This window comes from Emys orbicularis, chromosome 2 (assembly GCF_028017835.1).
Source record: "Emys orbicularis isolate rEmyOrb1 chromosome 2, rEmyOrb1.hap1, whole genome shotgun sequence".
NCBI lineage: Eukaryota > Metazoa > Chordata > Testudines > Emydidae > Emys > Emys orbicularis.
Window position 1 is genome coordinate 227,694,428 of NC_088684.1, and position 144,179 is coordinate 227,838,606.

The 144,179-nt window shown below is 43.9% G+C and overlaps 3 protein-coding genes across 3 annotated transcripts; 2 read left to right on the forward strand and 1 right to left on the reverse strand.

Moving 5' to 3' along the window:
* The first annotated feature begins 16,265 nt into the window (after positions 1-16,265).
* PP2D1 (protein phosphatase 2C like domain containing 1) lies at positions 16,266-34,331 on the forward strand. The gene is made up of 4 exons (XM_065398418.1): positions 16,266-16,278; positions 23,227-23,635; positions 27,508-28,529; positions 33,229-34,331. The coding sequence occupies exons 1-4, from the start codon at positions 16,266-16,268 to the stop codon at positions 34,203-34,205; spliced, it is 2,421 nt and encodes an 806-aa protein (XP_065254490.1). The 3' UTR covers positions 34,206-34,331.
* A 411-nt stretch (positions 34,332-34,742) lies between these two features.
* On the reverse strand, positions 34,743-61,609 carry RAB5A (RAB5A, member RAS oncogene family). Its single transcript, XM_065397988.1, has 6 exons — positions 61,502-61,609; positions 51,565-51,817; positions 48,435-48,586; positions 46,591-46,713; positions 41,564-41,657; positions 34,743-35,899 (listed from the first exon to the last, which is right to left on the reverse strand). The coding sequence occupies exons 2-6, from the start codon at positions 51,725-51,727 to the stop codon at positions 35,784-35,786; spliced, it is 648 nt and encodes a 215-aa protein (XP_065254060.1). The 5' UTR covers positions 51,728-51,817; positions 61,502-61,609; the 3' UTR covers positions 34,743-35,783.
* A 19,148-nt stretch (positions 61,610-80,757) lies between these two features.
* Positions 80,758-109,469, forward strand: EFHB (EF-hand domain family member B). Its single transcript, XM_065399672.1, has 13 exons — positions 80,758-80,823; positions 81,347-81,409; positions 82,396-82,539; positions 83,993-84,173; positions 85,271-85,381; positions 86,501-86,630; positions 87,225-87,308; positions 89,844-89,911; positions 92,250-92,404; positions 96,855-97,062; positions 98,840-99,058; positions 99,665-99,846; positions 109,308-109,469. Exons 1-13 carry the CDS (start codon positions 80,758-80,760, stop codon positions 109,467-109,469), a joined length of 1,773 nt encoding a protein of 590 aa, XP_065255744.1.
* The last annotated feature ends 34,710 nt before the right edge of the window (positions 109,470-144,179 follow it).

Consider the following 144,179-nt stretch of genomic DNA (forward strand, 5'->3'; position numbering starts at 1 on the left):
ACTGCTCTATCACAACCACTAAGTTCTATTTTATGTCTACTTTATGGCTTTCCAATAATAGTCAATACATACTACTAAACCTCCCACACAAATAGACTTAATCAATACATATATGCAGGGCCGGCTCCAGCTTTTTTGCTGCCCCAAGCGGGCAAAGTGTGTGTGTGTGTGGGGGGGGGAGATAAAGCCCATTGGCGGCATTTCGGCGGCAGCTCAATCTTGCCGCTTCAGCCTTCAGTGGCAATTCAGCGGCAAGTCCTTCGCTCCCTGAAAGACCCGCCGCTGAATTGCCCCCGAAGACCCTGACCTGCCGCCCCTTTCCATTGGCCGCCCCACCTGCTTCCTTCGCTGGTGCCTGGAGCCGGCCCTGTATATATGCTATTCCAAAACCAGACAAAACCTATATTAAAATAAAGTTAAGATTGAGTGCATATCTGTAAATTAACAGTAAACATCAGAGGCATAATATTGTGATTATCCCCCAAACAAGCTGCGAACCCAGGAAATGGAGGGTTAAGGTTAAATTTAAAAGAAATGCAAATATTTTAAGGGGGGGAACTACCTAAGCACCCCATGACCTTAATTATATTAGCTTAACTCTAGCTAATGACACCATGCAATAGCCACATAATTGTGACGTGCATAAGTGTTTGTACTCCTAGGCTAAATTAAACTAATATTTAGCCAGGCTTGCAAGGCCTTGCGCTCAACTCGGTAGCATTTCTGTCTGTAACATGATACCTTTTGAACATCACATCGGATCAATTCCAAGATTTCAGGGAATGTTCTAGGCATCGGTAGGTATTACCTTACTGATTTGGGGGAAAACAAGAAAGGGGAACATGGGGGACACATGGAGATTCTGTCATCTGTGTAGCAGAGTCACAGCCTCAGGCACCTCTGCAAGTGTCTGTAGATCAAAGAGCTGGTTAACGGCAGCCATTAATACCTTCCAGCATAACCATACCCCTAACTCATCCCTGCCCATCCTCTCAATAGAGTCTAATGTTATGAGTAAGGCTATGAGTATGTCACAGAGGTTGCGGAAGTCTTGGAATCCCTGACTTTCAGAGACCTCCCTGACATAGGGGCCATACAGCAGCCCAGCCACCACTGGCAGTGGGGGACCCTCCAGCAGCAGCCCAGTGGCCTCCCCCCAACCCCTGCCAGCAGCAGAGGAATCCCCTGGAACTCTCCAGGCCCCACTGGCAGTAGGGGAATTCCCCGGAGTGCCCCAGCCACCAGCAGGGTATCCCCTGAACGCCACAGCCTCCATGAGTGGCGAGGGATGCCCTGGAGCACCCAAGCCCCCGCAGCTCCCAGCCCACCGGTCAAGGGTTCCTCCAAGCTCCTAGCCACTGCATGTAGTGGTGCAGGGTGCTGGACCCTCCTCCCTCCCCATTTTGTCAGGGATATTATTAGTATAAGTCAGGGACAGATCACGGCTTCTGTGAATTTTTATTCATTGCCCGTGACCTGTCCATGACTTTTACAAAAAATATCCATGACAAAATCATAGCCTTATTTATGAGCTAAGGTTAAATCGTATGTGTTGAGCTAGGGGGTTGAAACTGATGTGTAAATTCAGAGGCAGTGCTAGCCCATATTCCCCCCCTCACACACACTCAACACATACAGTTGAACCTCAGAGTTACAGACACCTCGGGAATGGAGGTTGTCCGTAACTCTAAAATGTTGGTAACTCTGCACAAAGCACAGTTCGGGCTCCAACTCCAGCAGCTGATATTCCAGGCCAGGCTTCAGCAGCAGCTGAGCTCCCTCCTCAGCCCTGGCAGCTTCCTTGCAGGCAGCTTCTTTCCCTGGATTGGACTGAGTTTGCAAACTTGTCCCCCTCCCTGCAGGGTTTGTGTGTGTATGAAAACAGCGTGTCCACCTCCCAGATGGAGGCAGAGGGGAACAGCGCGTCCCCCTCCTAAGGGTGGTGGTGGTGAAAGCGAAGCAGACCCCAGGTGCCTTGGGCTGGCAGCCCCAGCATCTTCACCACCGTAGCTGTAAGTGGCTGCCCAGCACGTGGGGGTGGGGGTGGGAGTGGGGACAAGCAGCCCAGATGTGCCTACCTTTAAGATGCAATACAGTACAGTATTTGCTTCTTTTTGGTGTGGGAGGGGTGTGTCTCCTTTGCTGCCTGATTGATTACTTCCGGTTTCATATGGTGTCCGGTTAACCAGTCAGTCCACAACTCTGGTGTTTGTATATTTGAGGTTCTGCTGTACTAAAAAAAGCTAACAGAGGGCCTCCTTGAGCTGCTCTGGGCACTAAGCAATTGCTTAGTCTGATTATGCACAGAGCCTCAAACTTTGACTAGCTGTTGGGGGGGGGGGGGGGGTGGATAGCTCAGTGGTTTGAGCATTGGCCTGCTAAACTCAGGGTTGTAAACTCAATCCTTGAGGGGGCCATTTGGGGATTAGTCCTGCTTTGAGCAGGGGGTTGGGTTGGACTAGATGACCTCCTGATGATCTATGATTCTATGTCAAAAACATAGACATGTTGGCCCCATGAATGACTCATCTTTCAGAGAAGAAGACATATAACAGTGGGGATGGGGGCATGTGAATTCTCAGAATAGTTATTCTGTGCCCAAATAGTGATTTGGGGCTGGATATGCTGTACTCTTCATAGAAAGCAAAGTGGTTGGAACCCAGCTTGAATTGCAAAATTCAGACTCAGCTCTGAGGAACCACAAACGGCAGTTACATAATAACAAAATCACCATTGAAAAGGTTGGAGTTAAGGTTGTGTGCATTTAAGTGTGGTTTTTAATTCCTCGGTGTGTGCACTGAAGGCAATAGCACTGATGCACAGGTGAATCCCAGAGTGGTGTACAGCTGCTATAGTGGTATGGGTCTACTTGTTTGGACTCGGCCCTTGTTGGTTCAGGGCCTGATTATTACACAGGGTAAAGTAAAACTGACTATGCACAAAATGTACAAAATAAACAAAGGGAAAAAATTCCAACTTCTTTCAATTCTTGTAATTATAAGTGATACTTGTAACTATAAGTGGTACAACATTTTCTGACAAATATGTGATATTCAAGTTAACAGTGTCCTATTATGATGGCTGGTGACTTTTTTTTTTTTTTTTTTTTTTTTTTTTTTAAAGACAGACCGTCCTGGTGGCCTAGTCATTCAGTACCACGTAACACAAAATACCAATAGATAATGTGGACATCAGTTAAAGTTGTTTGTGGAAATTGAACTTCATATTAGCTTACAAATTTAGTCCTTTTAAAAATGCAATTGTTATAATTTTAGTGTTTTCTTTCTTTGATGGATTAAACATAATAATTCTTATCTACTGTATGTTATAAACACCATGTTAGATCATTAAAAGATCATTTTTAAGCACATTTACTTTTGTCTATTTTTTTCCCTCTCAACTACATTAGTCAATTTCACTTTAAGGTTCTCTACTGCACAATGTAGATTGCAAACACTATTGGACTCTGCACATTTCTCTTGTACTTAGGCTTTGTTGAAGTGCCTTCCCCCCCCCTCCCCCAAATACGAGCGTCTCGTCAAGATCAGTCATCTTTAGTTTACGCTCAGTCTGCAAATTGAGGTTGAAAAGTTTTGTGAAGGGAAAATGAGTTATGTTTCAATGTCATAAATAAATAAAATATGATAGGATATTGGGTATTATGGTTTGAAAGAACACTTTTATTGTTCTTCCATCTTCTATCCCCAAGAGTGTGGTTATCTTGCAGCACCCATATCTTTTTACTTTATTGCTTAATAGACAACGCAAACAATAAATGTAGCAGCCTGTGGTTAGGGAGACAGTTACTATAGTAACAGTTGCAAACACCAGTGTCACTACAAATGCAGAAGTACTACTTAGTGTTACAGAGAGGAATGGCTGCAAAAGAAAACACTTTTTAGCAGTAATAGGTAAGCTTTATAATTTTTCATTCAATAACAAAAACAGGAAATGTGGTATTACATTCTTTATAGTCATTCAAATCCTCTGCTAAAATATTCAGTAAATAAATCAAAGCCTAACACAAATTTGTATTAAACTGCATTGGTGACAGCCAAAATATGCCCACCTGTCTCCATCCACTACATTAGCATCTGTAAAATATAAGGGGCTTCACTTCTTGGAAACATTGGGCTAGATCTTCAGTTGGTGTTACTTATCATAGCTCCGTTGAAGTCAGCATTGCTATGATATTATGAAGTTCCCTGTTTAGTGTGTGTCTCACTGATACTCTGGTATCAAGTGTGCTTAATTTAGAAGTATAAAAATCGCTTTTCTAACTGAAGTCCATAAACTCAATTTGGGGATTGTAAGTCAAACTAGTTAATTGAGTCATATTTTCCAAGCCTAGAATCATAGAAATGTAGGACCGGAAGGGACCTCGATAGGTCACCTAGTCCAGTCCCCTGCATTGAGGCAGGACTAAGAAGGGACAATTGCGATCATCTAGTCTGACCTCATGTGTAACACAGGCCATAGAACTTCCCCAAAATAATTCATGGAGCAGATCTTTTAGAAACACATCCAATCTTGATTTTAAAATGGTCAGTGATGGAGAATCTGCCAGGACCCTTGGTAAATTGTTCCAATGGTTAATTACTCACCATTAACATTTTATGCCTTATTTCCAGTCTCAATTTGTCTAGCTTCAACTTCCAGCCATTGGACCGTGTTATACCTTTCTCTCGAGATTGAAGAGCACATTATTAAATATTTGTTTCCTATGTAGGTACTTATCGACTGTAATCAAGTCACCTCTAAATAGATTGATCTCCTGGGTCTATCACTATAAGGCATGTTTTCTAATCCTGTAATCATTCTTGTGGCTCTTTTCTCTTTACCAACATCCTTCTTGAATTGAGGACAGCAGAGCTGGACACAATATTCCAGCAGCGGTCACACTAGTGCCAAATACAGAGGCAAAATAATATCTCTATTCCTACTTGAGATTCCCCTGTTCATGCATCCAAGGATTGCATTAGACCTTTTTGGTCACAATGTCGCACTGGGAGCTCATGTTCAGCTGATTATCCACTACGGCACCCAAATCTTTTTCAGAATCACCATTTCCTAGGATAGAGTCCCCCTCATATAAATATGGCCTGTGTTCTTTGTTCCGAGATGTATACATTTACAATTAGCCCTTTTAAAATGCACATTGTTTGCTTGTGCCCAGCTTACCAAAAGATCTGGATCCCTCTGTATCAGTGACCTGTCCTTATTATATGCCACTCTCCCAAATTGTGTGTCATCTGCAAACCTTATCAGTGACGATTGTATGTTTTCTTCCAGGCTATTAATCAAAAACAATAGAATAGGGCCAAGAACCAATCCCTGCGGAACCCCACAGGGGCTTCTTTTCTTCTTATTCATCATCAATAATAAAGACGCTGCAAGGTAAATTATACCCCAAGTAACATCTGTGAAACCTCACTGTCTTCAAATTCTGTCCTCAGTGACACTTCACTTGGTTTACATAGGTGTGACTAATTGGCACTAACCAGAAATTAGTGAACAATTCTATTGATGAAACACAGAAAGGAGTAGAATCCAGCTCATTCGCTTCTAGCTATAATTCTTATCCTACAAACACAAGCATATGTGTAACTTTACTCATGTGGCTAGCCCCCTTGACCCCCGTGAGGCCACATGTATGCATTAAGTTAAGCACGTGTGTAAGCATTTGAAGTACCAGGACTTGTTAGTCCCGCAGAGCTAGCAGAAGTAAAAAGCAATATAAACTTATTTTTGTCACTCATGTAAGAAGATAAGACTCTGAATAGACCCAGGGATCAGATCTGAAGAGCAGGAATGTTATGTTTGTGACAAAGTTCTGTCCTTGAGTTCTGTGTTTCCTGACGGATTTTTGCTAGCCTCAGAGGCTCACTGTGACCCTCCACATAGCCCTTCTCTCTCTCTAGAGGCAAGGGTCACAGTCTACTGAGCCATTTTTATCATAAGCCAGCAAAGGAGGTGAGGAGAAACAACCCTCCCTCACACACAGGGCCGGCTCTAGGATTTTTGCCGCCCAAGGCAAAAACAATTTTGGCCCCCCCCCCCGTTTTTTAATTACCCCACCCCCGGCCCCGCCTCAACTCCACCCCTTCCCCAAATCCCCAGCCCTGCCTCCTCCCCCCAGGCTCTCAAGCCTGGGAGGGAGAGCAGCGGCGCGCGAAACAGCTGTTTCGCGCGCCGCGGCCGCTCGGGATCTCCCCCTCCCTCCCAGGTTTGATAGCCTGGGAGGGAGGGGGAGACTCCGAGTGGCCACGGCACAGGCGCCGCTTCTCCCCCTCCCTCCCAGGCTCTCAAGCCTGGGAGGGAGGGCGAGTAGCAGCGCGCGAGCGGCAGCGGAGGTGAGCTAGGGCGGCCAGGGCACATTTTTAGGGGCGGCATTCTGGCACCGGCCATGCCGCCCCTAAAAATGTGCCACCCCAAGCACCAGCTTGTTTAGCTGGTTCCTAGAGCCGGCCCTACTCACACAGTCTCTGTTGTTTCCCAGTATCAGTGATTAATCAGGGAGGGGAGGGGGGGGAGCCCAGGCCCGCTCTCTACTCCGGGCTCCAGCCCAGGGACCCTAAACTTAGCAGCTATGGAAGCTGACTTTTTGGAAAGAGGGCATGTACAATTCCTTGGGCTACTTCCCCACAGCAGCCCCCACTCAATATCTTCTTCACAGTTACCTCAGGGCCTCCTTCCTTGCACCTGATTTGGATTCGTACTACTTCATTCCTCCAACAGCACAGCTCCCTCCTATAGCTCCTGACACCCACCGCACACTGACTAAGGCCTGGTCTACACTACGAGTTTAGGTCGACTTTAGCCGCGTTAAATCGAATTAAGCCTGGACACGTTTACACGACGAAGCCCTTTCTTTTGACTTTAAGGGCCCTTTAAACCGGTTTCTTTACACCACCTCCGACGAGGGGATTAGCGATAAAATCGGCCTTAGGGGGTCGGAATTGGGTTAGTGTGGACGGAATTCGACGTTATTGGCCTCCGGGAGCTATCCCACAGTGCTTCATTGTGACCGCTCTGGACAGCACTCTCAACTCAGATGCACTGGCCAGGTAGACAGGAAAAGCCCCGCGAACGTTTGAATTTCATTTCCTGTTTGCCCAGCGTGGAGAGCACAGGTGACCATGCAGAGCTCATCAGCACAGGTAACTGTGATGGAGTCCCAGGATCGCAAAAGAGCTCCAGCCTGGACCGAACGGGAGGTACGGGATCTGCTCGCCATCTGGGGAGATGAATCAGTGCTGGCCGAACTCCGAAGCAGTAAAAGAAATGGCAAAATATTAGAAAAGGTCTCCAAGGCCATGAAGGACAGAGGCCATAACAGGGACGCACAGCAGTGCCGCGTGAAAATTAAGGAGCTAAGGCAAGCCTACCACAAATCCAGAGAAGCAAACGGAAGGTCCGGGGCTGAGCCGCAAACATGCCGCTTCTACGCGGAGCTGCATGCCATTCTAGGGGGTGCAGCCACCACTACCCCAACCGTGTGCTATGAGTCCCTCACTGGAGAAAGACACAGGGAAGCGGGTTCGGGGTACGAGGAAGATGAGGATGAAGATAATGTAAATAGCTCACAGCAGCAAGGAAGCGGAGAAACCGGTTTCCCCAACAGCCAGGATATGTTTATCACCCTGGACCTGGAACCAGTAACCCCCGAACTCACCCAAGACCCTGTGGGCACACAGGGGACCTCTGGTGAGTGTACCTTTGTAAATATTACACATGGTTTAAAAGCAAGCGTGTTTAATGATTAATGATTAATTTGCCCTGGCAATCGTGGCCAGTACAGCTACTGTAAAAGTCTGTTAACGTGTATGGGGATGGAGCAGAAATCCTCCAGGGACATCTCCAGAAAGCTCTCCTTCATGTACTCCCAAAGCCTTTGCAAAAGGTTTCTGGGGAGGGCTGCCTTATCCCGTCCGCCATGGTAGGACACTTTACCACGCCAGGCCAGTAGCACGTAGTCTGGAATCATTGCATAACAAAGCATGGCAGCGTATGGTCCCGGTGTTTGCTGGCATGCAGACAACATCCATTCCTTATCGCTCTTTGTTATCCTCAGGAGAGTGATATCATTCACGGTCACCTGGTTGAAATGGGGCGATTTTATTAAGGGGACATTCAGAGGTGCCCCTTCCTGCTCTGCTGAACAGAAATATTCCCCGCTGTTAGCCACGCGGTGGGGGGGGAGGGGTGAAGTGACCATCCCAGAGAATTGGGTGTGTGGGGGAGGGGAGTTAGTTGGGTTTGTGCTGCATGTTAAACCTGAAACCGCAGCCCCTCCTTTTACATTACATTACATTACTGTTTTAAACCATCCCCACTTGTTAACAAGGTTAAAAAAGCCAAAAGACTGTGTCTTACCATGGCTGCCTGCAAGCTGAAATCTGTGGCCTGGCACTGCGTGAGTGATCTCCCACACCAAACCTGCAGGCTCTCAATATAAGAGGAAAAATGCGACCTTGTAACGAAAGCACATGTGCTGTGTGATGTGAACAGCAAAATCTAACGTGAAAGACTGTACCCATTGTTCTCTAAAATGTATCTTTTTTAACCACCTCTCCCTTCTCCTCCACCAGCTGCAAATGTTTCACCTTCACAGAGGCTAGTGAATATTCGAAAACGGAAGCGAAGGACGCGTGACGAAATGTTCACTGAACTACAGACTGCCTCCCACGCTGACAGAGCACAGCAGAATGCGTGGAGGCAGTCAATGACTGATTTTAGAAAAGCCCAATATGAGCGAGAGGCGAGGTGGCGGGCTGAAGAGCAGAGGTTGCGTGCTGAAACGCGGGCTGAAGAGGAGAAGTGGCGTCAGCTTGTAAACAGAAAGCAAGAGTTGATGCTCCAGCTGCTGGAGCATCAAACTGATATGCTCCTGCGTATGGTTGAGCTGCAGGAAAGGCAGCAGGAGCAGAGACCGCCGCTACAGCCCCTCTGTAACCAACAGCCCTCCTCCCCAAGTCCCATTGCCTCCTCACCCAGACGCCCAAGAACACGGTGGGGGGGCCTCCGGCCACCCAGTCACTCCAGCCTAGATGATTTCCAGAGCAATAAGTTTTAAAGTTTTAAAGTGCAGTGTGTCCTTTTCCTTCCCTCCTCCCCCACCCATCCCGGGCTACCTTTGCAATTATCCCCCTAGTTGTGTGCTGAATTAATAAAGAATGCATGAATGTGAAGTAACAATGACTTTATTGCCTCTGCAAGTGGTGCTTGAAGAGGGGAGGGGAGGGGAGGGTGGGGTGCTTGGTTTACAGGGAAGTAGAGTTAACCGGGTGGGTGGGGGTGCGGAGATTTCATCAAGGAGAAACAAACAGAAGTTTCACACCGTAGCCTGGCCAGTCACAAAACTAGTTTTCAAAGCTTCTCTGATGCACACCGCGCCCTGCTGTGCTGCTCTAACCGACCTGGTGTCTGGCTGCGCGTAATCAGCGGCCAGGCGATTTGCCTCTACCTCCCACCCCGCCATAAATGTCTCCCCCTTACTCTCACAGATATTGTGGAGCGCACAGCAAGCAGCAATAACAATGGGGATATTCTTTTCGCTAAGGTCTGAGCGAGTCAGTAAGCTGCGCCAGCGCGCTTTTAAACGCCCAAATGCACATTCCACCACCATTCGGCACTTGCTCAGCCTGTAGTTGAACAGGTCCTGACTCCTGTCCAGGCTGCCTGTGTACGGCTTCATGAGCCATGGCATTAAGGGGTAGGCTGGGTCCCCAAGGATCACGATAGGCATTTCAACATCCCCAACGATTATTTTCTGGTCCGGGAAGAAAGTCCCTTCCTCCAGCTTTCGAAACAGAACAGAGTGCCTGAAGACGCGAGCATCATGTACCCTTCCCGGCCAGCCCACGTTGATGTCGGTGAAACGTCCCTTGTGATCCACCAGGGCTTGCAGCAGCATTGAAAAGTACCCCTTGCGGTTTATGTACTCGGTGGCTTGGTGCGCCGGTGCCAAGATAGGGATATGGGTTCCGTCTATCGCCCCACCACAGTTTGGGAATCCCATTGCAGCAAAGCCATCCACTATGTCCTGCACGTTTCCCAGAGTCACTACCCTTGATATCACCAGGTCTCTCATTGCCCTGGCAACTTGGATCACAGCAGCCCCCACAGTAGATTTGCCCACTCCAAATTGATTCCCGACTGACCGGTAGCTGTCTGGTGTTGCAAGCTTCCACAGGGCTATCGCCACTCGCTTCTCAACTGTGAGGGCTGCTCTCATCCTGGTATTCTGGCGCTTCAGGGCAGGGGAAAGCAAGTCACAAAGTTCCATGAAAGTGCCCTTACGCATGCGAAAGTTTCGCAGCCACTGGGCATCGTCCCAGACCTGCAACACGATGCGGTCCCACCAGTCTGTGCTTGTTTCCCGGGCCCAGAATCGGCGTTCCACGGCATGAACCTGCCCCAGTAACACCATGATTTCCACATTGCTGGGGCCTGTGCCTTGTGAGAGGTCTATGTCCATGTCAATTTCCTCATCACTGTCGTCGCCGCGCTGCAATCGCCTCCTCCTCGGCTGGTCCCGGTTTTGCTTTGGCATGTCCAGGCTCTGCATATACTCCAGGACAATGCGCGTGGTGTTCATAGTGCTCATAATTGCCGCGGTGATCTGAGCGGGATCCATGATCCCAGTGATAGCTATGGCGTCTGGTCTGAAAAAAGGCGCGAAACTAGTATCTAAAGACCAGGGGAAGGAGGGAGGGAGGGAGGGAGGGTGGGGCGAGTGACGACATGGCGTACAGGTACAGGGAATTAAAATCAAGAAAGGTGGCTGTGCATCAGGGAGAAATACAAACAACTGTCACACAGAATGCACACCCCCCCCAGAGATTGAACTCCTAAGCCTGGGTTTAGTGGGCCGTTGATTTGACGGAGGGAGGGGGGAAGGAAATGAATACAGAACAAATCTATTTTTTACATCTTAAGACGACAGTGCAGCATGACTGATAGCCCTCGGCATTTTCTGGGTGCTTGGCAGCAAATACTGGGCGCTTACCAGTATGACGATGATGGATACCAATCATAATATACTATTTATTGCCAAAAGGCAAGGGGTTGCTGCTGTGTAGCAATGTAGCCCTACGTGTGCCAGCCACATGTCTGCCAGCACCCAGATCGCCCTCGGCCTTTTCTGGGTGCTTAGCAGACAATACTTGGCAGAAAATAGTATACTACGACTGATAGCCATCATTGTCCGACGAGGACGGTTAAAGGCAAGGGGTTGCTGCTGTGTAGCAATGTAGCCCCACGTGTGCCAGCCATATGTCTGCCAGCACCCAGATCGCCCTCGGCCTCTTCTGGGTGCTCAGCAGACAATACTTGGCAGAAAATAATATACTATGACTGATATCCATGATTGTCCGACGAGGACGGTTACCAGTCGTAATAAACCATCTACTGTCAAAAGGCAAGGGGCTGGTGCAATGCAGCCCTACGGCTGCCAGCCCCACAGCTACCAGCATCCCGATCGCCGATGAAGGCTACCACTCATGCTGCACCGTCTACCGCCAAAAGGCAGTTAGCTGCTGCTGCTGCTGTGTAGCAATGCAGTCCCACGTCTTCCGGCACCCGGAAGACATATGGTGATGGTGAGCTGAGCTGAGCGGGCTCCATGCTTGGCGTGGTATGTTGTCTGCACAGGTAACCCAGGTAAAAAGGCGCGAATCTATTGTCTGCCGTTGCTGTGACGGAGGGGGAGGGGCCTGACGCAATGTACCCAGAACCCCCCGCGGCACTGTTTTGCATCATTCGGGCATTGCGATCTCAACCCATAATTCCAATGGGCGCCGGAGACTGCGGGAACTGTGGGATAGGTACCCATAGTGCAATGTGCCGGAAGTCGACGCTAGCCTCGGTACTGTGGACGCGGTCCGCCGACTTCATGCACTTAGAGCATTTTATGTGGGGACACACACAATCGGCTGCATACAACCGGTTTCTATAAAACCGGCTTCTATAAATTCGACCTAATTTTGTAGTGTAGACATAGCCTAACTGAGAGGCTTTTAACTAGTTCCAGCCAGTCCTTAATTGGCTTCAGGTGTCCCAATCAATCTAGCTGTCTCTCCTGCCTTCTAGAAGGATCTTAATTGGCCCCAGGTGTCTTGATTAACCTGGAGCAACTGCCATTTGGTTACTATGGTACCAGGGATTTGTTTAGCCTGGGGCTAACATACCTGTTCCTCACTACTTTACTGTAGCCATCTGGCCTTGCCCCATCACAGTTACATAGTCACTTGTCAGAAGAGAACCCCATTTTTTAACTGCTTGCCCTGCCTAGGAGCCCAAGTTGATAATAAGAGCTGGAGCTATTTTTATTTACTGACCTTCCTGATAGATTTGCTTTTTCCCAAATATACTAAATTTTTAAAGTAAAAACTGATAAATGGAAGAGTGAGAGAGAGGATCATTACAATATTCCTGGGTAATTTTAGTAACACAAACTACAGGGAAATCATGTAGTTTGTATTCAATGCTTATGTAGAACACTAGCTTACTGACTTCAGTAAGAGTTTTGACTTATCAAAAACTAAGTGCTTTAGCAGTTGGCCCTAGAAGCGCAGGATATTATGCTACTCTCAACTACAAACTGCTGAGCGCCTTATAAAATCAGCAACTGTGTACAGGTGTTAAGTTCAGAAGCTCATTTTAGGAGCTATTTAGCTACACACAATGAGAATTTAAGGACATGGTCAATGTCTTACTATGTATTGTATAGGCCTATATTGTATTATTTTACAGGATTCAAAGATGGTAGGCTGCCCATGCATTTTTTGCCCTTCCTCTTTCTCCCCTACTACCTCTCCTATTGTATCCTGCCCACTCCACTGCCCTTTCCAATACCCTTGTCTCTCCCCTTCCTGCCACTACTGTTCTCTGAAAAGCTCATTGTTAGGTGGTAGCATTGTCATAGCTCCCGTCTTCTTCACCTGCTGTTGCTCTGAACAGCTCATGGTTGGCTATATCTCTTAAGTGTCCTGCATCATGCAGGACATCCCATTTCTTAGCACTTTTCCTGGCCCCATCTCAACAGGCTACTTGTCGGCACTGATGTTTTTCTTTCTTAATATCGCCCAGCATATACTACCACCAGGGCAGGTCCAGGGGTGCTAGTGATGGTGGGAGAGTTAGTATATCCTGACCACTGGCATTTTACCAGGGTCAGATAACAGGGAGTTAAAAATGCAGTAGCCAGAATAGTCTAGTGCTGCTTCTATTGCTGCCAGCATTGGAACTGCACTGTTGGTATTACAGTGCTGTGAGAGAAAGCAAAATGCTAAGGTAGACACAGCCACTTACTTCCATCAGGTGCATGCAGCTACATTAGGAAAACGTGTATGCCTTTTTGTGCAACTGTCCAGGAAAAGGCTTAAAGGTTTTCCTATTGTAGGGTTACCATACGTCCAGTTTTTCCTGGACATGTCCGGCTTTTTGGTAATCAAACCCCCGTCCGGGGGGAATTGCCAAAAAGCCGAACATGTCCGGGAAAATACCGGCCGGACACTTCCCCTCCCGCGGCTGCTCTGCTCCTCCCCTGACTCTTCGGCTCTGTTTAAGAGCCGAGCTGCCCGAGCGCTCCGGCTTCGGGCAGCCCCCTTGCCTCCGGACCCCGAGCCGCCGGCCGGGCACTTCCCCTCCTGGGCTCCAGTTGCTCTGCTCCGGCGGCGCAGGGTCTGGAGGTAAGGGGGCTGCCCGAAGCCGGTAGCGCTCGGGCAGCTTGGCTCTTAAACAGAGCTGAAGAGTCAGGGGAGGAGCACAGCAGCCAGAGCCCGGGAGGGGAAGTGCCCGGCCAGGGGCGCAGGATCCGGAGGCATGGGGGCTGCCCGAAGCCCAAGCGCTACCGCTTCACAGTTTGCCGGGCAGCCTCTAGACCCTGCGCCCCTGGCTGGGCGCTTCCCCTCCCGGGCTCCAGCTGTGCTGGGGAAGCGCCGGCTGGGGGCGGAGGGTCTGGGGGCTGCCCGGCAAACCGTGAAGCCGGTAGCGCTTGGGCAGCCCTTTTCGCGTGGCTGGGAGGGAGGAGGGGGAGTTAGGGTGGGGACTTTGGGGAAGGGGCGGGGAATGGGCGGAGTTGGGGTGGGGAAGGGGCGGGGTGGGGGTGGGGGCGGGGCCAGGGCCCCGTGGAGTGTCCTCTTTTTTTATTTTTTAAATATGGTAACCCTACCTATTGTGGTTGCCTCATACCAGCGGTGCAGAAGCCCTTCTGATTTGCTTCAATATCTATGGATCAAATTAACACCACTGCAACCTGCACTGGTGCAAACAAACCAGTGCAAGCTGCAACAGTGCAGTGCATACCTACGAAGCATTCTGAGTGCACCATGTCCATGGCATAGCTGTTACTGGAAGGATTACAGGTTTGTAGGTTGTTGCATCTAACCTACAATGGCCAGCACAGTTCCCGGAATCAGGTGCATAATATCTATAATACATAAGTGTATATTTGCCGCAGTTTTGGTTGGTTCCATTGCCCACTTTGAATAGTTCTGCTCTTCACAAAGAACTGCATGTCCGTCCTAAGGGACGGAGATGACACCCTTTTACACCCTCACGCTTGCAAATGTGATGGTGGAAACTTAGTAGCAACTACTGAATTTGTGCCATAAAGACAGTGGCATGAAGTCTCAGGCAATATTATGCTGAGCACCATCAGCATTGAGTGTCTGTACTCAAGGAGGGAAGTAAGGAGCTTAATTATGTTCATTCATTTATTCTATAATTATTCTAATTATGTTTGAATTTTCTTCTTTTGCTTTGTAGCTAGACTAACAGCTTCTGTCTCTTGTGTTTTTTCCTAGGATCCAGAAACGGGAGTGGTCCGGGCCCAAGTTCTTCTGGGCCCTCCCCGTCCATGTGGCCAGCCAAGTTCCCCTGACCCCCTTCCCATATGTCCTGCAGTGGGGCCCAGTGAGGCTGTATCATTGCTCTGGGATATATCACGGGTGGGTGCTGACCAGAGGGTGCTAGAGCATAATGGTGAGATATGTTGATTCACTTGGGGAAGACACAGTGTAGTGTTCCTGTCCAGCCCCTAACTAATGTCCCTTTTGCTATGGTCCCTTTTTTAGATGCTCTGAGGCTGTGCATGGCCTCTGAGTCCACCCCCCAATGATGTAAGTGCCCTGGTAGAAGGTTTATGATGTGGTTGCTGTGCTGGCTAACAAGGGAGTTTTGTCTTTCAGGTGGAGTTTTTATATAGGTTTTAGAAGTATTCAATACAGCTTATATACGTTTTATTTTACAGTAAACTTGTGGGTCTTCAATGCTGCTTTTGGAGTTGGGGTTTTGGGGTAAGGGGCTGGGTAGCGCTGAGACCAGATAAATATTGCCTTGAGTGCTCTTGGGCCTGCATGCAGCTGGTAAGGGGATATCTTGACAAGTGACAGAGCCATGCTCTGGGCAGTCAGAGCTGTCACTGAGGAGTAGGGCTGGAGCATTGTGGAATTGCACTAAGGGACCAATTGCACCATTGCAGACACTATCCCAGCCCTTGTGGTCTACACTGGCACTACGGTGGAGCAGGGAGACACAGAGCTTATCGATGCTCAGAGGAAGAGTTGTACCTGTGATGCGGCAAATACTAGTTCCCATTGGAAGCATTTGTGTGGCTGCCAGGTGTATGAAATGCCTGCTAGAAGGTTGTAATGGTAGTGGGAACATCAACATTCTCTAGTGCAAGCAATTCCCTTTTGAGCCACCTCCAACCTGTCCATGTATTACATGCCGAGGGAACAGAGCACAAGTCAGAAGGAGAGGAGAAGACCTGACAGCATAGAGATAGCATGAGCAGCATTTCCACACCATTGGCAAGGAGGGACGGATAGGGACGAGCAAGCTCAAGGAAGAAATGTGGGACAGAGAAGGAAGAGATGATTGAGAAAGAAGGGAGGAAAGAGGGAGACAGGAGGGAAGGGAAAGAGATGAAAAACAATGGGGGGGTTAGGATGATCCTTGTTCAGGGAGAATTTCCCACACTGTGGCCTTGGGAGGATGAAAAATATGTTGTTGGCTGATATTGTGATGACATTTTCAGGGAGACTATGACCTCAGAGACACATCATCTTTTCCTTCTCCTCCTCCTCCTATATGTGCCAGACTGCAAAGGTAAGTCAGCCAACCACCTTTCCTGCATCCATCTTATTATTATTTGTAGTAGTGATTACCTTGTAGTAGTGCCCACACGTACAGGAGGGGTATCAGAGAAAGCTCAAGGAAGAAGGTCCCGTGCCCCCAAAGAGTTTACAGTTGAGGCGATGGCCATGATAGGTAAGTGAGGAAGGAGCACATCCTGGAGAAGGGAGTGGAATGACGTGGGTAAGGAAAGATGTTTACATGACTCTTTCATTTGGATACTGCATTCTTAATGGTTATATGAAGGTAACATTTGTACATTTTACTTTTCATTACACATCAGATTTTTGATGCTCAGTTTAATTAGTGGAGGTACACAAATTAAAAACCATATGATTCAAATGTCACCTCACTAGCCTGCATTATAGCCAAACTGTAGCAGTAGCAGATACAGACTAACTATATGCTTTACCCATATTGACCAACTCAGAGTGCAATAGCAGTAAACCAGTGCCCAGAACTAAAATATTTACTGAGACTGTGATGCATTGTGCAATATTAACGTGTGCCCCACAATCGTTTGGCCGGATAGCCTGCAACACTTACATATGTAAGTAGCTTTGCTCATATGAGTAGTCCTACAGAAGCCAAGTAGCCTACATTTTATAGTAATAACATTTTAACCAAGATTTAATGCATGGGCTCTGAGATGCAAACTGCTTAGCAAATATTATCTTGTTGGTGCCCTTTTACTGATCTTTAATACGGTGACCTGACATTTTTTTCTCACCATTTTAAGGTGTGGTTTTTCTCTGCTTTATTTTTATGTTTAAACACATCAGCAGTACCGGGTCTTGGTTTCTCTTATCTTGCTGGAGCACTGGAGTTGCACAGGGATATCGCAGTAGGCTGGAACCTTAAGTCTTCTCATTCCTCTTCCACTCAATTTAGGGCTCAAAAAGCGGTAACTCAGTTTCAGTATATTGTGATGTCACTATTTCCCTGCAGTTCTTCCGCCCTCCAGCAGAAATAGGGAAGTCAAGACCTTATACCTCTGATGTGGAAAAAATAAGCAGGGGAAAAAATGAGTCAATCTTCATACATCATAAAGACAGTTTAACACCTACCAGTGCCATGTGGACACTTATTCTGGTATAAGAGTGTCCACATGAGGATTTATAGCAGTGTAACTATCCTTGTTTAATCATACCAGTGTAACTAGTACAATTTTCCTGTGTAGACAAACCCTAAGAGTGTCCACCAGTGGGAAAGCACTGATTTAAATAAATTAATTTAAAAACTGATTTTAGTTAAACCTGACAACGTTTGTGCAGAACCAAGACTGTAAAAACTCTACCCGCTATTTAGTCTGGAGACGCCCCCACTTACATCAGGCCTTTTTGATGCCACCAATTTTTTGATCCTTCAGTTCAAAATTTAAAATATGCAGAATGCAACAAAACCATGCAGATAGCACCACAATCACAGAATCTGCAACCTTTTTTCATGTGTGTGTAATGCTGATCCTCACATGGGTGTCGGCAGCGGGGATCAAAGCTGGGAACTCTGGAGCTAAATGCATGAGTTGCTAGTGCATGAGCTAAAAGACACCTCTCTATTAGCCGAGGCCAGTGATTCTCAGCCAATTAACCATTGTGAGCCACATATGCCGCTATGTGCACCGCATCCACACAATATATATACTACCTGTATGGCCCTGAGGATGTCACATGGACTGAGCTGTGTGCTGATTGGGCCGTGGGTGGAGAACCACTGGCCAAAGCTGTAGCAGGCTTATGAATCTCCAAGGGGCCTAGCCACCACCAGAGGGGGACAGAGTACCACTTCCAGCAAACAGGAGTTACATGTGCAATTATTTCATCTGCATTGTTAAGGCAGTACAGCATTTTAAGAGAATCTTGCTGTACATATTTCTGCAAGACACCACCTCCCTCATACAAATAGCCCCTGCAGCCTGAGAGCAATAGCTATCTGTCTGGGCAGGGAGAACACACACTGTGGTGTTACAATGGTTTTAATAAGGGTTTGCTAGTATTGTAGCAGATGCTACTGACCACAAAATGGGGGAGTCCACGTATAACTTTTAAAATGATTTTTCCTACCTCAAACTAATCAGAGGCATTAGGTTCAATAAGGCATCTTAACCATATCACAGGCTTTTTACAATAGCTAAAATATTTTTTAGCTCTCCTTTGACTAAAAAAATCAATGGAAGGAATTTTGTTTGACCAACCCACTACCATCGGAAAATATCCCTGTCTTTCAGAAACCAAATAGGATAATTACCAGCTTGGCAACAGGGAACTACAGGCAGCAGTGCTAATCGCCAAGTAGACACCTTAGGCCTGCAGCTGCTTGGCTCTACTACATTTAAAGGGCCAGACCCCAGAAAGGCACTTTGGGGAAGAGTTCCTACAGCAGGGCAGACCTGCATTTGGGAGTAAGAAATTGTTGACAAAGACATTGCCTTGCTGGTGGGTCTCTCCCCACTGTATTACAAGCGTATATTGGGAAATTATGTCTGTGACTAGAAGTTATAGTGAAAACTATTTTGCAGTCTTACCTCTAACAAACACCAATTTCTCTCTCATATTTATACATATGTACTCATACATACAAACACAGCGTGTATGTCTATTTGCTAGATAGAATGCTGTATACTGTAGTTAGCTGTGCCACACTCAACACTTCTAGGTTTTTACACTATACCTGTCATTGTAGTATCTGAGGACCTATGTACACACACTAGTTTCTATAGATAAATAGATTGAGGCAATGCTATACAAGGAGTTGTGATTTTTATACATATCATATCACATTACAGTAATATAAGCACAGGAGAGAGTTTAAGTGCTTCATAATACCATCTGCATGATTTCTCAGCCATTACATATTATAAGCAGAGCTGGTAGTGCCACCTATCGATAAGGTTGACTTCCTATTATAAAACCTTTTCACTTACAGCTTTAACTGTTTGAGTGGATTTTTTCCATGCTTCAGACTGATTTAATTTATTTATTTTTAATTTTTGTTTGTTTCCAAGAATAAAAGACTAGGAAAAACACATTGTTTTGCCCATGTTAAACAAATTCTTATAACTGAGACACTCCTGTGCCCCCATGCTCTAAAGCAGGGATTAGGAATTTGGCGAGGGATTCACCCTGGTGTCAGATGTGTGCCTTATGCCATCCCTAGGCAAATCCTCCCAAATATGTTAAGTTATAAGCCCCTGGAAAAATCTCAGTTCACACATGCTCCATAGAGACTTTATTAGTGGTCGATAGCTAAATTTCCTGACAATTCCATCTGCACTGAGCATGCTACGTGCTGGAGCTGCAGTGGTTGAACAAGACTTTCTCTGCGCTTGCTGCTCCAGGAGTGTCAGGCCTAATAGCTGAGAACAGGGCAACTCTCCTGTGATTTCAGTGTTCCCCCTGCTGGTTCACAGGCAGTGTGGAGGAGTAGGACTGAAATGAAGAGAGGACAAGAGCTGGACCAGGGGCTGAGATGGGATGGAAAGAGTAGACTAAAACAAGGAATTGGTGGTGGGGGCAGGGCTGGCTCCAGCTTTTTTGCCGCCCCAAGCAGCAAAGCAGAAAAAAAAAAAAAAAAAGGTAAAGCTGCAATTGGTGGCACTTCGGCAGCAGCTCTACCGCGCCGCTTCATTCTTCGGTGGCAATTTGGCGGCGGGTCCTTCCCTCCGAGAGGGACTGAGGGACTTGCCGCCGAAGACCTGGACGTGCCGCCCTCCTTTCCATTGGCCGCCCCAAGCACCTGCTTCATTCGCTGGTGCCTGGAGCCAGCCCTGGGTCGGGGGGGATGATACTGGGACTGGCTGGGCAAGGAGACTGACTGGGAGCTAGGAATGGGAGGAGACGGAGATCATAGGAGGAGCCAGGGATATGGGGAAATTGGGACTGGCTAGGCAAGGAGACATGGAGCCAGTGTTGGGGAAGACTGAGATTGGACAAAAAGCCAAGTGGGGATTAGAACAAGTTGCTTAGATAGGAAACTGGGAGACAGGGCTGGGGAAAGATTGGGACTTGGATGGGGAGTCTGGGGGATTGGAGAGTGGGACAAGGAGCATGGAGAGTAGAGACTCAGACAAGGAATTGAGAGACAGGGAGAGAAAGGACCAGCAAAAGGGATTAGGGTTGGGAGGCACAGGCACAGAAGGGTCTATGCCCACTAGTTAATACTGCCCTGCAGAAACTGAAATGGAACCCAAGATCTCGGAGTCCCACCATTCCTCTGTTGTCAGCAAATATCTGTGAAATCCACGGGAAAAGCACGCATCTCATCCCCTTCTAGTGCTGCTTCAGACAGAGGGTGACAACCTCCTATTAGTATCAGTTGTTCCCTTAGCTCAAGGGACAGAGGTCTGTGCTGTGGATCTAAAGGTTGCAACCCTGCTTATGAGCCATGAAGGGGTCAATATGAAGCCACAGCATGGCAGTGTTGTTTTTTCAGTTTGCTTTTTTTAAAAGCTAGGAAATTACACACAAAAAACGACATTAAAAAACATAAGGTTGCAAAGTCAAACACTCAAAAGTTAGGAAAAGGCCAGAATGAAGGTCGCCTGTGCAATGTTAATTCAGTCCCTTTGTGCATATGCATTATGGTAGTCTTAATTACATAAAAACATACTATTTTTCCACTTGAGACCTTAGGGTTGAGTTTTTACAGCTAAAATTATTGTCAATGGGAGATGCATTTTGAACATATAAAAGACAGTTACCTTTTCTGTAACTGGTGTTCTTTGAGATGTCTTGCTCATGCCTATTCCACAATAGGTGTGTGTGCTCGCCACGTGCACTGGTGCCGGAAGTTTTTCCCCTAGCAGTACCCATAGGGGAGTGCCCCTAGCGACCCCTGGAGTGGGGTCTCCATGGCGCGGTATAAGGGGTGCTGCATGCGCCCCCCACCTTCAGTTCCTTCTTGCCAGACAACTCCGACAGAGGGGAAGGTGGGTGGGATGTGGAATAGACATGAGCAACACATCTCGAAGAACACCAGTTACGGAAAAGGTAACTGTCTTTTCTTCTTCGAGTGATTGCTCATGTGTATTCCACAATAGGTGATTCCAAACTATATCTGTTGGAGCCGGGTAGGAGTTCCCAAATTCTCGGGATGGAGCACAGCCCTACCAAACACGGCGTCGTCCCTGGTCTGGGAGACGATCGCATAATGAGAGGTGAACCTGTGAACTGAAGACCATGTGGCAGCCCTAGTGAGTGTGCCCTCACAATTGATGGCTGGGGGATTCCCACCAGGTCATAACAGGTACGGATGCACAAGGTGATCCAGTTGGAGAGCCGCTGAGTGGAGATCGGCTGACCCCTCATGCGTTCGACTAAGGCAATGAACAGCTGCAAAGACTTCCTGAACGGCTTAGTCCGCTCCAGGTAAAAAGCCAGAGCCCGTCTCACATCCAGCGAGTGGAGGCGGCGCTCCTCACTGGATGCATGGGGCAGAGGACCAGCAGGAAAATGTCCTGACCCATGTGGTAGGCGGAGACCACCTTCGGGAGGAACGAAGGGTGTGGGCAGAGCTGGACCTTATCCTTATGGAACACCGTGTACAAGGGCTTGGAGGTCAGGGCCCTGAGTTCTGAGACCCGCCTAGCCAACGTGATCGCTACCAGGAAGGCTACCGTCCATGAGAGTTGCGACCAGGAGCACGTAGCTAGCAGCTCAAATGGGGGACCCGTCAGCCGGGTCAGCACCAAGTTCAGGTCCCACTACGGGACTGGTGGCCTAACGTACGGGAAGAGACGATCCAATCCCTTAAGGAATCGGCCAGTCATGGCATGGGAGAATACCATGTGCCCCTGCATCGGCAGGTAGAAGGCCGATATGGCTGCCAAGTGCACCTTGACAGATGAGGGCGCCAAGCCCTGGGCTCTAAGGTGAAGGAGGTAGTCCAAAATGAGCTGGATTGGTGCAGCCACGGGGGAGACGCCCCACTCAGCCACCGTGAGGTGGAGTGCTGCTAGGTTGGGGTGGAGGAAGTGGCCCTGGTCCTGGGAGATCAGGTCCAGGTGGGACGGTAACGGCCGTGGTGGGGCAACTGCCAGGCTCGTGAAGGTCCCGTACCAATGCTGCCTTGGCCACGCCGGGGCAATCAGGAGGACTGTCTGTCTTTATTTTTTCCAGGACCTTGCCAATCAGTGGGAACCGAGGGGAGGCATAGAGCAACTGGCCTGACTAGGATAGGAGGAAGGCATCAGGGATAGCACCCCATCCCAGTCCCCTATGATCAGAACCGGGGACAGCAACGGTTCCTTCGAGTTGCAAACAGGTCCACCTGGGGAGTTCCCCACTCTTGGAAAAATCTGTGCACCATCTATGAGTGAAGAGACCACTCATGCTGAGAGGAAAAGTCCCTGCTCAAGTGATCCGCCCACGAATTCTGGGCACCCAGTAGGTGGTAGGCCCGTATGTCGTGAGCTATACAGAAGTCTCACAGCTGGAGGGCTTCCAGGCAGAGGGCAGATGATCGGGCACCGCCTTGCCTATTGATGTAAAACATCGAGGCCGTGTTGTTCGTGAAAACCCTGACCACACGGCCCTCCAGGTGCGAGCGGAAGGCCACGCACACCAGCCGGACAACCCTGAGCTCCTTGACGTTTATGTGGAGGGCCAGGTCCTGTGCCAACCACAGCTCTTGGGTCTGAACGTCTCCCACATGGTCTTCCCACCCAAGGTCCGACGCGTCGGACACCAGTTCCATCGACGGTGGCCTGCCTCTGAACGGGACCCTGCAGAGCATGTTCCCTGGGAGGGGACCACCATCGAAGGGAGGCGATCACCGGTTCGGGCACAGTGAGGACCTTGTCCATCTTGTCTCTGGCCTGGGAGAACACGAGGCTAACCAGAGGGGCCTCATCCTGAGTCTGGCGTGACGAACCACATATGTGCACGCCGACATATGACCCAAGAGCTGGAGACACGCTCTGGCTGTTGTCACTGGAAACCTCATGACTGTGTTGAGGAGCCCTTTTAGGGTCTCAAACTTGTCCGGTGGGAGGGAGGTTCTGGCCGATGTGGCGTCCAGGACTGCCCCGATAAACTTTGTGCGTTGAACTAGGACTAATGTGGACTTGGTGTTATTTACCAACAGGCCCAGAGTGGCGCACGTGGACAGAGGAGCGCCACTTGATCCTGCACCTGCGAACAGGAGCTGCCCTTGACCAGCCAGGCATCCAGATAGGGGAAAATCTGGACCCCATGGTTCCTGAAGTAGGCCACCTCCACAGACATACACTTTGTAAATACCCTGTGGGCAGTGGACAGGCCAAATGGGAGGACCGTAAATTGGTAGTGTTCCTGTCCAACTGTGTAATGGAGGAAGCGTCTGTGCCCCTCGAATATATGGATGTGGAAGTACGCGTCCTGCAGATTGAGGGTAGCGTACCAGTCCCCGGGATCCAGGGAGGGAATGATGGAGACCATGCGGAACTTGAGCTTCACCATGTACTGGTTCAGGCCTCGCAGGTCCAGGATGGGCTGAGCCCCCCTTTGGCCTTCGGGTATGAAAACAGAGGGAGTAGTACCCCTTGCGTTTGAACTCCGCTGGCACCACTTCCACCGCTCCTAGGCCCAGGAGCTGCCCCACCTCCTGCTTGAGCAGGGCCTCGTGAGAGGCGTCCCCCAGGGGGAACGGGGGCGGAGGGTGGTTGGGCGGGGTAGAGGTAAACTGGAGGGTGTAGCCCCAGGAGATGGTGCTGAGGACCCATTGGTCCGAGGTCAGCCGCGACCACTCAGAGAGAAAAGCACACAACCAGTTGGAGAAAGGAAGCTTTATTGAGGGTGGATCCCTGATGTGAACTGGTAGGTCGATCCCGGGCATACAGTCAAAACTGCCGTTTCCCTGCCTGTTTGCCCTTGAAGGACCCAGACTGGGGGGCAGGCCAAGAATGCCTCTGCAGGCATTTCTTATAGTCCCACGACTTTTTATAAGGGGGCTCATATTTAGAGTGGGTGGCCTGGGCAGGAGCCTGCTGCGGCTTAAACTTAGGTCTAGCCGGAGCTGGAACATAGAGGCCAAGAGTCTTAAGCATCGTGCGGGAGTCTTTCAGGCCATGCAGTTTTATGTCCGCTGTTCTGCAAACAGAGCTTTGCCATCAAATGGGAGGTCCTGCAGGGAAGTCTGTGCCTCACTGGACAGCCCAGACAGCAAGAGCCACGACGCCCTTCTCATGGACACCACGGAGGCCATGGACCGTGTGGCCATGTCCGCCGCATCCGACGCTGCCTGCAGGGTTTCCCTGGCAGCCGCTGTACCCTCCTCCAGTAGAGCTTTGAACTCCTTCCTGTCATGTTCCTGGAGGGAGTCCTCGAACTTGGGCAGAGAGAGTTCCACAGATTGAACTCATACCGGCCCAGAAGAGCCTGATGGTTCGCCACCCGTAACTGGAAGCTCGAGGATGAATAAATTTTTCTGCCAAAGGAATTCAGCCTCCTTGAATCTTTATTTTTCGGAGTGGGGGCTAGTTGGCCCTGCCGCTCCCTGTGGTTGACTGACTCAACCACCAGGGAGTTAGGGGCAGGATGGGTGTATAAATATTCATGCCCCTTGGCGGGCACAAAATACTTGTGTTCCGCTCTCTTAGAGTTGAGGGGCAATGAGGCCGGGGTTTGCCACAAGGCATTTGAAATTTTCCCCACCCCTGCCAGGTACCGAGGTGGACAGGACGTTAAACAGGGAGTCCGCGGGCTCCTCCACCTTCTCTGCCTGAAGGTTGAGGTTTGACGCCACCCTTTTCAATAGTTCCTGGTGGGCTTTAGAGTCCTCCTGCGGGATGGAGGGGCCCCAATCACCTCATCCGGGGAGGGGGAGGAGGCAGGTACAGTACTTTGCATGTCCACTGGCACCAGAGGATCCACCACCTGTTCTCTCTCTGGGTATGGCACCGAAGATGCACGTCCCACCAACTCCTTTCTCGGAGGCTGGGAGAGGGAGGCCGACAGCCATTCCGAGGCTCCAGCCACTAAGCGAGCCCCCACCAGGGGCTGCGTTGGGGAACACAGTGCCCACTGGAACCACTGTGCCAGCCACGGGGCCTGGTACCACTGCACCTGCTGTGGCACCGGCGGAGCAGGCTGTTCGGCCTGACCCATCAATGGACGACTATGAAGGGAGGCCGGGCTGACATACGACCTGCCGCTGTCCCTGGACGGGAAGGAGCGGCGTTGCCGGGAGCGCTGCCAACCACAAGACCGTGATCTCAACGTGGAGGAACGGTACTGCCGGTAGCGGCTGCTCCACAATCGGCTCCAGAGGGCGGATCCGCAACAGTGAGGCACCGACGATCGACGCCCGGGAGCGGTGCCGTGGCAAGGTCCTGGAGCGAGACAACGAATGGGAACGGCGTCAACGTTCCATCGCAACTGGCTACAATAGCTCCTCTGAGATGAGGACCTTTGGCATTGTCTGCCTCAGTCCCATGGGTGTCCGCTCCTCGAGGCAGAACGGTGCCTGAAGTCTCTGTCCGTCGGAACCCAGCAAGACAACCTGGTGGGGGTCGACGGCGACCTGTGTGAACTACGCACGGGATGGTCGCTGAGCGGCGAATGGTGTCAGGAACATTCCCTTGACAGTGACAGGTACCGAGGCAGGGGCGACTGCGGAGATCCCAGTGGCGGGTTGCCCCTGGACCACGGGCCCAACATTGGCGGTGCTCCTGGTACCGGCATGGAGATAACGTCCTGGGCCGCTTGCAAGGCCTCTGGCGTGGAGGGCATCCAGACATCCGGGGAAGCCTGCTCCGCATGGGCCGGGCTACTCCACTCAACTTGAGTCGGAGGCCTAGAGGCCGATGGGGACCGAGGACTGCCCAACATGGATCTAGCCCAGGGGTAGACAACCTATGGCACATGTGCCGAAGGCGGCATGCGAGCTGATTTTCAGTGGCACTCACACTGCCCGGGTCCTGGCCACCGGTCCGGGGGGCTCTGCATTTTAATTTAATTTTAAATGAAGCTTCTTAAACATTTTAAAAACCTTATTTACTTTACATACAACAATAGTTTAGTTATATATTATAGACTTATAGAAAGAGACCTTCTAAAAACGTTAAAATGTATTACTGGCATGCGAAACCTTAAATTAGAGTGAATAAATGAAGATTCGGCACACCACTTCTGAAAGGTTGCCGATCCCTGGTGTAGCCCCTCCCCCGGTCTTGCTCCGGTGCTGCGGCGGAGGCGGCCTCTCCTTAGCCTTCTTGGCATGCCCCGCGGACAGGGAGCGGTGCCGACTGGTAGATGGCGCTAGGGGGTCACCGCGCACCGATACTGCGGTACCTGGTGTCAACTCGGAGCGGTGCGCCGAAGTCAGGGTCAACGCTGACTCCATCAGGATGGCCTGGAGCCTAATGTCTCCGTCTCTCTTGGTTTGAACGACTTACAAATCTTGCAGCGATCGCTGAGATGAGTTTCACCCAAACAGCGTAAACAGTCAGTGTGCGGATCATTCACTGGCATCGGTCACCTACAAGTGTCACACAACTTAAACCTGGGCATGGGGCATACCCCGGCATGGGCGCACTAACTAAACTACTAACTGCAGGTCACATACACTGAACGAACAAAAGATCTGGGGACAAGCTACAGCAAAGCTGGAGCAGAGCAGTTCCGAAGCACCTTCACTGGCGGCAAGAAGGAACTGAGGGTGGGGGGAGCGCGCAGCACCCCTTATACCGCGCTGTAGAGGCGCCACTCCAGGGGTTGCTGGGGTGCTCCCCTACGGGTACTGCTAGGGGAAGAACTTCCGACACCGGTGCATGTGGTGAGCACGCACAGCTATTGTAGAATACACGAGCAATCACTCAAAGAAAAAAGTGCTATTTAAATATATTTCTTTGACGCTAGAAGTCTCAAATTAGGCATCCAAAATTACTTTGATTTCTCTGAGCTTCCCTTCCACATCTGTAGAATGGGGATAGTGCCCTATTACCAGGGTGTTGTGAAAATAAGTTTGTGAAGTATTCAGCTACAATAGTGATGAGACCCATACAAAAGCCCATGAAGAAATTAATAATTCTGTATTCAGAGAAGTGTTTTAATAGTGTGCTGTAAATAAGGAGTGGGATCATATACATTGGACAAGGATAAAACAAAACACTGAATAAGCTGCTTATGCAGTGTGAGCGCTGTTCAGTCTGTGCCCTGAATTCTGGCATTTCCTAACTTTTGAGTGCTTAGCTTTGCAACCTTAGTTAGTAATTTTATATACACCATGTACATTCAGCTTAAATCTTCCAGCTTCTTGGACATATACATGAATATAAAGTAATGCTAATAATTTTGAGATTAAAAGAGGGCATGCATGAAGGTTAGATTATTGTAGTTGTATTGGATATTAAAAGGGGATTTTAATAACATTCAACTCCTTTTGCAGAATGACATGGGAACCAAATTTACAAAGTACTTCAAAAACAGCTGACTTTGAACTCTACAGACATGAGGAAAATCAGACTGAGAAGGTCGGTTTTGTGCCCAGGAAAATAGATTCTGGGGATATTCCAGTTCTTTGTTCAATATGTCAACAAACAATATACCCACATCAACTTTTTTATCATAAAAAAGAGCACAAAGCCCTAGCTCTACTGGGTTATCATCGTCCATGGATTGAAATGGACACCAACAAACTTTTACTTCAGAGACAGCAATTAATTTCAAGACTGATCAAGTTTTCTAAATACACTGAAAGAGACAAACAGAAGATTGATTGTTCGTTAGAGCTACTTAAGAATAAATCAAAGGGCACCTCATATTTTAGTGTTGATAATATTGTTGACAGTTCTGGATACCTCAAGAAAGTAAGCAATTCTCTAATAAAAGCATTAGCAATTTGCCAAGACAAAAATTCAACATGGCGAGCAGATATGGAAGATACATTCATTGTGCTAGATAATTATGGAAATAGGTCAGATACGTGTTTTTGGGGCTTATTCGATGGATATCATGGTGTGTTTGCTGCTGAGACAGTTTCAGCAGAGTTTCCACTTTTATTTCTTGACCAACTGTCTCAGACTGATTCCTCTTATAAAGTGAGTGGAAATGAGGAACAGATCCTAGATTCTTTTGTCACAGTAATCAAGGGAAATTACAGGGATCAGGAAAAGGTTTTCTCTGGTAAAACAGACAGTGATAAGAAAACCAAGCCACACACTTATGAATGGATTCACAAAGCATATGCGAAGTCCTTTTGGAGAATGGACAGACTTTTACGACTTGGAAGGAATGAGGTTTCCAAAGTTCGCTGGAGTAGCTGTACAGCTGTTACCTGTTTAGTGGAAAGGATCAGTAATGAAAAGAGCATCAAGGAACAAGAGGAGACAATGCTGCTTGAAAACACTACTACTAATTCAGCAAATCCATCCGAAAGCAGTTCTGGGATACTGCATATTGCTAACATTGGTATGTAAGTTATTGACTTACGGAATGGCTGTTTTTTGGGGCGGGGGGGGGGCTGGGTGTTTTTTTGGTGCTCTCCCTCCTCCCCCAATTACAATGGGGGGAAAAAAATCTAAGCCAAGTTTAGCGGTAAGAGGTTTTATTTGACATTCTGGAGGGTACAAGATGAAACCCTGTGCAATGAATGCTAATGTCAGACAATAAGACAGTTCATCCATATATCTGATAGTATGTTTGACTTACAGCTGTAAATTAAGCGAACATTTAGGGTCACTGGTATAATTACAAGACTTTGAGGGATGCAGGAAAAGTGACCAGCATAAAAAGGTGGAAGAAACAGTTAAAGGAGGAAAACTGAAGGTTTAGTGTGGGATATGGCACAAAAATCAGAAGTCTTCCCTTTCTCCAAGTCTCATTCATTTTAACTTTGGTGAAAACTTAAGCCAAATGTGGGTCAAACTTAAGAAGAGACACATATGCAATGTCTATACTAGGGAATTTTACCCCCCTCAAACCCCAACAAAACACTGGCATTAGTAGCAGCTCAGGTGCATGGGTGTAGATAAGGATCTGACTGCTTCTGCTGTTTATAGTACTGTGCCAAAGGCAACTGAGAGTAATCTCTTTTATTCTGTTGTGACATGGGGAGGAGAGCTAGTGCTACTCTTGAAATGTAATGTTCAAGGGTAATTTATGGAGATTCTTTTCCCCTTTGGGAGTATTTTAGGTGGAAACTCTGCTCAGATCTGATTCTGTTTTCAATAGAATCCTGCTTTTACCTGGTTATAGCTGCAATAGCCACAATTAAGTCCATTGACAATGACAATAGGGAATATTACCAATAAATTCTCACCACTGCTATCCAGTTCAGATGCACAGTGGTAGCCCTACTCTAGACAAGGTACTGTTAGCTTTCACTAATTATCTCTGCTCATTAAATCTCCCTGGGGAATTTTTGGGGTAAAATTCATTAGTGTACACAAGGTCCTTGTGGGATTTGAAGCAAAGTATTCAACTGCGTTGCAGATGTGTCACAGGTCTCAAAACAGAACAAAAGTAGGATCATTCCCAGACTAAACCAAATTCTACAGCTGAGTAGAAAGACCCAGGATAAATAGAAACAAAAAAGTGTCTTTTGGCATGGAAATGATCTCTGATCATTAAATTTTGAGACTTTGTAGCAGTAGTGCCTTATGATTAAGAACATCTAAAGACATCACTCTCCATTGCACCAAACAAATATCTGACAATGGCCGGTTAGACAAGCTTGTACAATTATTATGAGCATTTTAAGTGCTCCGATCCCACTAGTACTTGGAAACCAGCTGTGAGACTATGAATTGCACTTAATCTGGGAGAAATGGGTTACTGTTAGCCCGGAAAATATTGGAACCCATTTGTCACTTCATGTAGTAAGGGAAAGCCTGTATAGTTCAATGGGACGGTAACATGGTCCAAATGCAGCAAGTTTGGGATGATTCCTCAGCCCCCTCATATCTAAAATGCTCTGCCCTATGCCCCAATCCCAACCCAAGCTTTACCTTAGGCTCTATTAATCACATGGTCCAGGTCTAACATAGGTAATGAAATAGGGCTTGGAGTCATTTTGAGGTACTTTGTTTTTTTTTTTAAATCCTTTTGAAAAGATTGGCCCAAACACAATCCACCATTTGATATTTTATTCAATTACATTGAATAAAAATGAAGTCTAACTACCCAATGAACCATTTGTTTTAAATGCATTAGATTCATACACCATTAAGATGAAGCTTGATTCCCCTTGCCCTTCCCCTCTCCCCCATGCCAAGGGAGAGCTGGTGCATCATCTTACAAGTGCCAGGTTCAATTTTAGAGTAGCAGACAAGAAAATGTGGTAGTTTTCAGTTTAGCCTTAAGAGACAAGACAGTTGGGTCATAAAACCACCATGTAATAATTCTCAGAAGCAACCCTTTTCTGCAATAGAGAGAGAGAGAGAGATTGAGATTGATTGTCAGTCTGGACTGTGAGATTAGCAAAAATCATGCTAGAACTCACTCAGTCTCACTCAATTTTAATATAATGTAGCATCTCTGCATTATACTATGATCTGCCACCAGAAGCTTCTTATACTCGTGTCCTCCTAAGTATGGTATAGTCTAATATAATCACCAAGAACTCTGCTGGTTACAGGAAAGGTTCCTTTAGCATAAAACCCACCCATGCAAACCACTGGGGTAGAGGGTAGGGGAGGAAGTATCCAAAAGGGAACCTCATTTAACATATCACACCTAGAAATCATAATTAACAAATCATGATAATAGTCTAACTCCAAATCACGTGCTTCTAGTGTGCACATGCAAAAACTTAACACCAAGCTCATACTTTCACTATTTACATATATTTGGTCCATGCATACATTTGCAGTCACCCAGTAATTGCTGAGGTCAGCACACAAAGGCTTTATAGGAGTGTTTTAGGAATTGGGTATGCAGTGTTTCTTGATACATGAAAGGGGAACTGGAGTTTTTGGAGCATATGATGAGCAACTGAAATGGGATGCCTGCAGATCTGTGGAGTAGGGAGAGAGAATATTTTAGATGGCAGGGGACCATCTAAACTGTTTTCATTTTCCCCACATTAAATCACCCACCCAGCTCTTGGAGACATCTGTAGACTCCATGCCCCAATTCCTGGTTTGGCAAACTTCCTTTGGTTCATCAGAATGGGACTCTCACCTGCCTTCATTGGACTTGCATAGGTGTAACTGATTTGAATTTAGCAAACAAATTTGTTGACACAAAGAATAGAATCCAGCTCACTACTGGCTCTGCAATGCTAACAAGAAAAAAAAGTAAACAGTAAAAAAAAAAAAAAAAAAGTTATGTCTCGTAAGCAAGAACCTAGGTCTCCAAATCCACAAAGGGACCACTGTTGTACAAGATGATGCCTTTTTTACACTTTTCAGAGTAGAATTGTCTCAGACACTGCCAGAGACACAGGACATCTGGGAAAGCGCTACTCAAAAACTTTCAACCTGATCCTAGGCACTGTTGCTGGAATCTTTCCCTCCCTTTATAGGTAGGTTGAGGATGACATTAGGAGCTCCAAACAATTTATCCATTCCCTTCTTTAGGGGATGTGTGCCCCTAATATTGCTTCCAGTTCTGGTGTATATTTGTAAGCAGGACCAAATACCTGCAGTAGACACCCAACAAGCTGTAACTAGATAAACACCTCCCAGCCTCACCTATCCTAACTTCTGGGTCTTCCTAGGCTGCAGCAGGAAAGGTGAAAAAACTCAACCTGGCAGGGCCAATCTAGCAGCAAGGGGAAAATACCTTCTGAGGCCCAGAAACCTGTTCCTACTCTATCTCAAAACAAGAGGGAAGGAACCATTGCTGCCATATGCAGTATGCCATTTCAGGCAGGGGAAAGAACTGAAGACCCACCGCTCTCTGGCTGTGCCAGTCAGTGGTCTTCCACTGCATTCTTCAATTCAGGAAATCCACTATGGAGTCCCTCTCCGTAAAACCCACTAAGAGGTGAAATGCCATTCTTAGAAGGACCCAAGCATTTTCTTTCCCCTGCTGGCTCAGACAAAGGTTCTCCACCTCAGGCTGCAGAGGACTTTTAATCCTCAGAATAGATTAATGCTATTGTCAAATTAGTTGATATAGCGTGGAATTAGTCAATTTAATGGCCTTTCATATGAGGTTACAACAGCTCATCATGCAACTTCAGAAAAAAATTAAGACTACCTTATTCCTGAGAACAACCCGTTATAGCTGGCATGTCCTAATTTGCGCTTTGTTACCATGTGCACCTTGTATTGAGACTTAAGCATTTTCCATTTCAAAGATCATACCAGCATAAGTCTTTTGGATCTTGCAAAAGCATGTACTTTTTAAATAAGCAATTCATTGTAATTGAGGAGCTACTCTTTGTCTACAGCATGGTGACAGGAAAACTAAGCAGAATATTTTAATGTAAGTGGCAATACATAATATACGTAATCAGTTATAGCTATCCCATTGCTTAGATTACAACCACCACTGCAGTATCTGATCATGGCATAAATTACAAATGAAAACCAAGTCGCAAAAAATTAATGTATCTTTCTCTTCTTTACAAGAGACACAAGTACTAAATATTTAGACCCTATATTAGTGAAAGACTACAGACTACACTGTGAAAGACTAACTGATAAGCACATTCTGACTGGAACCAGGAGAAATGCTAAACTGTTTATTTTATTTCCTGTACATTCACTTTCTTTCTGGAACTATACAAGATTTAAAAAATGTATACATTTTAAATAGCTATTTAAAAAAGGTGCTTAAGCCTTTAGGCCAACACGATCTGCAAGCACTGAACTATGTTTGAAATTCATTATCAGCTGCTGGAATTTACACAGGATTACATTCTTAGCCTGATATTTTGAATTTCAATTACAACCCATCAAAAGTTTTGAAATACAATGCTACAGTGACATTTTAGAAAGTACAGATACTCCTTCAATCAGCAAAGATTTGAGAGACCAGTGACAAGCAGAACAGCATAAGGATGGATGTCAGCATGCAAATGTGTCAAAAGCTAAGTGAAAGGGACAATACAAGATTTCACCTGTCAAAATGGCTCATTACTGTGAATAACCTAATAGTGTTTAGTAAAAAAAAAATTCAGTCACACTATGAAATGCAAAATGTACTTATTTTATTTTAGGTAATATACATGCAGTCTTATGCAAAAATGGAAAAAGCTACTGCCTTACCAAAGAACACAGCACTTCTAATTCAAAGGAAAGAGACCGTATACTTCAGAATGGTGGAAACATCAGCACAAATGAACCAAAAGGACTAGTTGAAGGGCTCATCAGAGCTACTCGTGGCCTTGGACATCATGGAGATCCAAAGTTGAAAAAATCTGTTATTCCTGTACCACATACCATATCTGTCCCTACAGATGATTCATGTCAATTCCTTATTTTAGCTTCTAATGGGCTTTGGGAAGTTCTGGATAAAAATGAAGTGGTTATATTAACTCTAAGAATGTTCACCTCTTATTTGGAAATGTATGCCCAGCGAGAAGAGATTTCTATGCACAAATATCAGTATTCAATAGTTCCCTATGAAGACTATTTATGTAGTTCAATGGATATTAATGACTTAGAAGACAGAATCCAATTATGGTATTTTAATAAAGAGGCTTTCCTCCAGAATCAACATGAAGGCAGTCTGAAACAAAATAATAAAAAATCATGTTCATGTAACAGAAGAGATTCGCAAAATGAAAACAGGATGCAGCCAGGCTCTAACAAAGAGAGTTCTGAAGAAGTGCAGCAGTTAGACGATCACGTAAAACAAGCGGATACCAAAGCTTGTCTGTCTAATAATCACGGAACATGTTCACAACACACAGAGATAATCCAGTCAGCCTCTGGCAGTCATGAAGGTTCTAAAGAACTGAAACAGTTTGACGATGATACAAAAGCATATCTGTCTAATAATCGTGGATCACATTCACAAATTGCCAGCAAAGGAGAAATAAATTCGGCAACATTCTATGACAGTGCAGCAAATTACATTAGTAAACAACTGGTAAAAACTGCATTAGCAGCAGGTTCTCGAGATAATATTACTATTTTGGTTGCACTTCTAAATGGATGTGATAAGATACCTAATTATATTCAAAATGTGTAATGTGCTTACCGGACAGAGTACCAACCAAAGTGTGTACAATATACCCTAGATTTAGGCAAGTCAAGTTACATGAGTCTTAAAGTGTCATCCTCACCTGGTCAACCCATTTTGGGGCAAAAGTCATTTTTCTGTAACTGTGTGAAAGCACTAACTGCTAAAATGCAATAAAGATTTCTTGTTGAATTCATGGTAAGAACAGACACTAATCACGATGCTTTCCTGTTTTATAACCACTTTATTCAAACCTGAGCACCTCAATATAAAACTAAACACTGGTGAACTGTCATTTTCCTTGCTATGCCCAAATTACTGCAAATTTACAATCTGCACAAATTTCTGCTAGCAGTTCAACATTTAAATAGATTAAATCGTCTTCTGACACACTTGGTAAATTTCATATAATGAAAATAACAAAGAATTAGTGCAATAGACTGGACAGATCAAAATAAAATGGACTTTGGAAAACAAGGTTGCAGAGTTCATTACTGACAGACAGCAGTACTTATGTTACAGGTACAGGAGCATCATTTATTACTGTTCTAGCCATAAAGGAAGAACTCAGAACCCCTTTAGATTAGGGGAAGAGAAAAGTTAGCTTTAAGTAACTGTACATTTTGTATACCTTTAAGCAACTCTTAAATATTACAGAAAGTATTAAACAAATGTAGACTACAATGCAGTACCCTATTTACAGTACATTAATATCCAAATTTAAAATCAAGTTGAATGTACATAATTATTAGTGCACTGACTATTTTTTTCCTTTGGGGAAAAACATAAGAAGCTGTGTAATGGCCAGCAATGATCAAAAACAAACAAAAAAAATCACAGACACCTAGTTTGTCTTTGTTTTACTTGGAGAGCTCTTATGGTTTGTGAAGAAAAATCCTGTAAAGTTGAATTCATTGGTTTGTGCCTTTATAAACAGATAAATATGGAGTTAAACTTGATTTTTAATCACTATTTTCTTTAAACCACTGGGCTGACTATAATTTACATACAGTGTAACAACTAAAATCCATTTTTCTGCAAGCATAGGATTCTTAAAATGCTGCAAGTATTGTTTGCAGTTAAATTATGAAAATGTGGAATGCATATTTAAATGGTAGATACTTGCAGAAACAACTGGTTGCATGAATACTGCAAATAAGCTTAAAGTATCGGTAGACCCTGTTTCTAGAAAGATTTTTTTTTAAAAGCACAAATTGAAACGTTTGAAGAGTCCCAATTCTATCAATTACAACAGTAACCAATACCTGGATATTGAGGACTAGCTGGTTAGGTCAATAAATGTAATTCTTCTATATCCCTAATGGCAAGTGATTTTTAAAACCTTTCAACTGAAACAAGTTTATTCAGTTTCCACTTCCCCTCTATTGCTGAAATATTACAGCCAGTGATACATGCATGTTAAAAATTAAGATAAAAACAAAATAATTCTGTATTAGAAACTTGACTATGTCATTAGTCTCTTCTGTTTTGGAAGCTGCATTGGACCAGATTAAACACTCCAATTCCATTGTTATTAACAGTTAGGAAGCAGAAGAATATTCAAGACAGTTTAAAGCAACTGAAGGTTTAGTTACTACAACATTGAGCCTTGGGTGGTTGTGTGGGTTCAGTAAGGTCTACGCCTCTTCCTCTGGCAGAGTTGGCTCCTGCAGTCTGTGGTTCACTCTTTGGCAACTTTTTAGCTACAAGATTAACAAGAAAAATGAGTAAAAATTAGCGTCAAGATCGTACTAAGTTGTAAATACCTATTGAGTCCAAGAAAGCTATTTGAATATTTCCTTTTAAGATATGTAGCAACAAAATAGTAACTCCACAATCTGTCTGCTTTAGGCTTTCGGAGTATGTCATTCAGAAAATGTACGATTAAGACAGTGGTTCTCAAACTTTTGTACTGGTGACCCCTTTCATATAGCAAGCCTCTGAGTGCGACCCCCGCAATAAATTAAAAACACTTTTTTATATATTTAACACCATTATAAATGCTGGAGGCAAAGTGGGGTTTGGGGTGGAGGCTGACAGCTCGTGACCCCCCAGGTAATAACCTCGTGACCCCCAGTTTGAGAACCCCTGGATTAAGACCATTTGTTATTACCATGTTAGAATCCACGGCTTCCTGAATAGCTGAGACAAAAAAACCCCACCCACATCCTTGGAAGGAGAGAAAAATATAGCCAGAATCGCCTAGCAACAGAAGTTAACAATTTAGGCACTAATCCTGCAACTTGTTCATGCAGGTGGGCTCCCAAGGAATGTCTTCAATATGGGTCCACCTATGAAGAATAAGTTATAAGATCACGGCCTTAGGTTACAGCAGCACTCAGCGTGCTAGGTGTTTCTAAAACACACACTGCTCTGAAGAGCTAACAGTTGGAAAAAACAATACAGAAAGTGGAAAGGAATACAACATACATGCAGAGAGTGGTCATAGAACTAGCACATGTCCCTTTCCTTCCCCCGCGCCCCTTCATAAACTCCCCAATCACTTCTCTATTTAGCTAGGATGTGTGTTTGTGTTGTACATATAAACGGTCATCAGCTCTTGTCCTAGTTATTCATCTGTCCCTGAGCTGCATACTCCCTATAGCTCTGATTTAATTAACTAATTGTTCCTTTGCCTTCCTGCAGCCCACCTGCCTCTCTGTAACCCTGGAGTAAAGCAGGAGAAAAATGCAGCCAGTCAGAACTTGATGACATTTATTTATCCTGCTATGTAGGAGTCCCTGCCACTTTTCTGCTAGAGTGGGGTCAGTTGTTGCTATGGAGAAGTGGAGTAGGCAGGACTTTCACAAGGCTACCCTGACCCTTGCTGTGGGAAGCCCCTGCCCTACCCATACTGCCCGAAGTACTAAAGTTTTCTCTGCATGTCCAGACTCTGAAGCAAGGGTACTACAGTTGGTTAGCAGAAAAGCAAAAGAGACTGAATTTCTCCTAAAGGATTCAAACAGGCAGTATGAATGGGAAATATATATATATAAAAAAAAAAGGTCATCTGTGGCCACACAGAACCAGCTCCTTCCACAGCGCCTTAATTTGTGATTGCATGGTCCCTATGAAGCTTTCTACGTTGCCCTTTTAGAGAACTTTTTTCCCAGCATTTCTGGAAACGTCCACTTAAATTTAGCAGAGTCAAGTAGCAACAGGTCTAAAAAGGCCATTTTGCAAATGCCTGATACATGCCACGTCTCCCTCTTTTCTGTCTGGCAAGTATTTTAACTCCTGTTATTTTGCTTTTCCATTTTCTCATTCTTGAGGAGATGGCTCTGGAATGCAGTTCTCACGTGGGATTAAATTCATCCCTGCATAGGGGGACATCATGAGTTTCATGCACCACTTTAAGGTTTAATTGCATGGGCCTTGTTCTGGCACTGTGCACAGGGTGAATTTCATGATTGAATGCGTGCACATGAGAGAGAAAGTGTATGAATTAAGCTCACAAAGACACTACAGTGGCGGGTACTATGGAAAACTGTACACAAAAATTGTGTTAAATAAAGTTTATGTACTTCACTAAAATACTCAGGGGGTACAATAAAGATTAAAGTACTATTTAAATCAGGGGTTCTCAATCTGGGGGTCGGGACCCATGAGGGGGTCAAGAGGTTATTACATGGGTGGTCGTGAGCTATCAGCCTCCGCTCCAAACCCTGCTTTGCCTCCAGCATTTATAATGGTGTTAAATATATAAAAAAGTGTTTTTAATTTATAAGGGGGGGGTGTGTCACACTCAGAGGCTTGCAATCTGAAAGGGGTCACCAGTACAAAAGTTTGAGAACCACTGATTTTAATATTAAACCAAAAAATAATAATAAAAAAAAAATAATAATCACATTTCTAGGCCTAGTTAAAAGGAACAGTAGAAAGGCAGTGTATGAGGATTCAAGAGTGGCCCATTAAAAGTTAATTTGGTTTTAAATTTAAATAGGGACATAAAAAAATGCCAACCTGTATCTCTATCATCAAAATCCAGGACTCCCGCAAATATTTATCATAAAGATAGACTTTTTCCTCCCCCCACATATTTGTTAGACCTTTAAACACTCTGAACTGATGCACATTAAGTGATCTTTTAATATCACCACAGCATATTTACTAAGTTTTACTTATTTTTATACCTGGATAAAGTATGTATTAGATCACAAGTGTACCCTTGTTTAATACAAACAAAGAAACATTTGGTTTTAAGAAATTACAATGCTGCTATTTATTTTACATGATGAAGTGTAATACCACTTAGGTCCATATCATGGTGAAAATGCAACACTTACAATCTATGTGGCCATTTGATTTTTTTTGTTTGAGTTTTACACCTACTCCTGTGATTACCTCTAGATTGCTGAGTGGGCCATTTTGCACATCTTGAAGACATGCTTGCTTTGATTCCCACTTCAGTTCTCATGAGTAATAGTTTTATTTCTATGGATGAAATTCAAAACACTATTTTCATTTTAAAGTTTTCAGCAGTTTGAAAGTTTCATAAAACAAATATGGTAAGTCCCCTTATCTCTTGGGGATTTTCCCTTTTTTCACAAAATGAAACTCAAGTATGACCACAGGATGTGGGATCTGTATACTTTTGGGCTAAACAACTATCAGCAGACCTTTAGTAAATTTGTATTCTGTTTATAATCTGTAATTATTTCATTTTAAAGAGACTACAAGGTCAAAGTACACTTACAGTCAAAATTATACTTAAGGGATAAAAATTATAAATAAGGCCCTACTTCATTTGTGGTATTGTGAAAATTGCAGATCCCGCAATATTAGGCCTCCACTGCAATTCTGATTTTAATTATCTTACTTTGCAGTGTCCACAATTTTACATACATTTTGAGTATGCAATTAGTACTACACTAACATTCAATGCCTGTAAAATGTAAAAGGCTAACGTGACTGGACATTTTTTCTACAGCAGTTGTGTTAATACTTTTAGTCCTCTAAATTTTATATTGTACCAGCCATTTAAAAAAAAAAAAAAAAAAGACTTATTATAGTTGCAGCAAAACATCTGGTTATCAAAAATTTAGCAAGCATAACATAATACCTGAGTGTTTATACCGTTCCAACAAATTTTTATTAAACAAATAAGTCTACTCTGGCTTTTCCAAATTACATCTTTTAATAAAGGTCCATTACTTCTCTGTGATTTTCCATATCTTGTCTACAACTCAGCAGCAATTATTTTAAGATCATCCCGCGATCCAATGAGGGACTTAATTATAAAGGTTCTTTGGTTATTAATGCCATAGGTTTTAAAAATAAATCATCAAATAATGTTCTTAATGCAGTTCGTTCAACATGGACAGAGAAACTACACTAGACATGAGTTTGTTTATATTTAGCATCACTCTCAGGTTGCTATACTTGGGATACCAACACTATGCAGGCATATTTAGAGCTGCGTTTCCCACATGCACCAGGGTCTTTTCTTGTGGCCACAGCCTCCTGGGCGGTGATGAGGAGGGGGGAAGCGCAAAGCAGCAGCCCCTCCCCAAGGGCCACCATGAGTGGTTGGGCCCTGAACCCCTCTGAAGAGACACAAGCTGGAGGAGCAGGTAGCCAGTGAGTTCCCCACCTTACCACGGGCTTGTGGGGTCAGGCTTCAGCCCTCAGGTGGCAGGCTCCAGCCAGGGGGCTTTGGTTCTGTCCCTGGGCCCTGTTCCCTGGGTGTGGGGCTTCGGGCTCCATTCCCTGGCTGCATGGTGACGGGCTCTGGCCCCAAGCTAACCCCTCCCCCATCACCTCTGCCCCCCTGCTACCTCCCCCAGTGCCCCGGCCCCTACTGCCTCTGTGCCCACCTCCCCATCCAGGGCTTAATTTGTCCGCGGGCTGGCCGGGTCTGAATATGTCTGCTGTGAAAAGTGATATTTGTGTGTTTGTTAATATCACTTTTCACAGCACACTTAGTAGCTAGCAAGTCTTAAAAAAAAAAAAAAAACCCAAAAAACAAACCACGAAAAAAACCAATAAGAAAAAAAAGACAAGACCATTCAAAGCACCTTATTTGTGTTTCTATTCTGTTTAGGTCCAATAAAGAATAGAGACAACTGTACACTATTTTTATTACTGAGTCTGCAAAACAAAAAAACCCTACATAGATAGATTACAATGATTTGGACATATATCTGTGCATATTTATTTGTTTTTAAGTTAATTAAGTATTTTAGGAAAAATTGTCAGAGCAGCCACCAGCAAGAGTTGGTGGCCGCACTTTGAGGCCACCAAAAAATTTGTTGTGAGAACCCGATTTAGAGTCTCCATGAAAAGTGTTCACAAAATTGAAGCATTCTGCACATTTCAACTCAATATTTATAAAAACATTGCTCCCCATGCTCCTTTAAAAAAAATCAAATCATTTTTCAATCTCAATTATAATCATTATTTATCTTTGGTAAAGCCTACAAAAAGTTCTAGACTCTACATGAACGCGGCACAACTCCAGCCTCAAAGAGCTTAGAATCGTATAGAGCAGTGGTTCTCAAAGCCGGTCCGCCGCTTGTTCAGAGAAAGTCCCTGGCGGGCCGGGCCGGTTTGTTTACCTGCCGCGTCCGCAGGTTCAGCCCATCGCGGCTCCCACTGGCCGCGGTTCGCCGCTCCAGGCCAATGGGGGCTGCGGGAAGGGCGGCCAGCACATCCCTTGGCCCGTGCCACTTCCTGCAGCCTCCATTGGCCTGGAGCGGCGAACCACGGCCAGCGGGAGCCGCGATGGGCTGAACCTGCGGACGCGGCAGGTAAACAAACCGGCCCGGCCCGCCAGGGGCTCTCTCTGAACAAGCAGCAGACCAGCTTTGAGAACCACTGGTATAGAGTGTATCAATATCCTTTTCACTTGCACACCTTTAGATTGTTTTAAAAGCAGAATTCCAAGCCTTTCCCTAAAAGCAAAAATTTTGCAAGTCAAACATTTCCTACTTATCTGCATCACAAGATAAATATATTTTGATATATAGTGAAGTGTGTTTCTTTGCTCATTCTGTTAGAAGCTCAGACAAAATGGAACATTGACCCTAAACCACCACACTGTTTAGCAAGTTGAACTTGCTAAACAGAAGTTTCGGGTTCAGAAGTGATGCAAGGATTCTTGTTCTCTGACAGTATGAGGGGATATGCTTGGTGCATGGGATGAGGCTGGAGCCAGACTGTTCTTAAGTGATTGATGTTTAGAACATTAAAAAGGACTGCTTCTCTAACATCTTTTCTGAAGACTACCACAGAGAGGAAAATCCAATTAACAAGGAGAGAAAAGTTGGGTAATATTCCACTCAGAGGCTAGGATAGAATGAACTTCAGAAAAGGACTACATACAAACCAGTTGCCTGAAAACGTAGCTTCCATTTAAAAATACTTACCGATTGCCATGAATATTTCATTTACATTCATTGATGTTTTAGCCGATGTCTCCATAAACAATAAACTGTTGTCCTCTGCATAAGACTGCGCTTCCTATAAGTTACATATTATAATAAGAATTTTAGTTTGTTTTTAATTATGCAACTTAGTACTTAAGTCCCTTGGTCAGTAGTGATAAAATACATAGCACGTAATCTGTATGAAAGAAAGCTCACTGAAACTTCATCACCCTGATGTTCGAGGCATTATACAGCATCTGTAATAAACGTCTACATAGGTCTCCTACAGTAATTAAAAACCATACAGAATTCAAATCTTAGGAAATTCCTACACTTTTTGGTTGGCCTAAAATATCCATAAACAAAAGCCTAAACAAATAAAAAAATTAAAAAATTCCTTGACTGAAACTCTGGCTCTGATAGTAAAGGGGAACAAGTTCCAAAAGGTGGGGCTTGCAACTAACGTTGACCTCCGAAAGCTAAGTTCTAAGCGGATAGCTGAGTTGTCCTAGCAGCCCACGTGCGTTTCAATAGCACACAGGAAAAGAGGCAATTTCTGGAGCTCCTCTAAATCTACCTGCCTTTGAAGACAGATTATCGAAAAAAATGTGTCACTCAGAAAGAGTTCACTATTATAACAAACATGACAGGACAATAGTATTCAATACCACCTTTTAATTTTTTTGTTAGCCTGAATTTCAAATGTGAACTCTACCTTTTCTTTATTCTAAAAGTCTCTCCTTTAGTGCCACCACCTACCAGCCAGTATTATAGCTCCCAGCCTCTAACTGGGAACTCAAATCTCCCTTTAAATCACATACATTTTATTCATTCCACATGTGGAACTCCCTTTTAACTCAACAGAAGTTCTGCACGAAGCAGGGGCGGCTCTAGGCACCAGCAAAGCAAGCAGGTGCTTGGGGCAGCCCATTTGCAGGAGCAGCAGCCGGCAGGGATCCAGCCTAGGAGCTGAGAACCAACAGGGGGCCCTGGGAGCTGTAGTTCCTTGGTTAGCTTCCTGCCTATAGAGCCAGCCCTGGAGCAGGGAAAGAACTACATTTCCCAGCATTCCCTTGGCCATTATCAACAGGAAAGGGAGGGGGAGGGAGTATTGTAGCTGAAACCTCATGCTGCAGCTTGCTGTGAATGGAGAGCTCACTGCTAGAGCGGGGTGGCCCTGTGAATGGGGAACAAGTATGCCTAAGGAGCAGAAGGCTTTGGCCCAGATATCCCCTTTAGAAGACTTCCCCAGACTGCATTAGGGATGCTGCTGTGACTTCACCTTGCAGCCCCCAAAGAAGGAATTGGGTGGACTAAATGGACAGTGCACCCAGGGCCGGCTCTGGCTTTTTTGCCGCCCCAGGCAAAAAAGCCTCCGGCCGCCCCCCCCCCCCCCCCCGCGGGGGGGGGGAGGCGGAGCCCGGGGGGGGCGGCTGGAGCCCCGGGGCGAGGGTGGCGAGTCCCGGCGGGGGCTCCGCTCTCCCCCCGGCGGCCGGGGGGAGGGCGCCGGAGGGGAGGGCGGCCGGAGCCCTGGGAGGAGGGCGGCGAGCCCCAGCGGGGGCTCGGCTCTCCCCGGCGGGGGCTCGGCTCTCCCCCCCCCTCCCCCGGCGTCCAGAGCCCCGGCGGGGGCAGGGCGGCGAGCCCCGGCGGGGGCAGGGCGGCGAGCCACGGCGGGGGCTCGGCTCTCCCCCCGGCGGCCAGAGCGCCGGGGGCAGGGCAGCGAGAGGGCGGCGAGCCCCGGCTGGGGCTCGGCTCTCCCCCCGGCGGCCAGAGCGCAGGGGCTCTCCCCCCGGCAGCCGGGGGGAGGGCGCGGGGGGGAGGGCGGCCAGAGCGCCGGGGGCAGGGCGGCGAGAGGGCGGCGAGCCCGGCTGTGGCCCCGCTCTCCCCGGCGGCCCGAGCGCCGCGCCGCCCCCCTCCAGGTGCCGCCCCAAGCACCAGCTTGGTTGCCTGGTGCCTGGAGCCGGCCCTGAGTGCACCTCTCTATCTGAAGCCTAGCAAGGGAGGTACGTGAATCCCACTCGAATTTAAAATGAAAAGTAAAGGAGGGGAGGGTCTGCTAGAGGACCTGGGCAGCTTTAGATACAGTACCAGGCAGGTAGGAGGATTTCCAGTTCTGAGCCATGGAAGCAGAAATTGACATTTCCTTTCCAGATTTAGCTAATATTCAGAAAGGGAATCTAGCACCTGCCTTCCAGATTTGAACACCTTCAAAATTCAGGAGTGTTCAGGCTCAATTTGGGCAGCTGTTACTTCATTTCTCCCAAATCAAATATACTGATCCACTGTAACTTGCTGTAGAAAAAGTAGGATAAAATTGAGCAAGAAATGCTTCCCAGTGGTTATTAGGACTGGAATTGCTATTTTCAACAGCCATTGCCTTTTTTTTTCTTTTTTTTTTAAGTTTTATTTGTTTAAAAGGAAGACAGTGATATTGCATTGGCAAATTCCCCATAGAAACAAAGAGTAGAACAAAAAAATAATAAAGGCACCTCAACTTTTCCTCATTTATGGAGGACAGTCTTAGAATATGCATCCAGATATCCTCCAATCAATCAAGCTGAAAATTGTTCCACTTTACTGCAGTTCTGTAACCATATGGGAACCAATCCTGTCTGTGTTCTGTGCACATCTAAAATGCCTGCTGAATGACCCGCCCTGGGAGCGAGTTACCAGCGACTCAGGGCTGGGGCGGAAGAAGGGTGCAGTTGGCGGGGGAGAGCCCAGGGCTGGGGCAGCAGGGGTTGTGTGGGTGGGGGGGGCACTGGTGGTGGGAAGGGGGAGCCCAGAGCTAGGGCAGCAGGGGGTGCGGGTGGGGGAGGGGAAAGCCCAGGGCTGGGGCAGCAGGGGGGTGCGGGTCGGGGGAGGCCCAGAGCTGGGATGGCAGGGGGTGCAGGTGGGGTGGGAAGAGCCAGGAATGGGGAGTGGGGGGGAGCCCAGGGCTGGGGTGGGGGGCAGCCAACCATTTTTTTGCTTGGGGCAGCAAAAAACCTAGAGCCGGCCCTGGCACGAAGACAGGTGAAAATATAATTGTGAAGAGCAAACTACATCACTAAGGCTATGTCTACCCTACAGCTTATGTTAACATAATTTATGTTGCTCAAGGGTGTGAATAAACCACCCCCGAGTGACGTAAGTTATGCTGACATAAGCACTGGTGTGGACAGTGCTATGTCAGCGGGGTGGCTTCTTCTGCCGACATAGCCATTGTCATTCACGGGGGCTGGAGTAGTTAAGCCGATGGTTTGGCCCAGTGGTTCTCAAACTTTTGTACTGGTGACCCCCTTTCACATAGCAAGCCTCTGAGTGCGACGCCCCTTATACATTAAAAACACTTTTTATATATTTAACACCATTATAAATGCTGGAGGCAAAGCGGGGTTTGGGGTGGGGGCTGACAGCTCTTGACCCCCCCATGTAATAACCTTGCGACCCCCTGAGGGGTCCTGACCCCCAGTTTGAGAACCCCTGGTTTAGCCCATTGGCTTAGAGTGGCTACATTAGAGAGCTTGCAGCTGCGCCGCTGTAAACTCTCTAGTGTAGCCATGCCCTCACTTTCATTACTAAGCAGCATCGTTTGCTAACCATATGCTATGCTACATTAGTTACTACAGAGATAGTGAAATTTGCAATGATATACCTATACAAGTTATCATTCCAAATATAGTTACACCATGTACACAGACCCCTAAGGTGTGTTGCAAAGATAGAAACTGAAAGCCAAGCCCCCGAGGAACGTATGTATCCATTTTAGCCATTTTTTTTGAAGTGCTATTGATGGTTAAAAAGTTATTTATATTTGGTCCAAAAACCTGGCAATTAAATTCTGTCCTATGCAATTCTAGGGATAACAAATTCCAAGTATACATGTAACAATCACCATTTTCCATACTATCTTTTGTACAAAAAGTATTTCTAAACACTTTACAAAGTTATTCTAACACAATTAAACAGTTAATTTACAAATGTCAAGCAATAGAGTGAGAAATCAGGGAAGGTAAAAATGAATGTGTTGAATTCTAGAGAGCAGATACTTTAAAAGTCACTGAGAAAGGAATCAAGAGTCAATATATGGAGATTAAGACATGGGAAAGGAACTCAGATGGAACTAAGGTACTGGCATACACAGCAATGTTCTAGATAAGTCAAAACACATTTGCGGGCAAATATGATGCTAGAGAAAAAGGAAAGTTCATGACCAAAGATGATCCTAAGATTACAGAATATGAAAACAAATATAGAAGTCTGAGTTCTATTGGGTCATAAGCAAGCCTACAATCATAGTTTGCCACTGATTGGCTTTGGGGCTTTTTCTGTACTTTGATTTGGTTTTATTAAGATATTTTTTATTAAATGAACCACCAAAAGCCTCTGGGCACAGGTACATCAGTTTTAAAAAAGCAACAAAAATAGCAAGAACACAGTCAAAAAGTCAGCTAAAACTTAACTCACTCAACTTACATTGCTCAGACCAGGCCATAAAGTAGCCAGATCAGCTGTGCATCATATCCTGAATGTCAACAAGTGAATTCCAAACCTCTCACTGAGAATGGCCTGTGTTCAGAACCACACCTACCCCTAAGATTGATTAACTATTGTTAGTGAAGTCGTCCCTAATAACTGTTAGGGAGGCATACAGGAAAAAGCAGTTTCTTAGAATACAAATTCAATTTACTGATAGATCTGACATATCTGGGGGGAAAAAAAGTTAGCTGTACCTTTAAGTAAAATTTAATTAGAAACGCTCTCTTTTCGGACAGCTGTCACTTCGTATCACATTTATACCCCTCACCCCTCAAAAAATTCTCACTAGAATATCATATTTTCAGATATACTATAAATTCATGTTTGCAATTATCAACAGAATTCTATTACACGTGCAATCCTACAATGAAGGATTAATCATCAGAAAATAATATGATCCCTTCTGAGGATAGTATGATCCCTTCTGAGAAGGCTATTTCTATTACAGACTAGCAGTCCAACAAAAACACACTATTTCTTGTGAATAAAAAATATGTATGACGTACCTGGAAATCCACAGCTCTTTTATTAGCTAGATCAGCTTTGTTTCCTGCTAAAGCTATTACAATATTAGGACTTGCTTGCCGCTGAAGTTCTTTGACCCAATTTTTTGCTCTTGCAAAGGACTCCTGTTAATGATTGAAAAATAAAGAAACTCAGTTCTATTGTCCTTTTATCCCTATTACCCAAATTTATCTTATCTGTCCTGTGAGCAAGAAACCTATCAGTGTATTCATTCTCCAAAGCTACATTCCAACTGGCTGACTGGGCCTTTTTAATGAAACCTCACTTCTTTAATTCCCAAAGGTGCATAGTTGGGACCACATTACTGAAAAATTAAGATCCCCTTTATCAATTACGTTAAATGGATGAAAAAGTGACAAAAATGACTCTCTTGGCTAGAGTGAAAACAGATCAAGCACTGGAAGAGAAAGAGTGACAATTTTAAACTATTCTCTTCCCTGAAAGTGCTGAAAGGGTCTCAAGCCACTCAACCACAGTGGGCCAAGTCCTTACCCATTTTCTCCCAGTCTTCGTCAAGAAAAATCCCACTGATGACAATGGGTAGTTTACCTAAGGACTGGATAAAAACTGAGTGAGGACCTCAGGATTAGACCTTAAATTTATTTTTGCAATGTTTCAGTTATATTCTTATTTATAGCTACAAGCAAAATCTAAGTCATTACATTTATGTTTTCCAATGTGCTCTCTCTGTTGGAAAATAAGCCAAGGCCATTAGGCCAAAAGCTTCTGAATAAATGGAATCAGAGGCCCCTGGAAATGGGAAGGAGAAAAACCCAAATAATTAACTTTTTTAAAAAAAGTTTTAAAATAATTTAAAAAAAATCAAGTATCTCCAAAAGAGTACTCTTCTACATTAGTTTCTTCCATCCTCTCAGTAGCTAGTAATTTTCACAGTGAAAAGATAAATTGCATAAAAACTTGAAAACCTCTTTTAAAGAATTTTTAAGCTAATGAAATGTAAAAATTAGGAGCCATACTTCAATAGTAAAAGCCAAATCAAAGTGAAATGTGTTGCCTACTGCTTCATTTCTTGGGTGATGTGAAGTACTTTGTATCTGACCTCACACTGCAGAAACAGGCACCAATAGTCTACTAATGTATTGTGGATTTTTGTTATATTAGTACATATGATATAGTCCAACCTATTGTGATGGGATACACTTCCATACTTAGAAAGAAAAGTAATTTTTGCTGTAGGTAATAGCATTTTGAATGATTTTTATTTAAACATTCAGTGGAAGGGAAAATATTCTCCTTTAATTCCTCCGTTTGTGATTGGTCTAGCTCCTGGGTGGCCACAACACACTTTGTGCATCCTATAACTGGTATGGTTACACAGCAGCAAAGAGATTATGATATGAGCTCATTGTATATCTAAAGAGGGTGTCTGGAGAATATTATAAAGCCTCACTTTTCTTCAGTAAGAGATAAAAGCAGTTTTTAAATGCTAAGCCTGCCAAGTCCTCTTGTCAATTTGTGTGTGTGTGGGTTTTTTTTTTTTTAATTAAATTAAAAAAAATAATAATCACATTTTCCTATTTGTATGAAAGTGACAAACAGGAGTAACTGACTTACCATTTACAGACCAGTGAAAATTATAAAATAAAGTGCTGTCAAATGCACATGAGAAAAACAAAAAAGTGGTTTTTGCTAACTTTTCAGTTAGAAATTTTCAGTTACTTGTAATAATAGTAAATAAAACATTAAATTACCTGCTCAAATTCACATAAATTAACAGAAGAATGAGGAAAAGGAATCAGGTCTCAACTCCCACGCTAGATCCATTAGCCCACAGCTGCCCCCCTTCTCTATATATTGTACTTACCTCATTTGTAATGTCGTATACAACTATAGCTGCTTGTGCTCCTCTGTAGTACATTGGTGCTAAACTGTGGTATCGTTCTTGACCAGCTGTATCCCAAATTTCAAATTTTACTGTTGTGTCATCAAGACACACAGTCTGGGTTAGAAAAGCAGCTACAAAAAGATAAAAAAGCTGAAATCAAAGGTCTATAGTTATGTTTTTACACATTCATATTCATTTATGTACACACAGCTATACCACATCTGAGTTTCCTTAGCAGAATGCATCATCAGTTGGTAAAATACAATAGGTTGGAAGAGAATATTAGGAGCAGTCTTATACTGCTTCAACAGCACAAAATGAAATTACTTAAGACAATCTGCGTCCCCTTGTAGTAATTAAGACATGAAAGGACAATTGGTATGGGAAGAAAATCCAATAAGTTAACTTCAGTTTTATAATATTGAAATGGAGTTGTCACAAAACAATCAGCACTCAGTCTTCCAAAAGTGTTTCACTCTGATGCACTAGAAGGCACGACAGACCAACATTAATGATATATTCTATCACACTGTACATCATTAGTTCATTCCTATATACGGTTTTGTACTATTCTCTACATTCCAGCAAACTGCTGTAGCTCTGATTCTGAAAACAGTGTATGATACGTGGTTCAGTCTTAGGCACCTGGGAACTAGAAACAAACAGAACAGTTCATAAATAAATAGCCCCTTGTAAGAAGTGCATTAGACACATTTTTCACTTCGTAAATGACTGAACAGCTCTGAACCACCATAGCATCACTTTTCATCATTTCCACTCTCAGGAGGAGCTACATACATCAATTTCAACTGCGATTGAAGACACTGGTATACCAAAAAACAGGTTTGTCACCATCATGAAAGGCTGTAAAGCTGAAGTGAACTGATTGAGTAGTCTTGTTGCAGGAGTCAGAATGGATGCAGAGCCTGCTAAGGGTTTGTCCACAATACGATAAAAAACCCACAGCACTGAGTCTCAGAGCCCAGGTCAGCTGACTCTGGCTCGTGGAGCTGTAAGACTGCAGCATAGACATTTGGAGTCAGGCTAGAGCCCGGGCTCTAAGACCCTCCCCCTTGCAGGGTCTCAGAGCTCAGGCTCTAGCCAGAGCCCACACTGCAATTTTATAGCCCTGCAGCCCAAGCTCCACCAGCCCAAGTCAGCTGATCCAGGCCAGTAGTGGCCATGCTGCACATCTTTTATTGTGGCATTGATGTACCCAAAGCCATTATGAAAATGCAAGCTTCTTGCATCTTCTATAGCCAGGTGAATGAAATTTGCTGCCTCATAAGTCCAATGTTAATACAACTACGTTAATTATCTAAAGATTATCATTCTTCTTAGAAGTCATACTTCCTCCTAACTCACAGTAGACTTGCTCCAGTAGAGACTGTGGAGAGAAAGCTCTAACATTATTTTTGAATGTAGGTCTTCTACACAACAGCACTACACTGTCAATGTGCCTACTCCATCTAATTGCATTTTCTTTTACGAGTGCCATTATTCAGCTTCATAGTGCACATAAGCTCCCCTTTGTTTAAAGGCCTTTCTGTAAAACAACAACAAAACTATAATTTAAACATACTAAGACTACACAGTAACAGGCTATTTTTTGAATCCTGTAACTTGCATCCACAGTAACATTTCCAGCTGGACTATGTAAAGTATATATTTTTCTCCCTCTACTTAATACAGTAAAGAGGCATATGTTAATATCCACTATTTAGTATAGTTTATGTCTCAGTTTGCACTTCTGTGGCTTCTTGTTCCTAATTTCAATGCTGTTTTCAAGTATTCTTTCATTCTTGTTAGGTGAGTAAAACTGAAACCAACCGGGGTAAATGTAAAAGTGCAACTATAAGATTCAAAGACCACTGAACTCTTCATGTGTAACAGGGTCGGGGTGGAGGGAGGTGTGTGTTTGTGTACATGAACTAGGAATTTGCTTCTGTATAACTGTCCTTGGGACCTTTGTTACACTATCAAAAGCAAACAGCTAAGATAATTGTTTAATATACAAAATCTTTCACGTCAGCAATTCTAGATGCCAGACATACACGTCAATAAAGACATACCAGACTTCTGGAACAGAAAACAGAAACCCACTTATGTCGGACTCTTAAAGAGATCAGAAGTAAGCAGTCTCAGACTCACAGAACCTACAATAACTAAACACAGAGCAATAAACGGATGTAGTAAGATTTAATTTGGAATTTTCTTACTTTTGTCAGCTCTGTCAGTCTTTAATGTGTGTGTGAAACCTAACTCATCTATAGAAGCATCAAAATGTAGATTAGATTCACACACTGGAGCAGCAGGGACAGGGTGTGCTACAGAGATGTTACGGATCTGAGGGCACAGCTTACATCAGTCTATGTGCAAATAAGTGACTGTGGAGAATCACTTCAGTCTTGGAAGAAGTTGTTCAGATTTAGCCAAAGGAGGAGTACAGTTCAGAGACCATATGCAGCTGCTTCATTGTAGGTGGTGCAGAAAAAACTGTTTCATGGGGAAAAGTAAAATCCACTCAGACTATTATAAAATCCTTGTTTCCCCGCCTAGTAACCAAGAGTCAGCTTTGATTGCAGTCAGGTGGGGGTGGAGAAGAAAGCACATACAATCCTAAAGAAAAGTGAAAAATACAAATACAGCAAGTGTCTTCCTTTACAATCAAAGCCAGGCTGTTTGAGTGGTAAGAAGTTTGCAAAAAGTTGTGTGTTTTGCTGTACAGCAACCAAGGTTCTTCATCTTGCTAAGCAGCTTAACTGTATGCATTAAATGTGAATTGTTAGAATAGCTATATATCGCCTTAAAGAATTACCAGACACCAACTACGGTTTTAAAAACTGACTACCCAAACTTACATTGTGCCACTCTGTCCCCACCAAGCAGCACATATAGGTTTACAAGTCTGCAACAGCCTTGAAATAACAGCACTAATCTTTTAGCTCAGGCAGTAGAGGCTCATGCTTTAAGATCCAGAGGTCCCAGATTTGATCACTACTGCAGATGGCTTACCACAGGGTATCACATTACATTTATGAAGACAGTCATTGGCAGAGAGGGTATATACTCAATACAAAGCTAGAGAAAATGTAACACTATTTCTCACCTCCAATGGTGCTCTCTTGAAACTCATGAAATTGGCCTTTTACAAAACGAAGCACCAAACTTGATTTGCCAACTGCAGACTCTCCCAGAAGTACTAGTTTGAACTGGCATATTTTATTCCCAGCATTTGGCCCATTGGGTCTTGTTGCTCCTCGATTAGCCATGTCCAATTTAGAAAGAAGTCCCTTGTTTCAAATTCTTGAGAGGAAAGAATTCAGGATGTGAACCGCGATGTTCTTACTGCTTGTAGCAACCTGTTTATCAAAAAAGTATATGCTATTAGAGTCACAACTGTAACATAATTATATGAAACTAGTTCTAGTAATCATCCAATTAAGGGTCCAGGGCTTTCTGAGAACACAGTTATTTTCATTGTTTTACGTGAAATAAGCCAGTGAATTCTACCAGCACATCTCCAAGACATTTTTATTATATACTATTGTGAAAGTCTTTGCCATTGATATTAAAAAGTACTAGAGATTTTGGATATACACCTGAGTAACTTTAAAAGGCCAATTTTCAGCAAAGGGGTACTCAGGGTTTTCTGAAATCAGGCCCCTTCCCCTATAAGGTCTCAAACTGGATACCAAAAATGCTAGTCACTTGACCTATTACCCTGCATTTTCTGTGTTCCCTATGAGACTTCAGTTCACATTGTGTATCTCAGGCTAATATTTAAGAGTGCAACAGATCCAGACCTGCATATTTCCATTCCATTTCCTGTCATGTTAAGAACATCTTAATAATCAAAAGTTCCTCTTTCATGATTTTGCTGATGCCAAGCAATTCTTGACTACTCAAGTCAGAATTAGTAAAAAATAAATGGAAGGGCTTAATTAGGATGAAGAATTACTGGAAAACTCAATTACACCAGCATTTCAAATTTAATCAATTTATGGTAGTTTTCTACAGTTTATCCTTATAATGCATGTGAACTGCAATTTCTTCAAATAGAAAAAGCATACATTCAAAAGTGAATGTGACCCCTGATTTGAACAGCTTCTCTGATTTAACATACATGCTTGGAGGAGCTAAGGGACTGGTAATCTGATATCGAGCCTTTCACATTTTGGTCAATAGGAACCCCAAATCATCACCATTTGATGATTGTCTGGTGTCTTACGTAAAATGAATTATTAGTCTCAATCCAGGATGTAGCATACAGGTGTTCACATAACACAAACCACAACTGGAACCCTTTGTTAGTAGTATCTGCAGATAGGTCAAAGATCAGAGACTAGACTAGCCACAATCAATTTGGAAGCTGTCTTTTCAGACAGAAATTAAAAACACACTGGTTCAGCAGTGTGGGGTAGCTTGCACAGCCTCTGCCCATGCTTCATCTGATCTCCTGATGGAGCACTTTAGTCTCCAGAGATTTTTTAATAAGTAGTTTCACTTTCAAAGTTTTTATTTAAAAAAACCCAAAAACAAACATAGGGAAGTTTGAGAACAGAAATCTGTTTTTCTTAACTACTTTAATAGTTTAGATTAAGCAGCGTTTTTCCAGGAAAACAGTGCCTGCAGGAAGAGTGGTGCAACACTTAGTCTAGCCCTTCCCAATTACATTCTAAAAGTGAATGTCAGAAGACCACATGGGAGAGAGATGTCTATACTGCCCACTCCATTCTCTCATTAGGTAAAGGACAGTATTCCTGTGTTTATTGTTAATACACAAAATTACAGCTTGCCATATCTACCTAGGTTCTTTCCCTCCTGAGTTGTTTGTGAATACCGTATATACTCGTTCAGAAGCCAAATTTTTTTTAGTAAAAAAGAGAAGCACCAGAGACGGGGGTCGGCTTATGAACAGGTATAGAGAGGGAGAGGTGGGACACAGCCCCTCCTCCCAACAGAGGGAGCAAGGAGACGCAGCACAGCCAGCAAAGACAGAAGGGAAGAAGCGGGGCCAGAGTCTCTCCACTTCTGGCCACGCTGCTCTCCCCCAAGCCTCCAAAGCAGCTGCAGCTCTGGGGCTGGCAGGCTGTACCCGTGCTGCTCGGCCCCGCCCCCCAGAGCAGGCTGCGGCCACGCTGCCCAGCCTGCCTCAGCCGGAGCAGCTCCAGTCAGGTCGGAGACATCCTCCCCTGACCCTCCCCAGATAAGGTGGGAAGGGATGGGGAGAGTATGGGGGTCCCGGGCTAGGGTTGGGGTCATGTGGGGGGTGGTCACAGGGGTTACTCCCCTGACTCCCAGCTTCTCCCCCCAAAAAAATTTCCCCACCAGTTGCTGTCCCGGCCCGTCAGGGTAAGCAGCTGACACGCCGGGACACTTTGTTTACTTAGGTTTACCTCCATGCCTGTGGACGCTCAAGGTAAACAAACCATCTCGGACCACCAGCAGCTTATCCTGATGGCCCGGGAGCCAAAGTTTTCTGACCCCTGAATTATAGGGTCGGTTTATGAATGGGTTATAAAAATTTTCCATTTTTACTTATCCATCTTGGGGGGGGGGAGGAGGGGGTCGGCTTATAAACGAACTGGCTTATGATCAAGTATATATGGTAATATGTCTATACAGCCTGCCAGAGTGAGCATCCCAGCCCGAATCAACAGACTCAGGCTTGTGGGGCATGTTAGTTCACACTAAAAATAAATGCATTTTTAACAGGTTGATATAACCTTAGTGTATGCACGGCAAACATAATAAGAAAGAGCACTGAACTGTCTGACAATAAGACTGTACTTGTCTAAAGCAGCGGTTCTCAAACTGTGGGTCAGGACCCCAAAGTGGGTCGCAACCCCGTTTTAATGGTGTCACCAAGGCTGGCGTTAGACTTGCTGGGGCCCAGGGCTGAGGCCAATGCCCGACCCCCACCGCTGAAGCCTGAGGGCTTCAGCCCGGGGTGGTGGGCCTCAGGCTTTGGCCCCCCTGCCCAGGGTCGTGTAGTAATTTTTGTTGTCAGAAGGGGGTCATGATACAATGAAGTTTGAGAACCCCTAGTCTAAAGTAAAGCAAGTACATTTGAATCCAGCAACATTTTCAGTCATTACCAACCTGGTCCAGATTCAAACCAATGGCCAAGTTCTACATTCATTACCGTTTCTGAGCTGTCCAGTTCGCTACCCATCCACGGCACGCCTAACACACGTTTAGTCTTCACTTAACGTTATAACTTCTGTTTTGTGGATTTAAATTCACACTGCAGCTAAAAGCACCTAAAACAATAATTTCCCTTCCCCAGTCTGCTGGCAGATGCCTTCTGAATCCTACACCACTAGTTTTACCCTCCCACCTATCTTAAATCCATGAAATCACACAAGACCCCATAACAATGCGCCTTGACCAACACAGCAATTGATAAATATTAGCATCCCTTCCCCAGTGATTCCAGACCAGGGAGTGAGACTGTGAGCAGAATGTGAATTCTGGTCCTTTACATGTTAGTACAGATCAATATCTGAATACTTTTATAATGAAGTTGTCACTGCACCTACCTAACATAGCACACCAAAGGTCCTGCTGCCAAAACATCCCAATCCTTCATACACAGGCCTGCACTGTAGTAACTGTCATATTCTGTCAATTCTCATAGTTAAGGATATGTTTGAGTCACGGGTATTTTTAGTAAGAGTCATGGACAGGTCACAGGCAGTAAACAAAACTTCACGATCCATGACTTGTCCATGACTTTTATTATACACCCTTAACTAAAACTTGGGTGCTGGGCTGTGGTCCAGGGGTGCCGCGGGTGCTGGGAGGTTGGTCGGGTTGGCAGGCTCCCTACCCGGCTCCGACCACAGCATATCCCTGCAGCTCCTAGGAGGAGGGGCAGCCAGGGGGTCTCCGCGCACGGCTCCTGCCACAAACGCCGGCTCCGCATCTCCCATTGGCTGGGAACCGCAGGCAACAGGGGCAGCGCACGGAGCCCCCTGACCCCTCCGCTTAGGAGATGCAGGGACATGCTGGTGGAGGCTAGAGAGCCCCCCCCAGGTAAAAACACTGCCCGCACCCTGACCCCCAGCCCTGAGCCCCCTCCCACACACCCAAGCTGCTGGTACTGGCCCAGCAGCTTCCGTGACAGACAGGCAGCCTTACTCATAGTCACTCATGATGAATCAAAAAGGGTTTCACATTATGATACCACAACCCACCCAGAATTAAATATATTGCCTCCTGTGTTCTTACGAGGTATGTCTACACAGCCCGCAGAAGCGAGTCTCCCACTGCAGGTCAATAGATTCATGTTAGTGAGGTTTGTGCTAGCACTCTAAAAACTCTGTTGTGTAGACAGCACTTTGAAGTTGTGGCTCGGGCTGGAGCACAAGCTCTGAAGCCTACAGAAGTGGTGTGGGCTTCAGAGCCCAAGCCACAACCTCAGTACATTGTCTACACAGCTATTTTTGGAGCATTAGCCCCACAAGCCCGAGTCTGTTGATTTGGGCTGGGATGCTTGCTCCGGCAGGCTGTATAGACATACTACTTACAAATAACTCAGGAGGGAAAGAACCTACCCACACTGAAACCCAATTTCTGCCACTAGGCAAAAAACAAAAAAAGCTATCACAGTAATATCAGAACCACCATAAACTGCATACCACAATTAAACACACATTCAGATCAAGAATGTTGCATCACATTATTAATTTGAGTGAATCCTCATGAAAATGAGCTGTTCGATTAGCCTAAAATGCACTTTTGGTCTTACTTAGGATATAGAAATGGATCTAGTAATTTAAAAGCAATTTAGGGATTTTTCTTCTCCTTAAAGTCAATAAAAAAAATTGTAAATGAACTGTGTATCAGCTATAGATAGCTATTGCTTTGTTTCAACAGAATGATGTACAAGTAATGTATGTGGACAGACTGCAAAGCAACTCATAACAATGGATGAACTTAACATATTTAATCACTCCCTAGTTATATTGCAAAAAAGTGACACAAGTTATCTATGAAACAACAAGTTAAATCACAGGGTGGGGTCAGCATACATATGATCTTCAGTTCTTATCTTAAGTTAAAGTGTCAGATATCGGCTCCTTACTCCTGATTTAAAAAAGTTTAAATAATTGAGATATTAATTTTTTCAGACCTTTCTTTTGAATATATTACTCTAGTTTGCATTGTAGTACAATTCGGAGGGGAGGATAGCTCAGTGGTTTGAGCACTGGCCTGCTAAACCCAGGGTTGTGAGTTCAATCCTTGAGGGGGCCATTTGGGGATTGGTCCTGCTTTGAGCAGCGGGTTGGACTAGATGACCCCCTGAGGTCCCTTCCAACCTTGATATTCTATGATTCAGTAAGTATGTCAGGCAATTAGATACAATTTTCTTTTTTTTTTAAACTTCTGAGACACACATGGTACATCTCAATTCTGCCAGCTATTCTGCACTCTGTAGCATTATTTTAGGCTCAAGTAAAGGCCAAATCCTGTACCATATGCATGAGGTTACTCTTCAGGACCAAGTCATTTACTCAAAATCCCTGAAAAAGAAGTCTGCTACTCAATGGAACTATTCCACATCCTTTACTTCATCACTCAGGACTTGCTCACTATCCCTCTGCTACATCCTGGGTAGCAGGAAAAGGATGTGATCCACGACTGTAGGTGTGACAAGGCTTCAGATGTTACTCCACATGTAGTTACTTCACTCAAACTGGCCATTTACACATATAATTGCTCTTTATAGAGCTCCTGTCAGACTCCCAACAGTTTTTCAGTACTAGCTGAAACAGGCTATCAAGACAGTATCCCAGATCAGAGTTGGGAGGAATGTTCACCGTATTAAAATAAAAATAAAAATGCAGAACTGTTGGAAGTATTTTAAAATCTATAGGTTTTCGTGGCCCTCATTCATGACAGGCCACTCCCAACATGCTCAGATACTATGGATGGAAGGCACTTATATAGGAGAAAAATATTTTATCAGCTGGATGGACCACCAAATAAATGTCTTTAAACGAGACTCAAAATGCTACTACAAGTCATAGGGAACCCCTGCAACTTCAAAACAAGTCTGCAGAGAGCATGAAAGAAAATATCTGGCAACGAGAGGTGTTGCTGTAGTCTTGGAGGCTTTTCCTAATTATCTCTGTAACAGAGATGTTTTCTAAATATTGCAGATTGGGTTTCAGCTGTTACATTTGTCATGTTTCTAGCATTTAGTAATTATTTTCCAGAAGACAGAAACTTCCCCAAGCTGCCAGCTAATGCCAACACATTTAACAATGCCATATAAGAAAACCCACTACAACCATGCCACCCACTTATTACCAGCCCATGGGGACTGTAAGGCTTCTTTCAGCCTGAAAAGCCAGACATTTTAATGCATATCTGGTTGTTTTTCAGGTTGAAGAGCAGCAGCATCACCACTCTCCCTAAGCATAGGTAGAAACCATCATATTTTCTGAAGCAGAAGGGTCAAGCCTTAAGTTTTTGTATTTCCTCATTTCTTCTATCTAGTAGATGGTTCAAATACTCAGTATTCTTTTCACAGACTCGCTTTCAAACTCAATTATGAACTATTAATATTTTTCAGATTGGTTAAAAAAAAAATCAAACTATTTGATATTCTCAATGAAAAACATCACCAAATCTCTTTAAAGAGCTATATTTCCATATCAGCACCTAACAGGGATTTTAAAAATGGCCCCAAGATCTCTCCTGAGATTCAGGCCACATTTGTATACCACTTTCTTAATTCATATGTACAATACTAGTTTAGGGAACCAGAGAAAGCGTGATAGAAGATAACAGGAAGAGGCAAGAATCCTTGTTTAAGTACACACAGAATAAATTCAAATATTTACAGGATGATTTCCCATCAATTCCAGACACTCATTTTAGTAGCTGTAGCTATTCCTAATCCTGCAGTCTTGGTAATGATGTCCCAGATTGGTTAACATGATGTACAGCTCCTAGGCACGAAAGCAATGTAAATAAATACACGTTTAAAAAAAAATCAGCTATTTATTTGTATTCTAAGTAAGCTTTTCATTTTGCAGGTGCATTTTAGGATAGCAAATACGTGAAGTACAGCTAGTTGAAGAATTGGAAATTCACAAATCTTATTTCAATTTAACCATTAGAGACTTGATTTTTGAGGATGATCATAAAGGAGTTGTAAAATTTGGTCTACATTGAAACTCAGTTTAATGTTTTGACCTCAAATCAAGCTTTTAAATAAAAAAATAGACATTTTAAGGAAATATATGGGCTATATAAGAAGAAAAAGTAAATGTTTCCTAAACATTTTCTTTAGTTCCCCCACTTCACCCCCAATATAGTTATCCACCTGGGAAAGGTTATGAAGCACCTTGTATTTTCTTACTCCAATAGTTTAAGAAAAAGGCAGTTGGAAAATACTGTGAAAGAGACATCATGAATTATAGTAGGTACACATGATGCTTTAATAGGTCTTTTCCATCTCTAGTGTCTGATTTTTTTTCAGGACACACTAAGCCATAGCAGCTCCAGGTCAGTATGTCAGCGGAGGAACAAAGATCAGATATATATTAGGAAAGAACGTCTGTAAATTCCATCAGGTAATTTGCCAACTCCTGGTTTTAGTTTGCCCTCTCATTCTCCTTAAATACCAAAACAGTCTATAAACACACATGCTGCTTTATCTTGTATTATAAAATACTGAGTCAAGTTAGTCCATTACATGAATAAGGCTTTTCATAATTGTTTAAATAACTTGTGCTGTGACACCAATTACTATAACAATTTCACACTAAAAAAGTTTTCTAAAAGGTCTTAAAAGGATGTTACAGCCACTCTCTTGTATTTGAGATAATTCTGTTTAAATCAGTCTTGCCAACACTTACACTTATCCTTAATTTCATGCTTACCAGTAGTCTAAATCCTCCAGGACTACTCATCAGCATAGCTGAAATGTTGGCAAGAACAGGACCTACTATTCTAAAAAGTACCATCAATACAAAAGATCATGTATCAAAGTAACACTGACAATCTAAAAAACACAAAGTAGTAAGGAGATTAAGAAAACTAACACTCCCTCCTCTAGTATAGTATAGTGGGACACATTTATGTAAATTGGGGTTGACGCAGAATGGATTAGTAAATTTAAAAAGTTCTCATTTTACATATACAATATTCTGATATTTCATATTACAAATTTTTAATTACACCTCTACCCCGATATAACGCTGTCCTCGGGAGCCAAAAATCTTACCGCATTATAGGTGAAACCGCGTTATATCGAACTTGCTTTGATCCGCCAGAGCACACAGCCCCGCCCCCCCCGGAGCGCTGCTTTACCGCATTATATCCGAATTCGTGTTATATCGGGTCGCGCTATATCTGGGTAGAGGCGTATATAAATTACACGATTCTTTCAAAATTAGTTATGGATCAATACTGATTAGCCAGACATCACAAAGACTACCACATTTATGGTTAATTAGTATTTTGGATAAAGAAAGACGCTTCTAGACAAATTCTGGATCTGGGGACAAAATGCAGATAATCTGAAATTTAGATGATCATGGTTTATCTGTGTTAGCAAGTTAGAGCTCAAGAGTGAATAACTACCGCTCACTGAGTGGTCCTAACTTAACACGACATTATTTACAATACAACCAGTATAAACCCCTTGAGATAATGACCATCACCTGCTTTAATTCTGGTTTACAAACCTATTATACATGGTTATGTTAATATTTTTTAACAACCCACCATTCTAGGTATTGTTGCCAGCTTTATTTTGTTGTTCCTATCCACCTTAAATAAAAATCTTAGCAACTTTAATAGAATTAGCATACTATAATATGGAATTTCCTCACCACAGTATTTGTGTTAGTTTTCCATATCATACATCAACCAATTTGTATTGAAAAGTATTGAGCGAACATACCAAACAAGTAAATCACACAGGTAGTCTATGAAATTTACATCCTTCCAATTAAAGATAATAAGCCTGGTGTGACTACATATGTATGAGGTATGTGAGTTATTGACTGTTTTGATATCAATTTCCTGTGTGACTGATGTGCCAATATAGGTAAAGGGTCACCTATTACCAAAATCTCCAATCACTTAATTCAAGTTAATATTAACAAATTTGAGTTATCTAGAAAGGGGACTCATTACCTCATTAAAGAGGTTTAGAACATAAGCAGTTCGAACATTTGTTCATCTCCTCGAAGTCTCACCTATCCCCACCCATTAAATCTGAAAAGGCCCCCAGTCTAAGATGTTTCTGAGCTGCTTCAAATGTCACTCGGGAGGGCATAGTTAAATTTTAATCGAGTGATCGTTCAGTCTCTCCTCCATCCAGATTTTTAGAGGGAAGAGAGAGCACAAGATGACCATGGCAGAACCTGGCTGTGTGTTTTAACTCTCTCTCCTAGGCCTAGCCTTCTCGTACGGAAGTTTCATGTTAACTTTTTACCAGTCTGCTTCCCCTCCTGAAGACGGGCTATTTTACAGTATCAACCCAAGGTGCTGTGTGCACGCTGCTAAGTGTGTAACAACCCCCTCTCCGCCCTTTCCCCCCCAACCTAGGTCGGGGAGCAACTGCATGGGGAGGGCTGTGCGCTCAGATGGTGTCCCTTCCCAGTTCCCACGCCTCTCCAGGGCACCCTCGCTGTCCCAATAGCAGCTGTGGGGGAAGGGGACGCAGCACCTCCGCGGGCCGCGTTACACAGCAGGCTGGGGAGCAGCCGCTCCCCACACCGGGGGAACAAAGCGAGGGACCGCGGGGAGACGGGCCCGCCCCCGCCTCCTTCCATCCCCCCGCGGCTGCTCCTCAGCCACAGCCCGAATATGGGGAAGTGGGAGACTCGGGGGCGCCATTTTGAGGCGGGGGAGACACAGACCAGCCGCTCCACGGTCCCTGCCCCGGGGTTCGGCTCCAGAGCCCGGCGGCGCTAGGAGAAGAAGCCTTCGGGTGAGAGCTCCCTTGGGCGGCTCTATAACCCCCCTCCCCCCCGCTGGCGGAGCTCGGCCAGTGCCGCCCGCCGCTGTCTCCTCACCTGGCGGTGCCGGGCAGCCGTGCGCGCGGGCGGTGCGGGAGGCGCAGCGGCTTCTCTAGCTCCCGCGGCTGTGAGGAGAGGCGGCTCCTCCGCGGAGTGCAGGGGGTGAGGGGCGGGGGCGCTGCCGTATCTCACCCGGGCCGCCGCCAACTTCCGCCTCCTCCTGCCGGACCAAAACACACACACGCATTTCCGCCGCCTCCGCCACGTCACGGCCCCCATCTTCCATTCAGTTCCGGGAGCGGCCCGGAGCTGTGTTGGTGGTGGCACCTCACGTGGTTCCCCCTCCCGACACTGTGACAGAGGCAACCCGGGGACAGCTGAGCAGCTCCAGCTCGGCGACCGTGGAAGAAGCCACTTACGGCACAGTGCACAAAGGATTATGGGATATATAGCGGGGCGCGAGGAGCTTTTTGTCTGGTGGCACCTCTGCGGTGGGCGCTTCCGCCTCGGTAACTGGCATGGCGGTCGCTGGTAAACGCTCACGTGAGCTGCTACAGCCTCGCTCTCTGGAATGATGCGGGCGAACCGCCCCGACTACGCCCAAGGCCTCTTAAAGGGCCAGCGTTGTGATTTTGACTGGGGTGCTTTCCTGCCTGCTGAGGGGCTTAAGTGACCCTGACCTGTTGTAGGCTGGTGAGCTGCAGTCTAGGGGGCAGCATCTGAGAGGCAGCCACAGCCACCTGGTTATGGCTCAGAGCCCAGTATTGCCACCCTCAAGCGCTCAAAAATCATGAATGAACACTCCCCTTACCCCTGAAAATCATGCATCCGATGAAGTGGGCTGTAGCCCACGAAAGCTTATGCTTGTTGCCGGCACAGAGGGCCCGAGGGGGGCAACAGCGGGGTTCGTTGCCCGGTGTGCTTCGCGCCAATGAACACACCAGGATGGAGAAGCAGACAAAGTTTATTCAAGAGCTCTGAATAGGCACTAGGAGACCAGCATGTCTCAAATCAAGCGCCCTGATACAAGCAGTTTTTCCCTTTTTATCCTTTCCTTCCTCCCCCCCTTTCTTTCCTACCTCCCCCCCTTCCTTCCTCTGTAGCAGTTACATTAAACGACCTTGGCTGTGTAGCTTGTTCGCAATGTTCCCTTCTGCAAGTTATTTTGTCCTTCAGCTAGAAGCATGTAGGTTCCCCTTATCACTACCGCTTTCCACCTGCTGGCCTGTGAGGTTAGTAAAGTTTAACATGGAGGTGCTTTGGTTCACTTTGGCCTAGAGCGGGGGGCTTCATCGACTCTCGTGGTCTTCCACCCCCCACCCCCGAGTTACCTAGGGTGAGGCCTAGTGACACCAACAACTCCCTCCCTTGAGAACACTCAAAAGGCACCGGCTTGAGTTTTCTCATAATTTGAGGACAAAATGTGATTTAAAGCCATGGTCTTAGGATCATTGATTAAAGGGAAAAAGGAGGTGTTTTGACTTTTAGAGGTGGTACATACTTTAACCATTAAACATTTCAGGCATGAGAAGAGAGCTAGGGTGAGGAAACAAAGTACGAGACCAGTAAGCAGGAGGCGGACAAGACCACCTCCCAAGCCCCCTAGGCTAGGGAGCCAGCTCCAGAGGGTATCAAATAGAGTGGGTTCCTGTTCCTGGGCCTTCCACTGATTGAAAGCCTGTTCAGAGGACAGGATGTGCTTGTTAATGTCCTCTGCGTTATTTGGGACGTATGTGCAGCATTCATTATCGATAAGGGCACATGCTTCGCCCTGGGAGGCCAGGACATAATCCAGGGCCTGGCGATTTTGCAGAGCCAGCAATCGAAGCTGGTACAGCTCGGAGCTTATGCCTTTTTCTACGGCCAGGGTGTCATTGGCAAACTGGGTAAGGAATACAGAGAGCCTTTTATAGAGCTGGGCCAGTCGTCCCATGCCATAGGACGGGAGGAGAATCATACCAAGTCGATCTCCTTCGCTAATAGGTTCAGGGGTGGCATATAGGGGACGGCCACTTGGGGCCTGGGGGAGAACTCGCAGAGGAGGGGCCAGAAACCCTAGGTAACAGCTACCATACCAGCGGTTGGGCAGTGTCTTATAGGCGCTGTGGCCACATATATAATACATTCGGCCATTCCCTAACATGGAATTGTTGCCGCTTTTACTTAGGCTTGCCGAGTATTGTGAAAAGGTTTGGGGCACGTCGCCCACTCGGTGACCTGTGGCGTTATACAGGGGCATACTGGTGTTAGCATCAGGGGACAGGTAGTATTGGCAGGTACTGTTGCCGGCAAACCACCAGGGAAGGGTGCCGGTGTTGTTTTGCTTAGATTTTTGGTAACATAACAGGCCCACAGGGGATGAGGCTAATTTAATGGCTTGTGGAATGGTGGTAGCATTACTAAATGGCCTCCAGGTGTCATTTCCTAGCAGGCTAAAGGGGGCTTCTATGGTGCAGTTTTGTTTTACCGCTTCGTCCCCAAGCTTAGAAGAGTTCCACGCCAGTCAGAGCTGACAGGTGTCGGACCAATTTTGGGGAATGGCTCTCCAGGGTAGCCCTGCCGAATGGTGAGGGATTTGGGAACATATCCAACAATTGGAGAGATTGAATTCCCGGGCAAAGGCAACCTTCAGGGCCTCATACGCGTTTGTTTCCAAGTTGTTAGGGATTCCTCCCCATCCCGTATGTGCTTGGGGGGAAACAGGAGTTAACGAGAGGAATGCTCCCATGGCACAAAGCAGCATGGTGGCAGACCCTGGACCTGAACCCATGCTGTAATTACAATTCCCCAAATGCCCACAAAAGAATAATTACCAACAGCAGACAGATTAGAAACAAAAGGGACCAGGCCAATAGGTTAGGCTGGCCACCTGAAAACAAACACAACCAATGCTCAGAGTTCTCGTGGAGAGTGCGCTGCGACTGTCCAAAGGGAGCACAAGGCATTCCCAGCAAACCTTATTGTTGCTTAAATAACTGTTTAAGTCCCAGATCGTCGCTGGAAGTTTTTTCAGCAGGCTGGACGGTCCACTGTTCAGGAGCGGGCACTGCTTTCAGACGGGAGTGATGAATCCAGTTCTTGTGTCCTTCGACCTTTGCTGCTGTATGGGAAACCAACAGGACGGTGTGGGGTCCCTTCCACCGCTCTTGGAGAGGCTCATCCTTCCAGGTCCGAATGAGTACGGAATCGCCTGGCTGCAAGGAGTGGATCGGGGCATCCAGCGGAAGAGGCTGTAAATCTTTGGTGTACCTGTGGAGAGAAGAAAGAACAGCAAACAGAGAGCACATGTACTGAGATAAGAAACCGTACCCCATTTCCCACTCCCCTGCCAGAACCGGTGTACCGTTCAGAGGCCATGCCCGTCCAAACATAATCTCGAAGGGACTGAGCCCTAATCTGCCCTTAGGGAGAGCGCGGACGCGAAGCAAAACGAGGGGCAAAGCATCAGGCCATCGAAGAGAAGCCTCCTGACAGACCTTTGAGAGGTGTCGCTTAAAAGTCTGATTTGTACGCTCCACTACCCCACTGGCCTGCGGTCGCCATGGCATGTGGAGCTTCCAGGGGATCTGTAGGGTATCCGATATCTTTTGAACGACTTGTGATGTGAAGTGTGTTCCGTTGTCAGATTCCATCCACTGGGGGAGCCCGAAGTAGGGAATGATTTCCTTGACAAATTTGAGGGCCACCGTTTTGGCAGTGTTGTTACGGCATGGGAAGGCTTTGGGCCATCCGCTGAATCGATCCACCAAGACGAGGAGGTATCTGAACCCTTGGGTCCGGGGGAACTCAGTAAAATCTATTTGCCAAACCAATCCCGGGCCTGGGGTAGGTTCCAGAGTGGCTGGTGGCACTGACACTCCCGGTCGAGGGTTATTCTTTTGGCAGAGCAGACATTCAGCCTGTACCTGGGATGCTATGAGTCTAAGTCCAGAGGTTAGAAAATATTTATAAGCTGGGTAAGAGCCTCCCTGCCAGCGTGGGTGGTTTGATGCAACTGCTGCAGCACCGGCCAGATCAGGCCCTTCGGTAGGAGGATTTTTCCTTCCGTGGAGTGGAGCCATCCCTCCTTTTCCTGGAGACCGAGCTTGTCGGCCAGTTTTCTTTCATCATGGGAGTACTGAGGGGCTGCAAGCTCACCTACTAATGGGATGAGAGCATGCATATGGGCATCTTCAGCTTCCAGTGGTTCCAGGGTAGCAGCTTGCTTGGCTTCCCTATCCGCCCTGGCATTACCCCTAGCCACATCTTGATCTTCCCTTTGATGAGCCTTACAGTGTACCACCGCCACTGCCGAGGGGAGTTGTACAGCTTCCAGGAGCCGGAGAATCTGGGGTCCATGCTTGACCGGAGAGCCTTGGGCTGTCAGCATTCCTCTCTGCTTCCACAGACCTGCATGAGCGTGTAGCACTCCAGAAGCATATCTGGAATCAGTAAAAATGTTAACTCTTTTCCCTTTTGACAGTTCAAGTGCACGGGTTAAGGCTACCAATTCAGCCAGCTGGGCTGATGTCCCAGCAGGCAAACCCTCTGCTTCCACGGTTTCGTGGAGAGTTACAACAGCATAGCCTGCCCTCCTTTGCCCGTTTATAACTGTACTACTGCCGTCGGTATACCACTCACAATCTGCATTCGGGAGTGGTTGATCTTTTAAATCCGGGCGGCTGGAGTATTGGGCATCCATTACATCCAAGCAGTCGTGTTCCTGTTCCTCTGTTTCTGGCAACATGGTGGCTGGGTTGAGGGAGGGGCAGGTCTGTAGGGTACCTTCAGGATTTTCTAAAAGTTTGGCCTGATACCGGGCTACCCAAGCCTGGGTAAGCCAGAGACCACCCTTAGTGTCCAGCAGGGCTTTGACCATATGGGGAGTATACACTTGCACAATTCCCCCCAGTGTCAGTTTTTCAGCTTCCCCAAGCACTAGGGCAGTTGCTGCGACCGCCCGTAAACATGCCGGCCACCCCTGGGCAACTTGATCCAGTTGTTTGGAAAAGTAGGCCACGGGACGTTTCCAGGTGCCCAATAACTGAGTAAGCACTCCCAGGGCCACCCCTTTTCGTTCATGTACGTACAGTTGAAATGGCTTAGAGAGGTCTGGCAGACCCAGGGCTGGGGCTTCCATCAGTTTCCTTTTTAAAACCTTAAATGCCTTGTCGGCTTCTGAGGACCAGCGAAAGGGGTCGTGATCCGCTCCCTTAACGCATTCGTACAAGGGTTTAGCCCACAGTCCAAACTCTGGGATCCATATTCTGCAGAAGCCTGCCATACCCAGAAATGCCCTAAGCCGTTTACGATTGCTTGGGATAGGAACTTGGCAGATAGCTTCCTTCCTTTCGTTTGAAAGCTGATGCTCCCCCTGCCTTATGTGAAACCCTAAGTATTGGACTTCTGGGACGGCAATTTGAGCCTTACTCCGTGCTACTCGATATCCTCGGAGTCCAACAAAGTTCAGGAGGCTCACAGTGGCTTTAAGGCAAGGGGTTAGACCCACAGCGGCAATTAACAAGTCATCTACATATTGCAGGAGGAGGACCTTGTCCTCATTGTCCCACTCCTCCAAATCTCTGGCCAGGGCCTGGCCAAAAAGGGTGGGGGAATTTTTAAATCCCTGGGCCAACACTGTCCAGCAAAGCTGCTTTTTAACCCTTCTTTTGTCCTCCCACTCAAAGGAGAAAATCTCCTGAGATTGGGTGTCGACCGGAATCGTGAAGAAAGCGTCTTTTAAATCTAGGACCGAAAAAATGGGTATACTGCCCCCCTATAGAGGCCAGCAAGGTATATGGGTTTGGGACAAGGGGGTGCAGAGTCTTAACCCCTTCATTGACCGCCCTTAGGTCCTGGACCAGCCGATATGTGCCATTGGGCTTTCGTACAGGCAAGATGGGAGTGTTCCAAACTGACTGGCATTCTCGAAGTACCCCGTACTTTAGGAGCTGGTCTATAGTCTCCTGCAGTCCCTCTCTGGCTTCCCTTTTGATCGGATACTGCCGGATTCACACCGGGCCTTTTCCTGGCAAGAGCTGAACATTAACAGGAGTTTGATGGGCTGCCTTTCCTGGGACCCAGACGCCCATACCAGAGGATATACCTAGTCCTCCCACTGGCTCCACTCTGGGGCTTGCATGGCTGAGGGCTCAATTGCAAGGGTCATTATCCAGGCATTCTCGGGGGGTAAGGTAAGGGTTACTTCATCTTGGGTGAAATGCAGGGTGGCGCCTAAGCGACAAAGCAGGTCCCGTCCCAGTAGAGGCGTTGGACAATCGGGGAGGTAGACCAGTTTGTGAGATAGAGTTCTGTTTCCCAAAGCGCATTCCGCTGGGGCATACACTGGACACTTGGTTCCTTTCCCTGTGGCACCCACCACGGTGAGGGACTCTGCCACAGGCAGCTGAAGGGGTTGGTTTACGGCAGTTCGTGCCGCCCCAGAGTCTACCAAAAAGTCTATTTCCGAATTTCCCACACGCATTTTTACTCGGGGTTCCGGGGGCAGGATGGTCCGTCTCCCCTGACACCCCTATTCGTGATCCTCCGCCGCCATCATAGGGGCGCTTTCCCTCTCGGGGAAGTCATTTTTCCAGTGTCCCTCCTGCCGGCATATAGCACATTGATTGCGACCTAGACGCCTTTCCTGCGGGCCAAGGCACCCGCGTCCACGGCCCCTTACTCCCCGGCCCCTGCCACCTTCCTGTGGCCTTTCCTTAGTGCCGGCCTGCACTGCCGCTACCATCATTTTAACTTGCCTCTTTTCTTTTTCTCCCTTTCTAAGGGTATAAGCCCTATTTGCGGTTTCCAGGATCTGTGCCATGGACATGCCCATTACATCCTCCTTTTTCGGTAGTTTCCTTTTAATGTCAGGGGCCGCACAGCTGGTAAAAATACCCTTTATAATTGCCTCAGTTGCTTGATCGTCGGGATTTGCATTAGTATTTTGTCGGATAGTGTCCCTAATACGCTGCAGAAAAGCAACTGGACTTTCCTTTGGCTCCTGTATTAGCTCATACGGCCTGGCCCAATTGTTGTGTCGGACAGCCGAATGGCGGAGACCATGTAAAAGCAGTTCTTTGTAGGAGGTGAGACGGGTTTGGCCCGCAGGGTCATTAGGGTTCCACCTGGGATCTGCTAGGGGGACCATGTCCGCGGGCACCGGGACGTGGTTTGGATCCAGGTCATGTCTCCGCTGTGCCTCCTCCCTTGCTTTGGACATAACCTGATTCCACTCCACCCCAGACAACAGGGTCCTCATGAGGATATTACAGTCATCCCAGTCAGGCTTGTGGCTGGCCAGACACCCTTCAAAAACTGAGATAAACTTGCTTGGGTTCGTGGAGAATTCCCCTGCCTGTGCCTTAAAGGCTGCTAGGTCAACTGGGTTAAAAGGCACATGGGTGTAAACCTGCATAGTAGTGGCCTGATTCCTATCTGAGCCATGTCTGGACACCACGGTCTCGGTGATTAGCGGATAAAATCCCACCAAGGGGGCGATTTCTGGAACCCGAGACACGCTTTCTTTATATGGTGGGGGTGTTATAGCCGAAGGGGACACCGGACCTGCCATTACAGCTGTGGGGGGGGTGGGTCTGGGGACTAACAGTAGCTACTACCGAACCTGTCGGAGTCAAATTACACTTTGATGATATTACACAAAATATCTGTTCTATTTTGTAAAGCCATAAACAATTGCACATGCATATGTTCGTTCCATTTACCCGTTCGCTGACAAAACAGGAATAATTGAAGGATCATGTTATAATTAAGTGATCCTTCCGGTGGCCACCTTTCCTGGTCCTCTAGCTGATATTGAGGCCAGTCTTCTGTACAGAACCTTTTTAATCTACTTTTAGTTACTGGATTTGCATCAAACACTTTCCAATTTGCTAGAATGCATTCTAAGGGCGTACACCGTGCCCTGCCTGTCGTACTCTGTCCCTGCCCCATGGCCTAGGGTGACACTGGGCGTCTCCAGGTCCTAACAGGCAAAAGTCCACACCACTGGACTGTTCCTACCTTATCCAAGGGACCGGTTCCGCACCGTCGCCCGCAACCGCTTCTCCACTATCCGAGCGCGTTGCACCATTGTGCCCTCCGGGGTCGATCAAGCTGCGTCTCCGCCGAGGCCCCCGATGACGTCACCGGTGCGCGCTGGGCGTCGGGTGTCGCCGCGACCCGTCGGCCGCCGGGAGGGATCCGGGCAAGGCTAAATTTCAGCCTCGAGCCCAACCAGGGATGTCAAAACTGTTGCCGGCACAGAGGGCCCGAGGAGGGCAACAGCGGGGTTCGTTGCCCGTGTGCTTTGCGCCAGTGAACACACCAGGGTGGAGAAGCAGACAAAGTTTATTCAAGAGCTCTGAATAGGCACTAGGAGACCAGCATGTCTCAAATCAAGCACCCTGATACAAGCAGTTTTTCCCTTTTTATCCTTTCCTTCCTCCCCCACTTTTTTTCCTACCTCCCCCCCTTCCTCCCTCTGTAGCAGTTACATTAAATGACCTTGGCTGTGTAGCTTGTTCGCAATGTTCCCTTCTGCAAGTTATTTTGTCCTTCAGCTAGAAGCATGTAGGTTCCCCTTATCACTACCGCTTTCCAGCTGCTGGCCTGTGAGGTTAGTAAAGTTTAACATGGAGGGGCTTTGGTTCACTTTGGCCTAGAGCGGGGGGCTTCATCGACTCTCGTGGTCTTCCACCCCCCCGAGTTACCTAGGGTGATGCCTAGTGACACCAACATACTCAAATAAATTTGTTAGTCTCTAAGGTGCCACAAGTACTCCTCCTCTCCTAATATTTAAGCCAACGAACCAATAGATTTTAGGTTGCTTTCATTCGCCACCTGGGTTTTAGCATCTGTAAGGGTCATGTTTTCAAGCTTTTCTCCAAACCCATGAGGGCTAGAAATGTACCTTCAAAACAAAATGTGATGTGAGAGTGGACATTCTCATATAATCCCGAGTCCAGGAGCTGGAGCTTTATGGAAATCTTCAAATGTCATAGGACGTGTGATCCAATCACCAAAGCTGGCAACACTAGTTTTGACTAGAAACCTGCTGATTGCAGACACAGCTAGGGTTGCCAACTTTCTAATGCACAAAATGCTTTAGCCCAGTAGCACCACTGACCAGACTTTTAACGGCCCGGTCGATGGTGCTGACCGGAGCCGCCAGGGTCCCTTTTCGACTGGGCATTCTGATCGAAAACTGGATACCTGGCAACCCTAGACACAGCTCTGGTCTACCTACTCTGAGGCTCTTTGGGGAATTACTCATCATAGACTTCAAGTAATGTGGTGTGGGTGCCATATCCATGCAGCGACATGGGGGCCATAGCTACTGCAACAGAGAAAGTGACATCAGAGGAGGATTAAATCCAAAGAAACCCACAGAGAAGATGATTCTTGAAGTCATGACAGCCACAACTGCCCATGTTCACATAAAGTAGGAGGTGTATTATTGGGCTCATCATTAATTAAAATAAATTAATAAAATAAATGTAGTTGATGGTTTGTTTGTTTGTTTTGAAAACAGGATGTTTCTGGTGTGGAATGAGGGGGATCCATCAGCAATGAGGAAACTCAGGCATTTCAATTTCCCAGTTTTGGAAGGTATGGTAGAGAGTGACCAGGTTATTTTTCTATTTTAAAAAGCATCCATTTTTTGGTGCTTATATCTAAGAGTCACAAAATCAATAAAAAATATGTTTTCAAGAAATAATCATGTTAAGCACAACACTTTATGATGTGGCTGCTTATTTCAGAGTGATCATGGCTCAATTACATTTATGTACAAACAAAATAAAGTCCAAACTATTAGCATATATACTAGGTGTTTTAAAAGACAAAATTTCACAAAGCTGAAAACAATTGTGAGCCAAATCAGGTGGGAGAAAGAATTTAAATAGAAAAATGTGAATGGTAATTGCGTAATGATTATGAACATTTTACTACATGCCCAAAAAGCCACAATCCAGAAACAAGTCTATGCTAGTTAAAAACCAACCTGTCTTACAAGGGAAGTGAAAGTAGCTATTTTATGTATAGTGAAAGTAGCTATTTTATAATATACACACACAGATGAGAAAAAGGAAGCTAGGAATTGTAGAAAATTTATAAGGGAAGCAAAAGGACCCCAGGAGGAATCTATGGCCAGGAGAGTTAAGGACAATAAGGAGGAGGTGTGTGTGTGTTTTTTTTAAAGTATATTAAGAACAAAAGGAATTGTAATAATGGTATTGATCCCTTTCTAAATGGAAATGGTAAAAATGTCAATGACAATGCAAAGGGGTTCAATAAATATTTCTGTTCTGCATTTGGAAAAAAGCCAAAAGATGTATTCATGTCATATGATGATGATGATGATTGATGATGAAATACTTCCCCTTCCAACAGCAACTAAAGAGGATGTTAAACAGCAGCTAATAAAGTTGCACATTTTTTAAGTCACCAGGTCTGGATAACTTGCATCCAAGAGTTCTAAAAAAGAGCTGTCTGAGGAGTTCTCTGGACTATTAAGGTTGATTTTCAATAAGCATTGGAGCACTGGGAAAGTTCCAGGGGATTGAAAGACAGCTAATCTTGTGCTGATATTTCACAAGTGTAAACTAGAAGACATGGGTAACTATGGGCCTGTCAGCCTGATGCTGATCTCAGGCAAAATAATGGGACAGTTGATACTGGCCTTGATTATTAAAGAATTAAAGGAGAATAATAGTACACCTCTACCCCGATATAACGCTGTCCTCGGGAGCCAAAAAATCTTACTGCGTTATAGGTGAAACCGTGTTATATCGAACTTGCTTTGATCTGCCGGAGTGCGCAGCCCCGCCCCCTGGAGCACTGCTTTACCGCGTTATATCCAAATTTGTGTTATATCGGGTCGCGTTATATCGGGTCGCGTTAAATCGGGGTAGAGGTGTAATACTAATCCACCTGCATTTATGGAACTAGATCTTGTCAAACTAATTTGATTTTTTTAAATTACAAAGTGTGGTTGATAAAAGTTATACAGTTGATGTAATATACTTAGACTTCTGTAAGCCATATAATTTTGATTGAGAAACTAGAAGGATACAAAATCAACATGATGCACATTAAATAGATTAAAAACTGGGTAACCTGATAGGTCTCAAAATGTAACTATAAATAGGGAATAGAATGGTTGTTTTTCTAGTGGAGTCCCACAGGGATCAGTTCTTGGCCCTATACTATTTAACATTTTTATCAATGGTCTAGAAGAAAACATAAAGTCATTACTAATAAAGGGTGTAGAAGATTGGGGGAGTGGTAAATAATGAAATCTTCGGAGTCAAGGTGGACATGAGCTCCAAGTGCAACACTGTGGTCAAAAGGGCTAAGTGATCCTTGTATATATAAACAGGGGAATATTGAGTAGGAGTAGAAATGTTATATTACCTCTGTGTTTGGCACTGGCATAGGTGCTGGAACTAGGGAAGCTGGGGGTGCAGCAGCACCCCCTGTCTTGAAGTGGTTTCCATCATATACAGGGTTTACAGTTTTGTTCAATGGTTTTTGGCACCCCCACCATAAATAAATTTCCAGCACCCTGGGCACTGGTGCGACTGCTACTGGGATACTGTGTCCAGTTCTGGTGTCAACAATTCAAGAAGGATGGTGAAAAATTGGAGCAGGTTCAGAGAAGAGCCACAAGACTGATTAAAGGGCTGAAAAACATATTTTATAGAACAAGATGCAAAGAGGTCAATCTGTTTAGCTTAATGTGAAGGTTAAGAGGTGACTTGATCAGTCTGTAAATCCTACAGGGGTAACAGAATAAAGGGCTTTTTAATCTAGTAGACAAAAGGTCTAACAAGTCCAATGGCTAAAGGCTGAAGCTAGAAAAATTCAGAACTAGAAATAAAGTGTAAATTTTTAATGGTAAGGATAAATAACCATTGGAAAAACTTACCAAGGTTCTCCATCATTGGTAGTTTTTAAATCAATATTGGATTTTTTTAAAGGTATGTTTTAGTTCAACCATAGCTATTGGACTTGAAGCAGGAATTAATTCAGGAAAGTCCTATGGCCTTTGTTATGCAGAAGGTAAGACTACAAATTATCACAATAGTCCCTTCTGCCCTTAAAATCTATTAATTTAATTTATGATTTCATCATTAATCAGCCTTTCTGCTGGAGGGTTGGGGCAAACTGATCACAGACCTCCAGGAACATCTGTTTCTTCATGCTAAAGTTCTGGACCCACTGCTGGACATCCCAGGCCCGCATGACGATGTGATCCCACCAGTCTGTTTCTGTGGCAATGCGCCAGAAGAACCAGTCTACATAGGAGGAATCTATGGCTAAAGCAACAATAGGCATCAGCAGCATCAACTAGTTTGGAACTGGCGTGTCAGTATCCCCCTCAGAGAGGTGCCTTTGGCAGTTCAAAAACTGCCACCAGAAACATCCACCACCAGCATCTTGCCGATGCTCTGTTTGTGTCCTGAAATAGAACTGAGAGCAGGAGATAGAGACATTCTACCAGGTCAGGCTCCATGTTGGCTCCGGCTGCAGGGAGTGTGCAGACACAAAATTGTTCTGCTGGAGGTGTTCACAATTTAAAACTACACAGAACATTTCTGGTCAACTCCCATGGCACAGGCAGACAAGTGCTCCCACAACTCACTATGGACAAAGGGCTACGAATGACAGTACATGCCCACCGTAGTGGAAGTTCTGACTGGTCTGCGGAGTGCAGTATGGACATGCCAGCATGGTTGTGAGGCCTGAGTTTCCAATGGAATTTGGACATACAAGCACAGACCTCGAAACATGAACCTACAAACCCAGGCCACACAGACCTGGGCTTAGTGTGCTGTGTAGGCATACCCAGTGGGGCCAGGATTTCATCCATGGACTTTACAATCAGAGATTGGTATATGAAGTAAACTGCCAGATTACTCCTCTTGCAGCAAGTAGTAAAACATCAGGAGGTTACCCCTGTGGAATTTCCTGCCAAATATTTCCTTCCAAGGGAATGGGTTTGGAACCATTGAATTTGCAGGGTTTCAGATTTCTGGGGTTTGCAGATTTCTGTGGGGGCCCTCCAGATCAGCTGAGGTAGAAGCCATCCTCAGTAGGCAATTTTTGCCTCTGCTCCCCCACTATCCTTCTTCCTAACAGTATAGCCCTATTTTCAATAAAACCGCCTGGAACTGTAGAACTTTCCCATCAAGCCAGTGCCATTCCAGTAAATAGAGACATCTAGTCACCCTATATAAAAATAATTTTGGACAGAAAAAGGTCAATGATACATTTTGCAGCTTAAAAATAACTATGGGTTCAGTTCAAATTGTAGAGAAAACGTTCTGGTCAATTTCTTATTTCATTCAAACCAATTTTCTAGGGTCACACCTGCCAAGGAAAGAGAAGGTAGAAGAAAGAGAGGGGGAAGAGGAGAAAATAGTTAACAAACAAACAAACAAAAACTGTTTTCGGGGAAAGAAAAACTAGCCCAGAGCTGGTCATCATAACTTGTATTTTATAGTTTTGGTAGGTGCTCAGTTACTCTAGTGATGTATGCATTATAAATGCTTAAATACATTCAATAAATCTCTTCTTTCAGAAAAGTCTTTTAGATTACCAAATAGATTTCAAATTCAGAGACTAAATAAGATTTTTTTAGGTGCTGGAATTATACTCATGTACTATAATTATACTAACATAATAAAAGAGGTATAAAAAGTGAAGAAATGGGTGAAGAACCTATTTCCCAAAATATGAGACTAGAGAACTTGACCTTCCAAAGTGTTTTCTCCCCACTAGGGTGTGAAAGCATTTCTCAATGAAAACAGAAAGCGCCTCAAAAGTGATTGCAATTTCAAAAAGATAAGAATTAATCACTTATATCACAATGACTTTTCTTACTAGTTGATTTAGAACTGAGAAAAGGTACCAGAATGAAAACATATTTTTGGATAAACACAGAAACTAGGTACAACATGGACAGAGGTAGCACAAGCTTCAAACTACCCAACCAATCTGGATATATTTCAATCACTTCAATGAAGAAAGGGAGTAGTTCATTCTCCATGCCCATTCTTTATGTGGTTTCTTGAGCAGTGAAACATGTTCTGCTTTATGTGCAAGTAGCCTCAGGTTCAAACCCCATTAGGTGGCCTTGTGGTTGAACCTGCTAGCAAGCATGCCAGTTGTGATGGTGGTTCTTTTGTTGTAGTCTGAACATTTATCCACTATGCAGTGGTCTGAGATCACCAGTTTATTTCATATAGGTCAATGCTCTGCTATGAGATGATAATATTTCTGAACACCACAAACCTGGGCCAGATCCTATAACTAAATTCAGTGGGTGAAATCCTGACCTAATCCAAGTTAGTGGCAAAACTCCCATTGATTTCAGCATGGTCAGGATTTCATCCAGTGCATGTTTCTCTTTATTTAAAACAGTGGTTCTCAAACTTTTGTACTGGTGACCCCTTTCACATAGCAAGCCTCTGAGTGCAACCACCCATTATAAATTAAAAAAACTTTAAAATATATATAACACCATTATAAATCCTGGAAGCAAAGCAGGTTTTGGGGGGAGGCTGACAGCTTGCAACCCCCCATGTAATAACCCCATAACCCCCTGAGGGGTCCTGACCCCCAGTTTGAGAGCCCCTGATTTAAAATTTTACTCCAAGAGTTTAAAGTTTGCGTTGCCAATTTTATTCCCTTAGGGTCTGATCCAACTCCCATTGTAGTTAATTGGTAGACTTTCATTGACTTCCATGAAGGTTGGATTGGGCCTTTTGTGCTTTTCATTATCCTGTACAGTTTTTTCTTCTTCATTTCATTTTCCCATTTCTTTCATTTGTCTCCTTTTTCTTTCTCCATTTTTTCTCTCTTCTCTGTAAACCCTTTGCTGAAGGCAATGAGTTCAGCTACTTCCCAGCATGCAGTTTTTGTTTTGCTTAGGAAGCAACATTTCTATCTTTTCATAAAGATACTGAATAAATAATAAAACAATAAAATAATGATAAACCCCTAAGCCATTGTGTAAGAACACAAAATTGCCCCCCAAGAGTATCAAGTTCTACACAAATTACTAATTTACCAACTCTAGCTCCCAAGCAGCTACTATTTTAAAATAAACCCTCGGTAAATTTTTAAAGCTTCCTGAAGGTTATACTCAGGGGTGGCTCTAGGCACCAGCAAAGCAAGCAGGTGCTTGGGGTCAGCCCATTTGCAAGTGCGGCAGCCAGCAGGGATCCAGCCTGGGAGCTGAGAACCAACAGGGGGCCCTGGGAGCTGTAGTTCCTTGGTTAGCTTCCTGCCTATAGAGCCAGCCCTGGAGCATGGAAAGAACTACATTTCCCAGCATTCCCTTGGCCACTATCAACAGGAAAGGGAGGGGGAGGGAGTATTGTAGCTGAAACCTCATGCTGCAGCTTGCTGTGAATGGAGAGCTAACTGCTAGAGTGGGGTGGCCCTGTGAATGGGGAACAAGTATGCCTAAGGAGCAGAAGGCTTTGGCCCAGATATCCCCTTTAGAAGACTTCCCCAGACTGCATTAGGGATGCTGCTGTGACCTCACCTTGCAGCCCCCAAAGAAGGAATTGGGTGGACTAACTGGACAGTGCACCTCTCTATCTGAAGCCTAGCAAGGGAGGTACGTGGATCCCACTCGAATTTAAAATAAAAAGTAAGGGAGGGGAGGCTCTGCTAGAGGACCTGGGCAGCTTTAGATACAGTACCAGGCAGGTAGGAGGATTTCCAGTTCTGAGCCATGGAAGCAGAAATTGACATTTCCTTTCCAGATTTAGTTAATATTCAGAAAGGGAATCTAGCACCTGCCTTCCAGATTTGAACACCTTCAAAATTCAGGAATGTTCAGGCTCAATTTGGGCAGCTGTTACTTCATTTCTCCCAAATCAAATATACTGAACCACTGTAACTTGCTGTAGAAAAAGTAGGATAAAATTGAGCAAGAAATGCTTCCCAGTGTTTATTAGGACTGGAATTGCTATTTTCAACAGCCATTGCCTTTTTTTTTTTTTTAAAGTTTTATTTGTTTAAAAGGAAGACAGTGATATTGCATTGGCGAATTCCCCATAGAAACAAAGAGTGGAACAAAAAAATAATAAAGGCACCTCAACTCTTCCTGATTTATGGAGGACAGTCTTATAATATGCATCCCGATATCTTCCAATCAATCAAGCTGAAAATTGTTCCACTTTACTGCAGTTCTGTAACCATATGGGAACCAATCCTGTCTGTGTTCTGTGCACATCTAAAATTCCTGCTGAATGCCCTGCCCTGGGAGTGAGTTACCAGTGACCCAGGGCTGGGGCGGAAGGAGGGTGCAGTTGGCTGGGGAGAGCCCAGGGCTGGGGCAGCAGGGTGTGTGTGGGTGGGGGGAAAGGGGAAGGGGGAGCCCAGAGCTGGGGCAGCAGGGGGTGCAGGTGGGGGGGGGGAGAGCCCAGGGCTGGGGCAGCAGGGGGTGCGGGTGGGAGGAGGCCCAGAGCTGGGGCAGCCAGGGGTGGGGGGAGAAAGAGCCCAGGACTGGGGCAGTGGGTGGGAGCCAAACATTTTTTGCTTGGGGCAGCAAAAAACCTAGAGCCGGCCTTGGTTATACTCAGCAAGTGCTTGAATCACATCTACCCCAGCACCACAGTCAGAGTGAGATCTGAGCTGCAAAACTCAGCAGTCATGCTGCATCAGGGAAGTGAAAGGCAGGATTTTAGGTAGTTTCACTTCCTTGATTTTAGCCCTTGTAAGAGGCGTCAAACTGTGGGATTGGGGATTTAATGGGTAGTGGTAACGTCAAATGCCAAACACTTGCTAAGGGCAGTTTTAGCTACAAAGACCCTGCTGTAACAAAGAAGGTCTATTTCCCCCCTGAAATGAAATATGTTCCAATTTTCTACTGCAGGAGACAAACTCCCACTGAAGTTAATTTGACTCAACAAGTACTTGGCATTAACTCTAGAATGTCATTTTAAGTTTGTTTATGTTGCCACCAAATCCGTAGTTTGTTGAAGTTACTCAGGGCGTTGGGTTGTTTCCCTGTTCTCTTTACATTAGATGTAACAGAAGTGTTATCAGGGAGAGATAGAACTAGATCCCTCTCCGGTTATTATGCCTTATAATTATAATAAAAGTCACAAGGTTTGGAGGACTAATGAAAAAGAAAGGTTTATTACTATTTCTAGCATCATGGGCAAAATAAAAAGGGAAGAGTAAGAAATATATACATGTAAACAAAAAAAACTATTATGACATATTTTCTGTAAATAAATGCTTCCTCATCCTTATTGAAACCTTTCTATACCAAGAAAAAATAGGTTTAGAGTTGCAGCCGTGTTAGTCTGTATCCGCAAAAAGAACAGGAGTACTTGTGGCACCTTAGAGACTAACAAATTTATTTGAGCATAAGCTTTCATGGGCTACAGCCCACTTCTTCGGATGCATAGAATGGAACATATATTGAGGAGATATATATACACATACAGAGAGCATGAAAAGGTGGGAGTTGTCTTACCAACTCTGAGAGGCCAATTAAGTAAGAGGAAAAAAAACTTTTGAAGTGATAATCAAGATAGCCCAGTACAGACAGTTTGATAAGAAGTGTGAGAATACTTACATGGGGAGATAGATTCAATGTTTGTAATGGCTCAGCCATTCCCAGTCTCTATTTAAGCCTAAATTGATTGTATCTAATTTGCATATCAATTCAAGCTCAGCAGTTTCTAGCTGGAGTCTGTTTTTGAAGCTTTTTTGTTGCAAAATTGCCACCTGCAGGTCTGTCATTGAATGACCAGACAGGTTAAAGTGTTCTCCCACTGGTTTTTGAGTATTATGATTCCTGATGTCAGATTTGTGTCCATTAATTTTTTTGCGTAGAGACTGTCCGGTTTGGCAATGTACATGGCAGAGGGGCATTGCTGGCACATGATGGCATATATCACATTGGTAGATGTGCAGGTGAACGAACCCCTGATTGTATGGCTGATGTGATTAGGTCCTATGATGATGTCACTTGAATAGATATGTGGACAGAGTTGGCATCGGGCTTTGTTGCAAGGATAGGTTCCTGGGTCAGTGTTTTTGTTCAGTGATGTGTGGTTGCTGGTGAGTATTTGCTTCAGGTTGGGGGATTGTCTGTAAGCGAGGACAGGTCTGTCTCCCAAGATCTGTGAGAGTGAGGGATCATCTTTCAGGATAGGTTGTAGATCTTTGATGATGCGCTGGGGAGGTTTTAGTTGGGGGCTGAAGGTGACAGCTAGTGGTGTTCTGTTATTTTCTTTGTTGGGCCTGTCTTGTAGGAGGTGACTTCTGGGTACTCGTCTGGCTCTGTCAATCTGTTTTTTCACTTCAGCAGGTGGGTATTGTAGTTTTAAGAATGCTTGATAGAGATCTTGTAGGTGCTTGTCTCAGTCTGAGGGATTGGAGCAAATAATTTCCATCCTACCATCAACTTCAGCCTAGATCATTCCACACAAGCGGTCCATTTCCTGGACACTACTGTGCTAATAAGCGATGGTCACATAAATACCACCCTATACCGGAAACCTACTGACTGCTATACTTACCTATATGCCTCCAGCTTCCATCCAGGATACACCACACGATCCATTGTCTACAGCCAAGCTCTAAGATACAACCGCATTTGCTCCAATCCCTCAGACAGCTTCAAAAACAGACTCCAGCTAGAAACTGCTGAGCTTGAATTGATATGCAAATTAGATACAATCAGTTTAGGCTTAAATAGAGACTGGGAATGGCTGAGCCATTACAAACTGTCTGTACTCTGCTATCTTGATTATCACTTCAAAAGTTTTTTTTCCTCTTACTTAATTGGCCTTTCAGAGTTGGTAAGACAACTCCCACCTTTTCATGCTCTCTGTATGTGTATGTATATCTCCTCAATATATGTTCCAGTCTATGCATCTGAAGAAGTTGGCTCTAGCCCACGAAAGCTTATGCTCAAATAAATTTGTTAGTCTCTACGGTGCCACAAGTACTCTTGTTCTTTTTTCAAGAAAAAGTTTATCAGCTGACATTAGAGCCCTCCTCTTCTAATGTGTTTGCACAGATGATTTGGAAATGCCATCAGGCGGGGGCAGTGCGGGGCGGGGGGGGGGGTGCCGAAGGGGGCAGTGCGGGGGGGTGATGGTGCTGAAGCGGGGAGTGCTGGGGGGGCGGGCGGGGCAGTGCCGAAGCGGGCGGCGGGCTCAGTCCGGGCACAGGGGGATTGTCCCCGCCCGCTGCCTGCAGGGGGCGATGCTGGGCTGAGCGCGTTACCAGGTAACCGGAGTAAACATCCCGCCGCGGCCGCCGCAGCCTCTCAGCCTGCCCGGCCCGGCGCCGCCATGGTCGGGGAGCTGCGGCCGGTGTACCGGGGGCGGTTCTTTGACAGGTTTCCCGAGCTGCCAACAGTGAGTCCGTCTGTGTCCGTGTGTCTGCGTCCATGTGTCGGTCCATGTGTGTCCCTCTGCGTCCGTGTGTCCCCCGTCTGTGTCCATGTGTCTGTGTCCGTGTGTTCCTGTCCCTCTGCCTTTCTCCATGTGTCCCTCTGTGTGTGTCCGTCCTTCTGTCCCTGTCTGTCTGTCTCCTTGTCCCCCCACCCCAGTTAATCTATAACTCCCCCCCCCTCGCTCTCCAGCACCCCGGGGTTCTCAGGGTGTCCCTCGAGCCAGAGCTCTGCTCACATTTTGGGGACTCTGGGGTCTGTGAGAGGGACTCCTGGCGAGTGATAGTTCCTGGGGCAGAGACGCTGGGTTTGTATATTCATTTTATTTCTGTTTTCCCCCCCTTTATTAAAATAAGGTTTTGTCATAATGTTGCTAGGGCAGGACCAGGCAAAATTCCCTGCAAGGTTTAAAATGCTGATCCTGCTGGCCAGCCCCTACTGCTGCTATGTTCTGTGGTCTCTGCATTATTTTTGTTTTCATTGTTTAGGCAGGAAAACTGATCCCAATTGGAGATACAGCTGCCAGTTGTCTGACTGAAGTTTTTCCCAGGGTGAGTGTACTAGGTTTGTTGGGACAGTATTTCAGGCACCACATCACATCACATCTCCTAGCAGAGACATTGAGACATAAGTATAATAAACCAATTAAGTCTCTGCCCACAGTTTAGCCTGGTTCTCCTCTCAGACTGTCTACAGTAGGGATTTTATGTAACAATTTCCCACTGTTGCTAAAACTGGGTTAGCTGGTCTGGTGTTAGCAATATTGGCAGCCCTAGCATAGATCAGGTTCTGCAGTCACTGTTAATTTTAACACATGTGTCATGTAGCCTAGCTCAGAGCTACAAATAAAAGATATGAATGCTGACAGCCATAGTAGTGGCCACCATTGGTAGAACTGAACTGCTAGTAACAACAGGGGAAAATAATTTCGAGTGTGAATAAGGCCTCACTTATACCTGTTTTAAATCAGTGTAAATCAACAGATGTTACTCCTGATATATAGCAGCATAACCGAGAGGAGAATCAGGCCTAAGAGATTTTTGCCCATCTCTTCTTTTCTTGAAATGCAAGAACTTGAATAATTTTCCATGTAGTTCAATACACTGTGTCCCATGTGGTCTCAGAGACTAGTTAATGCCCTCACAAAACACTGTGCACATTTCTATTTCGGTCATGTCTACTCTATAAAATCCATCATGTTTAAACACCTTTTCCATCCATGGTATAATGTGATCTGGTCTTGCCTGTATGGAGTAGGATCAAATTGTGTTATAAACAGGTTAGGGTACTGTGCTCTATTGCTTATAGAGATACTATTACTCGACTTGATGGAGATCATTCTTCCCTTTGAAAAAACTGTGCTTTGGTTGATGATCCTGCAGGTGAAGAGGATAGTGAGCAGGATGTACAGGAAAATACCATGAAACAGATTAGCTGACATACTCTTCTGATGACAAGCATGTCTCTAATGGGAAGAACAAGGTCAAAGCTAATAAGTCACTATTTCCTGTAAAATTGTTTTTCCGTTGTCTTTCAGCCTATTACACCCCTGGTTGTGAGAAAGTTTCTCAATTCTACAAGTCCAGCTCCTGGTGCTGAAAGAATATTCTATGGCAGAGCAAACGATCCTGATATTGCAGTTCATTTGACACATGGCATTAGCTCCCGGTCTTCACTGAGTGTAAGAATCTGAATCGTTTGTGTGTTTAAAAATAGTCCTGAATAGCTTGTATTGATCTGTAACTTGGTTCTGCCCAGCCATAACTGAGCGTATATAGCTGGTGTATTAGAGGGTACACATTCCTAATGCACAGGAGAGATGCTGCTAAACCCCCAAGAGGGGAAGGAAGAACCAAATCAGGATCCAAAAGGAGAGAAATACCACTGAGAATCTTTGGATGGGGAGGAAGATAAGAAAATAATGAGGGGAAGGGAGCAAGAAAAGTGAAGGAGAAGAGACTCCCTTTTCCTCAGTGACAAATATCCCGCCCCCCTTCCACTAAACCCACTTGCCAATGACAAATGCTCTGAACATCCTCTCAGCTGCTAACATGTACCTATGACCAACACCTCAATCCCCATATAAAGAATAGAGACAATTCTCCCACTCAGTGGCACAATCTACCCACCCATATCTTTCAGTTGTTCAACCCTCTTGCTCCCTCCAAGCCCCCCTACAATTAATATTATTGTTATCTATGTATTTATTATTTCTTAGCCTCAAGGGGATGTTAAGTGCTCTATGCTGTGGCTTTTCAGTATTACAGTGGATTGTCAGTGGAAGTCAATCAAAGGAGTTTTAATTGTGAAATAAATAGAAGGACATTTAAAAACCAGAGATTTTTATTGAATTACATTTTACAGTAATAATCTTCATTATTCATTCCAATTTCTAGTTCTTTAACTCCCCCACTCCCACACACACACAACATTTTTACTGCTTTCTCTCTGACTGGTTTCAGAGATAAAATATTGAAGCTGTTACTAAACTGATTTAATACCTCAGAACAGCACTAGCTGTTTAGGAGCATGTTACATTTGCTAATTTTCTTTTCTTGCTTTTGATCTTTAAATGATTTTGCTAACTAAAAGTGATACTTTTGATATCTTATTGTACTCAAGGTGTACACTTAATTTCAGAAATAATGTTTGTGGTATTACATTTTAGAAACAGGGCAAAATTCTGTGAATTTTGCAAATTAACAAGTGGAAGAACACACATGTAAAAAGAGAATTCTGCATCAAAAAATCTATCTAACCTGTAGCTCCTTGGGGGAGGGATAGCCCAGTGGTTGGCGCATTGGCCTGCTAAACCCAGGGTTGTGAGTTCAATCCTTGAGGGGGCCATTTGGGGATTGGTCCTGCTTTGAGCAGGGGGTTGGACTAGATGACCTCCTGAGGTCCCTTCCAACCCTGATATTCTATGATTAATTGCTGATGCAAAGTATCAGTAAGTGTACAAATAAGTCATTGTACTAGTGTTTTATAGTATATTTGGTGAAAGTAATGCTCATTAAAGCACTCCTACTATTAAATCTTTGCTGAGAAGTGGGGAGAGACAACTTTTTTTTTGGTTCTGAATTAGAGAGATTATGCTGTGTCTCTGCCGCTCATACTATGTGTGATTTCTTCAGGCTGGCTTCTTGACAAATCCACCTCGAAAAACTCGGTTTCAACAAAAATTTGAAGAGAGAAAAGAAGCCCTGTATTTAAGAAATCGCCAAGCACCTCTGGGGAGATCATATGATCAAACTTCAATGTTACCTAAAGGCATGGATGTGACTGCCACCACTTTTGGAACAACAACCATCAGAGGTAACACACTTAGTGTTAAAATGTATTGCTGTTGAATACATGGTAATTTATCATTTAACATGGGATTCAGGAAGTTACATAAATAATAAGCATTATTCTTTAAAACAATTCCTGTGTAATAGAAAATAAATACTAATCACAACTGCTAATTACAAAAAAGAGCATATAAGTAATAAAAATGTATTAACTAAAATACTCAAACATCAAGAACACATAGGAAGGATAGGGATTTCTGTCCTTCCCTAAACTTGCAGATTTTCTGAGATTGGTGCAGATTTCAGGGGATCTACTAGAGGCCAGGGCTGATCATATAGAGAAGTGGTTCTCAAACTTTTTTTTGTGTGGACCACTTGAAAATTGCTGAGGGTCTTGCGGACCACTTAATGATCTTTCCAAATGTTTGTTTGTACCGTTATCTAACTATTGTAAAGTGCTTTGGATAAAAGCACTATATAAAAAAACTTAATAATAATTAATGTTTTTTGTTGTACAAATAAAAACACACAACTCATATTTTAATATCAGTAGTCTTACCTTTCTAATGCGATGGATGTGCCCTCTCTCCCCCCGGCGCAGCAGCCCCCGAGCTGGAGCTGGGAAGGAGGGGGGTCTCTCCCTCTCTCCCCTGCCGCAGCAGCCCCCGAGCTGGGGCTAGGAAGGAGGGGGTCTCTCCCCCACCAATGCAGCCACAGAGCTGATGCTGGGAAGGAGGGCCATCTCTCCCCAGCAGCCACAGCCCTGGAGCTCCACTAATTAGGTGGGTGGCCCTTCATTCTTTCGTGTGTGAGAGCCCAGGCGTGCACCTTACTATCTGAATGGAGCTCGTGGTCCGCGGACCACAGTTTGAGAACCTCTGATATAGAGGCCTAGGACCTTGAAGTCCCATCTCAGCCCCCTACAGCTCTCCCCCATCCCATTTCATCATGGCTGCGTTGATGGAAAGTGGCCTGACTGAAACTTTTATAGTAAATATTATATTGCCAAAGTATTAATTGGTGTCTTCCAGTAAGATATTGTTAAAATAAGACTTTTCCTGCATATTGAACTTTAAAAAGAGATTTTATTACCATATTGATTAGTATTTGTTCACTTTGCAGACACACCTGGTGGAGAGCTTATAAATCCACAAAAAACCTTTGAGGTAGTGGATAATGAAGCAAAAGAAGGACATGAGTTGTATGTTGTGACACACAATGATTACAATGTAGGTGAGTAAGATCAAGGGCTGGTGATCAGTAATACAAAAAGTCTAAATATGTATAAAGCTAGTTATAGCTTTTTGATGCTTTACAACACATAACATACCATATTTATTCATTCAGATATAAATTAATATGAAGCTAAAAAGTTACAGTACTTTTGAAAAATCATTTTTGTGAAGGGGATTCTATCATAGAGATACTAATATATATGTACAAATAAGACAACAAAATAGATTTGTAAAACTAGCTCCTTTAATTTTGGGTCATAATGAGCAAATATTAGAGCTTAGAAAAGGAGATTAGGAGTGAGGACATCTGGGTTCTGTTCCCAATTCTGTGATTTATGCTCTGAGCTTCAATTTACCTGCGTATAAAGTAGGTAGAATAAATAATGTTTTGTATTCCACTGGCATCCACATTTTCCCCTAGATGCTGGCCAAACATATAAGAAGGCACAAGCACTGCCACAAAGAGCTTGCTGTCTAAGAAGATAAGTGACATATGTAGGGAGGTGGAGAGGGATAAAAGTGCAATGCAAGATTCTCTATTTCCTTTCAGACACATTTGCACTTCCCATATTCTGGCTCCAGCCAGGGGCCAGCTTTAAATTGTGCTAGTTTGTAATGGCACTCTGTTTACCCCTATGTTGGAGGTTGTGATGGGGATAGCAGAGAGCCATTCTAGTACCACTTTGCTGTTGGAAGTATTCACTGGGATCTGTTTCCATCCCCTTTACAACCTCTCTACATCACCAGAGCAGCATAAAAAGTCAACAGCACAAGATAGCATCTGTCCCATTCAGACAGAATGTATGTACTTTTAAAAACAATAAATGTTAACTATCCCCATCAATGTTGATGGATTATATAGAACTTGTATGCTATAATGCAGCCAGATGAAACTTTTAATGTAAAACAAGCAGTGGAAAATGTTTTCCTGAAAGTGTCAAATGAGGTTCTTTCAAAAGCAGATTGAAGAGAGGTGCAATAAACCAGATGAAATCAGAATTTCAGAGATTTTGTTGTTGTTTCTTCATAGAATTGCAGGAGGTAAGGTATTTATTCCAGTATATTTTCCCAGTCAATGTATTTCACACAGAATAAAGGAAAACATTTGCTTCCACAGGGGAAGCAATAAACAGGAAATATGAGCCATCAACATTCAACAAATATCATGTTTATGGAAAAGAAACACCTCACTTTAATGATGGACGAAATGTATCCAAATCTTTACGCTGGCTTTACAATCTCCAATTGTAAGTTAGAATGGATAGTAATAGATTGGGGGCCTGATTTGCCAAGCCAGGCCTTTATGATTGAATGTAGTTTTACATCTGCAATGAATCACATGCAAAATTCCTTTATTTTTTTCCTGGAAATTCATTATAGCTAAGAAATTGTGCCTACCCATACATAGGCTTCTACTCTTTTGTGGAGGGGATGGTTCTGTGACGCTGGTGTCTTCACTAACTAGTATGATGAGTAGAAGATGCTGAGCTGCTATGCTTTTGTTTTGTAACCTGTGGAGAAAGATTTTCACTTAGGTGCACAAATAACTGATTTATGCCAGTGTGGGATTTTGGAAGGGCAAATGAGACATGGTATGGATGCCCCTGCTGCTCTCCCATTTGCAAATTAATTCTAAATGTTAACATATTTTAAAAGTTTAAAAGTACTATGAAAATATACATTAAAATTAGGTTTCTAAATACAAACCAAATACATCTTTGTTTTCAAAATAGGAAGGTTGTAGGTTGTGGAGTGCTTTCTTATTTCTTATTTCTATTTCCTTTAAATTATAATGCCATCATTTAGCAACCATATCTGACAATTATTTTCCAATTTTGTAGAAAGAAAGCAGCAAAAATAGTGTCCAAAAGAAGTGATGATTTCAAGGAAAAATTTCAGCCTCAGCTTGGAAAAGTCCTTGATCCGTAAGTGAAGAGATATTTTCCAAGGATGGAATTATCCAGACTCTGTGCAAGGCCCTCAGTATTCTTAAGCCCTATATTGCCTCATTGTGGGGCTAGGGAAAACTGGTGGTGTGGCTGGGCATGGGTGCCACTGCACTCCTATATACTGGAGACAGGGGCTTTTCACCAGCCCTAAAGAAACCAGTATGGAGAGGAGTTATTGGTGGAGGACCTAGGATGGGGCTAAAAGATTTGCATTTATGGGAAAGCAGCTTTTATTTAATCCATTAGACTTTAATAATGGTCGTTGGGGGGCTGAATTGCAGCCTTGCCGCCTGTCGATAGGTTTGGAGCTGGATTCCATGCCTTCCCAAATCCCAAAATTCTCCACAAAAAGCCAGGTTAATTGGGATTTGTACATGGGAGGAAGAGGAGAGAAGGGTGAATTTCACTTTAAATGATCAATGATTTTTCACTGAATTGAAAAAGTAAATCGGTGTCAGTACCTGCAAAAAGCACTTCCTCTTTTTTCTGTATAGAATATGTACAATATTAATCTAAAAAGGCCTCAATCCATCTAATTTGGAGCACATTTGAACAATGCTCTACAGCAGTGGTTCTCAAACTAGGGCTGCCGCTTGTTCCGGGAAAGAACCTGACGGGCCGGGCTGGTTTGTTTACCGGCCGCGTCCACAGGTTCGGCCAATTGTGGCTCCCAGTTGCCGCGGTTCACCGCTCCAGGCTAATGGGGGCTTCAGGAAGGGAGGCCAGCACGTCCCTCGGCCCGTACCACTTCCTGCAGCCCCCATTGGCCTGGAGCGGCGAACCACGGCCAGTGGGAGCCGCGATCGGCCGAACCTGCGGACGCAGCAGGTAAACAAACCGGCCTGGCCCGCCAGGGGCTTTCCCTGAACAAGTGGTGGCCCTAGTTTGAGAACCACTGCTCTACAGAAATTTACCATCCCTCTTTTTAAGAAATTTAGGCCCTGATTCAGGCCCTGATTTGAGAAATTAAGGCCCTAAAACATGCACTTAACTTTAAACATAGGCTTAAGTGTTTTGCTGAATTGGGGCCTGAATGTGTATCTTAAAAATAAATGTATTGCAGATTAGTGTGTGCCACTTCCTATGTGTGGTGGTGTCTGACATGTCTGGCTTCTGCAGCCTTGCCTGAGCTTCCAAAGTTTGAGGGAACTGACATTCCTAGTCTGTAGAGACAGGGATGGGAAGGTGAGTTAACTGTTTGTTAGTACCTCCACTAACACTAGTTTTGATGATCTGTTTGATCACCAATATTCCCATTTTCCCTCCATAGAAAACCCAGCTGACTGTCTGCATGGGAAAAGGTTGTGTGGCCAGGAAATGGAGGAGTTGAGGGCAAATTGTTTAGCAGCCTATTCTCCTCTACCAGGGATTAGAATCCACTGAGTTGATGCTGCTTGAAGTACCATTAACTACCCTTAAACTCTCCAAGTCCCATTGTAGGGGTTACAGAATGGATCACTTGAACATTCAGCTAATGGCAGCATGGCCAGGAGCCAGCTGTGTTGTTATTTCTGGAGTGCCCTGAAGGAGTGTAAAGACTCTCCATGCAGCTGCCTGGGGTTTTGCAGGGTTGGCACCAGGAATTCTCAGTCTCCACTTGTTTTTGTAGACCCTCCTCTTACCCTACCCACATTCCACCACTAATGCAGAAAAGGTGAGAGGGTGAGGATGCAGCCAAATAGCTACACATCAAATACCTTGGGGCTGTTGATTATTGTGCTCCCCTGTGTGGAAGGGGAACATAGATGCCTTTCTTGTTTATGATGGAGATTTGTGGTTCATATGGTAAATATATAGCTATTAAACTAAGAGTTAAAGAAGAATATTGATTTGTTTTTACATTTTTCAGGAATATGTTGAAGCAGCTATTTATGTTAAAAAATCCTAAACAAATAAATATTTAGTATCATTGATAAATGTTGGTTTTAGTTAATAAAATAGGGTCAAATTTTCCAGATGGATGTTGCCTTGACTTCTGTTGTTGTAGGTACAGAATTGCAAAAATCAGAAAACTTTTGAAAATCTTAATCTGTCACGTGATGAATATCCTTTCTCTAGTTAATAATTGTTTAATTGTAGGTGTTATTTTGACTAGAGATCAGATTCAGCATAGATATAAAGTGTTATTTGACAGATACACTAAAAAGACTTTTCACTCGCATTTCCTTTGTCCGATAAATAGAAAAATAACTTGTTTGGGTCACAAGATTTTTTTCCCTCAGAAAATATAAACATCAAAGTCAAAGACATTAAAAGTCTGTTATACAGTATTTTTTTTGACAGTTGGTATTTTACACTAAAAAAGGGTTTGTAAAAGAAAGGAATCATCAATAGTGTCAGCTTTGATTCATGTAAAAAGTACCAGTGAACAAGTTTCAGGTGAAGTTTGCTGAATGGAGCTTTCTTTATTCTTTGGTTATAGTATGGGTAGAGAGATGATAGGTTAATTTTTCACAATTAGAATGTAGCATGCATAACACACTTAACTAGCACACTTCTTCTCATTGACAGCATAGCAGAAACTATGAACGTTCCACCAGACCATACATTTGGAATGTTTCTTCGTCCTGATGAGTTCGGTAAATATACCAGTGGCCTGTTTAAAATCGTATTTAGTGAGTAGGATTATTTTGAAGTGATGACGACTACAAGCTTTGTAATGCAGTGATTTTCTAAGTGTTTTTACACAGTTAAAAAACTACCATGAGAAAGGCTTAGTGACACTAAATTTTAGAAAGGGATTTCAGGCATTAATAAAAAAGACCCTAGAGTCAGATGTGAATCCTTAGATTTGAAGTGGATGCTACTTAAATTAACAATAATAGTCTCAGAAAGCATGCATACTTCAGCCTAAACAAAAGGGAAGCAGAAAGGAAACCAGTAAACCAGAAGGTATGGCCAAATGACAAGGTTCAAAAGGTTGCTCAACACAAATAGATATCCTTCAGAAAATGGAAATCCAGCCCAAGTGAAACCAACAAAAAGGAGCATAAGCTACAGCAAGTTATATGTCAGAAGGAAATTAGGAGGAATTTGACAAGAAAATAGCTGAATGTGTGAAACAAACATCAAGACATTCTTTAAATGTACCAGAGACAGGCAGCTAGCAAAAGAATTGGCGGATCCTTTGGAGCAATTAAGGAAGCGATTAAGAAAAACAAGAACACTGCTAAAAACTATTGTATTTCTGTTCATCAGTCTCCACCCCAGAAAATGTAGGGGAGATTCCTACCTTGGACATGCTTTTTTTTCCTGGTAATAAAAATGAGGTAGTATTAGTAATTGAGGGGTCAAAATAAGAGGTGCTGGATGAGATAGATAAATTGAAAGCAACAAGCCCCAGATGGTATACATCTAAGAGTTCTGAAAAAAATAAAGAATGAGTTTCTGAGCTGCTAGCAAAAATATGCGCACTCTAGCAAAAATATGGACTCTCATTAAAAGCAGCTACTCTGCTGGAGAACTGGAGGGTAGCAAATGTCGTATCTATAATTTAAAGGGGTGCTAGAGATTATTCAACAGTTTACAGACCTATAAACTTTACTTCTGTACCTGCTAATTGGTTGAAATGATAATTTAAAATAGAATTATAAAATGCGAAGAAGATCATGATGTGATAGAGTGGAAGGAAGGAAAAGAAGTGGTGAGCAAAGGAGAGTGCAGCTTCTGCAACAGAAAATTGTGCCTCACTAATGTATTAGAATTCTTTGAACATGTTAATAAAACAGTGGAAAAAAAGGAGAACTGGTTAACATAATTTATTTGGATTTTCAAACGGCCTTTGGCAAAGTCCCTCATGGTGTGAGGGACAAGGTATTGTCATGGATCAAAAAATGGCCAAGAGAGAGAAAACAATTTTTATCATGGCAAAAAGTTAACAGCAAGGTGCTTCGAAATTCCATACTAAAACTGGTGTTGTTTTAATATATTTATTAATGATCTGGAATAGGGGGCGAGCATTGAGGTGGCAACATTTTCAAATAACACAGAATTATTTAGAATAGTCAAGGCCAGAGAATATTGGCCCCAGTTTTCCAAACACTTAATCACAAGTTTAACTTTACTACCTTGAGTAGTCCCTTGAAGTCAAGTGCATAAGTGTTTGTAGTGTGTTTGTATTGTGAGGAACTTCCAAGGGACCTAAACAAGCTAAATTACAGAGCAACACAATAGCAGATGAAATTCAGTCTTGGCAAATGGAAAGTAATGGATATTTGAAGGGATAATTTGAACAACTCATATATTATAATGGATTCTAAATTTCTCTATCAAATTAGGAAAATGATTTGAGTATATCTGTGGACAGCTCATTGAAGACCTCTGCTCAATGGTCAGCAGTGGTCAAGAAAGCAAACAAATGCTAGGATGCCTAAGGAATGGGATGGAGAATAATACAGAAAATATCATGATGCCATTATAGAAATTAATGGTACATCCTCACCTGGAATACTGTGTTCAATTTTCCATAGTTATTAAAAATATGCCCCTTTGGAACAGAATGGGCTGGAGATAGGGCATCCATAGTAGATGTCCCTTGACACTGGTAATTCATGTTCCCCATTTGTGCAACTTATCCTGAATCTATTAACTTTCAGTACATCATGTAATGCTCATCTCTTTTTTAGGTGTTTTTGGAGGTTCTGGATAGAGTTGTGAGAGTCTAGTTCAGGAATATACAAACCTTTTCATGGCATGGACCACATGTAAATAAGGAGAGCATCTTGAAGGCCAGCTATCTTCCCATTTGCAATTATATGAGTCAAACAGAGTAGTTGGTGCTCAGCAACTCTGAAAGCCGGGTCCTTGGAGTCTCAAGTTGAGCATACCTCAGCAGAGGCCCCCAAAATTAGAATCAATTTTTGAAAATTTTAGCTTACTGTAAATGTGTAACTAAACAGGAGTTTATTTATTTTGTAGGAGTTGGTGATCTTCTTCACAATAGGGTTCCGAGTGAGTTCCTCCGTGGTAAAGACAGAGAGAGAGCTGTCTTCACTGCAATTCGACAGAATTTGAAGAAAGCTAACTACCACAATTTTGGCACATTACTAGAAGCATTCAGGCATTACGACAAGGTCAGTGTTCTGAGAGAATACAAATTTACATACACATAATTTGTGTGCATAATATGTGTGTGATATCTATTAACTTTCCAAGGTTATAGATATGTGCATGAGTGTATATAGAATAGTAATAAAAGAATTAAATATAAGTTGAAAATATGATAGGACAACATGACAGACAAACCTTTCTACTATGCACTCTATAGACAATGGTGTGGCATGGCATGAAGTGTTGGTTGCATCTCTAAAGTTGATGTTGCATTCTGAAACAGGATTAAAATAGAGCATACATTTCTGTTTTTCTGTACTTGTAGGTGATCTTTCTGTGTGAAGCTTTCATATTAGTTTTATGCCCTTTGAATTTTCTGTGTAATTTTGATTTTGTTTCTTTTCAGACGTTTTGAATAGAATCTGTTTGAAATTGGCTCTGAGTGTAATTTATCTGGGGAAATCTCACTTTTTTGTTATTATGTATCTTTAAAATAATATTATTTAATGCACAAACATACTAGAAAGCTGAATTTTCAGTAAATCTTACACAATGGGTAGTTAAAATAATTTTTGAGGATCAACAATTTTTGTCATTATTCGTCATAAAGAAAAACTTCAGGCAGCTAACATAAAATCTTATGCATTGGCAAAATCTTCTTTATTTTTAACATAATAACTTCTGCATAGGACACATCTCTGGCAACAGCTACACTTTTCTGGCAGATTTTATTCTACAGTGGAGAAGGTTTTATATGCAGCTGCTGACATAATATTTCACATGCAGCTGAGGACATGAAGATTTTATATACAGAAAATCTAAAAAGGATGATAATAATAATTCGTATATCACTTTTTGTCAATAGATCTCAAAGCGCTTTACAAATGAGGTAAGGATCATTATTCCTATTTCAAAGTTGGAGAAACAGAGGCACAGAGCAGCAAAGTGACTTGCCAAGGTGTTGCAGTAGGCCAGTGGTAGCACCAGGAATAAAACCTAGGTCTCCTACGTCTCAGTCCAGTGCTATATCCACTGGGCAACATTGCCTCCACTTCACCAGCATTAGCTATGCTTCTACCAACACCCAATGTCCCTCACTCCCAAGCAAAGTACCTAATCTACCTCTACTTTTGATTTTGGAAAAAAAACACAGAAAAAATGAATACACACAAACTTAATTACGGTTGCTGCACATATAACATACCTTACACAAAACCACAAGAGTGAGGAAATGAAAAGTTAAGTCACCTAACAGTACCTACTCTCCGCTCCTGCACCCACAGGTACACACCTTACTACTAACAAAACTACCATACACCACAAATCACATACCACAGCCATAACTCTGTGTGACAGGGGGCCCAGTGGGGGCCAGATGAGGTCACTCAATTAGGGCGAACTGCAAAGAACGTGGCAGACAATCCCCCAAAAGCTGGTGGATATTCCAATACTTAGATTTACAAAGCCAGCATAAAACAGCTTCTTTATTACCTCACTTGTTACTCAGAAGTCCAAACAACACAGTTCCCTTAAAGTGATCCAGCCTCAGGCCTCCACCCAGGTACCTAAATCAAATAAGATGAAGATTCCTGAAAATCTTATTTCATCATATAAAAGAAAAGGTTCTACCAATCCCAAAGGATCGGACACACTACCTCCCAGGTTATTGAATATTTCAGATCTTACACAAATACACGCTACAGCCAATGCTTATTAACTAAACTAATATTTATTAAAAAACAAAAGAGAGAGAGAGAGTATGGTTAAAAGATCATTATACATACAGACATGCGTTCAATTCATTGAGGTTCAGATTCATAGCAGAGATGGTGAGCTTTGTAGTTGCAAAGAGTTCTTTCAGAAATAGTTCATAGGTTATAGTCCAATGTCCAAATATCATATTCAGGGCGTACCAGCATAGCTGGGACATCAGTCTTGCAACTCAAACTTCCCCCGATGAAGCTTAAGCAGGTCTGAGATGACAGAATCAGGACCCAAGGATCTTTTTTACAATTTTATGTTCTCTTTGACAAGTTGGAATTTCCTCCGGGAACAAAAGGTAGTTAGGATGACTTTGAAGGAGGTCCATCACCAGTACTTAGCTATACGAATTAACATAAGGCAATTTGCTTGTTCCTTCACCATTCACAGTACATTTCAAAGAGAGATGAATACAGAGATATCCCGTGTTTACAATTCATTTAAATGCTAGTATGTTCTTTTGATCTCTGAACTATCAGAATACACCATAGACAGGGACTGTTGATTTCCTTGTTGACTCTACTCATACACCTCTACCTCGACATAACGCAACCCGATATAGCACGAATTCGGATATAACGCGGTAAAGCAGTGCTCCGGGGGGGGCGGGGCTGCGCACTCCGGTGGATCAAAGCAAGTTCAATATAACGCGGTTTCACCTATAACGCGGTAAGATTTTTTGGCTCCCGAGGACAGCGTTATATCGAGGTAGAGGTGTATATGTGTAAATACACAAAAACACAAACATCATCTCCCCACATGTCTTTTGAGGGCTATTTATTTTGCAGGATGTTTAACCCTTTCTAGGGTTAAACATCCTGCAAAATAAATAGCCCCATGCGTCACACGCTGTCTCAGCTAAGGATACCAGCCTTCCAGCAATTGCTTTCCCAAACTACCATCTGCCAGCACACCTAACTACTGCAACAACCATTCACAACTAATAGTATTGGGAGGGGCAGAGTAGTTTGGTGAATGGGTGTGTGCAGAAAGGAGAGCTATATAGTATTGTAGAATTGAACAAAATTTGTAGAGTGGTGCAGGCGGCAGAACTAGGGTGTGGCAGGAGGGGCTAGCTCCCCTGCAATGGAAATATTATGGTGGCTCTGCTGGTGCGTAAACTTGTGCATGCTTGGGAGGGGGAGCAGAGGTAAAAACAGGACTGGTGGGCCTGAGTTTGGGCCGAGGAGTAAAGAGCAGGATCCGGAGGGATGGAATAGGCCCTGGAGAAAGTAGGAATCCCCAGGCCCCGCACCAAGTCTCAGTACCTCCCCTCTCTGCCCCTCCTGTCCTTCCATCTCCCGCACCCCCAATTACAGTTTGCTTCTACCCCCACTGGTGTAACTCTAAAATCATAGGATCTATGATATTTTGTGAAGCTATGATTTTCTCCACTTCCTGATGTTAAGGCTCTTTGCTGCGTATTTCACTGACACAACTGCAGTTCCCCTATATCCAATTTATCACAACAGCCTGAAAACAGCTCCACTCCTTGCCTGGGCCACTAGGCAGTTTGTAACTGGAAGGTTTTACTGGAAACTGTGACATGTCTTAGCAGATGCCCATGGACATATTCAGAAGCAATTTCTCAACCACATAAATATTTTAATATATTTGTTTTCAAGCTTAGCTAAGTGACTGTTCTTCATGAAGGACTAGCTACATGCCAGATTTGAAATTTTGTTGTTCCATTGTTTTTAAGATATCAGCAAGCAAAGGAAATCAGTGAGCAGAAGTAATCTTAACTTTTTAAAAGCTATATAAGTATATTTTTGTCAGTCTTTCATAATTCAAAAGTGTTTGAATGATTTTCTTCAGACTTTTCTCCAAATTTTACTTCTTCAGAGACTGAGCTTGAAAAATTTCAGGTCCAAGAGAAAAAACATGGGAGTTACATTGGAATTCCCTGTGGAACCTTAACTATAGTGTTCACTCTGGATTGACAGACTGTCATCTTGTCACAATACATTGTTACATTGACATTAGCTCTTAATTTCAAGTTACCTTATTATCTAAGTAAAAAGTTATTTCATTGATGCTTGTGAATTCAGGTTGTGAGTTCCCAAACTGCACTGGATTTTTGGATTCTGTCTTTGGGAATGATGTGGATAAATTGGAGAGAGTTGAGAGGAAAAGAACAAAAATGGTAAAAGGCTTAGGAAACCTGACCTATAAAGATAGGTTAAAAAAATTTGGCATGTTTAGTCTGAGGAAAAGATGACTGAGAGGGGACCTGATGACAGTCTTCAAATATGTTAAGGGCTGTTATAAAGAGGACGGTGATTGATTGTTTTCCATGTCCACTGGTAGGACAAGAAGTAATGGGCTTAATCTGCAGCAAGGAAGATTTAAGTTCGATATTAGGAAAAACTAACTTTGAGGGTAGTTAGGTCTGGTATAGGTTTCCAAGGGAGGTTGTGGAATCCCCATCATTGGAGGTTTTTAAGAACAGGTTGGACAAACACTTGTCTTGGATGATCTAAGTTTTTATCAGTCCTACCTCAGTGCAGGGGGCTCAACATGATCACCTCTTGTGGTCCCTCCCCAATCATACATGTCTATGAGTCCAAGATTCTGCAATTTGAATATTCTTAAATGATATGATTGGCTACATATTTATGACCTATTGTCTGTATCCGGACCATGGGCCATAGTTTGAACACCTCTGATGCAGTGTTTGTGATGATAACTGTTGTGTGTTATTTGTCACAGAACGGTGATGGGAAGATAGACAAAGAAGAACTGAGGAAGTCTTGTTTTCAGCTAAATCTCGATCTAGATGAGGAACTGCTGGATGCTTTATTTGATTACTGTGATTTGGATAAAGATGGTCTGATTGACTATCTGGAGTTTGTAAACTTTCTTAACTGGAAAGACAAAATATCTATTGAAGAATTTGAAAAAAACATAATTACAAAAGGTATGTGATTTAGTACTAGAAAGCACTTACAGGATAATCCTGTCTGGTCCTCAGCCACTGGAAAAGGCCCTGGCTGAAGCAGAACACATACTAAACAGGAGGCGTAGAAATTGGAAGCCCATGCAAGTGCTTCCAGGCCCCCAGTACATTGTGGAGCACGGCTACAAAGAGGCTCCTCTGATCTGTGTGCTGGATGAATGGATTCCCCACTGGAAATTACCAAGCCCATTTGCTAGAGTTTGGGAAGGGGGTTCGATTGGAAAACAAAAAAGAAATGACTAGAGAAAAATTTTAAGTTTGCATTTGCTAGCAAAAACCTAGATTCATCTGTAATGTTTCCATTTGAACATTGAGCTCTTGATACAATTTTTTGAAATTATGATAGCTGGCAATGTGTCCTTTAGATATTAGATTCTCCAGTCCATTCCGCTCCCTTTATATTACCTGAGCAGAGTAAAAAGAGCACAAACTACCCCCAAGCGCCTACTTGGGAGTTCCCCAGTTGGCATCATACAATGTAGATGGCTCATCATCTTCCGCTTTGATGTCTCCGGTCGGCACAGGGACAGAAAGAAAGTGGTGGTGTGGAAGCAGTCAGAGTGTCCTATACAATGCACTTCAGCTGACCTCATATGGCATGTGTTCTGTACAGCCCTCAGATTGCTCTAAGCCTGTCGCTCTCAACCTTTCCAGACTACTGTACCACTTCCAGGAGTCTGATTTGTCTTGCGTACCCCCAAGTTTCATCTCACTTAAAAACTACTTGTTTACAACATAATACATAAAATACAAAAGTGTCACAGCCACAGTATTACTGAAAAATTGCTCACTTTCTCATTTTTTCCATATATTTATAAAATAAGTCAATTGGAATATAAATATTGTACTTACATTTTAGTGTATAGTATATAGAGCAGTATAAAGTCATTGTCTGTACGAAATTTTAGTTTGTATTGACTTTGCTAGTGCTTTTTATGTAGCCTGTTGTAAAACAAATATCTAGATGGGTTGATGTACCCCCGAAGACCTCTGTGCACCCCCAGGTGTACACGTACCCCTGGTTGAGAACCACTGCTCTAAGCTGTGCTGGAGCAAAGAATCAGGGAGCCATAACCAACATGAGAGAACAAATAATATGTGACAAATGTGTAGTCACGTTGCTTAATGCTCTGTTGGATGGTGCTCAGAAATTAAATGATAAATGCAGTATAAGAACCTCTACAGAAGAGAATAGTTCCATGACCACCACTGCCTCATTGTGCGGTATCAAGGTAAATTACAATAACTGAATTTTAATCTGTCAGACGTGAGAAGTAACGGCTGTTGTTTTTTCCTTTTTCATATATGTGCACTTTACTATTTAAGCGGGTTGCACCAAAGATTTCTCTCTTTGCAATCTGGAGAAATCCTTGGAGAAAGTTTTGTTTTTATTTTTCCTTGAAGTGATCCACTGGAGAGTGTAAAAGTCCAGGGATTCTGATTTTATCATAAGTACTTTTTAAAGTTGGGTTAATATTAGAGCCTATCAGGTGCAAATCTCAGTCAGAACAGTAGGGCTTTTTCTTTTGTGAAGTTTATTTTCCTATGCAAATGTATCCCATAAAGCAGGAGAGATTAAAAATCTCTCAGAACCATTTGAAAACGTGTAATCTATATATTAAATCTTTTCTACTCAATAATAATGTAGGGTTAAGTCACTGTTTTTACTACTTAAAATATTTACGATGTTGTGGGCATCTAATAATTGTGGCTATTTTATAACCGTCACATTTTAAAGGGAAAAAGCCAGATGGTTCTGAGCCTTCCCTACCTGAAGATGCAGAAATCAAAACAAACGATGGATCACTGTTAAAAGATGAAGATCTTGTACCAAAGGAACCTGGAACCTCAGAAAAGACACCAAAAACTCTTACAAGACCAACAGATCGTGTATTTGCTGATTATCGAACAACTTCTTCTCAGTACAATGCAACTGTAGGAGGTCTCCCTGCAACTTGTAAGTACAGTGAATGCTAGTGAAGACAAAATCAGAAGCAATTTTAGAAAGTATTGGCAAATGTGCTAATTACATAGGATAGCCCACTACCTAAATTTAATTTATCTAACAGTATTAAACCAAATTTGATTCATATGCTTAAGATTAAGGTTTGGAGGTTCATTTTGGATAAGAACCCAAAAGTTTGGATGTTAATCAAAACTCTTTGATCTAGAAGTTATACTGGAAGTCTCAGGAGACTAAGTTTTTTTATGATATTTCTAATAAAATCCTGTTTTTGACTTGGTTGGAAATAAAGCAACAATAACCTTCCTTACAGTATTTAAATACTTATGCTTCTGGTTGTAGCTGAAACTATGAAGTGTAGAAGCATGTAAAAACTGGGTGGGAAGAAAATTAAATAATCTCTTTTTTAAAACCCCATAAAAAAGATTTGACTTGAGTTTCAGGCAGAATTTCAGGTCAGTTCTTATTTTATCCAAAGTAGTTCACCCTTCCCTAGTTTGGGGGAATACTATATGACACAGCTGCTATTTCTTTGTAAGCTACTGCTGCAAGCATAGTTCTTTCATTTCTTTATGTTATGTATTGATTACTTCTCCACAGGTTACCCATTATACGGCGTTCCAACCATTCGTTCAGATATTCCTGCCCCTCGTGTTCGCCGCATCAGTGACAGAACTAATTATGGTGATGAAGCCATGGCTTATGCATTATTATGTCCATCTGTCTTCAGCCAGAAAGGAGTGTATGAGAAAGATTTTTTTAAGACAAGACCAAAGTCAGAGGTACTGTACCTTGCTTCTGAAGATTTTTCTCTAGATACCTCTGGTACACCTGCAGAATGGGTCTGGGAGGTTATGTGGTCAAGCAGATAGGGCACCACACCGAAAGTCAAAAAACCTGGGTTAAATTCCCAGATTTATGATTGACTTATTGTGTAATTTGGCAAGTCATGTAACCTTTCTGTACCAAAGTTTTGCTATCTGTAAAATGGGGTTAATAATGATTTGTAAAGCACTGAGATCTGTGGATGAAATATTTGGCATTTTACAAGTGCCCAATATTAATATTAGCAGACAGAAAATTAGGTTAAACTGATATCTTTATTAATAGTACATACCAATAATTTAAGGATGAAAAAATTATAAGCATGTTTTAATTATTACAAAAACAAGCATTATGAACCCAGAAAATTCAGAACTTAAAGTTAATCTTAAGAGATCCAAACATGTGAAGGCAAAGAAATGCACTGCTAAGGCACCCATACAGCCTTTCATAGATTCCAAGGCCAGAAGGGTCAATTGTGATCATCTAGTCTGACCCCGTGTGTAACACGGGCCACAGAACTTCCTGAAAATTATTCCTAGAGCATATATTTTAGAAAAACATCCAGTCTTGATTTCAAAAATTTCTGTGATGGAGAATCCACTATGATCCTTGGGAAAGTGTTCCAATGATTAATTACTCTGACTGTTAAAAATTTACACCTTATTTCGAGGCTGAATTTGTCTAGCTTCAATTTCCAGCCATTGGATCGTGTTATGCCTTTCTCTGCTAAACTGAAGAGCCCATTATTAAATATTTGTTCCCCATGTAGATATTTGTAGATTACAATCAAGTCACCCCTTAACCTTCTCTTTGTTAAGCTAAATAGATGGAACTCCTGGAGTCTATTGCTCTAACACAGGCTTTTTAATCATTCCCATCGCTTTTTTCTGAACCCTTTCCAATTTATCAACATCCTTCTTGAATTGTGGGCACCAGAACTGGACACAGTATTCCAGCAGTGGTCATACCCGTGCCAAATATAGAGATAAAATAACCTTAACTTTGTGACTTGAGGATCCATCAGGAAAAAAATATGAATGACGTAATTTATCTTTTCATATCAGTTTAAACTAATCTGGGACCACGTACACTAAAATCCCTTAATCTTAATCATATGGTTCTTGAAGAAATGCCAACTTCCTTTACAGTCATACACTGTCCAATGAAAAATATGTACTTTTCACATTTCTTATTAGATCAATAGCATAAAGAAGGTAATTATTCAACATTCTTCATTAAGGCTCCAGTTCAACGAAGCACATAAGCAGGTATATAAGTCTGTTGCTAGTCAGCAATGTGCTTAAGTGCTTTGTTGAAAAGAGATGGTTTTTTGAACTGGAGCTTAAGTTTCTATGATCCACTAATTTTACAAGTATTAGTTAATACGAGTATATGACAAAATTTTCAAAAGTGTCTCAGTGATTGAAGCTCCTAAGAGCCACCTAAAGTCATGTGACTTAGGACCCTATATCACTTAGAAGGCTAAGTCACTTAGGTGATTTTGAAAATTTTATCCACAGTGTCTTTACATATACAAAACCTCCTAAGCTCAGATAGTGACAATATAGCACTTACATGAAATATATGATGTCAGACATACTGTATAAGTTGTACAAATATAAGTCCAGTGCTTAATTTATGCTAGGGCTTGCCAGGGCTGAGCCCCCCCGCACCTCTAGGCTTGGCAGTTCATCGTCCCGGCACCTCTGGGCTTGCTTCATCAGTTATGAATGTAAAAAAAAATTGGTTATGCCCCTGGCACATAATTGCTGGAGCCCCGACACCTCTTTCATTACAAATTAAGTACCATATAGGTCCCAATTCAGCAAACCACTTAAACACATACTTACGTGCTTTGCTGAATCAGGGCCATCGTGTCTTCAAAAAATTTCTGATTTCTTCAGTCTTCAGAATGCAGACTTCTAAAAAACATTATGAAAAAAGATTAATAAAAAGATTACAAAGAGAGGATGAGAGAAGAGAATTTCATACATACACCTCTACCCCGATATAACGCAACCCGATATAACACGAATTCAGATATAACATGGTAAAGCAGCGCTCCGGGGGTGGGGGTGGGGGCTACACGCTCCCACGGATCAAAGCAAGTTCGATATAATGCGGTTTCACCTATAATGCGGTAAGATTTTTTGGCTCCTGAGGACAGCGTTATATTGGGGTAGAGGTGTACAAAGATGTAGTTGCATTCTAGAAAAATTCCCATTGACTGCCAATGATAAGATTGGGCTCTTGATAAAGATGAACATGGGGGTGCTGGGTGTTCCCCCGAGGTACAGAGCATCACGGTATTATTTTGTGGTATGTGTTGGAGCGGATGCCTTGTGAAATGCTGGACTGTGGTGTTGACAGCGTTGTAAGTGATGTGAACATGGCAAAGAATATTGGAGACTAACTTTTGTATTTTCACACTTCCTGGTTTTCAGTTAGCGGGCTGGGTTGTGATGCAACCATAGCTGTCACCAAACATAGTTTTTGTTCACATTATTATACACAGAAGTTCAGTCTTTGAGTGATATTTCAGTTTTAGACTCATTTTCACAAGTAGTAGATTTTTTTTAATAATAATGGTGGGCAAAACTCAGGAAAAACATACAAATATACAGATGCTTTTCTAAACCTCCAGAACTTTTGAAGTGTTCTCACTTCACCGAACACATCTATAGCATTTACCTCATTCCTTTCCTCCCTCCCCCATTGTGATCCCCAAAGTTTCCCTCTACTTTTCAGGGTGCTGCAATTAAGGTGCAAAACTGTTAATCCAGATTTAATTTATTATGTTCCTGGGAGTCCCTTTAAGTTTGTTGCCCTTTTCACTGAATGTAATTCATACAAAAGCATTTTTATAGTACATTTATAGAATGATAGTTCTACTCTGACTGGCTCTATTCTTTTAGCTAATTTTAGACAGAAATATGCCAGGATTTCTTCCTTGAAGTTGTGAGCTTTGATTGCTGATGCACTTGCTCCCATTACACAAATACTGCTCTCAAATGTTTACCCCTTATACATATCATTTGAGCATATGTCATTGCTATAACAGAAGAAAAATCATCATGTCAGTTACTTTGTTACCTTGGCATCCTATTATCTAAATGATAAGAACTTTATCACATTTATATCACCCTAAAACATTTGTCAAATGACAAATGCCCTAAGTATGCTGCCACCTAAGTTTACTTCAGGTAGTTTTACAATTTTGCTAGATGTCACCCATTACTCAGAGGGCCAAATTCTAAACCTTTTTTGCAAAGCCCACGTTAATAGGCAGTCTCTGTGAGAGGTGGGGGGACAGTTTCTATCTTCCATGGATGCAATAATGTCTGCACTCCTTCCCCCTTGTGGAGGTTTAAACCAGATTATCCACATAGTCATAGACCTACTAGCCTGGCCCCATCCCAAATCACCCTGTCTGTTCTGCTGTGGAGAAAGATGTCACTGAATGGTGCAGTGGTTTTGTACAGGGGTTGCACAATTTTCATATCTAGAACTTCAGGGCATGTCTACACTGCAATTGAACACCCGTGGTTGGCCTGTGTCAGCTGATTCGGATTCGTGGGGCTCGGTCTAAGAGGCTGCTTATTTGCAGTGTAGACATTTGGGCTTGGGCTGGAGCACAAGCTTTGGGACTCTTCCCCAGTGTGGGCTCCCAGAGCCTGGGCTTCAGCCCAAACCTAAATGTCTATACCACAATTAAATAGCTCCCTAGCCCGAGCCCTGCAAACCTGAGTCAGCTGACACGGGCCAGCCGCGGGTGTTTAACTGCAGTGTAGACATACCCTTAGAGGCCCCCCCTCTCCTGCATTATAATAGAATTGAGGCAGTTCAGCTGTGTTTTGGGTCTCTTGCACCTGCAGAGGAATGGGGCAGGAACTGGTTGTGATAGGATATGTTGTATGTGTTTTATAAAACCAAATGACTAGAATAGGCTGGTTATTTTTGAAAATATATTAATATGTGTCAGCATTTTTAATGAATTTCTCACATTTAATGCAAAGGGTATGAAGGAACACAGACATTTTTTATTTACATTTTTGTCCTGGCAATGGGAAATGAGAGAAAATCATTAATTCTGGTAGGACTCCTATCCCTCTCTCACACACACTTAAACATCTCAGTGTGAAAATTTAATTTATCAATGGCTTGTGTATCTTCCATTATTCTGTACTGTTTCACTGTTTTATTACTGAATACTACTTTTCTTGTATTTTCTAATGCCAGCAACGTTACAAATTAAGAGCTGATTTTATTACTTTAAAGAGATGCCTATTAAAGTTCTAAGATAATACTAACTCAAAACATAAAATTCAAATCTAAAATTAAAAAAGGGGACTCAACAACCTCCTTCCCTCCCTTGGTCATTTTATTATATAAAGTATTCAGTCATGCTTGAAAGTGCACTTGGAGCGTGGTTAGGTATTTTACAGTAAGGTATACTGCTAATTAGAGGCCTCAGATATAAAAGATGACTTGTCAGAATTCCTCAGAATGACTTGCACATGAGCGTATTAACATTTTATAATCTGTCTGAAGCAGGAAATCCATGTGCACAGAATATAGCTAACAGCAAATAGAATTTATGCTTCATTGATAAGCCTATTATACTTATCATGCATTAGACAAAACTGTTCTCTGAAGTTATAATGTAGTCTGAAATGTCAAACTCCATTATAAACTATCCAGTTTATGCAGAACATAGGAGACAGCAATAAAGTGTTAAATCATCCTGTACTCATGCAGTGCATTGCATATTTCAATAATTCTGTTTAATTTTTAATTTATTTTGATATTGAGAATTAATTTCTCAAACATGCAATGGCTAATGAAATTATAATTTAAAAACTTGGGACTGTATCATGCCATCTGTTTTTGAGCAAAAAGCCCTATTGAAATCAATGAGGAGTTTGCTTAATAGTCAGTTACACAATATGACCCTCAATTCATTGCAAAAGCCTTCATTACAAGAAATCAAAGTGGACACAAGATTACTAACCAATAAAACAGTATAGGTTAAGACCATACTGAAAAATTGTTCTCACTACACCCCAATTGAAGAAAGCATTCCTATTCGGGAAAGCTCTTAAGCACATGTTTAACTTTATTGAACACATTGGGACTTAAGCATGCGCTTTAGTGCTGTCCTGGATCAGAGCCTGTTCCAGTGCCCTTTGGAGTCAATGAGAGTCTTTTCATTGGGCTACAAATCAGGCCCTTAGAGTGAATGAGTTTATTTTGACTGGCAAATAACGTCATTCACTTATTCAATATCAACATGACCATCACAGTAAAGGGTAGGGGAGCAGATATTGGGCCTGGGATGGTTTTCAAGATGGGAAGATGTCACAGGGTGACACTGGCTCTTTAAGAGTGAGCAGGGCCAATGCAACTGTGACTGTTGGATCAGCTGACCCCTGTTGAGCTTTAAAAGAGGGCACCTGGGCTTAGAGAGACCTGTTGAGGGAGTAGCTGGGTGAGTCAGGCTGACTGCCAATCAGGAAAGGGGCAGAGAGAGTAGCATGGGGCTGTTACTGCCCGCTCCCTGGGAATATGAATCCCTGGAGAGTTAGGGCTGCCAGAGTCTCCTGGGTTGGGAGGCAGGAAAACAGGAGCAGGAAGACTGCCAGAGTCCCCTGAGAGGGGAGGCAGAAGGAACCTGAGAACTAAAGGGGGGAAAATCACTGGGAGCTATAGCCTAGGGTGAGTTGAGGAATTGTGTTTTTGTTGATTTGACCTAAGTTCAGTCAATAAAACCACATAAAAGAGACTGTGGGTGTGGCAGTGAGTCCTTCACATGCTGGGGAAAAGCCCTGCCTTGTTACACATGGTGGAGAATGCAGGCAATTTGAATGGGCCCTGATACAAGGGGAGAGTGAGGCCAGTCCTGAGTGGGTTTTTTTTTTTTTTTTTAAAGGAAGAGGGAAAAGAGGGAGCCAAAAGGCCATGAGGTCCTCTTCAGCCCTGGAATATTTACCTTCTTTAACTGGTATATGGAGGAATAGCAGCAACTGCCCAGCTTCCTGCTTCATTTCTGGGAAGTGGGCAACCAACAGCAGCAAACCTAACTAGTCCTCCTGCAGATTCTGATGAATCAAAAGAGACATCAGGAGTGAAAGTAACTTACAGAATTTACCGGTACTGCCAGAGTCCTGAGGGGGCGTGGCCTTATTCGGAAAAGGCGTGGCCTCAACCAGAAGAGGCGGGACCTCTCAAGATTTAAAGGCCCTGGGGCCTTTAAATCAACCCGGGGCTCCCAGCTGCAGAGGTGGCTGGGAGCCCCCAGGTCTCACGGGCAAATTAAAGGGCCCGGGGCTCCGGCCACCGCGGAGCTCCGGGCCCTTTAAATCCCGGCCCCAGGCCACCCGCCGGAGCTGCGGGCAGGATTTAAAGGGCTTGGAGCTCCCCGCCGCTGCGGGGAGCCCAGAGCCCTTTTAATCCCGGCCGCGGAAGCCAGTGCGGTCCGGCACGGCATACTGGCTCTTGCCGGTACCGGTACCGGACTGTACCGGCTTACTTTCACCTCTGCTGGACATGCAGAGGTGGGCGGAGGCAGCAGAGAAGCAGCAGCAGTACATGATGGAGATTCTGCAAAGGGAAACTGTTAGTAGTGGCAGGTACCAGGCAAGGAAAAGATGTTTAAGGGCCAGGAGGCCTGAGTCCCAAACTATGCGTGTGGGTGGGAAGGCCACAGTGGGAGGACCTGCCCCTACAGGAACAATGATGGCAAGGGTGACTCTGCACAGCAGGATGCAAAAGATACTGTAAGGGCTCTGGCTGATATTCTGTCTGATGCTAAAACAAGGACAGGGCGGCTAGGTTGTGCCTGTGGGACAGCAGGACATTTAAAAGGCACTGCCCTCATAGGGAAAAAAGAGAAAAGAAGGGGACCCCAAAATTGGATAAACGCAGAATAGTCAGATGTGGTAGCAAAATGTGCAACAAGCTAAAAAGAGAGTGCTTGTCCCACAGCACCAATACAGAGGCTGTTGGGAAAGTGGACCAACGCAGTAGGGACTGGGAGGAGCAGAGTATGATCACAGAGACAAGCTGGGGCAAGGTTGAGATGAATATGGAGGTTAAATGATCTCCTGAGGGGGGGATGCAGACTTTGCCTCCTGTGATGATATGGGGATGGCTGTCAACCCCCTTCAGCTTATAGAGGTTCAGGCAAGACACCAGGCAAAGATCCCTTTATGACCCTGGCAGCTAGGAGAAAGAAGAGGGCTGTGATTGAGAATGATATGGAGGAACTCTGGTGGGCCTCTGGGAGGAAGGCTACTAGGATGTAAGGGTTGCCCGAGTAGCAGTGGAATAATTTTGGAGGGAAACATAAAAGCAGTTTGAAGTAAGGCAGAATTTTGGATAAAGGAGGAGGGTATGGACTGTAAGGCTGGCCACACTACAGAGGACCCGGAGTCGCATGGAGTTAGAGACGTGTTCCTGCAGAGACTGTTTTAAGGACTTGTTGTGGCGGGGGGAGGAGGGAATTTGGGAAATCCTAATATGTATGACTTTATCTGGAGTGTTGTATGTAAAATAGGTTTTGGTTTGGTATGGTAAAAGTCTGGGGTAGTGTTTGGGGTCCACTTTAGGTGGGGGCCCTGGAGGAAGGCTGGGTTTTTAAGGCTTTCCTTAGGAGTAGACAAGGCCTAAGGGGGGGGGGGGGCAATTATGTCACTTGTAATACTTTGAGCTTTAAAAGGGGGCACCTGAGCTTAAAGAGAGGCGAGGGGGAGCCTCGATGGTGAGCTGAGAGCTAATCAGGAAAGAGGCAGAGAGGGCTCTCACTGCCTCCTCCTTGGGAATAGGGAGCCTGCCTGGGAGAACTAGGACTACCAGAGTCCCTGGGACAGGAGGCAGAAGTCCCTGAGAAGTAAAGAAAGAGAATGTCTTGTGAGCTACATCCCAGGGTGAGTTGAGGAACTGTGTTTTTGTTGATTTGATCTAAGTTTGGACAATAAACATGCGTAAAAGAGACTGTGAATGTGGTAGTTGAGTCAGATAAACTGACCCTTGATGATTTGTGAATTTGTCAAGTGAGTATTTTATATCTGTTGGTATATTTTTTCACATTTAATTTGTATAATTTTTTATACTATGACTTTTGAAAATGAAACGCTCAGACTACATAATGACCTAGTATAGAGGTACATGTGGTAGTTTTAAACTGGGTTAATGGGGCTCAGAATGTTTTATACTCCCTACGGGGATGTTGATAAAGATCTCCTAGAACAGTATACTTAAATGGCATTGTAGTATTGTTTTTAATGTAGGAAGCTATGAATGTTAAAGGTTAAAGATTTATCAGGCCAAATCTTGTTCATCTTTATCCCATGAGTCATCCCATTGACTTCTATGAGATTGTAAGAAAAATAAGATTTAGTCTGTTTTTATCAATAAAAAATTATCAATAAATTCATCACAAGCTAGTACAAAGGTTGGGTGGTTGGCAACTAAACTGGGAACTCCACCACTCACTAAGTGGTGGAGGGTATACCAAAAAGCCACTGGAATGAAAAACAATATCCATAAAGGAGTAACTCTGTCTGGTGCAGCTGCCTTGCAGCCAGTTCTTGGCTGAACAAAGGTTAGGGGAGAAATCCCTGAATTAATAGTAAAGATCAGAAAATATCATGTGAAACAAAGAAACATGCACAAAATAAAATATACTAAAATAAAGACAAGCAGTGAAAAAGAACAAATGTATATGGAGTGGCAATATTCCACCCACACTCTGCTCTACCTGTTAGGCAAGTACTACGGCGCCACAGCTTGTAGTAATTATTGTTATGCAGAGTAAATATGTATGTGAGAAACTAAAAAAACTAAGGGGCTTGATCCTCTATTCCATTACATTGGTGTAAAATCAATCTCGTTGTATATAAGTAGGTCTAGATCCAAAGCTGGTGTAAATTGGGTTAGCTTCATTGAAATCAACCTTGCTATGCTGATGTACACCACCTGAGGATCTTGCCCATAGCATTTTCAAGACATGTTTTCCTTGTTAAATGTAGTCTTTAATAAAATATTTATGTTGATAATGTAAAGAATAAAAAACAATGGATTAGTAGCATGGTTTTATTAGGATTCTTTGGAAACCTTAACTTATAAATTTCCTGAACTCTGTGTGCTTGCTTTCTGAACCTTTAAGCTGCATTAACTTAGTTTATACATTTAGGGCCAAATCTTGCAGTCCTTAGTCCTTCCTTAGATAAAACTCACATTAACTTTAATGGGAGCTGGCTTGGTTAAGCACTCCAGGGTTTGGCCTGTAGTCTTCATTCATGGCGAAATTCACTCCTAGACAGATTAAGATTCCTCATGTGAATAATGGATGCAAGATCAGCCCCTATATTAAAGTAAATGCTGACCAAAATTAATTCCATCACATATTACTTTACAGATTGCACGAATTCTCCGTAACATCGGAGTGAGCATTTCAGATAAAAACTTTGAAGAAGTATGGAAGCAGGCCTGCATGAAACATCACAGAGGAGACGTCTGTGTAGAATCCATCAGAAATATACTGGATGAGATACAAGCATCACACACAAAATGCAGTTGAGGTTTTCTATTCTTTGTGGTATTTTATTTAAAATAAAATTTGCCATAACTTTGGTATTGACTAGAACAAATGTTTAAATGTATTGTGTTTACAGAATTAGGGCTTGTCTTCACTACCCGCCCTGATCGGCGGGTAGAAATCGATCTCTCGGGGATCGATTTATCGCTTCTCGTCGGGACGCGATAATCGATCCCCGAATCGACGCGCGTACTCCACCAGCCCAGCTAGGAGTAAGCATCATCGACGCGGAGCCGCGGTGGTCGATTTGCCGCCGTCCTCACAGTGGGGTAAGTCGGATCAGATACGTCGAATTCAGCTACGATATTCCCGTAGCTGAATTTGCGTATCTGAAATCGATCCCCCCCTGTAGTGTAGACGTAGCCTTAGAATCCAATCTATAGTCCTTCTGTAAGGACTGTGGGAGACCGCATATATATGAAGCTTATCCCCCGTTAAAGTCTGTGAATTGGACCACTGATTTCAGTGGGAACAGGACTAGATATATTATTTGCTTATAAATTGAATTCAGTTGTTTCTCTGTATATTATTATATGACTTAATGTGTCTAAGTGTTCAATTTTACATTTTGAGCCTGAAAACTTTTCCATCTTGTTTTTGTTTACAAAAACAGAAAACATTGCATAAATATTTGAAATGTTTTTACATACTGAGAATAATTAAATAACAAGAACTTGTCTGATTAAGAATTTTTTTTTAAAGCCAGTATTTCTGTGTAAAGAAAATCGTTCCTCTGCTCTTCTAGAATTCCTTGTTGGTGTCAACAGAACGGTGGCTAAAGATGAGCTGGTTGCCAAAATTTATTTGGATTTTCAAAAACCTCTTTGATGAAGCCCCTCACAGGAGGATACTAAGGAAATAAAATAATCCTGGATTGAGATGTAAAGTATTGACTAAGACAGCAAACAAAGCGGGGATAAATAGCCTTTTGCCATGTTGAAAATTGGCTAACACCCTGATACACCCAAGGTTATGATACTAGAAACCAGTTTTAAATATATGCGATCTGGAAAAATGGATGAACACTCAGATGCAAAATTTAAAGATCACACAAAATTATATAGGTTAGAAAAGGCTAGAGAAGACCATGAGGAATTTCAGAGGGACCTAACCCTCAGTTCATCAATAGCAAATAAAATTAATTGTTGACAAAAGCAAGGTAATACACTTTGGAAAGAATGATCTGAACTATGGAGATGCTCTGCTGGATTCTAAATCTAATTGTAACTACACAAGAAAAAAATCTGACTGTGGACATCTGTGACAGGGAGCTGTCAGCAACACTCTGGTCACTCTTGCATCTGAAGAAGTGAGGTTCTTACCCACGAAAGCTTATGCTCCCAATACTTCTGTTAGTCTTAAAGGTGCCACAGGACCCTCTGTTGCTTTTTCAGATTCAGACTAACACGGCTACCCCTCTGATACTCTGGTCACTGACATTGCTGCAGCCTAGAGAAATCTGCAGGCCCAGTTGAGGGCAATTACACACTTTCTTGTGGGGGATTATGAGCACCTGGGTGACAATCATGGGATAACAAGGGAGAATATAAGGGGAGGAAACAGGGATCAAGGGCAGCTCAAAAGAGCTCAGGAGGAAGCTCAGAGTGTGAGCCAGGCCAGGCAGGGCGGCAGGGAAGCCAGTCCTTGCTATAAGTCTGTGTTGCATTGTATTGTTATGTAATAGACAGACAGCATGGTGTGCGTTTGTGACTGCAAAACCATCTTAACTGGCCAGGTAGTGAGGTTCACTGGGTAATGATGCAGGTGCCCTGTGACAACGTTTTTAATGAAAATCTCTGCTCAGCATGCAAATAAAATGTTAGGATGAATAAAAAAATGGGATTGAAAATAATAATGTTCGTTTCTGAATCAATATTATGCCCTTGTCCTAGAATATTATGTTCAGTTCTGGTCACTTTATTTAAAAAAAGGATATAGAAACAATAGAGAGAGTTCAGAGATAGGCATTCAAAATGACTACAGATATGAAAAGACTTCCATTTAAAAAATAAAGATGAAAAGATTGGGATTATTTAGTTGAGAGACAGGAAAAATAGGAAGGGACTTGATAGAGGTATACCAAATAATAATGTAGTCAGGGAAAATCAGGCACTCCTGTTTACCCTTTCTCAGAATACATACATAAAGCTATTGAAAAACAAATTTAAAATTGATTAAATGAAATACTTTCTTATGCAATGAAAGATTAGCTTGTAGAACTCACTGCCATAGATACTGAGTCCAAGATCTTACTAAGGTTAACATAATAGACATTTAGGCCCAGACAAAAACATCACTTAGGAATTAAGATATAGAATTGAGAGTACATTTCAATAATCTCTGTAATGTCTCTTACCCTGATTTATATTAATTATTCCAAAACAAAGTGCAATCAACCCAAGAAATTCAGAGTTAAGGTATGGAAGTACACAGTCCAGGTTGTTAGAGGTGCTCTAACTCTTCCCTTTAGTTAAAATATGCCATAATCATACAATTTATGAAAAAGGCATTTTAATGTTTGTATTCCCAGATTAAATTTTTAAAAAATAATTAAATAGATTAAAATACATGATTTTTTTTTAAAATGACATTAGATATTTCTTGCCCCCTCTTTAGGTTGTTGGCTTTAGGATACTTACATCATCTCTGTGATGTATTTGATCCTAAATTATTGACACTACTTAACTCCATTTTGATGCAGTTTTGTTTGGGAACATCCTTGTTTGTTTGTTTGTTTTTTAACTAGTGTTCATGAATGAAATTTTTAAACAAGAGACTCGCCAAAAATGTTACCAAGTGATATCTTCAAATCATTAGAAATATCCCATCAAGTTTTATATCTTTTTAAAAATTATCTTGTATGGTGGGATTAACTGGCACACTCTGGCTGCTTTGTGCCATTCTGAAACACAAAGCACCCAGAGCATACTGGCTAGTTAAACTGGGATTACAGATGTGGTTTTGTTTTTTTACCAGAACAGTGCACAGCAGCCAAAGTGTACACCTCCATTTCCCCCAATCTCTTGTCTTCCAAATTCCCCTTGCCTTTTGGACCACCCTTCATGCCCTTGCGCACACAGACAGAGTCCCTAGTTTCCTCCCACAACCCCCAGATTTCACTGCAAGCGTGTGCACAGATATGTGTGTGTGCTCATGTCCCCTAGTTTCCCCTCCCTCCAGCCTCTCTGGGGACCAGACCAGGTGCAATGGGTAGTTTTTGAAAAGAAATAGGGTATTGGCTTCTTTTGTGGTTAGTTTTCATAACTGAAAGTTTGTTAGCAGAGGCTGGCCATTAAATTTTCTTCTTCAGAGAGACATTCACAGAATTGCTCTCTTTCTAAATGGCTGCCATCCCCCATTGTTCTTAGTGACTGTGTCTACACTGCAGCTGGGAGGTTTAGTAGTAGTAGTATTTTGAAGGCTAAATCATGCCTGTTAGGACAAATTATGCATTGGAGGTGGTGTGGGACCACTTCATTCCAGGGAGCTCATCAGGAAGAATTCTATGGTATGGATGCCTCCGGGAGCTCCCCAGCAAGCAGGAAGTGCACATCTGCTGCTACCTCCTTTTATGGGGGGGGGGGGCAGTTTGCTCCCCTGTGTGAACCAGTCCTATTCTGCAGGTTAGTGGGGAGTGGGTGGCAGTGTCATGGCCCTGCTGTCCCCATCCACTTCGGGATATCCTTGGGGGAACAGGGAGGGAGCAATCCCTGAAGATCTTGGTGAAATCCTGACCTTATTGATGTCAATGGCAGTTTTGCCATTGACTTCAGTGGGGCCAGGATTACACCACCTGAGTGAAATTATGCCTGATCCTTATGCTGTTGACACGAGCTGGGGTGGGGGTGGGAAAGAGCCCGTGTGTCCTCTCTGTGGCTCCACAAGTGCCAACCAGGATCTGGTCCTAAAAAGGGTGGGTTTTTTTGTTTTTTAGGGGGTTTTTTTGGTTGTTGTTGTTTGGTTTCCAATGGAAATTTTGAGAAGAAAGAAAGATTTAGTGATTTTTTCCCCCGATAAGAACCAAGTTACCGGATGCATATATTCATAGAAGATATTCATTGTGTTTGTGCAGCAACTGAAATAGCATAGACACCCACTTTCATATTTTTTCTTTCAATAACATAATCTTCATTTTTTCCCCTGCCAGTGGAATGGAATGAAACATTATTCTTGGACTGTCTGCTAAATAAGCACAAAATAAAAGACTGATAAATCCCGTTTGAATCTTTTGCCAATATGTTCTTAACCACAAACAAGATTTTCTTTTGAGGTGGGATTTGCAGTGAACTTGAAGCAATGTTCACCTAACCTATTCCTGTCTTCCAAAGCTTTAAAGGATTAATCACTGAACAGGCCTGTAAATTCCACTTGCATTTACTTGCTTTGCATCAGAATATACACACAGACTTTTAAAAAATGTAATCACTGGTCATATAGCAGCCAATGAATTTTGAAGAGTTTCACAATCCTTTCATTTTTCTCTTTTTGTGAAAAGGTTTATAGAATACATATAAAATCATTTTGCAAAAATCTTTCTGTTCTTATTTGGTAGTCAGCCCAACATTTGTGGATTCAGTGATATAGTTTTAGGCTTCAGAACTGTAAATTGTATTCAATGACTTTAAAGTTCTCTTGACTTATACCCAGCTGATAGAAATGAAAAAAATATTTCTCTTTTCTCTGTTGTAGTATGAATGCCTTTGTCCAGTCTTCAGAATTGGTTCAACCAGAAAAGGAGGCTGCTTTGAAGTAAAACTTATTATATATCCAACACCCAAGTTGTCAAAAGGGATCAACTAAAAAACTTTCAGCAGCACTCAGATGCCGCTTGTACTGTAAACAATCAAACTTATTGTGACAAAGTTCCTCCTCTATCTTGGTGGGTCTTGCGCTTATTGGCAGATTTTCTTGCCTCAGAGATTCTCCATGTGGGTTGGGGAACAGCCCAGAGACCTTCCCCTCTGGAAGAACCCACAGTCCAGGTCAATTGGGAGGTTTGGGGGGAACCCAGGCCCGCCCTCTACTCCGGGTTCCAGCCCAGGGCCCTGTGGACTGCAGCTGTCTATAGTGCCTCCTGTAACAGCTGCATGACAGCTACAACTCCCTGGGCTACTTCCCCATGGCCTCCTCCAAACACCTTCCTTATTCTCACCACAGGACCTTCCTCCTGGTGTTTGATAATGCTTGTGCTCCTCAGTCCTCCAGCAGCTCACCCTCTCCCTCTCAGCTCCTTGCACCTCTTGCTCCCAGCTCCTCACACTCACGCCACAAACTGAAGTGAGCTCCTTTTAAAACCCAGGTGCCCTGATTAGCCTGCCTTAATTGATTCTAGCAGCTTCTTCTTAATTGGCTCCAGGTGTCCTAATTAGCCTGCCTGCCTTAACTGGTTCTAGCAGGTTCCTGATTACTCTAGTGCAGCCCCTGCTCTGGTCACTCAGGGAACAGAAAACTACTCATCCAGTGACCAGTATATTTGCCCTCTACCAGACTCCTGTACACCACTGGTCTGGGTCTGTCACATTATCCAGTGAGTGAGTGGGCTATAACAAAAATATAAGTACCTTTCCATACAACATTTAACAGTTACAATAATTGGTAAAATTAATTAATTTTCTTAATCAATGCTAGGTACTTACAGAGTATCAATCACAGAGAGTATTCAGTACTCAGACTTTATAGATCAGACTACTGCAGCACTTCTCAAACTGTGGATCGGGACCCCAAAGTAGGTTCCAGCTCCGTTTTAATGGGGTTGCAAGGACTGGCTTAGACTTGCTGGGGCTAGGGGCTGAAGGCAAAGCCCGAGCCCCACTGTCTGGGGCTGAAGCCTGAGGGCTTCAGCCTTGGGCAGTGGGGCTCAGATATTACAGGTCCCTGCCTGGAGCTGAAGCCCTTGGGCTTGGGCTTTGGCTCCCTCCTGCCCCCCGGGGCAGTGGGGCTTTGGCTTTGACATCCCCCCCAGGGTGGTAGGGCTTGGGTGGGCTCAGGCTTTAGTCCCCCTTCCTGGGGTCATGTAGCAATTTTTGTTGTCAGAAGGGGGTCGTGGTGCAATGAAGTTTGAGAATCCCTGGACTACTATTCAAAATGCCTAGAAATGTGAATACTTTGTCAAAATTGAAGGGTTCAAAACTTGTGGAGCCAAATTCATCCTGGTGTAACTCCATTGGGAATCATTTAGTCCATTGTTACTTTACAGTGTTTTCTTGGAAAGGGATATTAGCTGAAATACAAAGCACACATATAGCTCCAATGTCTCTTTTTTCCCCTGCATTCATTTTTATCTCTGTCTTTCCACAAAATACTCTAAGGAATAGCTTATTTAATAATTTATCTATTTTAATTGGCTCTGTCAAGTATCTTGCTCTCCTCTTAAATTTTAAAACAGATTAAATGGTCTGAACTTACAGCGTAGGAGGTAAAACAACTTACGTACTCTTTCTGTTGAAAAAAAGAAATACAAAGAGTATTAGCCTCTTATTCTCCAGCATATTAAACTGAAAAATTGGTGCTGAAGATAAGAATTTTGAAAAACGAAAAATAGTGAGGTGAAGTGTCTCAGTTATAAAAGTATTTTATATACTTATTCTGGCTCAGTTAATATCACAAACTTGTGGACATATGTAGTAGGCCTATAGATTGTGGGCCAAATTTGGCAGTAATTTACATCCTGTGCAAATCCATTGGACCTGATTCTCCTCTCACACCAGTTTTATGGTAGTGAAATTCCATTGGAATAAACAACTACTCCTGATTTCAGAGATTCATAGAGTTTAGGGCCAGTTGAAACACTATATGAGAATTTAAACACTAATAAGACTGGAGAATCACTAATCAAGACTGGAAAAGAACGGCCATACTGGGACAGACCAAAGGTCCATCTAGCCCAATATCCTGTCTTCCAACAGTGGCCAATGGCAGGTTCCCCAGAGGGAATGAACAGAACAGGTAATCATCATGTGATCCATCCCCTGTTACCCATTCCTAGCTTCTGACAAACAGAGGGACACCATCCCTTCCCATCCTGTCTAATAGCCATTGATGGACCTATCCTCCATGAATTTATCTAGTTCTTTTTTTGAACCCTGTTATAGTCTTGACCTTCAGACTATAACATTCTCTGGCAAGAAGTTCCACAGGTTGACTGTGCGTTGTATGAAAAAATACTTTCTTTTGTTTGTTTTAAACCTGCTGCCTATTAATTTCATTTGGTGACCCCTAGTTCTTGTGTTATGAGAAGTAGTAAATAAAACTTCCTTATTTGCTTTCTCCATACCAGTCATGATTTTATAGACCTCTACCATATCTCCCCTTAATCATCTCTTTTCCAAGCTGAAAAGTCCCAGTCTTATTAATCTCTCCTCATATGGAAGCCGTTCCATACCCATAATCATTTTTGTTGCCCTTTTGTGAATCTTTTCCAATTCCAATATATTTTTTTTAGATGGGGCAACCAGATCTGCACGCAGTATTCAAGATGTGGGCATACCATTGATTTATATAGAGGCAATATGATGTTTTCTGTCTTATTATCTATCCCTTTCTTAATGATTCCCAACATTCTGTTCACTTTTTTGACTGTCGCTGCCCATTGAGTGGGTGTTTTCAGAAAACCATCAACAATGACTCCAAGATCTCCTTCTTGAGTGGTAACAGCTAATTTAGACCCTATCATTTTATATATATAGTTGGGATTATGTTTTCCAATGTGCATTCCTTTGCATTTATCAACATTGAATTTCATCTGCCATTTTGTTGCCCAGTCACCCAGTTTTGTGAGATCCTTTAATAGCTCTTGTGAAGTCAGGCTTTCCGGCCTGTAATTGCCAGGATAACCTCTGGAGCCCTTTTTAAAAATTGGCATCACGTTAGCTATCCTGCAGTCATTTGGTACAGAAGCTGATTTAAATGATAGGTTACAGACTACAGTTAGGAGTTCTGAAATTTCACATTTGAGATCCTTCAGAACTCTTGGGTGAATACTATCTGGTCCTGTTTAGTTTATCAATTTGTTCCAAAACCTCTTCTAATGACACCTCAATTTGGGACAGTTCCTCAAATTTGTCACCTAGAAAGAATGGTTCAGGTTTGGGAATCTCCCTCACATCCTCAGCTGTGAAGACCGATGCAAAGAATTCATTTAATTTCTCCGCAATGGCCTTATCGTCCTTGAGTGCTCCTTTAGCATCTCAATCGTCCAGTGGCCCCACTGGTTGTTTAGCAGGCTTCCTGCTTCTGATGTACTTAAAATTTTTTTTGCTATTACTTTTTGAGTCTTTGGCTAGTTCCTCAAGTTCTTTTTTGGCCTTCCTAATTATATTCATTTGCCAGAGTTTATGCTCCTTTCTATTTTCCTCACTAGGATTTAACTTCCACTTTTTAAAGGATGTCTTTTTGCCTCTCACTGCTTCTTTTCCTTTGTTGTTTAGCTATGGTGGCACTTTTTTGATTCTCTTACTATGTTTTTTAATTTGGGGTATACATTTAAGTTGAGCCTCTATTATGGTGTCTTTAAAAAGTTTCCGTGCACTTGCAGGGATTTCACTTTTGGCATTGTACCTTTAATTTCAGTTTAACTAACTTCCTCATTTTTGTATAGTCCCTCTTTCTGAAATTAAATGCTACCATGTTGGGTTGCTGTGGTATTTTCCCTGCCAGGGGGATGTTAAATTGAATTATATTATGGTCACTATTACCAAGCCATCCAGCTATAATTACTTGGACCAGATTCTGTGCTCCACTTAGGACTAAATCAAGAATTGCCTCTCCTCTTGTGGGTTCCAGAACTAGCTGCTCCAAGAAGCATCCTGTCCTGAGGTGAAATGTACCCAATCAATATGGGGACAGTTGAAATCACCCATTATTATTGAGTTTTTTATTTTTATAGCCTCTCTAATCTCCCTGAGCATTTCACAGTCACCATCCTGGTCAGGTGGTCGATAATATAGCCAGATTGCTATATTCTTATTATTAACATGGAATTACTATCCATAGAGATTCTATGCTACGGTTTGGCTCATTTAAGATTTGTACTTCATTTGATTCTACACTTTCTTTCACATATAGTGCAACTCCCCCACCAGCACGACCTGTTCTGTCCTTGCAATATATTTTATACCCTGGTATTACTGTGTCCCATTGACTCTCCTCATTCCACCCTTTGTTTAACAGGAATGTATATATTATAAGTCAGTGTAAAATTTGGCCCTATATTACTATTGCATGTACCATTCTATAATGCCATCAATGTCTTATTTTTCTAAAAACTTTTACTTAGACTCAGTGGTGGATTAATGATTTTGCCACCCCTAGACCCTGAAATAATTGCCGCTCCCGGCCCCATATGAACTTGTTTTAGTTTTTTTACAAATTCGTTTGAACTAAAATGAATCTAAATATCATTAAAATAATTGAACATTTACAAGTTTTATTATAAATAAAATTACAAGTACAGCAGACCCTCGCTTGAATGCGCATCTGTATATCACGATTTCGCTTATAGCGCAGGACCGCGCATGGATCCAAAACTGAGAATCGCTTAATTTCTTCCTTCTGATCATATTATTAACATTTAGAATTCTCGCGAGTATGTTAACTAAATGGCATCGCACCATCACTGGTGGTTTCAATACGCACTATGATTGGTAGAATCGCGGTGTCACTGATGCTGCAATTACAAAAATGCTGCTATTATAAATTTGCCGCCCCTGCAAATTTGCCGCCCTAGGCCTAGGCCTTCTCGGCCTAGGCGATAATACGCCGCTGCTTAGACTTTTTTCAACAAAAGTGTCCAAGAAGTTTCATTTAACTGCAATTATAAGACAAGACAGGGTGCACACATGCATATACCATTGTGATTCTCCAGTCCTGCCCTCTTAAGAAAATTATTTCCCAACCTGTCTTTCAGAGATTGACTCTTAACATTTTGCAGAGACAAGCCCTAAACTTGCCATTTAACAACAAGCTTCTCCTAAATTTTGTAGCTGGTAACTCCTGTCATATTATCCCCTAGTTTTCCTGTTCTGATTTCTGACCAGTTGTTGCACTCTCACCAAAACACAAACAAGGTATGCTGCTCAGTGGAGATGTCAGAAAAATCATACAATGAATATGAAGGAAAAAGAGATGAGAGAGCAAGAACAACAGAAAAAAAGAAGCTTCTAATAAGTTTCACTGCATTTTTACAAGGGTATGGATTCAACGCACAGCTGCTTGATGAAAGTACTGGGGGGAAGAGAGAGCTTCTGAGTCTCTTGTTCCCCAGCTTTTCAGGGAAATACATAAGATTGGTCTGTTTCATTGCTGTTCAACAAACTACATGCATCAGCTATGACACTGATTGGAGTCAGGTAAATTTCACAGAGGTTAGTACTCATCATTGGTGAATAGCCAAATTGGTGAATAGCCAAATTCATTTTTCAGCCACTGTGTATAATTATTTGGGTGCAATTCTCACAATGCTAGTAGCCCTTTATGAGAGATGAAATGGATGCGTAAGTGTCTGGGTACAGTGCACCAGAAATAGGATTTAATCTGTTTGTTTTGACCACAGACATGAATAGGCAAGATGCTTCTGTGATTAATCATGTGGCCCTAATTTGGTGGTGTTTGTCACTAGGAGGAATCTGTTCAGGAAGCTTCCACTTGCATTATACAGACTATTTTTTTATTGATGGTTGTTGCCATCTGCTCAAATGGCATATCACCTTATTGAATGGGCACAATGCTTTTCTACCAGATGGGCATGAGTTTAGGCATGCTAGAGAACCACTATGTCCAGTATGTGTCATTATTAATGTAGGGGGTTCCAGTCCACAGGGTTGAAACCACAGTTGGCGTATAACGTCTGTGCTTAACTTTAAGCTCATATTTCATTATTTCTCCTTATATTTTGAAAATGCCATAATAGATTACCCAGCTATGAATGGAAAGATTTTGGCTGTTGTGAGTCAGGATTAATGTACGTGGGAGACTGTTACAATAAAGTCTTCACACTTCTTTGATTTGCTGGGGGAAACATTTGTTGATCTTTGCTGAAGTAATATGCGTGGCCCATTTGAGCAGCCTGGTGCATAGCTCAGTTGGATGTACACATCAGGTCTGCAACCTTTGCTAGATTTCACATAGCTCTGTATCATTTCCACCAAAAAATGCACTTTATGTAGTTCAAAAGTATCTATATTTTTGCTATTGAAAATATATGTAGGGTTATTGGTGGTAAATTCTGCTAATGTCTAGATATTAGCTCTCTGGGTTTGCTCCTGGGTGCTCAGTATGTCTTAAAACTTTCAGTGCCTAAACATATAGTTAGGTGGCAAAAAGAGGGACCTAATTCTGAAAATGTTGACTCAAATGAATATCAATGTGAGATTATTTTTCATGCTGTATTCACAAAGTAGATGTTTCTTCTGTTGTTTTTTAGCAACGGGGGTTGCCCTTTCTTCATTTTAGAAAGAATAATCTTCCTTGTGCTATGCACTTATTAGATCAGATTTTACCACACAATTTAGAGTCAAAACCAGGTCAGCCTGAATAGCTAAAGTATACTCATTTCTGAGGTGGAAGAAAGAGTTGAAATCAGAGCACAAAGGCTTTTAAATGACATGTATTAGTCATTGGGTGACTTTGTTTTGCAATTATAAAAGAATTTGCAGGAGTGGAGACAAAACATTAATTAAATCTCACAACAAAAATATGCAAAAAAAAAAAAAAAAGTATTCCTGCAAAGAATGATGAGATTGAAAATATAACAAAATTGAGGACTAAATTCTGCTAATAAGCATTAGTGTAAAGCATGATAGTATTAATCTTTTATATTTTAATGTGGACTCCAGGGCAAACATTGCATCAATTCAGGGTGGGTAGTGTGGACACAATTAATAGTGTTTAAGTTAGTCCAATGCACCTATTGAAGAATAAATCAGCTGAGTGCTCTGATGTACATGAAGCCTCAGATTATGATCTGTTACACTAGCGTAAATCTGGAGTAGGACCATTGAATCAAATGAAGCTTCTCCAGATTTACATTTGTATGAGATCAGAATGTACCTCAATGTATACAACTGCATATTCTGTTTTATTTTGTAAAGTACTTTGATTTTTGTTGGATGGAAGGGACAATGTAAGTACAAAATATTATTATTTTAATATATATTCAGGTTACTGCTGCATCTGCAGATTGTTTTACTCCCACAATTGTATCTCAGCTGTGTTGCACATATATGACTAGTAGTTAAACTTCTACGAAGAAGGGACCTTTGTTTTATTGGCGTTAAATTCACCCCTGGGCAAAGAGTTAGCACAAGGTCTATGTTCCGCATAAGCCCTCAAAATAGGCCTTAAGTGGGGCTTAAGTAATACATAGAACCAGAAGTCCAATTATATATGTTTAAAGTGAAACAAAAATAAATAGCAGATCTCAGAAACCTCTAAGAGTTATGGATAACTTGCCTATATGTAATAATGTGATGATTTTAAGTTCAGTTGTCTTGTGGCTTCTACGCCTAAAAGGAAGTGTTAAATCCCATTGTCACAGCTGGGAATCTTCCTTTTAGAATAGAAAGCTCTCACTCCTAGCCCAGAAGGTTCAGAAATATCTAGACCTTCAATTTATCACTGGAGCAACAATGGATATTGTCTGTCCTGTTCTTTGACACAGTGAACCATTTGAGGGGGATAGGGAGAAAGGGGAAAGAGTTAATTTCTATAGAATTCTATTTAATTTCTATTGATGATATAAATCATTTTCCACTATTAAATTCTATAAGACTTTTCCATAAGGGATGATCTCTGTTATTCACCAAAGTGGTTATTGGTTAAAAAAGTATCTAAGGCAGCCTTTTCCCTTGTGGGCAAGTGAGGCAGTCACTAATGTTCTCTGCCCCCATGTGTCTCATACTTTCTTCTGGTAGGCTGATGGCACACTGTCTCAGGACCCACAGTCCTTCTTACATATCACTCTCATTATGAGCTAAAAAGATCAAAATAAAGAATTAGCTGAATAGACCAGCTATGGAAATATGCATATAAATCACTGTTCTGCCTTCCACTGCTAGACAGAAAGTAGAAATACGGTATTAAATTAATCTCTTTAGTTCCACTGGCAATTGTAGGTTTATGCATAATTTTCACTTTGTTTGATGACTGATGGTAGAGTTATGTATAAAATATAACTCTTTAAATGTTCTATAGTGATATATGCAGGTGGGAGAACATATTGTATTTTTTCAGCTTCATTTTCTTGATGTCACTGGGAGTTGGAGCTGCTCTCAGCACCTTTGAAAATCAGACTATTTATTTATGGATATGGATTTAGACACCTAATTTCAGGCCCCTAGATCTGAAAATTTTGGTCTAAAATTCTAACTGCTCTGATTGTTTTCACAAGTTTTGTGACAGAAATCCTGAAATTCTGATATACAGCAGCTCTTACTGTTTTAAGTCACATAACCAATTTTTGCTATGATGCAATTCAATATATGCACAATACAATTATCTATATAATATTACCCACACAAAAGTTTAACATGATTAAGGTTGCAAACTCAAGCATGCAAAATTTAGGAAAAGCAAGACTTAAGGTTGTCTATGCTATCTTAATTCAACCTCCTTGTGCATATGTATTACCATCTTTAATTATATGATGACATACTTTTTTTAACATAGGACCCTGTAGTGGGATGGTTACCCGCTTCGGCCCTGACAGGGTTAAGGCCAGCCCTGGGAGAGGGCTGGGGCTGTAAGGAAAAGCCCAGGCTGATAAGGAAAGCAGGCACAGCTGGGGCCATGCCCCAAACAGAGCACAGCAGGTCCTTGGAGGGAGCAGGACCTGGCTGTCTATAGAAAGGGTACTGGGAGTGAAGCAGGGCTGGGGAAAGGCCAGAGGACCAGGGGAGCTCCAGGCTGGTGACTCCCCAGGCTACAGGCAGGGCCGGCTCTAACTTTTTTGCTGCCCCAAGCAGCAAAAAAAAGCGCCGCCCGCCGAGCCCCCCCCCCCCGAGTGCTGCGCCGCCGGAACCCCCCCCGAGCGCCACGCCCCGCGCCGACCCCCCGCCGAGCGCCGCGCCGGCGGAGCCCGCCCGCCGAGCACGACGACGCCGGAGCACCCCCGCCCCCGCGCGGAATGCTGCGCCGCCGGAGCGCCCCCCTCCACGGAATGCCGTGGCGCGCCCCCCCCCGCCGAGCGCCGCGGCCCGCACCGCCCCCCCCGCCGAGCGCCACACTGCCGGAGCGCCCCCGCCCCCCCGCGGAACGTCGCGCCGCACTGCCCCCCGCCACCCCAAGATTGGCCGCCCCTTACCAGGTGCCGCCCCAAGCATGTGCTTGGTTGCCTGGTGCCTGGAGCCGGCCCTGGCTACAGGGCCTGGTCCTCGGCCCACCCCTGAGGTACTGGTGGTAGAGGAAGACAGCAGGTCCTACCCCCTTGCCTGTGAGGACTGGCTCTTTGCTGACTGGCAGTAGCCACCAGCTGAGGCAAGGTGGGATTAGGGGGTTGGGATCCTTGGGGAGGGGAGACCCTGAGAGTGAGGGGTTACTGCCGGGGGCAGCACCCCAGATAACGGGGCACCAGATCCGGGAGTGACACGGGTGCTCCAAGCCTGGAAAAAGAGCTAATTCCCAGGATGCCAGCAGGAGGCGCCGCAGGGGTGAGTCTCATGCCATTACAGATGCCTGTTGAATTCAGTGCACAGAATGGATGATGCTGTTTATATGCAGCTGTTCAACATTTCGTTTGAACAATGAGGAGAAATGTCTGGCCCATGCCATATTTACTGCACACTATTCAAACCCTGCTCTGAAGAGAGAGTTATTAATTTCCTTATGGGGTTTTCTATGGCACTCATAACTATAGTACCTGAGCAGCTCACAAATATGAATTTATTTTCACAACACCCTTGTGAGGTGACAGGGGTGGGATTATCTCCATTTTAAAAATGGGGAACTGAAGCACAGAGAGATTAAGGTCAAAATATCCACTAATTTTGCATGTTCAATTTGAAATACCTAGGGCCAGATGTGCAAACCATAAGCTCCCATTGACTTCAGTGAGTGCTCAGCACTTCTGCAAATCAGACCCCAGGGTCTCAAGGCAGGTGACCAGAAAATGATGAATACACAATTAATGACCATGTGTGAAAAGTTTGCTTTAAGTGACTTGCCAAGCATTGCAGAGGGAGGGATAGAATCAAATTTTCCAGGGCACCATTCAACTCCCTTAAACAGTAGCCCTTCTCTTGTCTTCTGCAGTCACCTACCTTATTCACTACACACCTTCCAAATTCTGCAACAAATGAAGCAGGGAATCCTACAGACAAATGTCTCACTACACTAACTTAATTCACCCCCAGAGCAAGTCCATCATGTGCACTGAATGAGGCAGGGGTCCTGTGGACCCACAGTTCTTCTTACATATCACTCTCATTATGAGCTAAAAAGATCAACATAAAGACTTAACTGAATAGACCAGCTACGGAAATATGTGTATAAATCACTGTTCTGCCTTCCACTGCTAGACAGAAAGTAGAAATAAGGTATTAAATTAATCTATTTAGTTCCACTGGAAATTGTAGGTTTATGCATAATTTTCACTTTGGAAATAGTATGTGATCATGTAATTAAAGACTATATTATAATGAAAACTCACAAGCAACCTTAATTCTGGCATTTTAACTTGTGAGTGCTTGACTTTGCAAACTTAATAATTTTTGGAGTGTAATATTATGTACCGAATTACATTGTGCATATACAGAATTGCAACGTGGCAGAAGTTCGTTTAGAAAATGTTAATTTTAGAGAAAGTTAGTTTTAAAAATGTTAAACTTGTACAGCCTGGCCCCCAGCAGTCCAAAGCTGCAATCACAGGGGAAATTATCCCTAGCCCTGGGCTGAAGCGCACCCCAATACAGATGAACTTGGGGAATTTAGCTGGAAAACTTTAAAAAAAAAAAAAAAGTCTCTACTGGCATGTGCAAACTGCATCTTTTCAGAGGCTTATTACTCAGCCAAATTTGGGCAGATTTTCATGTGGGTGGCAAAAGGCACATCTCTGGGCAGGTCTTCACTGTGTGGGGGGGTGTCGATTTAAGATACGCAAATTCAGCTACGCGAATAGCGTAGCTGAATTCGACGTATCGGAGCCGACTTACCCCGCTGTGAGGACGGCGGCAAAATCGACCTCCGCGGCTCCCCGTCGACGGCGCTTACTCCCACCTCCGCTGGTGGAGTAAGAGCGTCGATTCGGGGATCGATTGTCGCGTCCCGACGAGACGCGATAATTCGATCCCCGAGAGATCGGTTTCTACCCGCTGATTCAGGCGGGTAGTGTAGACCTAGCCTTAGATGCAAAGGCCACCTCCTGCCAAGTTTCAAGTCCCTGCACCAAAGCACGGGGGCTCTAGAGCTGTTCAAAGGAAAGGGGGAGAGGGTACTAGAATGTTTCACCATGGGCAAAACATATTTTTCCTAGCATTGTTTTCAGAAACAGTTGAATTATTTTGGCTGGTGAGGAAGTGTGGGGAGAAACAGCCTGGGTCAGACCACTGGCATGGAAAATTACAGCCCAAATGGTTAGTGTTTGGCAAAGTTTTAAGCAACTGAAAACAGTGCCTTGTATTGGGAAGGATTGAGCACCCTTCCTAATAGGTGGTGCTACTCGCCTGGCCTATAATTAGCTTTTCAGAACAAAGTTTTGCAGGTGAAATGATGAACAGTTGAGGATACCTGGTAGGGTGACCAGATAGCAAGTGTGAAAAATCGGGACAAGGGGTGGGGGATAATAGGCATCTATATAAGAAAAAGCCCCAAATATCGGGACTATCCCTATAAAATTGGGGCATCTGGTCACCCTAATAGCTGGTGTGACTGCCCAGAGCTGATAAGCAGCAGTGCTCGCTATATGGAATATTTGCAAGCTTTGTAAATGGCATTATGTATCTATGTTATGAAGTTCTGCAGTTAGCAGAGTCCTAAGATCTCAGCCCTCTCATCTATGCCTCTTTCTAGTTTCTTTTCTTTATAGAAAGAATGAAAAAAATCACAAAAATTATGTTGCTGGAATGTTAGGATAGAGATTTAAACTCACAAAAGCCAAGAAATATTGTGCTTCCTATTTCTGTCCCAGTCTACGCTCTTCTTTAACTCCCTTGTGCATATTCATTACGTGTATTAGGACAGTCTGACATGGAATTGCTCCAGTGTCCATATACTTGCAGAATCTGATATTTTACTGCCACCAGTGATGGAATATTTGTACCTTGGCCCTAGTAAAAGCATATACAAAATAAATATTTGTGCAATATTATGTCTCAGTGCTCTGTGTTATGGTAAATAATGAAAGACACTACTTACAATGTCTGTATTCTATTGCGTAGAGATAAGGGCTGGCATTAGAAAGAAGGGGAAGGGCATGAGTAATTCACTGACTACAGATTTCAATTTCAGCCTTAATATTCCATCTGTGTGGCTTTTTGGACTGACCCATAGCTTCAGTTAAAATACTGTTATTTTTCAGCAGCATTGTCCCTTTGTATTTTGCTTTCTGAATTTAGCACTACTAAACAGCAGCTACTAAAAGTTTTATTTTTATTTCAACAATAGGGGGCATCCTAGCATTTCCACACTAGGAGAGAAATAGAAAACTCTAACAGTAAAACCATATATGACAGTCTGCACAGCAGTACCGTCCTGCACAGCAAGATATCAAAGCAGAAATAGTAGCTGTTAAGTGAAGGAGGGAGTTTGCTTAACTCTGCACTTTCCAAAATGAAGAGCATCAGGTGATATATGCATACTTAAGTCATAATACAGAGTGGAAAAAATTCTGTGGGAGAGTCATAGTTCAAAGGGAAAGGAACCATACATTCTAAATATAGGTAGCTTAAAACTGTTGTTGTTTAGGCCATATGCTGTTATTCTGGGGGGAGGGGGGAAGGGGTTTAAATTCAGTAGCTTTATATATTCATGTAATGTATAGAAATCCAAATACATTCACATTTTCTTACCTACTGTACATACAATATTATTTTTACAATATTTTTGGATTTGTTTCATACAGAAAATACCGATCCCTTAACTGTTTAAGGAGCTCATTATTTTCTGGTCAAATTAAACAAACATTTGGCCCTGTTCCTGCAAATGCTTATACACATGCTTAACTTTATGCAGGTGACACAATATGTACTACATTTACTTGTGTATAAAGGTAAGCACATACGTAAATGTTTGTAGGAGCAGGACTTTCATTTTCATCTCAAAGGTATTCAGGAATCTTCATGTCACAAACTTGATGTGACAAATAAAGGAAACATTTATATTTGATACAAATCCCTTTAAGAAGCATATTTGTGACTTGATGTAAATTAATGGTCAATACAGCAAGCAAAAATGGCAAAACAAAACAATATAGCCCAGCCTGCTCCGCAAAAATCAATGTCTGAATTTGATGGTAGTATTGCAATTATATAGCTGTTACAAAAAAGGCTCTTCTAAAAATAGCGTTTCTACTTGAAAATCATTCGTGTCCTGGCTGTTAAAATACATTTTTTTCCAAACAACCAAACGGCCAAAAGTTCTCTTTTAAGTAGCAGGCATAAAGTAAAATTCCTTTTTATTAAAACTAAGAACTGACTTTAAAAGAGAAACAAGCTGATCATATTTTCCCATCTGTACTGCTGGTGTTAATAATGTTTTACATTAAGCGTTCATTCATGCAAAAAGCTTTCCATTTAAGTACAGTATATGTCCCACATCTCTTGAAAATTAAATATATTTTCTCAGTATTTCATGAGTTAATATATTATCTGAATACATATTGAAATGATGTACAAATCAATATTACATATTATAGTAATTCTGGGCTTGTTAACCAAGCTGTTTAGACATTTCTGGGATATCTTATTTCTCAGATGTCTTCTCAATGCTAAACTTAATTCATGAACATTAATTAAAAATGTGAGGTTGCAGTGAGTAAATTGTGAATACAAAACTCCAACCACAAACAGAGGGTGATGAGTAAGGGAGCATGGTCTGATAATGTCATGTTTCCAATTCTTGAGTTCCCAGACATCTCTCACAATAAGAAAATATCACCTTGGGGTGGAGATCAGTGAACCAGTTTACATATTAAGCAAAGCAGCAAGTTTTGTCTTGTGTGTCAGTGTAAAAAAAGCCCCAAACAAATCTATTTTGGCTCATATACAACATAAGATGTATTAGTCCACCCTTCGCCGGTCCACACAAATATTCCTGATGTGGGAATGGTTTTAATCTTGCCTTCTATTTTGAATTGTGGTAGTGAAATGTTTGTTTATCGGCACAATGGGTATGCTTCTGAAAATGCACACTCACCCTTGCTGTACTGAAACCCCCACAGGATGTGAAGTGAGCTGGCCTTTATTATATTGGAGAAAATCTCTTAAAATGTGGATACTGGCAAAGGAAAAAGGGGTCATCAAAGGAATGAATCCAGTGTCATGCTAAGGGTGTTCCAGGCCCACTTTGAAGACTGAAATCTGCCCCCACGCAGGCTGCAATGAACAAAACAAAACAAAAACAAGCAAACAAACTACCCCCCGCCCCAAATATCGTATTTTTACAAAGGGACTTTCCTAGTCTTCTCTGGAGCAATCTCATTAATTATTTCATCCCAGTCTATCTGTCTTGCTTCAGAGTTCTCTAGAGAAATAACTGCCAGATACCTTAACATTTCTTGCCCCATGGACATTCTTAGATAGGTCTTAAATTTTACGTTGCTGAAACTCCTTTCATTAGCAGCCATGGTTGCAGGAAGATAGCAAAAAATACAGTGCTGTTTCTGTGCTAGAGAAACTCGCATCTAAAGACCTTTTGAGAATGTAGCTAAGGAGATCAATGAGAGCCTTTATTTCCAAGTCATCTGTAAAGATTTGCTTGCAAAAGCTGGTGAAGAGCTCAATCTCATTCTCAAAATTCTCCAAGTTTAAATCCTCAGGGTAGCTGATTGCTCAATTTCCCAAGTGCCTTTAGTTCTGTACTACTGACATTTTTCAGTTTCTTGGTCATCCAGAAAGCAAACACTTTTTTCTGACTCAATCATACACATGTATCCTATTTTCCAATTGTGTTAATATTCTATATCAAATGGGGTTGAAAACCTTGCTTTCAACAACTTTTTGGGGATCTGATGACCTTTTGTCCTTTGCAAATTTGTCTGGCATTACTTATCATCTTCAAGATAATTTCTCTTTGTACTGCATGGATAGCCCTAATGTTTCAGCCTGTGAAGCAGCTGCTTCCTTACATTCAATGATTTCACAATACCATAATTCTGATAAAGCATGTCAAAGGCCGCCAAGTAAACCATGAGGTGTTTGAATGTCAAGATCTGTATTCAGCAATTTTTTGCTGATGTCATTAATTTTTTATAAGATAGGGCAGGGGTAGGCAACTGATGGCACGTGTGCTGATTTTCAGTGGCACTCACACTGCCCGGGTCCTGGCCACCGGTCCGGGGGGCTCTGCATTTTAATTTAATTTTAAATGAAGCTTCTTAAACATTTTAAAAACCGTATTTACTTTGCATACAACAATAGTTTAGTTATATATTATAGACTTAGAAAGAGACCTTCTAAAAACGTTTAAATGTATTACTGGCATGCAAAACCTTAAATTAGAGTGAATAAATGAAGACTTGGCACACCACTTCTGAAAGGTTGCCGACCTTTGAGATAGGGTATACTACCTCAGCCAAAGCAAGTAATAAAAACTTTGAAATGTTCACTTGCAAGCTATCAGCTTCCAACTTAAATTATGGCATAAGATCTCTATCTCATCTAAAGTGTCAAGATCTCCTGATTTCATAGTGTATGGATAGCCTCTGCCCTTGCTGACCAACTTGTCCTGCTTTGGCACTTTAATGTAATGTTAATATGCTTTTTCAAAACCTCCCAACAGCTAGTAGAAGCAGAGAACAGGATATGCAATCTTTGAACAATTCCAAAAAATAGAAAAACTTGAGGAACAAACACGGCAGCAGCTTCTCCGATGAATTTCACTGCCCATTCTCTGAATCTTAATTTTCAACTCCTTTATGTGCTGCTGCCATTAGCTCTGTCATAGCTTTGTCCTCTACAATTAGTCATATCTAAGCCATTGTTTTTTTTCAGCTTCTCTAAAATAGCCTCCTTCATACCCATCCCTGTTTTGGTGTGGATATCAATGAAGTCTTTCAAATCATTAAATGGTGCCCTGAACAAACCACTCAGGGTTCTACAAGGGGCCCCAACTGGTCCATTTGGGAAACTAAATGAAGGCGGCTGGGGGATTATGATGGAAGAAATGAGTGAGACATTTTACAAAAAATAAACCCAAACCCACAGGGCCCTTCATGGGCCCAGGCCCAGTTCTACTGGAAGTATTTGAACTCCCTTTCGCACAGCCCTAAATGAACCTGTTTGATAACTTGGGGCAGGTAAGAAAATGAATGCCAACAAAGTCCACACCAGACAATTTTTTCTCTAATCAAAATGTAGCAGGAGTTAAGCCAAAAATACATTCCTTGATGGGCAGAGCAGGAATAGCAACTCTCTAGTGCTCTGAGGTACATGGTGTCACTGCGTAACACTGGCCTTTTAAGAGTGAGCATGGCCAGTGCACCTGTGACTGCACAGCTGACGCCAATGAGCTTTAAAGAGGGCACCTGGAGAGGAAGGGGAACAGAAATCAGGAAAAGGGCAGTAAGAGCAGACATGGAGCTCTCACTGCCTGCTCCCTGGGAATAGGGAGCCCTGGAGAGCAAGGACTACCTGAGTCCCCTGGGAGGGGAGGCAGGGAAGCAGGAGCAGCAGAGCTGCCAATCTCCTGAGAGGGGAGGTGGAAGGAACCTGAGAGCTAAAGGTGGGGAAACCCTGACGAGCAGTAGCCCAGGGTGAGTTGAGGAACTGTGTTTTCACTGATTTGACCTAAGTATGGTCAATAAAACTACATAAAAGAGACGGTGGCCATGAAAGTGAGTCCTTAGCCCGCTGGGGAGAAGCCCTGCCTTGTTACATGTGGCTTACATTTTCAAAAGTGACCAGTTATTTGGACTGCCTCAATTTTTGTGTGGCCAACTTGAGACTCCATAAAGGGGCCTAATTTTCAGGGGGTGGGCAATCAACGCTTCCCGACAATCAAGCCCTTTATGTTATCACAGAGGGTAACCAAAAATTGAGGCACACCAAATCACTAGTTGTCTTTGAAAATGTGAGGCCATCGTGTGAGTTTACTAGAGTCTGCAGCAGGTATACCTCCCCAGCATGAGAGAGAAACAGGGGTGCATGCTCTGGCCTTGGTGCTGGGGCCTCAAAGTAGTTGCTTGTGTTTGTAGGAAGTGAGGAGGAAGTTAGTCTAAAGTTAGTTTTAATAGCAAAGAAAAAACGGTTACCTACCTTTTGTAACTGTTGTTCTTCGAGATGTGTTCACGTCCATTACACATTAGGTGTGCGCGTGTCGCGTGCACGGACGTCGGAAACTTTGTCCCTCAGCGGCTCCCGTCGGGCCGGCAGGGTCCCCCCTCCCGCCAGAGCAGCGCCCCGCTCTAGCCTATATATATCCCTGCAGCCCGACCCTCCCTCGGTTCCTTCTTGTCGGTGACTCCGACAGAGGGGAAGGAGGGTGGGAAGTGTAATGGACGTGAACAACACATCTCGAAGAACAACAGTTACAGAAGGTAGCTAACCGTTTTTTCTTCTTCGAGTGATTGTTCACGTCCATTACACATTAGGTGACTCACAAGCTTACCATTGGAGGAGGGTAGGAGTCAAGGAACAATTGATTGAAGCACAGCCCTGCCGACCACCGCGTCCTCTCTGGTCTGATGATGGATCGCGTAGTGGGCTGTGAACGTATGCACTGACGACCAGGTGGCCGCTTTACAGATTTCCTGGAGTGGGACCTGCGCCAAGAAAGCCGCCGAGGACGCTTGGGCCCTAGTCGAGTGAGCCCTGATCTCTGGGGCTGGTACGTTGGCTAGCCCATAGCATGTGCGTATGCAAAGCACAATCCATGCTGACAAGCATTGCGCCGAGATAGGCTGGCCTTTCATTCTCTCCGCAATGGCAATGAACAGTTGCGTCGACTTGCGGAACGGCCTGGTCCGTTCTAGATAAAGTGCCAAGGCTCTACGGACATTGAGGGTATGTAGGCTGCGGTGGCTTGGGTCCATATGGGGCTTAGGGAAGAACACCGGTAAACAAATGTCCTGTCCCATATGAAATTGCGTGACCACCTTAGGAAGGAATTTGGGGTGCGGCCTCAGTTGCACCTTATCCTTATAAAAAACTGTATAAGGAGGTTCTGAAGTGAGGGCTCTCAATTCCGATACCCTCCTAGCCGATGTGATGGCCACTAGGAACGCTACCTTCCATGAGAGGTGCATGAGGGAGCAAGAGGCTAGGGGTTCAAAGGGCGGTCCCATGAGTTTAGTTAGGACCAGGTTAAGATTCCATGCAGGGACCGGCGGGCACGAGTAGGGAAACACCCTCTCCAGCCCCTTGAGGAATCGGATTACTGTGGGGTGGGAGAACACCGAAACTCCCAACTCCCCAGGGTGGAACGCCAATATGGCAGCCAGATGCACTTTAATTGAGGTGGGGGCGAGCCCTTGATGCTTGAGGTGCAACAAGTAGTCCAGAATTGATGGGACAGAGGCCTGCAGAGGCTGTATGTGATGAGGCTCACACCAGTGGGAGAACCTCTTCCATTTGGCAAGGTAGGTCGCTCTTGTGGAGGGCTTCCTACTACCAAGAAGAATTTGCTGGACCTGGTGGGAGCACCTGTGCTCCGTATCGTTTAGCCAGAGAGATACCACGCCGTGAGATGTAGCGACGGTAGGTTCAGGTGGAGTAGGCGACCCCGGTCCTGTGTGATGAAGTCGCGATGGAGGGGGAGGGCGATCGGGGCGGTCACGGACAGTTCCAGCAGGGTCGTGAACCAGTGCTGGCTTGGCCACGCCGGTGCAATGAGGATGACTGTCGCCTTGTCCCTGCGGGTCTTGAGCAGGACCTTGTGGATGAGCGGGAATGGTGGGAAGGCATACCTCAGGCTCCCGCCCCACGGAATCGCGAAGGCATCTGCTACTGAGCCCGGGCTGAGGTTCTGGAATGAACAAAACTGAGGGCATTGGCTGTTGTCCTTGGTGGTGAAGAGATCCACCTGGGGAAACCCCCACCTCTGGAAGTTTGAATGCAGGACGTCCTCTCTCAGCGTCCATTCGTGCATGTGGTAGGACCAGCTGAGGTGGTCTGCTAACCCGTTTTGAACCCCTGGGAGATATGCTGCGAGTAGGTGGACTGAATGGGCTATACAGAAGTCCCATAGGAGGAGCGCCTCGTGACAGAGGGGAGAAGATCGGGACCCGCCCTGCTTGTTTATGTAGAACACGGTGGTAGTGTTGTCCGTCAGAACTGACACGCTGTGGCCTTCTATGGTAGCGTGAAAGGTCTGGCAGGTGAGGCGAACCGCCCTTAACTCCTTCAGATTGATGTGAAGCAACTTTTCTTCCCTGGACCATAAGCCCTGGGTCCGTAGGTCCCCAAGGTGTGCCCCCCAGCCCAGATCCGACGCATCTGTTACTAACGTCAGAGTGGGTTGCGGGGTGGCGAAAGGGACCCCTTCGCAAACCTGCTGCTGATCGAGCCACCAGCGAAGGGAGTTCGACACCCGAGCTGGGATTGTCACTACTAGGTCCAAGGGGTCTCTGTTGGGGCGATACGTTTGGGCCAGCCACAACTGTAATGGCCTGAGTCTTAGGCGGGCATGTCTGACTACATGTGTGCAAGCCGCCATGTGCCCCAAGAGTTGCATACAGCATCTGGCCATGGTCGTGGGGAATTGTTGGATGGAGCTTACGACCCTTTGAATGGCCAAGAACCGTGACACTGGAAGACTTGCCCGTGCCGCCACCGAGTCCAGGACTGCTCCTATGAAATCCAGTCTCTGCGTGGGGATCAGTGAGGACTTGGGTACATTGACCAGTAGACCGAGCTTGCGGAACACCTGTAGTGCCAGTGTCACGTGGGAGCGGACCTCGTCCTCCGACCTGCCCGCGAGGAGCCAATCGTCCAAGTACGGGTATACGCGCATCTTTCTTTTCCGAAGAAAGGCTGCCACCACGGACATGCATTTCGTGAACACTCGCGGGGCTGTCACTAGGCCGAAGGGCAAGACCGTAAATTGGAAATGGTGTTGGTTGATGGTGAAGCGCAGGAACCGCCGGTGGGCCGGGCGGATGGCGATGTGAAAGTACGCATCTTTCATATCGAGGGCAGCGTACCAATCCCCCGGATCCAGGGATGGGATAATAGCGCCAAGGGAGACCATACGAAAACGTACCTTGACCAAAAATTTGTTTAGTCTGCGTAGGTCCAAAATGGGACGGAGGCCCCCTTTTGCTTTGGGAATGAGGAAATATCTGGAGTAGAACCCTTTCCCCCTTAGGTCCGGAGGAACCTCTTCCACTGCTCCTACTTTGAGGAGGGCCCGCACCTCCTGCATGAGGAGTTGCTCGTGAGAAGGGTCCCTGAAGAGGGACGGGGATGGGGGGTGGGAGGGAGGGGGCGAGGAGAACTGAAGGGTGTAGCCCGCCTCCACCGTGCGCAGGACCCAGCGGTCCGATGTTATATGGGACCAAGCACGGTAAAAATGGGACAGGCGGTCCCTGAAACATAGAGGGGGATCCGGTATAGGGGTTGGTACGCTGTCCTCGATCGCAGCTTCAAAATCCTTGCTTATTTCCTGGCTGCGGCTTGCCTTGGCCGTGGTTTTGGCCCTGGTTAGGCGAGTTGTTACGTCTACGCCTGTTATCCCTGCCCCTTCTGCTGTACGGTTCCTGTTTAGGACGAGGGTGGTATTGCCTCTGCGGTGGTTGGGGCTTAAAGGGTTTCCTCTGTGTCACTGGGGTGTGCATTCCCAACGACTTGAGGATTGCTCGAGAGTCTTTGAGGCTATGCAGTCTGGCATCCGTCTGGTCCGAAAACAAGCCTGACCCCTCGAACGGAAGATCTTGCAAGGTGTTTTGCACCTCTGGGAGAAGGCCTGAAGCCTGTAGCCATGCCGAGCGCCTCATCACTACTCCTGACGCGATTGTCCTAGCAGCTGCGTCCGCGGAGTCAAGGGAGGCCTGCAGAGAGGTTTTGGCTACTGCCTTCCCTTCGTCCACTATAGCTGCAAACTCGGGTTGTGAAGCCTCAGAAACCACGGACGGTGATCTGGAAGGCCACGGCGGTGCCGTGGGACGGTGCCGGTCCGGGGTCGGAGAGTAGTGTCTCCATGACCGGGACCGGGAGTAGCGTCTTGCCGACCTAGACCTGGATCGGTACCGGTGGCCTCGGGACCGGGAACGACTGCGGGTGGTCGGTCTCGGGGACCGTGTGACTGACATGTCCCGGTGCCTACTGGAGTAGGGCTGCTGGGTCGGTGCTGGGTGCTTATTGGGGCCGGACGGCTGTGCGGCTCTCTGCGTGGAGGGAAGCCGGGAGTCCACCGAGGCGGAGCTCGACTGGGACCGGCGCCGTGAATGGTGCTGAGATGGTGACCGTGATGGGCGCACCATTGCCGGTTTGCCTCTGGATGGCAGTCTCGGCGGATTGTCTTTAGCTTGGAGGGGGCCCTCAGCGGACAATTCAATGAGGTCCTTTGCTGCCTCAAATGTGTCCGGGGTGGAGGGCTGTTCCAAAAGCTCCTCCAGCCCTTCCTCCTCACTCGATGCGCCTATCCCGGGGCTTGACGGGCCTTTCGGCGCCGGAGCCACTGTCACCGGGATCTGTGCTGGGGCCGCAACGCCCTTAGGCGCACTCAAGGACTTCGCGGGCACTACCCTCTTATGTGGGGAGCGTCCTCGGGCCTTGGGTTGGCCCTTCGATTTTGCCGGCGAAGACGACCGGTGCCGGGGCCGTTCCTGCTGTTTCGGTGCCGTAGGCTTAGGGTGCCCCGCCGGTGCTGGATCACGGACCGATGCTGGGGCACTCCGCACCGAGGTTGACGGTGCCGCCGAAGTGGAGGGCTGTAATGCCGTCTCCATGAGCAGCTGCTTAAGGCGAAAGTCTCTCTCTTTCTTAGTCCTGGGCTTGAAGGCCTTACAGATCTTGCAGCACTCTTTTTGGTGTGCTTCCCCCAGGCAATGGAGACACGAGTCGTGTGGATCGCTTATCGGCATAGGCTTGCGGCACGTGGCACAAGCCTTGAAGCCTTGGGCGTGCGGCATGCCCCGCCGCCCAGGGCCGGTGTCGGGATTGACCAAACACCTAACACAAAGGAGCTTAAGTATTTCTAAAGATCTGATAACTGCTAAGTTTAACACTAACTACTACGCTAAGGGACACTCTCAGACGAGAGACAGAGTTGTTCCAACGCCGCCACGGACGGTAAGAAGGAACTGAGGGAGGGTCGGGCCGCAGGGATATATATACGCTAGAGCGGGGCGCCGCTCTGGCGGGAGGGGGGACCCTGCCGGCCCAATGGGAGCCACTGAGGGAAAAAGTTTCCGACGTCCGTGCGCGCACACCTAATGTGTAATGGACGTGAACAATCACTCGAAGAAGAAACAGTAGGTCCATCATCCCCATTCTCTTCACTATGAAAGCGCCACTTAAAAATGTGTCAATGTGTATAACAGAGAGCGAAGTTCTGGTCCTAAACGTTGGTACCAGGAGTATTCTGATTTGTTTAGGACTCAGTATGCAGTTTTCTAAAAGGTCCGTGCGAATTCTAAAATTTCATATTAAAGAGCAACAGCCACCACTGGGGTGTCTTGGCATAGTCTGTGTCTACTCTTGGGGCTTAAGCAGGAGTCAGACTACTTCAAACAGTGTATCCTCTCCCCTCCAACAGCAAAGCATTGCAACCTTTGAAAGGAATCTGCACTGCTGCAGAAAGTGATGGTAGTGACAGAGATGATGCTGACAGAGTGACACTGCACATTAGTCTGTGAGAAACTGGCTCATGCAGCCATACCGTTGTGCAAAGCGACCCGAGTATGTTCCCTACTTCTCTGGAATGGGTGGGCAGATGTATACATGGAATTACCCACTGTTGGTGCTTGCTCACTTTTCTGTTTTTGTTATGTTAGTTTGATTAAAAATGTTTCAGCCCATCCAAGGGTTATTAATTAGTAACTTAAGTGACAGTTACTTTATTGGCACCAGCATATATTCTTCTCTTCATCCATTACAGTCTCTCCTGGTGAACTCATCCATTCCCAGGGGTTTCACAATCCATCTGATGGATGATAACGCCCAATTCTGCCTTTTCATCTGAACTTCTCGGTTTCTTCCCCTCCCTGCAGACTCTCATCTCTGACATCGTCTCCTGGATGTCCTGCTGCCATCTCATGGTGAAAATGGGACGGATTAAATCTTCCTTCCCAACCTTTGCTCTTCCTTTTCCTTCTTAGACAGCTCCACTTTCCTTTCTCCCCTGTGCTCACAACCTGGGTGTCCTATTGAACTCAGTCCTCCCCATAAAGCAGACCAACAAGATTTGGTGAAAAATCTTCATCTGAAAATATTCTAAAACCTTTTCCCTTCGTAAACCCTTATCTCCATTCCTTGTTATCAAGTGGGTCAACTACTTTAAACTTAGGGTGACCAGACAGCAAGTGTGAAAAATTGGAACAGAGTGTGGGAGTTCATAGGCGCCTATATAAGACACAGCCTCAAATATTGGGACTGTCCCTATAAAATTGGGACATCTGGTCACCCTATTTAAACTTCTCATCTCTGTTCTCTCCACATCCCAACTTGCCCTTGCCCCTATTTAACCTGCTGCTGATAAAATCATCTTCCCACCCCATTGCTCTATATCACTCCTATCTTTGAATCCTTGAAGTTCAAGTTTTTCATCCTTGAAGGCTATGCACAACTCCAGCCCTGATTTTATCTTTTCTCTCATTTCCCACCTATTCCACTCTTTCCTATGCACCCTCTAAGCCTCTACCCAATTGTCCCTGTTGCATTTTGCTCCCGTTCTCATCTTTATGCCTCTTCCCCCATGATGCCCCTAAGTTTGCAACTCTCTCTCCATGCATCAAATGATTTCCCTCTCCGCATTCAAATCTCCTCTTAAAACACACTTCTTCTATCAGTCCTGGCACAGACTGACTGGCCCTTTAAAAGAGAGGAGGGTCCAGTACACCTGTGACTCATCAGCTGGTTCCTGAGAAGGCACTCGAGCCCTATAAAGGAGAGAATGTATGGGGAGGTGGCTGCTGCCTAAAACCAGACTGATGGAATCAGGAAGGCCAGGAAGTGAGAACTGACTGAGAACAAAGGAGAGACAGAAGGAGCAGCAGAGGGTTGCCTGAGTGGAAGCTGCAGGACACCTGAAGGAGAGCAAGAACTAGGAGCTGCTGGTGTGGAGCTTGGAGGAAATCTGTTGGGAGGACTGGCTAGAGCTGGGGAACCCTGCCAAGTTGCAGGAAATCTTGTGCAGAAGCCCATAGAAATGAGGGGAAGAACCAGCTTGGTCAATATAAGCTGGGCCTAGAATCTAGGGGTTGACTGTGAAGGGAGGTCCCCAGTGGTGAGACTCCTGAGCAAGGAGGCAGAGAGAACACTGCAAGGAGCCATCTGGTAGAAGAGCCAAGTGGAGGGCTGTGGGAGGAGTCCAGTAACAAGAGACTGATCCTGGAGGGAGGTTCCCTTGAGCAGGGGTAGAACTAACAGGTGAGGAGGCCCAAGGGAGGGAAATATTACAAGGAACCCTCTTGTGGGAGACCTAACCTGGGGCTACAGGAGACGACTCATGGGAGAGAAGCAGGTTTTGGAACCCTCAGGTAGAGGACCTGGAGAGTGGGGCCCTGGAATAGAGGCTAAAGGAACTGAGACGGAGTGGTTAATGACTCTCCTATGGGCGACCTGGGAATGGTGAGCTTTGAATAGGATTGAAGAGCTGCTGCATTGCAACCTTGGAGAGTTGGGAGCAACTGCTTTGATTCTGAGGGGTCGGTGGACTGCGGCACTTATGAAGAAATGTTTTTGAATTTGCCACTTGAGAGAGACAGTATTCTGTTGTGCTGTGCCTGTTCTGCCAAATGTGCCCATGTCAGGGTAACTGTAACAGTCTGGCCCAAGCTGTGGGATTCCAAACCCTTCCTATTACAGAGCATTGCCAGGGCTGCGCCCCACCACAAGGGGCGCACCGAGGGGATCTGCCATAGGGTGGCCTCCAGACGATATTGGCATTGCTTCAAGATTGCCCGTCATTCCATGGATCGTGTCTGAACTGGATTGTTTGTGTCTGATTAAGGGCATCCCTGCACTTCAAGCTGGCGGGTGTAATGCCCAGCTCAAGGAGAGGTTCCTGCGCTAGCTCTCATCGAGTTAGTGCACTGAAAATAGAGCATAGCCATGCTGGTGTGAGCAATGGGAGGGTCTAGCTTCCCCAAGCAAGTCTCCATCTGAGACCATAGGCACCTACTCAGGGCAGCTAACCCCTCACGCTGCTGCGGCTATATGTCTGTTTTTAGCACACTAGCTCCATCTGAAAAAGTAGGAATAATGCTTCATAATGCTCAGCTTGTTGCCAGTGTTCATGTTACTACAGTGAGGGGCATGGTATAAGAACTGATATAGAATAGAAATGTTAAAAATAAGGCTACATCGGACATGCTCAGGTAACGCAAAAGAGCAGAACCGTGTGTTAAAAGCTCTAGGGATCATTGGGTATTTATCTGGAAATTCTTCTGAATTCAACAGCATTTCCTCCTGACGGCCCAGGACAGTCAGCGCTCTGGGTATGGCTGCACTACAACTGGGAGAGAGTCTCCCAACCTGGGTAGACAGATTCATGCTAGCAGAGCTCGAAAATAGCCGTGTGGGCACTGTGGCTCCGGGGGAGACTCAGGTTAGCCACTTGAGCTCAGACCCGGTGGGGTCGGGTGGATGTGAGAGCCTGAGCTACCACCTGAGTTGCAACATCCCCACTGCTATTTCTAGCACACTAGCTCGAGCCCTGCTAGCATGAGTCTGTCTACCCAGGCTGAGAGGCTCATTCCCAGATGCAGTATGTGCCTATCCTTAGGGACAGACTTTTTAAACTTTTCTTTTTACACTCTCTGGCCCCGTGTAATCATTATTTCTGTTACCTGCCGCTTCCAGCAACTTCAGCCTTTGAATTCAAAGCAGGGCTGATCCAGAAAAGATACTTTCATTGCCCACAAACTCCCTCAGTGGGGTAATTCAGAATCAAAGCCTGCCTGTCAGAAGGAGAGCAAAGATAATTTGTTCTATGTAGTACAGGGGCCTCTCTTCCTGGGTTACTTGATCACTGCAAAATACTGGTTATCTGAAAAAGTTTTTGTAAAGCACAAGTCCCCTCTCCCTCCACCACCCACTGTTCAGCCTTAATGGAATAGTTCAGAGACAGGAGCAAACTCTGCCTCCTACAAACTCTCAGGTCTTCTCACATCTGACTGCTGAAGCATCTATGCTAGCTTGCTAAGGACATTTTATATAAAGACCTGCAGGAACTGATCCTCTGGGCAGTGGCAGTTTTGCCACTGGGGCACTGCCCCACTGAGAAGTGAGACCTGTTACATTCATGTAAATCAGGAGGCAATGGAGGCACAGTGGTATGCATCTGGCATAAATGAGAGGAGAATCAGGCCCTCTATACAAAGCTTCATCAAGGACAAAGAAAAACTATCAGATCACTGCCTTCTTATGATGTGTTCAAACCAAGGTAAGCACCCCCAAAAGGTAGAGAACTTTTGATCCTGCACTAAACTGTCTGGCCATAAATGTGATATGTTCAGCTCCTTTTTCAAAAACTATAGTGCAGATCATTTTAATAATGACGTGACGTTGAGCTTGGTGCTGCTGGAAATTGTTGTGTGGCTCAACATGATGAGCAGCTCTGAAAAAGGAAATGGCTCCTGGGAAGTCTTTCACTTAACCATCTTAAAAGGTTCTTGTTTATTAAACATCAACAACATTACTTTTTAATAGTTCCTAGACTCAGGAGAGTTTTGTGTTACCTTTAAAAGAAAGTGCTGTTGTGGAAAATTGGCCACACTGTTGATTTTGGATCAGACAGCCTGAGGCTCCTTTACTGACAATCAAACATGCATGCATGGGGGAGTCAGCCAAGGCAGCCGAACCCCCCCCCCCCCCCCGACAGATAAAATGCCAGAGATTATATAGGATAAAACCACAAAAATTACATATACTTCCTTAAAGTTTTACATCCATATAAGGAATAAAGCAAAACAAGTTTTCCTGTTTTTCTTAGTTTTGCCCTTTGCGGTTTCTTGCTCTGTCACCTGACAGCTATTAATCATAGTCTGTTACAAAGGTTAATTCTACTTTTATAATGTCTATAGTTAGTTCTGCTTTTATGATTTCTGTCTACCCTTCTCCTTTTACTCCCCCCCCCCTTTTCTCCTTCCTCCAGGCCACACATACAGTTCACCTGACCCTACATACAGTTCACTTGACCAAAGTTTAGGCCTTAGACTATTTTCCCCCCACAGTGCTTAAAATGTTGATCTGCTCCCAAATCGTAAGTTTAACCAGAGAGAGGCAATCAAGCATGTGGGAAAAGCAGGGAACACTTTAGCTATTCAGGTCTAGGTTAGTTTACAGTTGCAGCTGGTTTAGGGCCCAGTCTAGGGTTAGCTTAGGGTTGGAGTCAGTTCAGGGCCCTGGCCTGGTGTTAGGCTTGGGGCCAATTCATTGACTTAGGCAAGTGTTAGTGCTGGAACCAATTAGTGCTTAGAACCATTAGCAATTATCTCTGAGAACCCATGGAGGACTGGTGAGGTCTCAGAGGACTGGAGAAGGGCAAACATAGTTACCTGTCTTTTAGGAAAGGAGGATCTGGGGGAATTATAGACCAATCAGCCTAACTTCAATATCTGGAAAGATACTGGATCAAACTATTAATCAATTTGTTCAAACCTGGAGGATAATAGGGTTATAAGTAATAGCCAACATGGATTTGTCAAGAACTAATTATGCCAAATCAATCTAATTTTCTTTTGACACAGTTCCACATGACATTCTCACAATCAAATAGGGAACTGATGGGTTTGCTTAAATTACTATAATGTTTTGCTGTCAAACTGGTGGTGGTGGAGGGGGGAGATTTAGTGGAGTCCTGCAGAGGTCTGTCCTGGCTCCGGTACTATTCAACATTTTCATTAATGAGTTGAGTAGTGGAGTGGAGAATATGCTTATGAAATTTGTCGACTATACCAAATTGAGATGGCACCAAGTTGCAAGGACTTCGGAGGACAGGATTAGAATTCAAAATGACCTTGACAAATTGGAGAATTGGTCTGAAGTCAAGATGAAATTCAATAAAGACAAGTCCTACACTTAGGAAGGAAAAATCAAATGCCCAACTACAAAATGGAGAACGACTGGCTAGACAGTAATATTGCAGAAAAGGATCTGCGAGTTATTTGAATATGAGCCAACCACATAATTCAGCTGTAAAAAGGGCTAATATCATTATGAGGGATATTAAAAGGAGTATGTAAAACATTGGAGGTAATTGTCCTGCTCTACGTGGCACTGGTGAGGCCTCAGATGGAGTATTGTGCCCAGTATTGGGTACGCCACTTTAAGAAAGATGTGATCAAATTAGAGAGCTCAAAGGAGAGCAACCAAAACAATGAAAGTTTTAGAAAACCTGACCTATGAAGAAAGGTTAAAAAAACTGGGCATGTTTAGTCTTGAGAAAAAGGGGACCTGGTAACAGTCTTCAAATTTGTTAAGGGCTGTTATTAAGAGGACAATGATCAGTTCTTCTCCATGTTCACTGATGGTAAAACAAAAAGTAATCAGCTTAATCTGCAGCAAGGAAGATTTAAGTTAGATACTAGGAAAATCTTTCTAACTATAAGGATAGTTAAGTACTTGGGAGGTTAAGTGCCTGTCGGAGATTTTGAAGAACAGGTTAGACAAACACCTGTCAGGGATGGTCTAGGAGGTTTACTTCATCCTTTATGAACACAGGGGAAATGGACTAGATAACCTTGCGACTCTGGCAAACCAGGTGCCAGTTCTTGCCCAGGCTGCAGGCATTAGTTAAGAACTGACAACCTCATAACTGGAGACCAGACCAGTTCACCTGGTTAGTTTTGCTCAAAGTAGTTATTAGTCTTATAAGAAAGTATTTAGTGTTTAGACTCTATGAAACGCATGTAAATTGCTGCATGCATTAATCTCACTTGTAATGTCTGTATTCCAGGCTATAAGAAAATATATACATTTTGCTTTATAACTTTGAAAATGTTTGCGCTGAACTTGTGAACCCAGGCATGGGAATTGTCCCCTTTCCCCCGCATATCCAGAAGGACTATCAAAATCAGAGGGGCCATCAAGGAATATTGCAATACAAAGGATTGGTTAATGGCCCTGTTACACATTGGAAAAGCTACATGCAAATAAACTTTCCCTGTGTACTTGGAAGCTGAATGATGGAAATAAAACAAAGTCACAGGAAAATTTTCCATCTCTGTTTCTTTGCTTTTTGAACTCTGACAGGGCCAGAGACTCTAAACTGAGGCAGAAATCCCCAGAAGTTATCCCTGGGTCCACCCGGAAAGACACTTTGGCCTGGTTTACACTATGAGTTTAATTCGAATTTAGCAGCGTTAAATCGAATTAACCCTGCACCCGTCCACACAACGAAGCCATTTCTTTCAAAATAAAGGGCTCTTAAAATCGATTTCTGTAC

Excerpts from the sequence above, each read along its gene's own strand:
- EFHB (XM_065399672.1), top strand. The coding sequence starts at position 80,758 with ATGGTCGGGGAGCTGCGGCCGGTGTACCGGGGGCGGTTCTTTGACAGG. Across the intron at positions 80,824-81,346 it reads GGTTTCCCGAGCTGCCAACA|GCAGGAAAACTGATCCCAAT; the intron begins GTGAGTCCGTCT and ends TTCATTGTTTAG. Across the intron at positions 84,174-85,270 it reads TGGAACAACAACCATCAGAG|ACACACCTGGTGGAGAGCTT; the intron begins GTAACACACTTA and ends TTCACTTTGCAG.
- RAB5A (XM_065397988.1), bottom strand. The coding sequence starts at position 51,727 with ATGGCTAATCGAGGAGCAACAAGACCCAATGGGCCAAATGCTGGGAAT. Across the intron at positions 48,587-51,564 it reads TCAAGAGAGCACCATTGGAG|CTGCTTTTCTAACCCAGACT; the intron begins GTGAGAAATAGT and ends ATCTTTTTGTAG. Across the intron at positions 46,714-48,434 it reads TATACGACATTACAAATGAG|GAGTCCTTTGCAAGAGCAAA; the intron begins GTAAGTACAATA and ends AATCATTAACAG.
- PP2D1 (XM_065398418.1), top strand. Across the intron at positions 23,636-27,507 it reads AGCCCCCCTTTGGCCTTCGG|AATGACATGGGAACCAAATT; the intron begins GTATGAAAACAG and ends CTCCTTTTGCAG. Across the intron at positions 28,530-33,228 it reads ACTGCATATTGCTAACATTG|GTAATATACATGCAGTCTTA; the intron begins GTATGTAAGTTA and ends ATTTTATTTTAG.